This window comes from Sphaerodactylus townsendi, linkage group LG05 (genome assembly GCF_021028975.2).
Source record: "Sphaerodactylus townsendi isolate TG3544 linkage group LG05, MPM_Stown_v2.3, whole genome shotgun sequence".
Classification (NCBI taxonomy): Eukaryota; Metazoa; Chordata; class Lepidosauria; order Squamata; family Sphaerodactylidae; genus Sphaerodactylus; species Sphaerodactylus townsendi.
This window is the reverse complement of record NC_059429.1, coordinates 50118576-50262754: the sequence shown is the minus strand read 5'-3', so window position 1 is coordinate 50262754 and position 144179 is coordinate 50118576. Positions and strand designations below refer to the sequence as shown.

At 45.6% G+C, this 144179-nt stretch overlaps 1 long non-coding RNA gene across 1 annotated transcript; it reads left to right on the top strand.

The window, feature by feature from the left end:
* The first annotated feature begins 54236 nt into the window (after positions 1-54236).
* Positions 54237-131596, top strand: LOC125433103. Its single transcript, XR_007244596.1, has 3 exons — positions 54237-54424; positions 84814-84955; positions 131578-131596. It is a non-coding gene; the product is annotated as an uncharacterized LOC125433103 (long non-coding RNA).
* Positions 131597-144179: the final 12583 nt, after the last annotated feature.

Below are 144179 nucleotides of genomic sequence, written 5' to 3'. Positions count from 1 at the left end.
GCCCTATGTAAAGTTCATAGCAATAATCTATTTATTTTGCTCCCTATCTGTGGGCCACACTTGCACTAAACTGATGTGTCTGCAAACTTGAAGTTCCTCTAGGTTTGCAGAAAAATCTTACATGTAAAGAAAAATTATTGGGGGGGGGGTAAATTTCCCCCCCAAATGAAACAGCACCTACCTCAGGCAGCACTGTGCTGGGCCTAGCAGCAGCCCAGGAGCCATACTGTGCCCAGCAGCAAAACAGCCTTGAAGCCATGCTGTGCCTGGCAGGAGCAGTGCAACCCAGAAGCGATGTTGCACCCAGCAGTTGAACCATTGGGAGCCACAGGAGGTCTGACAAGAAAGTGCGGAATTCCTCTCCTCTGAAGTGGATTCCACAGGGGCCATCTCAGCAGCTTCCCACTGGCATATATGAATAAATCTTTCTCTGCCATTAGCAGAATGGATTCCCAGGATCCACCTCAATAGTTTAATACTTTGTCCTCTGTGTGTTTTCTGTGTGAAGTGCCGAGTATGATTACTTTAAAAATACATATAAACAACATTAAGAAAACCTTTCTTTGAAAGTGAAGTCCTGTGCCTAAACGACCTTACTCTCCAATCTTGCTGTAAGCAACAGTTACACACATTCCCTTTTGTTGTGTTTTAATTTACATGTTCATGGTCACATAACTTTGATTTAAAAAATTACAGGGTAAGGAGGTAAATAAAGATCAAGTTAGGCAAAACTTGAAATAATTTGGATTCAAATTTCCGTGGAGACAAATTCCTTTTCAAAGCTTGGCATTTTTTTTTTAGTTGGTGGAGGAGAGAGAAAGGCATTGAACAACACAGGATTGTTTTTTAAAGACTTAATTTGTTGCTGATGTTTTTAACAAGTTGTTCCTTGAAATGCCCTTGCATTAATTGTGCGAACTTGTACCTTGGGCTGTACATTCCAGTCCTCTAATTTCTCTAGCACATAAGCAAGATTTTAAGTACTATTTAACAAGCGTGTTTGGAAATTTCTTTTTCACCCCTATCAGAAATTAAAGATGAAATGACTAGTGCATTTTTAATTTGATGAATATTCAAAGTATTCTCCCCTTTGAAAACTTCATTAGGATTCACAACAGTTTAATTTGCCTGCATTCTTTTTTTTACTGTTGCATTTTTCATTCCTTTTCATTTCATCTTCAGATACATAAAAGAAAAGAAAACTAACTCAGTCAGGCCCAGATTTTTTTTTAAAAAAAATCCTCATTTGGATGTGAATGTTTTTAAGTGAATGTATTCACAATGAAGTATCGATTAAAAGTCTAGTTCTATGTTTCCAAAGCTACAGAAACAGTTTTAAGAATGTTATCACAGTATATATTCATGTCTTCACAATTTGATCTCAAATCATAGTCCTGCTGCATTGTGTTTTGATTTGAAATGAAAAAGATGTTTCATGAGGAGCATATGAACCATTGTGTCGATACATTGCCAATATACTGCAATTACACCAGGGACATAGGTATAGATTTTTATGGGGGGGCTCAGGGGGCAGGGCCAGGCCCCCACATGCCCCTGGGGCATGGCCACACCTCCCCAAGCCCCGCCCCCAACCTCAGTGCTTATAAAAGCAGCTCTCCAATGCCGAGAATGGCAGACTCCTCTCCCCAGCCTCCCCCGCCCTCCTCCACCAGCTGGGTTCCCAGCCAGCAGCCCCTTCTGCCTCCCCCTATGGGTAGAGGCATAGCTTGGGAAAATGGAGCCTGGTGCAAAATCTGAGTTTTGTGGGCCCCCCCCCCCATGGGTGGCTGCTGTGATGCTGGAATGCACCCCAAGCAGCATTACTTTCAATGGAGTTTAAACTTGGGAGCCCAGGTTCTCCTTTTAAATCCACCTTAAAGGGAGAATCTGGGGTCCCCAGTTAAAACAACATTAAAAGTGATGCTGTTTTGGGATGGATTATCCCCCACCCTGAAACAGCATCACTTTCAATGTTTAAACTGGGGACCTCAGATTTTCTTTTTAAATCCATGCTAAAGGGGATGGATTTAAAAGGAGAATCTGGGAAATTTGGAGGGTGCCTGCTGTCAGGGGTGCAATTGTTAAGCTAGCAGCACCAAACGTTCAGGGTATCTTTAGACGACTCTCCTAATGATACCACCCAGGATTGGTGAAATTTGGTTCAGGGGGTTTAAAGTAATGCCCCTAAAATGTGTAGCCCCATCTTCTATTAGCTCCCTTTTGGGGAGTCCACAGCTTTGGACCCCCTGAACCAAACTTCACAAAATCTGGGTGTTATCAGTAAAAGACTCTCCTGATGATACCACCCAGGTTTGGAGAAGTTTGGTTCAGCAGGTCCAAAGTTATGGACCCTCAAAGGTGTGGCCCCCATCTTCTATTAGCTCCCTGTGGAAACAATGGGGGATGGGGGCACCCCCTTTGGAAGTCCATAACTTTGGACTCTCTGAACCAAACCTGGGCAGTATCATCAGGAGAGTCTCCCAACAAATCCCTGAAATTTTGGTGTTGCTAGCCTAAAAAATGTGCCATGTGCAGGCCAAAAACCAAAAAAACACTAAAAAATACAAAAAACATACACAAATGGGGGGCAGAGCTTCAGACATGCAATGGGGGGTTGAACCCAAGAACCCCCCCTTACCTACATCCTTGAATTACACTAGTTTGAGAAGCTTACAGCTAATGAATTGGCTGGGTACTTTAAACTAATAGGTGTCCTAAAATGAATCCTGTTTTCCTCCCATCATAGTATCCTCCCTCTAGTCCTCTTCTCTTACCCCTCATTACTATAAACTTCTACCTCCTTTCTTTATAACCCTACTTCTAGCCCCATCCACAATTTCTTTAGTTCTGTGCTTTCACTACCTTTGTCTCCTATTGTCTTTTCTAGGTGCCTGTTTCTTCTGTCCAGCCTTTTATATACCCACCTTTCTGCTCATTTCTTAGAATCTAGGTCTGCCAATTCTAGGTCTGAAAATATCCGGAGATTTGGAGGTGGAGCCTCATGAGGGTGTGATTTGGGAGGGTATAACGACATACAGTCTACCCTCCAAAGCAGCCATTTTCTTCAGAACAACTGACCTCTGTAGTCTAGAGATCAGCTTTAATTCAGGGCCGTGGCTGGATGTTGGCAACCCTACTAGGATCTGACACACTCACACAATAGAAGACAGAGATTTCTATACTTGACTCATCATTCCAAGTAGGCCATTCATCAGATCGCTGCCAGATATGCTACTACTATCACTGCCACCATTTAGATATAATATGGGGAAATTCCTCCAGTGCAAATGTTTAGGATCAACATATCAGTGTCCAGGTTTAGATCCATTACAGTCTGAAAGTTGTCATCAACTAGGTTCCATTTTTATCATATTTGTATCTATCTTTCCACCAAGGATTACAGGGCTGTTTTCCCCTTCACCACTTTACATAATAATATGTAAGGAACTGTGAAAGTGTGTGACCAGCACAAGAGCACCAAAAAAACGTGACTCAAGGGGATTTCCAGGTCTCACCAGTTGCAATCTCTCCTTGTCCTATAATAGCCAGCTTGTACAGAATTTGAATTTTCTTCTATATCCATTATTATCATTGTATCCTTGTTTTCTTCAGTCATCCGTCAGCTAAAGATTGTGGATTTACCAGTATTCTATCATGTAGTGCTAACCTGAACTAACATGTCTAACTGCTCTGACACTGAGTAGAGGTGGCCTCACATAACCTATTTTTTGTTCATTTTAATTGAAGCACCACCAGCTGCCGTGTGGGCCCAGCAATGGCCAATGGGCATGCAGGACGCACAGGGTTGGGTCCCTGAGCATCCTGCACAGCAATTGGCTTAGGCCTTGTCATCAGATGGAGATATTGGGGTGGAGCTAGGGGAAGGCAGGATTTGGGAGGGGGCAAAACCTCAGCAAAATATAAAAACCATAGCATCTACCTTCCAGCCCAGCTATTTTCTCCAAGGAAATGGATCTCTGAAGTTAGGAGATTAATTGTAAATCCAGGAAGACTCCAGGTCCCATCTGAAGGTTGTCAGCCCTACCAGAGACCTGCCTGATTGTTATTGGCCAACTGGAAAACCATTTTGGATCTCATTTCAAATATTTTAAAATCTTCAAAAATGGCCCCTGGAGAAGGATATAAAAACTTTCAGTTGCTTTTGAGTTTTACAGGCTTTCAACAAATAACCCAAAGAGACAAAGAAAAGTTTTGCGTTTAATTTTTTTTAAAAAAAAACCTTTCAATCATTCTGACCTCCTTTCCCTTCAACTTAAATTGGAATTTTCTACCTGTGATGTGAAACGTAAGAGATAAGCATTTTACATTTAATTTCCCTTTGTCTGCTGATGTGTATTGGGTTTTTTATTTTTTAATATGGATAGAAATGGGAGAGTTTTCAAAGGAAGATAATTGGCAAAATAAGTTAACATGTAGCTATTTGGCTTGGCTCTTTAGACATCAGAATGTTGTAATCTGAGAAGCATTATTTCCTGCTGTGGATAAAGAAAAGGCAGTTTTACCTCTTTGCCATTCTAACGTTTTTCTAATAATAAAGATCATTGTCTTTGGATTTTCCTATCATAACTCAATACAGTTTGCTAAAGTGGCTAAAATGATTAGAAACTTAAGGAGACTGAGACTGTGAAAAGCCTACACATTCTTCTTTCTACAAACAATGTTAATGGGCTGGTTTTAAATCCAGCACATAGCACATTAATCCAGACTAACTCTTCTATCAATCTGTCTGAGTTTCTTCAACAGATTCCCCCAAAAAGTGTGTCAAAAACATAAATCACTGGATTAAACTTGTTGGGAATGATGAAAGCTGAATTCATGTATATACATATGGTGGTACAAATGGACCCTTTTATAATTTAGCTTGAATGAAAGCAATAAATTTGAAACAGGTTTAACTGATGATATTGGTAATCCACAACAGATTTCATAAATGTTATTGAATGAACATTGGTTTTGTTGAGTAGTCACAATTAAAGACAGGACAGTTAACCAAAACAATCTGCTTAACAGCAAATAATATGTGTGTATGCATATGGGTGTTTGTCTGTATGTAATGTTATTATGAACAAAAAAGATATGAGTATAATCATTTGTATTATTAAACAAAGAATATTAACTATTTGATTTCTGATTGCTCAGATTTATTTTTTGTGGAGAATGAGGATCCTGTCCTTTTATGATACAGAGAGAAATTGTGCCATTGTTTAGACCAACCCTGTACTCTGGAGTACATTTTGATCCCCACTTTGGGGTCCCTAGTTGGGTGGAACGATAACATAGAAACATTTTTTAAAAATAAATTAAATTAAAAATTAAATTAGCCTGAAGGGAAGTGTTGACAAATACAGTCAAGGGAACTCTTTTTATGTTAAGCCACATTTTCTATTTATGCTTTTGTCACAGGTTAGTGAAAACTGATAACCGTACAATGATAAAAATACTCACCTTCCATTCAGAGTCTACCAACTTGATAGATCACAAAAAGAGTACAGAACATACTTGATAGGTTTTAAAAAGTTGCTGTATTATTGCCATATAGGGTTGACATTATTGCCATATAGGGTTGACAGACAGTGCCAGGCAGTAGCTGGCAAATGGAAAGAGCATTGAAGATGAAGATATGGGGGGACATAATACTGGCTGTGGTATCATATCACTTCCAATGAAAAAATGGAAGAGGCTTCAGAAATCATGAGAAATTCTGTGTTTTACCATAGAGTTTTCCATCCACTCCACACAGCACAAAAAAGACATTTGTGGAATGACTTAAAAAGAGGTGACTGCCTCTTTTTGCTCTGCACACCCAAAATAAGATTGTCCAAGCAATGTCATTTTAAAAAGTGGTTTCGGAAGTCTTTCCCACAGCAAAGGCATCAGAGGGAGAAAGAGGCTGTTTCCTGCCTGACCGTTTTGCTCTTTGGTCAGTTTCACCTTTAGCCTGTCAGAGTTGACAGGACCAGCTGAGTACAGCTATGTACTTGTTGTGCTGAAACTTTGCCCAGGGTCAGAGCCTGGAGACCAAATGTTCTGGGGCAATCTTCAGCAAATGGCAGCAAGGAGAATTTCTTCATCTGCGCACAAAATGCCTGGTGCAACTGAGGGTGAAACTGACCAGAGAGCAAAATGGTTGGATGGGAAACATAAGACACCCCCTGAGCTCTGCCTTTTACACAGTCAGGCAGGGGATGTCTTGCAGACAGCTTAGGGGGGAAAGGTGCATTTTGAAGCATTTTTTTAAAAGACGTCTTGAGCAGAAATAAGGCATCCTAAAGATGTCTTGGGGAAAAGGCTGTGCAGAGTGCCTTCCCAGGATGCTTTTTTGTCTGTTTGTCCCCAGGATGTCTTATTTCAGCTATGTGGAATGGACCCCTATGTCACTTCCATTATTTTTTACCAAAAATGATATGATACTACAGTTGACATTTAAAAAAATTCTCCCACCACTGCTCAGATTGATGGAAAATTGGTGGGGGCAGGAGTTTGAGATCCGCTGCTCTGACTGGGGGCTTAGCAAGCCTATTGCAACACATTTTCACACAATGACTTGGGGATATTTCGTATATCTTGAAACAACATTTCAAATACTGTCTTTTTAATTGTTAAAGATCTGCCCTACACCTGAGGAATCCCTTTCAGTTCAAATTATCTAGTATAAATTTGATCAGTGGCAGAAGTTTCAACATGTTCCTGAAAATACCTAGCTATTTTAGTACTCCATGCGCTTGCCTGTTGACCAGCTGGTTGAAAGATACAAACAAGCCCACTGGTGCTGCCTTGTTTCTTAACAAGCCTCCTCCAGGACTTCTTTTGGACACGCACATAAGCATTTCTTTCTGTAAATACTAGTCATTAAAATGTAGCTTGGTACATCTTAAACTACACAGAACAAACAGGCCAGTTTCTGTGCAAAATAATAAATGGACACATATCAGATATAAAAATTCAGAATGTAGCAAAAGCAAATTTCTATCTCAGGATATTCTATTGACCTCAAAGCCATCATTGTTCAGTCAAAAAGACTTCAAAATAAGACTCCATTATGAAATTGCTAAAATAGAATCTGCCAATAATTTCAATTCTGTTGAATGTGGATTTAGAGAGAATGCGGGGATTCTTTGTCAGTACAGGTGTTTAATTAGAAACGCAGCACTCTCTTATATTCTATGGATTTTGGCTCTGTGTTAGAATGTCTCAGACCTATGTCAGCCCCAGTCAATTCTTGGCTTTTTGGTATCCCTGTTTACAACAGCAGTATAATAACAATAATAAATATTCTTTGTACAGATTTATGTGTCTAACAATAAATGTTGTAGCCCATGAAATTTTCTAAATAAGAAATAATTTTGGTAAACCAATTATGTATTTTAAAACCCTTTTAATTATCAAACTGGAATCTCTTCTGTCTTCAGTAAACATCCATTCTTATGACTGATAAGCTATGTTTTTGTCAGGTCAAATATTCAACAGCCATCCTCTTCTTGGTAGTGAATCCTGTGTGGAGGTTTGTAATGTCCTGCAGCTTGACTGAGTTGCAAAGTCATGTTCTGGTGCATAACTCTGCTTTCAGTGCACTACTTACTCTCCTGTTCAAAACTGACTTCTTCCTGTAGCTAGAGCCAACAGTGTGTCATGGATGTTGGTCCAGCAAAGACTGAAGGTGAAGAGAGGCTCTAAATACTCTCTCTAGAACCTGGAGATTCAGACCTTTTGCCTCCTGGAGCAGACTGCCAGTAGTTCAAGCTGCCATACCTGCTTAAAGTGGAGAATATTGGTATAGGGTGGTGGTGGATCAGGGCTCTGGGAGACTTGAGGTATTGATGGAACAGAGATGTCTGGTTCAGCAGTAGGCTCTGAAATAGAAAGTTTAGAATTCAAGTCCAAATCAGAAAGCACAGCTGTATTCCATGATAAGCAGGCTGATTTTGGGCTCCTTCTGCACATCACAGGCAGCTCCTGCTGATATCTCAACTGCCTCCTTCTGGAGCAGTGTTAGCTTCCCAGCTGACTCCTCTGCAGCTTCTCTACTTGAAGAGAAGTCCATACTCTGCTCCATGACACCTGCCCAACCACTTCTAACAAGCAGATGCATATCTGACAGAGGGACATGTGGGGTCACATGTCCCCAGGCTCCACTTATTTAATAATGTGGGAGTGCAAAATTGCCCCCCACGCCCTCCTTCCCAACACCCCAGGCAGAAAGGCAGCATGGAGTATGGGTGCATTCATTGGGGGAGTGCTCCCTGGCCGCCTGGGGAGGTACCCACCCCTGATGCTCTGCCCTCCTCCCTCCCTGCCCACCCACGCAAAGGAGAAGAAAGTCTGGGGAAAACCAACTGGGGGGTGGTGGCCAAGAGCAGTGTCCCTCACCTGCCCTGGTGAGCAGCAAAGCAATGGCAGCTGCTGAGTCCCAGGTCTGCAGAGGGCAGTTCACCTGCCTTCATTGTTGGCCGGGCAGTGGCAGTGGGCAGGGCAGGCAGAGCAAGCAGGAAGGGTGTGTTGGCCCTTCCTGCCTGGGTGCTGGCTGGGCATGGAGACCCCGGGATTCCCCAAGCCAGGTATCACCCCTCACTCATCCAGGATGAAACGGAGTGGCTTGGGCCGGCTGAGTCAAGCCCCATGCCGAGCAGGCAGGGGGCTGCCCGGAGCCCTCAGCCTCTCCAGGCAGGCACTGCAGCTGTGGCAAGCTGTGGCATGATGGGCTGATGCCAGAGGACAGCAAGGGGGGATGAGAATGTGAGCAGCCATGGTTGTTGAGGCATGAGGATGGCCCCCACAGCTGACAGGGGGCTGTAAGTGGGGCCAGGCAAGGGGCAGGGGTGGTGGAAAAACCTGGTCTTGCCCGGGCGCCATTTCTGCCAGTACACCTCTGCTAACAAACAATATTTGTGTTTAAGAATATCTTATGGTAGAATCCCCAACCTTTCTGAGTGTGCAGGCACCTTTGGAATTCTAACACAATGGTGGGCAAAACCACAAAATGGCTGCTTTGAGAGGCAGAGCCAACTGTAGAATAGTGGCCATGGGAAGTGGGGCCAACCACAAATTTTCAGAGACTGAGGTTATGCATTACTCTAGTTGTAAATCTTCAACATTTCAGGCAGAAAATGTATTTAACAAGATACCTTATTAAATGGGCATAGTGTTTTAAAGTTTTGTTTAGAGTTTTTTTGGGGGGAAGGTTGCATACAAACAGGTGACCTTCAGTCATTCTATAAAGATCCTTGTGCTATGGTGACAGCTGCTGCAATTTTTTAAACATCTGCACAGTCAATCAGATCTCCAATAGCCAATCAGAATCCCTGCTGTACTAAACTTCCATCTGGTCTGTTCACTTTCTTAAAATCCCTGCCAAACACCAGGGAAGGTGTCAGTGGGAACCATGGCACCCACTGACATCACATGGGGAACCACTGTCCTAGAGAAAACAAAGCCAGTATCATTATGAAAAGGATCACATTTCAGAATGCTTCCCTGTATTGAGAACTCCTGGCAATTATAAAACCAACTCAGCCAGGGTTGTGGGGAAGAGATGGGGGCTTAAACCTTTCTCTTTGCTGCACTCATTTTCCATTATTATATAGTTCATTTTTAAGCTTTAAGGCTTTAATTGACCTTCTTCAATCTGTAGTATACGCCATTCTAGCATCTCTGGTCTTAGACTGGCAGAGGTGTTTTACAATCTTACTTGATTCAGTGAAGGAAAAGAAGTTGACTGCTTATCCTGGATAGTCTATACCACTTTGATCACTTTTATGGCTCCTCAATTGTCACAAAACTTGTGGGATAAAATAATGTTCTACTGTTCAGCAGTGAATTGTGGCTTTGAAGCCTGGTAATTTTATTTATTCAAACCCTCTAGGGGTGTGCATTTGGTAAAGGCAAACAGGAAAAATACCTCTGAAAAATACCTTGTCATCATTTCAGGTGTTTTTTCCACCTGAAAAAAAGGCAGCAATAAAAGGGAGCCAAAAAAGCAGATCCTGAAAAATGCCAAAAAAATGTTTTGGCATTTTTCAGGGCAATTCAGTTTGCCACCCCCATCGGTTTTATTCTCAAAACTCATGGAGTTTCCCATTCTGGGTGGGGCAACCCTACCACCCCTTTCCCCACCGGTGACCAGAGAGGATCGTGTGATTGTACTTCACAATAAGCTGAAGACAAACATAGAAAATGTGACACAACCTTCTTCTTATGCTGGAATGAAACAACTGCTTGGATCCTAAGCAGCGCAGGCAGAGTGGCACTGAAGGAAGGTGCTGTGTTTCTTGAACCCCAAAAATTGGGTCAGTAGATCTCTCATAGGATCAATATGTGCAGTCGTGTGCAACTCTTCAATTGGACAGAGTAATTTGTGAATATTATCCTCTCCTCCTCCACAAATGGAAATGACACCCAATCGCTGGAACGGCTGTTAAATGGACCACAATTTAGGATCCATGGATACAAATTTAAGTGATACAAAATGTAATCTACAGTTCCTTTCATAAATGAAAATTGTTTGATTGTCAGTAATTACCATGTGTTTCCTTTGGACTCATACATATAACCCACTATAAGCAACCTTCGGAACAGATGGATGTCTGCTGTTGCATGGACAAATGAGAAAGAACGGGGCTATAGGAATCAGAGATGGTGGGATTGTATTTAATTAAAAGAATTGATGATTAGAAAATCCAGACTTGTGCCTTTCTTCCCTTGTTTTTTTTTAATGTTCTCATTAATGAAATTCATAACCTAGAAGTCATTGCCAGAGAATACACTAATTGTTCACACAGTCAACTCAAAGGAAGCCAGATTAAGCTAATAAACTCTAACTGAAGATTAATGAGAAAATGATTCCCCCAAGATACCATTGCCAGATGACTGAGAAAGTTCAAGTGTTAAAAAACTGCCAACATGGACTAAAGAATGAATATAAGAAACAGTTAAAGCAGCTAAAGAGAAGAGTAGTTTGCTGCTTAATGCTCCTGGGAAAGGACTTTGTTACACTGCCATGTCTTGTTCTATTGTTATTTTAGTTAAGGACTATGGACACATAGTGATGTGCAATGAGTATAAGGTGTTGTCCTTGCCACAAGAGGATTCTGTGGCTCTTGAACAATTTCAAGGAAAATTTGACAAAAGGATGTGAAACAAAAGACAATTATTTGGACTGAGAACATGGTTCAACATCTAGGTCCAAAGCAACTACTATCTTTCCTTCAGGTCCATGATCTTCTGCTTTAATATTCCCTGATGTCTCTAATTTTGTGTTCCACAATAAAAACAGAGAAGTTGGAAGAGAAGAATTTTAAAGGCACCTTTATGCAGACTATGAACCAAGTGTCAGCCTGTGTATTTTATTTGTGTTTGTGCTGGGGATAGACACAGGTCCCTTACCAGATGTTGTTTTCTGTTGTCATCTGTCATATTCTTATCATGACAAATACCAACATCACTGGACTTCTTTGTATATCCATGGCATTTTTATTGAAAGTTTGTTTTGATAACATATACTATCCAGTTATTTTTACACCAGTTGACTTCATTGTGGCTGCTCAAAGAAGAAAAAAGCTGCAGCAGAGAGGAGTAGAACCCCTGTTGGTCAGATCTCAATTTCAGTCAGCTGAATTTTCCATTTAAATTCAGGGTGTCTTCCCACTTTGTCTTTAAGCCTATCCGAAGAGTGATTCACAAGTGTTTGAAAGGGTAACATAAAAACAAGCAACATGTTTGTTCAGCTATTCAAAATATGAAAGCTAGATGGCTGGAAGTCCTTTCACATGCAGCTTTAATTCATTGTGTGCAAATAGCTAACACATTTTATGAGGCAAATCTTGAGGAAGTAATATGGAATGAGTCTCTTGCATTCCTCATGTAGAAATGTCAACTTTTTACTGTCCACAACTCTGAAATAAAGAAAACAGACTATAGATAAATTGTATTAAAGTACAAAACACTGGCAAGAAAATTCATACTTCCTTTTTACTGCAGGATCTCTAAGAAGCAGTCCAAATGGATTTGCCAATATTGAAGCAACCTACCGCAGTTCCAAGTGCAGTGTGGCCAACAGTCTTGACTTGTTTTTCCTTGCCTGCACCAAAAATTTGGATATACACTTGTGAAGATGTTGCTCCGGTTACAGTATCAGGCAGACTTACACTAGCCTGACAAGGACCTTTGATCTCTGGATGTAAGAAGCTTAGTTGCTTTGAATAAATTACACAAAGGAAGTGAGAGGCCAAATGGTTGTAGATCAGAGAGTTGATCTACAGGGAGGGGCAGAAAACAACGTTTAGCTGGGAACCAAAGGGAGAGACCAAAGAAGAGTCTGATCCAGGCCAGGCAGGGGAAAGCAACTTCTGGCCCAGGTCTGAAACAAGACATGTTGGAATGGTGCTGTAGCTGAGAAATCGATGGCCGCTTCCGCACGGCCACACTGGGAGCCGGGTCGGCATACATGACGCCGACCCAAACCCCCCCCCCCCCGGGACTGTTTGCATGAACAGTCCCGGTAACGACTGGGAAGACGGCGCCGCACTGCGCCATTGCCCAATCAACTTACCATCCCTGCGAGCGTCCGGCGTGTCGCCGAAGCCAGGGGACACGCCCCCCTACCCAGTGCAACCGCTCCAGAGTCGCAGGGCAGGGGGCCGTGTACCCAGGCCTCGGCGACGCGCCGGATGCTCGCAGGGATGGTAAGTTGATTGGGCAAGGGGGGAGGGATGGTGCCTTCCAGCAGCTGCCATTCGCACGGCAGCGGCTGGAAGCCGCCATTTTCCAAAAACCTCGCTCAAGGAGCGAGGTGGGAAAATGGTGGCTTCGCACCGCTGGGGAGCCATCCCCAGGGCGCTGTAAAAGGCCCGTGCGGAAAGGTCCTAAGTATTAAAACATTTTCTTATTTTCTGTTTTTCAATAAAATCTTTGAAACACTCAGCAGTTTTTGAGTATCTGGGAAAAAACTGGATTTACAAGACAGGCGTGCACCCCCACATTCCTGGTCTTTTGACATGGTAGCAGCTGTTAAAGGTTCCAGTACTCTGGTTTGAGCAAGTTCCTGGTTTTGCCTGCAAGAAGGCTGATTTTTGGGGTCAGTGATGGTGAAGCATACTGACAACAGTCTGTCAGCTGGGACATGGCAGTGATGGAGGTCTCTCTTCCTGCGACTAAAGTTGGTCGATACCAACCAGATTCGGGCCAATTCGGATTTGAACCAGATTCAGGCCAATGGGCTCGGAATGGCCCAATTCTGAACCTTGCAGATTCGGACCTCCCCAAATCTGTGGGAACATCCGAGAATTTCGGATGCTTTTTCATTTTGTAGGTGGTTTTTCACGTTTTGGCCTGCAGGAGGTGCTTTTTAAGAGGTATTGGCACCATAATTTCAGGGTATCATCAGGAGACTGTCCTGATGATACCCCCAAGTTTGGTGCAGTTTGGTTCAGGGGGGCAAGTTATGGATGCTCAAAGGAGTAGCCCCATCACCTTAGCTCCCATTGGAAACAATGGGGGATGGGGCACCCTCTTTGGGAGTCCATAACTTGCCCCCGAACCAAACTGCACTAAACTTGGGGGTATCATCAGGACAGTCTTCTGATGATACCCTGAAATGATGCTTCCGATACCTCTTAAAACGCTCCCCCTGAAGGCACATTTGTCCAAGATTCTTTGGTGGGGTTTTTTTTTGCTTCTCCACAGTTTTGCAGCAGTAGCAGGCAGCACCATACGGCCTGGCCTGCTACTGCTTCATTCATTCAGTCAGTCAGTCATCGCCGTCGGAAGTAGCAGCAGCGAACGATTATGGGTAAATGGGGTGGATTTTTGGGGTGGAGGGGGGTTGTTTTGGGGTGGGGCTTGGAGTGGGGCACCGTGTGTGTTTCTTCCTCCCACACACTGAGCTGACCGTCTTCTTGCCGGCTGGGAGGGAGCGGCTGGGGGCAGTTTTACTTTTTCTCCCCCACTGTTTTTCCTGTCTTTGGGGATGTTTTTCCTGTCTTTGGGACTGGGGCATCGCCAGTGGGTGGGTTGGTGTTTCCCCCCTTTCTGGCTTGGAGGGTTTTAAAACCTTTTTTATTTTCAAATCGGACGAGCCGTGGCTGATAGTGAGGGTTTTTAAACTTTTTTTCTTTGCAGCTCGGACGAGCCACATCTGAGGGAAAATTTTGGAGGGTTCTTTTGGTGTGAGGGGTAGGAGTGGAATGCCGCCGCCAGGTGGGTGGTTTCCACCTCCCCTTTCTTTCTGGGAGGTTTTTTGATTTTTTTTCTTTCTGGCATGGATGAGTCTTGGCTCGGGCGAGCCACTGATCTGAACCCCATGGGCTTGGATCGAGCGGGGGTCGGAAGGCTCAGGCTCAGAGCGCCCAAGTCTGCCCGAGCAGCATGGGGCTTTCCCAAACATAATGAGACCGTGGAAGCTTTTGTTGCAAGATGTAAACAGATAGTTACAGAATGCTTTTGCATTGCTGGAGTTCGTACATTGCTGGAGTCCGTACAGAATGCTTTTGCATTGCTGGAGTCCATGGAGTAAGCTATTGATTTGATTGTGAAAGAGCAATTTTGCCAAAAGTTACCAGAAGGCAGAAGTGTATCTGGGGGAAATGGTGCCCGGAGACAACTCACTCTCCAGGCACCCCCCTGCATGGGTTGCACCCCCACACCTCTGATAGAGGGGGGAGGGCTGGGCAGCAGTCTCTCTACCTCCATCAGAGGCCCCGTGGGACCTCCAATAAAGGTGGGGAGGCAAGCTGACTGCAGCCTGTGGCCAGCTCGGATCCTGGCAGGATCCGAGCTGGGCACAGGCTGCAGGCGTCCCCTCGCACCCAGCTTGTAGGCAGGAGAGAGGGGCTGCACAGTTTCCTTCCTTTCTGAGCTGCTGAGAGAAAAAAGCAGCTCAGAAAGGAGGGAAACGGCAGCTTGCTGGAGCTCCAGCAGCCCCCGTAGTGTCTCTCTCCCCTCAGAGCAGCTTGGAAAGAAGGGAAACGGTTGCTGCTGGAGGCGCTGTGGCACAGGAGCCAGCGGAGGGCACTGTTGGAAGCGCCAGGAAAGACTCACTGGTCACATGGGGGCAAATTTTGCACCCCCACGTGACCAGAGGGCATGCGCCTGGGGACATTGTCACCAGGTCAATACACCTCTGCCAGAAGGTGTGTGTGAGCTGGCAGGGGTCCATCTTCTGTGGGAAATATGGCAATTTTTTCTGACCAGATTTTGACTCTCAGGAGAAAGGAGAGCAAAATGTTTAACCACCTGGTGGGGGGCAGGTTTCCAAATTCAACCAGTCCCAAGAGCCAGAAAGGCAGCTTAAAGGGACTGCGACTTCAACTCACAGAAAATACTTTTCTGTTAGAGGGGACAGTCCACTGGTCTTCTCTGTTTTTTCTGCAAAGCACCAGGCTACCTTAAAAAATTGTCCCAAGAGAGAACAGAAACCTGCAGGTGGAATGAGGTTTTACTTGGGAACCAGCGGTGTGCATCATGCAGGGATGGAGGAGAAGGGAAATCGCCAACCTGAACTACTTCGAGAAAGGGCAGCTTCTGATAACGCAGCTTGTGTGCACTGTGACCCAGGGAAAGCAGCGGCAGCTGAAACACCTTGGGTCAGCTGTCCGGCAGTGATCAGGTTAACATAAAATACACACAACAAACTAACAAGCAATGCAATACCCTTGAGCACTTTACAAAAGCAGTCATCCGTTCTTCATTGATTGCAATGGCTGAGCGCATCAGCTACTATATTCTCTGATCCTTTGATGTGGGAAATTTCAAATTGGAAATCCTGTAAGCTCAAAGTTCACCTCAAAATTCTTGAATTGTTTCCTTCTGTCTTGTTCAGGAATACTAAAAGATTATGATCTGACTGGACATAAAATTTAGTCCCCACCAGATAAGGCTTAAGTCTAATCAAACTCCAGACCAATGCTAAACATTCCTTTTCTACAGCATTTTCTTATTGTCTGTTTTTCAATAAAATCTTTGAAAAACTCAGCAGTTTTTGAGTATCTGGAAAAAAGAACCCAGAATTTACAAGACAAGCATGCACCCCCACACTCCTTGTCTTTTGACAACACTGTACATTAACTTCATTGCCTAATACTATATAGAAAGATGATGTCCAGCATTAAGATATTTAGTGCTAAGCTGTCACAATGAGGTAGGAATGCACCTCAATCACCTAGATACAATTCCCCTGACACTAATTTACCAGAGGGAACTATTATTTCTATCACCAATACCATGTGCCTGTTGATCTTTAATTTTCTGTAAGGATGATGGGCAATCCACACTCCATTCCTAAGTAAGATAGGAAGTATACTTCATACATCCACAAAATATGCTTACTACATCCACAAAGCCATTCATATAAATAATGAACTTGAATTTCTTTCCTCCACAGTTTTTGAATTTTCTTCCTGCATATAACAAACCAAATGTATCTCCTATTCTACGAATGCAAACATTGTGTTGCAACATTTCTCTTAGCAGGATCCATCTTACTGTTTCATTTCTAGTATCTTGCCCAGACTCTTGAATTTATCTTACTTATCACAGATATGGCACTTTACTGAGCTTTCTCCTGTGACTTCCATATTGCTTTCCTTTGTGACATTCCTTTGTGAACTAATCAATGTTACTTTTTAATTTTATAATTACTTTAGTTCTGTGAATATTCAGTAGATAATGCAACTGGGGGGAAGTGTAATTGGAATGGCATACTTATTACCCATATCAGAATTTGCATTCTTTGTCTGTTGCAGTTTTACCAGTCTATTTTTGTTCTCAAAACATTGGGTGTTTTCTCTATGACAATGCTAGTAACATTTTCTAACACCATCCTCATCCCATACTGTTCTCAGAACAGAGGAGCTGCTGCTGTTCTGCAGAGGCCGTGAACCTGCCTGATGAAGCACAGATGAGTATAAAGTACTCCACTGAGTTTAACAGCCTTTATTAATGTGCAGCTCCAACAGGCATTTTTAAAATTCATTGAAAGGTCAAAGGACACACTTTCAGCTGGGGTGTTTTTTTTGCATTTTGTTTAGTGAGATTAGCTTTGTACATTTCCACAAGGGAAGTCTGAATAGATATCAGCAAATTGCTTTTCCATTAATTACATCTGCAGCATACAATGAATTTTCTTAAAAGAAAAAAATGCTGGACATCAAGATTAAAGGTAAGCTTGACAAGCCTGCCTAGACATACACTACGCACATACCACTAGCACTTGACAATGACTGAGCCATTTTATACAAGGCCTGAAATATTTTATTATATTTGATACACCACCCTTCCCAGTCAAAGTCAGGCTCAAAGGGCCTATGATTAGTTTTTTTTCCTTTCTTTTCTTTTGTGCTAAAGTTGGCTAATTTAATTCAACCATGAAACTGCCATGTATTTTTTAAGCCACCAACAACGTATTTGAACCACCCAAGAATCTACTTTAAGAATAAATATAAAATAGGAGAAAGTTTCTTCTCTTCACCTTTTTCCTCTGGCCTGAAAAAGAACATTGAGGTCTTCAGAATTTAAATTTGCGGCCACAACAGAGGATGGCATACCCTTTCTCAGGGAAAGATGAGAATGAGGCCGCGCATGTTGTGGCAGAAGTTGCAGCAGCTGCATGACAGCATTGAAAAGTAGGGCAGATTCTCTGTAAAGATTAAAAAAGCTTGCTTACATGCTGGCTTCATTAAAACTATTACCTTTTGCAATGGTACACATAGCAGTTTGATAAAAGAGCTTGTATAATGCTCTGGATGGCTATATAGCAACACTTTCACTTTCTACAGTTGTGCTCACCATTTTGTTTCCCATGGCTGCATAGAGCCCACAAAATGGCAGGTGCAACTATAGAAAGTGAAGATGTTACTATATAGCCATCTTGAGCACTATACAAGGTCATTTATCAAATCACGTTTTCCATTGCAAAGAACAATAGTTTTGATGAAGCCAACATGTAAGTAAGCTTCTTTAATCTTTACATCTTGGGGTGGGGGGAGAGGAAGATGTGGCAGTTTAATTATCTAACCTTCCTCTGAGAAAAGCTATAATCCAATGAACCATGAATTGCATGAAGTGTGAGAAATGAAAATTTCCTACTTCTCCTCCCCCATTGGTGCCCACTGAGTCCTCCCCCCACTGCTCTTGGGATCAAGGAAACCTCTGTTAGAGGGCAGGGCAGAGGCATTCCAGCATAAAATGGTGCCCGGGGACAAGGCCTTGTTTTGTGGATCTGCCATCCCGGCCTCTGATGGGGGGGGGGCTCAAAAACAAGGTCTTGCCCGCAGCAGGCTCCCAGCCTGGCACTGGCTACTGCCACCTCCCCCTCTATTGGAGGCTGCACTTGCTCTCGGCCTCTGATAGAGGTGAGGGGCAGCAGCCAGCCAAGACTGGGAGCATGCTGGGCTCTCCTGGCCCAGTGCCAGCTGCTGCCAGGCTGCCCCCCTCCCCCAGGGCTACAGGGCAGGAAAGCTCTTGCCAGGCTCTCGGTGGCCCAGGGAGCTTTAGGATGAGTGGAAGTGGGGAAGCTCTAGCCAAGCCTGGCAGGAGATACCCCCATCTTGCTCCCCTTCAAGCGTCCCCCATCCCAACTCAAGCCAGGCCATGGAAATTCCAGTGAGAGATTTCCTACCCCACCCCCTTCAAGTTCCCTGAGATACAGGGCAGGGAAGCTCTCACCAGGCTCTCGGGATAGGGTTGATGCTGAAGGGGGCATTCCTGGGAATGGGGCAAGCTTTATTTGGCTTCCTAAACCCTTTCAGCCCAGAACATCCCTATTTGCCAGTGCAGACTGATGCTGGCAAAAAGGTAGGTCCAGCCCATGGAGCTGCATAGAACAGTCCCACGAAGATTGGGAGAGCATCCCTGTCAGCTTGCTGGCCACGGCACAGCAAGCCTCTTTGGAGGTTGTGTGGCTGTACAATTCCTGGCCACACTGCAACTGATTCCCTTCAGGATTGCACTGTAAGTTGTGGAATTTCTGAAGATCTGGGGGAACCCTAGGGTGGGTGGAGCTTGGAGAATGGAAGGAGAGCTCCATGCATACACCAGGAGGTTGGCAACTCTATAAACTGTTCATTTGCTTGGAAGTAATGCATTATCAGATGAATTCTCAAACTGTTTTTTTTCTTTCATGAGGTTGATTTTAATCATGTTATTGAAGAGTTTTATGAAAATTATTTTTGGGGGGTCTGTAAGTACTTGTTGGAGGCATTTACTTTGTGGGAGGCCTCTCCCTTTTTCCTGCATCTGTCTCTCCTTGGGGTTGTCAGCTCCAGTCTGGGAAATTTCTGGAGACTTGGCGGTGGAGCCTTGGGAAGACAAGGTTTGGGAAGAGAAGCAACTTCAGCAGTGTATAATGCCATAGATTCCACCATTAAAAGCAACTATTTTGTCCAGGGTAACTGATCTCTGTCATAGGGAGAAAAGTTGAAATTCAAGGCTGTATCCAGTCGCCACCTGGAAGTTGGCAACTCTAGTATGCCTGGATGAAATAGCTGTTTTAGAGTGTGCAGTCTATGGCATTATACCTTTTTGAGGTCCCACCCGTCTTTAAGCATCGCCAGGCTGCAGCCCTCAAATCTCCAGGAATTTCCTGACCTGGAGTTTGCAGCTGTATCCCACACAACAGCCAACTTACCTTGATCTGCACCTCTTCAGTTTTCCATCCCTGTCCTCAACCCCCAGAGCTTCTGCCTTGGAAAATTTCAGCCTTTTTCCACAGTGGGGGCCAAAGCAGCTTACATTAGTTTCCTCTCCTTTTTATCTGCACAACAACCCCTTGAGGTAGTTTAGATTGAAAGTATGTGACTGGTTTAAAATCACAGAGCTTCCATAGCAAGATGGGGGCTTGAACCTCAGTGATTGTTTCCAGGCACCCACAAATTCCAAGCTTGATTTCACCAGCAAAAGACAGAGCCCTTTCCAGGACTATTTTGATCTTTGAAGGAGGACTTATCGGACCAGGCTGCTTGCTACTGTTATTCAGCAGCCACCTTATAAAAGCCACTGTAGTTAAGTGGTTAGAGAGCGTTTCCCCACTTACTCATAGCCCCTTATGCCGCGTGCTACTCTCAGCATGCGTCATTTCTGGCGCGTGCCTGGGCTTCCCCATGACCCCGCGCTCTGCGCGGGGTCATCAAAAGGCGCCATTTTGAAGAGCTCCAGGAATGATGTGCGCTGAGGGGGCACGACAGCGGCAGCATCGGGGTGGCTGCGTTGTCGCCGCCCCTGTAATGGGGAGTGCAGGGGGACCCCGCGCTACTTGGCTACAGTAGTGCGGGGCAGAAGGTAAGTAGGAAAACGCCCTCAGATCCATCCCCCGGACTATGCTATAAGAGTTGTCACTTGTAGCCTCCTTCCCCCCGCCCAAGAGCTCATGAGGACCTATATATGATTCCTAGCAGTTTTTCTATGCAATCATTGCTCACTGCTAGACCTGCTTAACTTTACCAGTTCTGCCTTGTACTTCAGACCAACTAGCTGTAGGCACTAAGGATTTCGGAGTCAACCCTTAGAATAAGCAAAGGTTATCCCTATTAAATATAATGTGCTTGCCTTGTATAAATAAGTTCTCAATCTTCTTTTGGGCCAGACAGGAAAACTAAACATGAAAATATTGTAGTACATCTACTAGGACTAAGCCATGTATGATGGAAAAACCAGTTATTTTATTAATCCATTTTGACATCCTCTAGAAATCCATCCTGCCTCCACAGATGCTATAGTATTATGCTCATAAAGCATGTGCCCAGCATCTTTTGCTTTGTAAATATGCCCTGTTTAGCAGTGATGTAGCACCCAGGGGTGAAGGCAGGAGAGGGGAGTTCCAGGGCAGGGCAGGGGCGGGCAGGACAGGGCACAGGGCACACACGTGCCCCAGGCACAGTTCCCCCTTGCTACGGCTCTGCTGCTTAGTGACAATTCTACCAAATATGGATTCAAAGGAACTACTAACCCATTCCTTCCACCTAGATATTATAAATTTGAAGTGTCTGTCAATTGTAAATGAAGTCATTTTGCCAAACCATTAATCTTCACCTCATTTTAATGGTTCATATTTTAGCTAGATATCTTAATCTTAAAAGAAACATAAGCAGGATGCTCCTTCATCCCCACTATCAGCATATTCAATGAATTCTAGCTTGAAAGAATGTTCACAGCCCAACTGTCTATGGAAGGCATTAGCACTGGCCATCGTAAATTAGCCTCTGAAATCCAAGAGGATAATAGGCCTGGCATCAAAAGTTGTGCTCTGCTTCCCTGGTATATCTTTCAGGAAAGGAAGATTTGTATAGAGACTGTCAGATTTCATCCATCTGTGGACATTTGCTATTTGAATACTAACCAGCAACTTTTAAAGATACAGAACAAGTTTCTTCTTCTTCTTCTTCTTCTTCTTCTTCTTCTTCTTCTTCTTCTTCTTCTTCTTCTTCTTCTTCTTCTTCTTCTTCTTCTTCTTCTTCTTCTTCTTCTTCTTCTTCTTCTCCTCCTCCTCCTCCTCCTCCTCCTCCTCCTCCTCCTCTTCTTCTTCTTCTTCTTCTTCTTCTTCTTCTTCATCATCATCATCATTATCATTATCATTATCATTATCATTATCATTATAGATTTCACAGCTGCCATATCTTTATTATTATGGTAGATTTCACAGCTGCCAGATCTTTAACTGGTTGTTGGCCTTTATTACAATTCAAGCCTCAACCAGAGGCCTAGGAAGTTGTAATGTATCGGCGCAGTATTCATGCGGATCCCAGCAGGGCTGCCTTCTGAATTTGACAGATTTTAATTTTCAAGTGCTGCCCTAGTGTTTTCGGGATGGCACACAGTGTGCTGATTTCACTTCCACCTCAGGAGGACCTCAGCTGGTTTTGTGCCATAGAGCGTTGAAGCCTTTCGATTTTCAAAATGCGGGTGTGGTATCTGGCGAGTGACCTTCTCGTGTTCTTTTTCAATGACCCTTTTGTCACCAGGGACTGCTATGTCTATGATGCTCATTTTCTTGTCCTCGATCACAGTGATGTCTGGTGTGTTGTTGTTGTTGTTGTTGTTGTTGTTGTTGTTGTTGTTGTTGACTAGCCGCATCATTGAGGAGCGAGTGACTACCAGTAAATTTGCCTCTGCAGAACGCAGAAGCCTATTTGGGACATATGGGGTCAGACAGTCCCAAAGGTATGAGGGCCCCAGGTCGAGAAGGGCCTTAAAGGTCAACACCAACACCTTGAAGATGATCTGGAATTCCACCGGGAACCAGTGCAGGTGGCACAGTACAGGGGAGATGTGATTTCTAATAGAGCCACCCATAAGAAGTTAAACCACTGCATGCTGGACCCGCATAGAGCAAGTTACAATAGTCTAACCTGCAGGTGACTGTTGCATGGGTCACTATGGCCAGGTCAGCCTGGGAGAGGTAGGGAGCCAACCACTGGGCCTGACAAAGGTGGAAAAAAAGCCACCCGGGTAACATGCACAACTTGGTTCTCCATAGACAGAGATGAATCCAGATGGACCCCCAGGCTATGAGCCGAAGAGGTCAATACCAAAGGGACTTCTTCTAACACCGGCAGCTGGAAGTTCCCAATCCTCTCCCCATGACCCAGCCAGAGGATCTCTGTCTTTGATGGATTAAGTTGTAACCTGCTCTGCTTCAACCAGTGAGCAACCACCTCCAAACAATGCTGTAGAGCCGCAAGGGCAGAGGCTGCTCCCCCCTCCATCAACAGAATGAGCTGAGTGTCATCAGCATATTGATGACAGATCATCCCAAAGCTCTGCACCAACTGAGCTTTGTAAAAGCTCTGCACCAACTGAGCTTTGTAAATGAACTGAGCAATGGGTCTCATGTAGATGTTAAATAACGGCAGGGGTAACAAAGCACACCACAACGAAGGTACCTCTGGGAAGCACACCACAACGAAGCAGGCACCTCTGGGAGCCCTGTTCTCCACACCACACTTGCTGATTCAGATCCCGGAGAAACGAGGCAATCCAGGGAAGGACAGTACCCCGCACTCCGGAAACGGCCAGGTGGTGGGTCAAAATGTCATGATCGACCACATCAAATGCTGTGGTAAGCTCAAGTAACAGGAGCAGCACCAATCCACCTCGGTCAAGCTGAATAAGGAGCGTGTCTGTGACGGTGACGAGGACGGTCTCCATCCCATGCCCAGCACAGAAGCCGGACTGAAAGGGATCAAGCATAATTCCATCAGGATATAAAAATCAGACAAGCAAGAAGTGTTTTCCAGCATTTCCAACAGGCCTGGAGAAAATGCCCTTTAATAGAGGCTTAGTATATAGAACTGGTCAGTTGGAGGTTTTCATGGAATGTAGGTAAATAACATCAATAATCTTAAATAAATCTTAAATCTTAAATAATCTCATACCATTAAGGGTGGGGATTTGTCTTTCTTCAAAGCTATTGGCAACCCTTTCACTTTTTTGTCTGTAACAATCTTGTGCTCTTTCGGGTATTTTGTTCTCTCTGTGTGTTTTTCTTGGTTTTAAAAAGCTGAGCAATATATGCTCAAAACCACCCTAGGTATCTAAATGTTTCCTAGGGTCTACTGATTTAAAAAGAGTAGGAATAGGGGAGGTTAAATGGCCTCTGCCATGAGAAGCTATATAGAAGCAACTTTAAAAAACTCTGGCCGTTTCCGCACGGGCAATTTAAGCTGACCTGGAGACGGCAAAATGCCGCCTCCAGGCCGGCCATTCAGCACAGGGCTTGCGCAAGGCTACATCGCGAGCTGGCGCCGCCCTCGCGCCGCCACTAACTGCCGCTGGCCGGCAAGTTTCCCCAGAGCCGCTTTTGAAGCGCTCTTGTTGGGGAAACGCCGCCCGTGAAGCCGCTGCCGAGCGAACGGGCAGCAGCTTTCATCGCAGCGCCTCCCCCACCCGGCACTTACCTTGTCCCCGGGCCTCGGTAACAAAGCCAGGCTAAGGCCTGGGGACCATACCCCACTGCCCTGCGCCGCTGGAGCAGGCGTGCAGGGCCAGGGGGCGGTCCCCAGGCCTCGGCGACGCGCCGGGAGGCCCGGGGGCCTTGGTCAAAGGCCGGGCCGGCCGGCGCTTCCACGAGCGCGGCTGCCCGGCTAGTTTTCCAGGATCCGTCCGGTAAGCGGACGGTGTCCCAGCGCTCCTCAGCCATTCGGGCGGCTGAAACGCCGATTCGCCGCCTTCGCCGCCTTCGTGCGGAAACGGCATCTGGCATGATCCAGAAGAATAGGGTTTACCAGAACATTATAGATCCTGTTTAAAAGAGAATGTTCAAAATCTCGAAGGTGAGTGGTTTGGTAGCATCTTTTGATGTAGGTCTTATCCCAATTTTAATTTTATCTTTAAAGCATTCAAGCTCTAAAGCATTCAAATCCATGGTTCTGGATGCAGCCTCCATTTGGATTCCCTGGCCATCCATTGCTGGCAATGCAACCACTCTGACTGCAAGAGTAGCACCCAGACTATTAAACAAGAGAGGTTGCCAGGCTGGTTAACAACTGTGCAAGGTTAGGAGCTAAGGCAGTGGTCAACCAAGTGCAGTGGTGGCGAACCTATGGCACTCCAGATGTTCATGGACTACAATTCCCATCACCCCCTGCCAGCATGACCATGCTGGAAGGGGCTGATGGGAATTGTGGTCCATGAACATCTGGAGTGCCATAGGTTCACCACCATGGACCTAGTGGGTCTGGCATGCTTGCATCCTCCAGCACGTCATGATCAGGGCTCTTTGTTGCCACAGTGCTTCTGTCTCCTCAGAGGCCTTCCTCAGGTCTTAAATATTTCCAATCCAGGTAGCCCCCTGGTGAGCTGCTACCAGTGATTAACTGGCCTTGCAGCAGACAGACAGTAACTAGCCTTCTCCTCCCTGACCCTCTGACTTTTGTAGCTTCTTTCTCCCCTTCAGCTCCACACATGAATCTGCTCCTTTGGTCAGGCCTTTCCTGAGTCTCTGCCTTTAAAACTCTGTTGACCCTTCCTCTGTTCTCTGGTTCTTCGGAGGAAAGGGCTGTTCCTGCTGCTGAGCTGGCTTCCTGACAGGCAGGGTTCTGAGACAAGCCCTGCATTTTTTTGGCCCTAGCCTGGGATAGATGCTGCCTGGTTCTCCCACCTCCTTGGGCTGCTGCAGCTTGCCAAGTCCTGCAGAAGTAACTTGAGGTGGAGTTGCTGGGGCGGTTAGAGAAGTCTGGAGACCTGGGCCCTGGACAGATACTTGTCACCATAGCATTAAGTAGCAAATTTCACATACATCATTGCAGATAGGTGGGACGGGTATGTTCTAAAGTGATATTTTCCATAGTAGTTGCTTTTAGTATGAGATATACAGACTGATCCTAAGCAGTTGCATCTTTCTAAGTCTATCAGAGCCAGTGGGCTTAGATTCATGTAACTCTGCTTATAGTGGTATTGTTAGCATATTATCAGTAATTCTTGGATATGTCTAATGAATTATGGGACTTCTCCTTTAGTCACATCACAAAGCGCATCAACTAGAAATAATAACCCCAGAAACAAAATCATGCAATTTCAGTTGTTAAAATAAGTCAAACTTATAAGTTTAAAACAAACAAACAAAAAACCCTGGAATTCATAAAGCTGGGCATTAAAAAATTAAGATAAATTGCTTAAATCTAGCTTGATATTTTTAAAAGGTATTTTTTTAAAAAAAATGCTAGTGCTTAACTCTGTTTTTATTTTATTTTTAATATTCATATTTCATATGGTTCTGATAGGAGGGTTCAGAAAATCATCAGTTATTTGACTGTGAAGCAGTGTCCTTTCTTGTTAATGCCAAGAAAATGTTTCCCAAAACACTCATTCCCTGCTCAAGACACTGTAGCCACTAATGAGGAAAACACAACAAGTACCTCATTGAAATGTTTTCCTTTGTTTATCTATTGGGAGTTTCCTATGTAATAGCAAAAGAATCCCTGAGTATCAATGAGTCTGAAAGTGCTCATATTCTGCCAAGGATAAAGTTGTAAAGCTTTGTATGCCAGCACTTTAAATTAATCTAAAATAATGCAAAGGGGAATTTGTCATCTTGGAAGGATTTTATTGCCTCGTCACTATTGTCTCAATTAATAAGAGTGTTCCATATCATTGACATGGCTTCTCTCCTCTGTCGCCAATTATGACAACAATGGATGGCACCTCCCTCAGGATGAACACTGAAGAAGATAAGAAATTGGAATGTAACAAAATATGAGATTGTGTTTGATTCTTTGCAGTGTGGTGATGCTTTCAGAATCCAAAAACCATGTGGCAGCTTTTTTTTTTTTACAGTGCACACTTTGTGTCAAGTGCCAACCTGTCCCATTAGGTCCATTATTTTGACACACAAATTAAATGTACAGAACTTATGCAGACAGATTGGGTTTAATAGGACTCTCCCAGCAAATTTAGCATAACACCGCTCATTTATTTTTGCAAGTAAACTACTGTCCAGATATGAAGTGAGAAAATTGGAGGAGTGCATCAACTTAGATTTAGCAGCCACTGCTTACTAAATGACTCGTGCCTCTCAAAGTTCAAATGGCCAAATGACCTTGAATGTGCACAACTGAAAGTTGGCTGATTGCTCAATATTTCTGTCTTATGTAGGAACATTCAAGATATTTTGATGCAGAAAAGGGTGTTCCCCTTCCATGGGCAAAAGAATAAAATAATTTTTTATTGAAGTGGATAGTTTTTTGCCTTTCAGCAGCAAGCCAAAATATGCTTGATCTATGGCAGGGTTAACTACCCTGTTTCCCCTAATATAAGACATCCCCGAAAAATAAGACATAGTAGAGGTTTTGCTGAAGTGCGAAATATAAGGCATCCCCCCAAAATAAGACATAGCAAAGTTTTTGTTTGGAAGCATGCCCGACGAACAGAACACAGAAAAATAAGACATCCCCTGAAAATGAGACATAGCGCATCTTTGGGAGCAAAAATTAACATAAGACACTGTCTTATATTCGGGGAAACACGGTATGATCCTTCAGTTCATCTTAAATTATAGAATTACAAGCAGCTACTGAGATACAAAGCTGATGTAGGCCAAATTTCTGCCTGTCTGCCTATTTTTATCTCACTTTTCCTCCAAAAGACTCAAGAAAGCATAAATCCTTTTTTCCACCTTTTGTTTTCCTCACAATCATTCTGTGGTAATAAATGAGGCTCAGAGAGTATTTGGGCCAAGGTCACTAAGTAAGCTTCACACTGAACAGGCAGGCGAGGGTGAACCCAGATATTCCCAGTTCTAGGCCAGCATTGTACACCAGACACCTATTCAAATAGGAATATAAATAAACCCAAAGAGATGAATAGTGCTGTAAGATGGTAGAACTAATGTAAAAAGCTGAGTTGTTACTAGCATTAGGATCTGTGAGAAACTGCCACAGTGCAATGGGTTAAGGGAGCAATCCATAAGAGACTAAACTTGATTGTGGAGGAGATTAATATACCATGTTCACTTTTTAGTTTGATACATAAATAGTCTGGTAATCCTGCCTGGTGCCTTTAAGCACTAACAGAAATCTTCCAGATCTTCCCTACTGGGTACTGTTTAGAATCAAATTCAGTCTTGAACTTTTTGCTCTTAAATAATAATAATAACGAAAACCCATAAACAAAATATCTCTGCTCTTCCCTCCTCCATGTCTCTCCCTCCTAAATTTGATTTCCAGTACACATGAGTTTTAGCTAAAATTCTGGACTAACCTTTTCTCATGAGATGTAGTTTAATAGCATTAAACAAAAATAAGAGGAGAGGGGGACAAAAAGAAATAAAAACATAGCACAGTTTGCCATGAAATATGCATTTTAAAAGATTATGTTCCTGCACAAAGTTGCTATGTTTTGTTATAAATATGTGAAATTACCAGATTGCCCTAAAATTCTTTCTTTCATTTACTGTGAGACACTACATCATTAAGCAAGGAATGAATATAATGTAACGATTGAAACTGCTTAAAATATTTCCTAACCATAAATTATTATCCAAAAATATTTTTCAAGCAGATAAAAAGAGTTGTCAATTCTGCATAGTGAATGCCTCATAAGGGGCTCATTTATGGTTGAAAACTGAATAAAAGCAGTAAATTAAGAACAGACGTAACCATAGAGAAGCTGTAATCCACTGCAGATTTCCTTGGTGAATGAAGTATTGTTGTGTGAATTATCCTTTTTGCTTGTACAGTTAACCAGTCACATCTGTGGCCAGAGAGTTTTCTGTGCACACAGACAAGTTTGATTCAGTAATGCACACACCCCTCTTCTTACCACAATGAAATGAGCACATGTTGGTTTACTACTTAGGGATAAAGTGGTAAATAAGGTGCCCGTTGTTTGCAGCAGGCCAAGCTGTGTTGAAAGCAAGGACAATACTGCAGCTGAATGCTGAGCATTGGGGATTTAACGAAATAACAGCAGGTTTGTTGTTGATCTAGAATAGACTATGTTTACCTGCATATGTCCCAGCATCTCTGTTTGTTCTCCAACCACATTTACAGGGTTGGTGCTGCCTGACTAAAACGAATTCATAGAGAGGAAGCTGCTTGCCATAAATATTCATTGATTAAAGCTCAAGTACTCAGCTTTATGGGAATGTGAAGTTCAGCAAGTTGGTTTCATTCAGCCAGTACCTCCTCTCTTCTATTCTGCATTGTTTGCCACCAGCACACATAATAAGCCACAGAGGAAAAGTAGAATGGCAAGAAAGTCAATTTTGCCTTGTTGTCAGCCATATAAACAACTACCAATCAAGTATCTGTCATAAGCAAACTGTGGAAAATCTTACATTTGTGAAAAAGTCTTTTTTTCACTATCCTTGTTAGACTCTATTAGATTGCATGGCATTGATTGAAATTTGCAATTGGAAAAGGTGATCTGTTGTGTGGTCTCAGGGTCACCTTGTTAGCACTGGACATGGGGGGAAAGCCCATAGATTACATGCAATATTTATTTATGTATATTTTTATTTGTATCCCGCCTTTCATAGTAAATTTAACACAGATAAAACAGCCAGTAAAATAATGGTTAAAAACATTTAGAAACAACCACGGATGGTGAAAATCCCCCCCCCAAATGAACCCATGGGAGGCCAATGTTAGTACTGATTAGGCCAGTTGGCCAGATGTAAATGCCTGGTGGAAAAGCTCCATCTTGCAGGTCCGTCTTGAACTCAGCCAAGTCCTGCAGGGACCTGATCTCATTAGGGAGCTTATTCCACCAGGTAGGGGCCAGGGCTGGAAGCCAGCCAGACCTCCTTCGGGCCAGGAATCTCCAGTAAATTTCCCTCTGATGAGCAGAGGGATCTAGTGGGGCAATATTGGGAGAGGTGGTCCTGTAGGTCCACAGGTCCAAGACCACTCACAGCCTTAAAGATTCGCACCAACACTTTGAATATGATCCGGTACTCGAACGGCAGCCAGTGATGTTGATGGAAGACTGGAGTAATCTGGTCTCTGCTTGATGCTCCTGAAAGGAGCCTGGCTGCCACTTGTTGGACAAGTTTTAGTTTCTGGATCACAGACAGAGGAAGGCTGGCATAAAACAAGTTACAGTAATCCAGTCTGGATGTGACCGTTGCATGGTTTACTGTAGCCAGGTCAGAATGAGAGAGATACGGAGCCAGTTGCCATGCCTGACACAGATGGTAAAAAGGCTCCTGAGTAGTCCTGGCAACCTGGCAAGTCCTGGCAACCAGGCAACAAAGAGCCCTGTAGCAGATTATAATATTTTAGAGCAAATTATTTATGTGTATGTTTATTAATTAATATTTTTTTGAAATATTCATATTCCCACTTTTTTTCCTGAACATCTCTAGGGTTAGTTGAAAGGATAGATCTATACCATCATGAAATTATTGGGCAAAGTGAAATTTTAAAATTTCAGTTAAATCAGATTTAAATTATTCATATAAATTACCTTGCCAACCCAAAACCAGATATTTTTTGTTGGAAAAGCACATATATTGTTTTATGTTCATCCAGCCATTGTGAGACAAGAGCCAAAACCCATATCATGCTTTGTTTAACTCGAGGTCCTTTCCTCTTTTTTTCCATGGAGAAAAAACCATATACCCTGTTCACCCAAGGCTTCCTTGACAGTTCCAAATCTGGCTCTTCTTCACCTTGTAATATGTTCTCATTCTCAAGAAATATTTTGACAGCAAGGCAACTTTATCTTTATCTTCATATTTCCTTGGACTTCCTCTCATGAGATCCATCAGGATTCCAGGCAGCCCAATCCAGAGGCTTGGGGTGGCCAGGGACAGTACTGCAGTGTTGACGCCATGCTGCCTCAAGTGGGCATTATGATAGCAAAGGAAGGCAAAAACAGAAACAACCCTCCCTGCCACCGAAAAGCCCTCAATTGGACTCAAATGGCTTATACAACCAAAACAGTGGCATAAGCCCATGCCCCAGGTGCTGCCAACCCAGAAGGCATTGCCAGGGTGGAAGTGACTAATATCGGCTCCAGCCCCAGCCGTCTCCAGAAAGCCCCTGTTATGCTGGTGGAGTCATAAGGGTGCTTATGCAGCACTGTGCACATGTTAGGGCATCCCACAAGGCTGCCATGGCCACCTGTTTGGCAGATTTGCCCCTCCACTGGGATAAGTACCCTGGAGAGGCAAATCTGCCAGGGTAGGGCCCCACCACTTCCACAACTGCCTTTGCCCCCACTCCAAATTCTGAATTGGGCTGTTAAGAGTTGTAAAAAGCAGGGGTGGCAGACATAAAGAATATAAAACTACATGAATGCATGCTGTAAATTATCATTAGTGATATTTTATCACATTGCAAATAAAATGAAGTCACATAGACTTATTTGTGTGTTTTTTGTTTCAGTGGACTTCAAATCAATATCTTAGTAAATTCCAGGAAAACTTGTTTTGTGGTTTCAAATATATTTTTGTTTGGTTGTGGTTGTGGTTGTTGTTAGTGAGTTTAATATTTTTGAGATTAGTGCTTCTGAGTTATTTGAAGAGTCTTGCATTAAAAATTAATTGGTACTTCAGCAGAACTTTTGTGAAATGTGTGCAAGTAGAATCAGAATAATTATTTTGATGTTAAAATATTTTCATCATTATTATTATTTATTCCCCTTGTTCTTTTTTTCCCTCCCAAGGTACTTCTTCTAAGGAAGCATAATTAAAATTAGCGAGTGATTTTGTGTTCTGCAGCATGTTGCATTTTGCAGAAAAGGTTAGGGGTTCAGTCGCTGTGGCTCATCAAAAACATAAAGATGATAGGTGAACTGCTCTTTCTTGAAAGTGCTGAGAAATAATCACTTAAAAGGTCAGATTCTCTTGGAAGAAAGAACATGTAGTTAGTAAGCAACTTGCTTTGGAGAAATGCTACATTTTTAAAGGTTAAAAAAAAGAATCTAAATGACCACTGATGTCAGAGACAAGTACATCACTGGCCATGGTTTAAAACAGCAATCTTAACAACAAAGCAGCAATTGAAAGTCGAAACAGTTTTTTTAAAAAAAAATACTTGAATTTGTTAGGGTCCACTAGTATATAGAGAAGCTGTGCCCAGAAGTACAAGGATTAAAGCTAAAATGATGGGACTTGGATTCAATCAGTTCACATCAGTTTACTCTGATTTAACTGGTTTGCGGATCTGGCTGCAAAAGGATCCTGCTGTTAACTGCATTTTTGAACTCTCCTATCAGTTTAATCTTGCTTGCTGAAGATTCAGGTATGCAGAATTTATGCAGAATTATAGTGCTATCAATTGTAGTTTTGATTTGGTTTAGTCCTTACTGAACAAACTGGGGTTTATTTCCAAGTAACCCAAACACCGTATTGGGCTGTTCCATGGTGTCTTAGCAGTGGTTAGGCAGTTTTTTCCCCTAAAATTTCATTGTGCCTTTTTTGTACAAGCTATGGTTCAATGTACAAAATTGTCAATCATCTGTCTAAATGAAACAGTAGGTGTTGATTTTTATTTTCTCTAAAGAGAACAGATGATTTGGCTGTAAAATATATTATAGATTTGATATGCAGACAAAAGCAAAACACCACTATTAGAGATAATGTGAAAGTCTGCCAACTCACAAAAGATATGTATGTAAGGAGCACAAGAAAGAAATAGCTTATTTAATAAAATTCTGGAACGGCTGAAATATCCTTGCATGAAGAGGATCAATACATAACCAATAACATATTGAGAACTGAGAAGTCTATTCCATCTCATCCAAGTGCTGTTTCAAACTGGAATTAATTTTCTTTGAGTTGAACAGCCTGCTTCTTGCTTATGTAACTATAAAATCTTTAGACAACATGGCAGAAAGAAATCTTTCTAAACTATTCATAACTTAATAAGATGTTACGGTTACCTCCTTTATCCCCATCTTATAAATGGCAAGGCTAGGTGGAGATATTTCTGTTAGTCATGGACTGCTTTAATTGAAATATTTTGCTCTAGTCATAACAGTAATGGAAATAGAGGAGTTACTGCTTGATATGTTTTCAAATAAACAAATTGGATGATTTTTCCCTCCCCGAGTTATTGGTCTTTGTGTTAAGGGGAGGCTGTAAAACATGAAGGTGACAGTGAGCATTCCTAAAGAATAGCTTAACAGTTGTTTCAGTATAATAATTATCTCCAATAAAGTCATCCTCTTTAATTTGCCTTGCTTTCCATTTGAAAGGAGGGCAAAATCTATTTCCTGGACAATTTTGCATAGCAAAGATATTAATACGGTGGAGTTTAATTGTATCCTGTGTTTAAATACACTGCGGTTGAAACCCTAGACCTCTGCTTAATTGCTGTGAGAAAATAGCCTGATTTCTCTGAGATTAGGCACACGCTTATGTATACTTTGACCCAAAAGTGCCTCCTTCAGAATTAATCTTCTAAGGTAGTGGGATTTGCTATTGTACATGTTGTGGATCCATTCATGACAAGCGGTGCCTAATAAACTAACTTTACCCTCTAGACCTTTCTTTAGCTGTCAGAGTTTTCCTTCAGCTATTCACTTCACACACACTGTCTGGTAGCTTATTAGCAAATCAGCCTTGGTGGAGGCAATAGGAGTAAACAGAATGATTCCTTTTTAATTAAGGAGGTTTACACTTTAAGTAACATCCTAGCAAAGTGGAAATGAACACAACTTCCATTTCAGCTGTCTAATGCCTACTAAGAAATGATCCATTCAGTATATCCAGGGATATGACAGCCTTGCTTGCATTGTTTAAAACTGCCCATACAAGACCTATTTTCAGTTGATTCATCTAATCCTAAAGGCAAGCTTCCATCTGCTCTATCTGGACTGTTTCTATAAGCTATAACAAAATGTTCTGCCTTTCAAATATTTATATTAATCAACGCTTGCTTTGTTTATATGATTGGCAATAGAACTTCTCCTTTAAAAATTGACTCCTCTACTTAACTAAACAAAATGTGTCAAAATGGACTGTCTTATAAATACCAGCAAAGTACACTTGGCAACTGGAAGGAGTACAGAATCAACATGCAGTCCCCATTGCAAGTGAATGATCTTGGCTCACATCTGCAGGATCATTTGACTTCATGGGAACCTTTACTCTGCCATGGCACTACAGACATTTCTTTAGCTAGTGTAATTGCCATAAATGGGAATAATAATATGGGTAACTCAAGTGATCTCAACAGCTTGCAGGATCCTAACTGAAAGACAAAATAAATTATTTCTGTGTGGTTAGTTATCTTTCTTTGCTTAGTGAAACCACAAGATTCCATTTATACTTGCATGGCTGATAGTGGAAAAAGAATTATGGATGAACTGTTCCTTCTCATTAAAATTATGGAAGAGAGAGAGATGAGTCATGCTACTACATTTCAGTTTATACATTGGAAGATGAGTTATTCTACATTTTAACCGTTACATTTTTGATTGGGGGTTGGTATACAACAAGTTCTGTTTGACTGTTGTTTTCTCAATATGTGTTCCCAAACAAACTCAAAGGAAAACATTTTTTGTGGTGAAGCCTCTAGCTATTGTTACAGCAATAAGCCTTGCTTGGCTGAGATTGGGCTGGTTGCTCTAGCATCTCTAGAGGGAAGTGCAGTCTTCATTAAACAAGCCTTTTAAAAGCACGCCAAGCTTGATTAAAATCATATACAGATGAAATCATTGTTTTACCTTTGTAGTTTGGTACATTCCCAATAATTTTGTGGCCTTAATACTTAGTAGACATCTGGAGTCTTACTTAATAGTCCATTGTTATTTGAAATCATTGCTTAGACCAGTCAAAGCAGATGGCTATTTATTTCTGTTCTAATGATTACAAGTGCACTTATGCATTGTTTGTATAAATATTATAAGTGGACAAAAGTAAATAGGAGTGAACAAACGATGGTTGTGATCTAATGTTAGACCCCACTGCAAAAATCTTTCTTTGCAATTGACAAGGAGTGTTAGGGCTTACACCCCCCTCCCCCAGTCAGGTTGTCAGGGTAGAAGCATTTGGCAAAGATCACACAGGGCTCTACTGTTGATGCAGGGCTACTGCTTTGTCAAAGATTAATTCTGAATCTGATCTGTCACATTCAGTCTTTTCTGTCTGCCCTCTGAAGATATAATATTCCAGCAAACAAATAAGTGAGCATTATAGCTAAAAAGAGGCAGTGATAAAAACATCTCGGAGACATGAGAACTGTGCCATATTGTAACTTTCAAAATGAAAGACAATGGAAGCCTGCCAGTAATTTAAAGTAATACATTCTAAATACATTTGAAAATTGCTGCTTTCTTTAGGTTGAATCCAACATTTTCCTGGCATTTGTCACTCAATTACAATCACAATACGTCAAGATGATCTCTTCATTCATCTAGTTTCAGGTATCAGAAGTCAGACCTTGTTCTGGGAAGCTGCATTCAGTTCATTTGGCTTCTGGTTGTCTAGAGTTGCATTCCTGTTAATCAGCAGATTTGGAAAATTGCAAGGATTAGACTCCACTCCAGGCTTTGAAGTGTTGCCCCTCCCACAATAATGGAAACAAAACTAAGAAAACAAAGGAGAACTATTTTTAATGCTTGTGATCATTACTTTCAGATCATACAGCTAAATATTTTTAAATGCCAACAAAAGTTTTTTAAATGCCAAATATTGTTAAATGCCAACAACAAATCTCTCCAAATTTGGTTGCTGGTAAAGGTCTAGCCTGTAAAAAGTCATGCTGTAATAATGTTTGATTATTTGGAAGATGTATGCTACACCATTAAAGTTGCCAACTTTTAAGCTGTTCCTCCGATCTATTTCTTTAATATCTGTTTGATCTGCAGCAATTATCAGGTGATGTTATTTAACTCTATGCTATAGAAAGCTTCAATTGCATGTTTCCACATATATTAAATGTCTGGCCCTTTCCGCATGGGACCAAAAACAGCGGCCCAGGGATGGAAAAACACCGGTCCCTGGGCAGCCGTTCGTCCTGTGCGGCCCCGAGCGGCCCCAAGCGGCGTGAAGGCGCCGCTTTCCACCTCCCTTCCCAAGGGAGGTTTTTGGAAAGCGGTGCCTTCCCATTGGCGTGAACCACACTGCACCGAAGGCGCCACTTTCCCGTCCCCCCCACTCACCTCGTCCTCCAGTGTCGGTCTGGAGGGCTGCTGAGACCCGTCCACGCTGCCCTATGACCCCTGAGCGTCGGAGGGCAGCATGGGTGGGTCCCTGCAGCCCTCCAGACTGACGCTGGAGGATGAGGTGAGTAGGGGGAACACAGAAGAGGCGGCTCTGTGCAGAGCCGCCTCTTCTGCACTGGCCTCTGCGGGGGCCGCTCACATGCTCCTGTGCGAACGGCCCCCTCCCCTCCACCGGCATAATTCCTGCCGGTGGAGGAGTGCCCTTTCTGCTGTGCGGAAAGGGCCTCTGTTTGAAAGACACTTTTTCTTGACTTATACAGCACCTTATACAGCACTTTTTTCTTTCTGGAATAGAAATTAATTAGAAGTTAATTAAGAAATTTTACTAACTTTGAGCCGTAATACAGTTCAGATTTAGGGTATTCTGTGACTGCTTTTAAGATCTTAGATCTGAGCCATATAGCAATTTGGATTTAGCAAAGTTATCTTCAATCAGTTTGCAAATGAGCTGAAGTCTTGCAATGTTTGTGGAGAGGCAAAGATGTTTTGCAAAAGGATTGAACTTGATTGATCTAGTAACCTCAGCACTTAGAAAGGTTTCCTTGATTGAAAATATTTTTAAAGAAAGTTCCATGAATGTAGAATTGACCAGAACAAAGACAAAGTCAGAAGATTCGATTTCAAAATTGGAAGGATAGAGATCAGATTGCAATTGGTTATTTCCCATTAAAAATGGGGAAATTGGTATGACTGAAGTTCAGCTGTTAGTTTCTAGGACTGAGACAGCCTTACCTGGTTGTTTAGAAAGATGAAAGAGCATTGCAGGAAACAGGCTGGCTTTCTGTGTTGAGAGGTGCATTAATATTTGCCTTGCTTTTCTATACCCTGTTTTATATTGCTGGTTACAATCTTACCCACACTGTATTCTTGTCCTGCTTCTGCCTGCCTCCTTGACATTTGACCAGATTCTTAAACAACCTCTTGGTACAGTGCCAGAATTAAAATATAATATTTTATGAACTCTAGGTTCACTCTGAGAATGAATCCTGTCATTCATCTCTCGGTACAGGTCACCTCAATTTTAAATCATGATCCCAAAACAATTTTCTATAGTAGGTGATAGAATTGAGTTAAAACTACTCACGTGGTCACAACAGGCCAGATATCAATAATGCATCCCAAGAAAACTTGCAAAATGTTCTAGAACACTGGTCTCAACGGTTGAATCCCCACGGTCAATTTATCATGTGACACTCATGCAAAATATCCAGGTTTCAGGAAGAAGTCCCCACTGCCTGATCTCCAAACACAGATTCATCCTGGTTCTGGCACTCCCGCTCCCCCTTATCACATGTTTTTTCAGAACCTTTTTAAAAAACATGCGCCAAGCCCAGATTGGTGGGGAGGTTCGGGGGTTGAATCTAGACTTAATTTCCCACCATGGGGAGTGACACAGAGCCTTCCAGCCAATCGGAATGCCGTGAGCTGTGCGTGAAGCACACGCAGCCCTTTTTTTGTTTCGTGATGGTGGAGGCTACATGGAAACGTGGCTACATGGAACGTGATTTCTGTGCCAGCTGTAAACTAAAATTAGACTTTTGTGCCAGCGCAGCTGTGTGGGTAAAGAGTTCCAAAGCCAAGTGAAAACGTAGCTTAGCGTGAAAAACTTATGTACACATGCGTGTGGTGACATAGCTGCACAAAAAAAAGTTAAGAAAAAAATTCCCACCCCAACACAGCACAACAGCCAGTCAGGACAAGGGAGAAAGAGACACTGAGCAGATAGTGTGTTCGATCACGCGATCGTGGAGAGTGCTGCACTGTTTGAAAGTGTGATAGACGTGGATGTCCTCATGGGAACACATGCTGCAGTGGGGAGAGTGAAACCGTGATGAAGAGGTGCCCTTTCTTTTGAAACCTGGTTGTATCTGGATTTAATTTCTCAGTGGGGAAATAGCCATCATCCACAGCATATCTTACCACAGTTCTACTACATATAACAACTACAGCAGCAGATACATGTTCAAGATAGAACACTATTATTGCTATTCTGTTAACACATGTCATCACAATGTCCAGCACTGGAATCAAGACATCACTGGTGAAGTAGGGGTGCACATCTCAAAATTCCAAAACCAAAAACATACACAAAAATACTGCATCAGGTTGTTACCATGATTTCCAAAATGGTAAACATTTGATTCCACCTTTGGAACAGTTTAATCTCAGGATGACATTGGAGTGCAGTTTGCTCCCACTTACGTGGAAGGTTTTGAGTTAGTGAGACCTGCTGAAATGAACAAGCTTCTCAGAAGTATGAGACCAGCCACATGTAGACATAAGCATTACCATTCATGGTTGTTGGTATTGAGCTAGTCAAATGGATCTGGGAGGTAATAAATGCTTCTCTGTGGGATTTGGAAATTCTAACTACCTTGAAAGAGGCAGCCTTGTGACCCCTAAACAAGAAAGCATTCCTGTACCACTACCCCCACCTGAACAACTACTGCCTAATGGCTAACATTCCATTTTTAGGAAAGATGCCTCAGCAGATAGTGGCCATGCAGGTTTTGACAGTCTTGGAGTTGATGAATTATTTAGACCCATCTTGATCTTGAGGTAGGCCTGGGTTTGAGATAAAAAAATGGCCTTGCTTTTCTTTATGGATGATCTTGTTCTGTCCTGGCAGATAGTGACTGGAAGTGTCCCGTTTGATTTTCCTGCTGTGTTTGGTAACAACTTCTGTTTCTTCTATTTACAATTATTATCCACCCTTTACAACAGTCTCAGGGTGGGTTACAACAAAATTGATCATAGTATCCCTTTGATGTATTGACATCAACCATAGTATCCCTCTGAAAAGGCTGCTTGAGTTTGGAGTGGGAGGTACCATGCTTTGGTAGTTTCACTCTTACTTGACTGGCCAGCTCCAGAACGTGGTGCTGGGGACTGTTGCTAGGCTGCATGGCATTTGTAATGGGGTCGCTTATATTCAAGGTGAAAGAGAGATATGATCCCACCACTAGCCACCAATTGTAACGGGAACGTGTGGCCTACAATCAAGGTTCCCACTAAACTGACCAGTGGGGTTTCCTTTGCCACCCAAAATATCCCAGGCTAGTGCTCAGGGATATTCTTTTTTTCTCTGCTGCCACCATCCCAAAACTGTTGCTGGCTGTCAAATATATAATAAAGGATCCCACCTCACATTCACTCTTGGTCTGAGGGGAATGTCCTTCAGAGTCCCATATACAAAAATGGAGGAAACTCAAAATTGGCTGGGATTCTAGTCTCTCAGACAGGCACTCTTCAATCTCTCACACACAAACACAGGTTGGCACGAGGGTAACTTGAATACAACAAATTAAATTTATTTTAAAAACAAAAGAAAGTCTTCTTAAACTGGCTCAGAGAGGTACTAACGCTTGATGGTTTCAGAGAGGTTCTTTTCACTTAAAAGTTCCAGAGCTTCAGTTGTTATTTAAGTTTCACACACATACACAGACACACACAGGTGTCTCTTCAGAAACGACTTGGCTTTTATGCACTTTGCTTTTCCTCACAGACAGACACTAGTCCTTTCTGATCCACAACCCACTGAATACACACACACCCAGTCTATGCCCTGTGAGATTCTGGCATACAAAGCCTCCCTCTCTCACACTACTCCCAAACTGGCCTCACTGCCTCTGGAACGGACTTTTCCCAGACTGGTGTTGTATAGGGGCAGGACAGACTCCTAGGTCTGCTCAGTGTCTACTGACAAGCCTCTGGCTGGCGCTTCACCCTGCACCAAAAAGCCAGTGCCTTCCTTCCTCTCACAAGCTAGCTTCACTTGAGGAGAGTCACTAGAATCCTGCCAGCTATCTGAGCTGGACAAGAATTCCTTTATACCAGAGACATAGCGGGGAGACTTCACTCCGCAGACTCTGCTCTCAACTGAACACAAGCTGTTCTCTTTAGAACTCTCCACAAAGAACTGTCTGACAGGCTTTCTCTGTCTTTCTGTTTATCTAGCTGCGTTTTAGCGCCTCTTTACACTGGCCAGAGGCAACAGTGCCTTCCATTGACCAATCACCTTGCTCTTATTTAAATTAGGGCCGGCTGCCTTACTTTTACTGTCACCCAGGCCTCTTTAAGCAGGTTTGCTTCACACCAGCCCTTCAGAGTGGGGCAAGTCCGTTACAGCATTCATACTATGGCATCCTGCAGAGTTCCATCCTGTCTCCATGCTATTTAATATCTATATGAAACCTATGGGACAAATCATCCGCGGATCTACCCAGTGGTGGGATTCAGAAGATTCGCACCACTTCAGCAGAACCGGTTGTTAAAATGGTGCTTGTAAACAACCAGTTGTTAAATTATTTGAATCCCACCACCGGAACCGGTTGTTAAATTATTTGAATCCCATCACTGGATCTACCCCCACTATGTGGATGACATCCAGCTTTATGTCTCCTTAACAGCTGAGCCAGATGGGTCTGTGGAAGTCCTGAACATGTTCCTGGTTGAGGGGCAATAAGCTGAAGTGCAATCTAGAAAAGACTGGCATACTGCCAGTTTATGACAAATCTGCTTGAAGACTAGAGTCAGCCTCTTCTGGAAGGGTTGCATTACCCTGAAGAAGCAGATTTGTAGCTTGGTGCCAGGATACTTAAAGGACCACCTCCTATATTGTACAGCCTATTTGTTAAGATTTGCCTCAACAGTCGTGTTCTCTGACCATCACCACCACCCTCCTCTGTGATGAGGCAAGTGGCAACCAGAGACAAGGCTATTCAGACTCTTCTTTTTCTTCCTCATTAAATGGGAGTTCCACGGTAAAAAAAGAAGAAGTGGCATTTCACTTGTGGAATACTCTTTCCCCTAAGGCTTGCCTAGTGCCTATATTGATCAAGTTTCCTGTATGCTACAGGGTCACACTTGGAAAAGCTGAAACTCCTTTCAGAGTACCTCATTAAGAAATAAACATGTTGAAAGAACTTGTCTCGGCCTGCTTATTCTGTCTACTTCGGGGCACAGCACCAGACATGTATAAGCAAAGGAAACAAAACAAATTTAGGCACAGTCTATTTCTGTTCCTTCTTCTTGTTTGTTTAAAAATGGTTGCTAAAATGATGGTAACAGCACAAAGTTTACCAGTTGACTTATGGAACAAAAGGGGTTGCTACAAATACAATTCATGCTGGACTAATGACCATGTTAATATATCTACTCAATGGGCAATCACTGATCAGAGAAGACTTAGGACAATAAGCACTTTCCCTTGAAGCCCTGTCAAGATTTAGTACAGTGATTTGTAAACCACAAAGCATCCTGTCTTTAAAGGGGTGTGTGTGTGTGTGTGTGGATCATTAATTAAGTAAAATGACTTGTGATGCTGCATACCTTTTTCTTTTCTTTTCAGCTTTTTGTCGCTTTGGACGGGATAATAAATTGTATCTGCTTTAATAATTTATGAAGGTTCTGTTGCTATAATGTGGGAATATTAACTTTAGTGGGTCTTTTAATTTGACTGTGTGGATATGCAAAGTGATAAAAGGTATGAGGAGTTATTTAGACACTTATCTACAGCAGCAAGAATTGCCTGGGTGAGGAGTTGGAAATTACCAAATATTCCAAACATACAAGAATAGCAAACAAAAGTTATGGAATTTGTGAGATAGCAAAATTGATTTAACGTATATGCTGTTTGGTGATGTTAGCAGGAGGTTTGTTACGTAATATGTAAACTCTAAGTTTGGTGGTCTCCTTGTTTAAGAGGCAATTTTTAAATTGATTGCTTGAAATGTACTTTCGAGATAGGTTGGAATGATTTATAGTTTATGCATTTGTTGTAATTATGTATTATGACAAACAATCATTTGTCAGTGGTGTCAATAATGCTAAGTATGGTATCTTTTTTTAAAGATTCAAAGTAGTATTTCAAATGGCTGCAAAATAAAGTTCCCCAACAGGGGTGCCTGATCCTTCATTAAACCAAAAAATCTATGAGAAAGGGCAAGCATTTTGTTTGTGCGATCTTTGACCTTAGAGGGTATAGGCAAAGAGCAAGACCTTGTCAAATGTGAATATTCCTCTGAGAAGCAATTCACACTTGTCCTTTCAGTGTGGTCTCCTGAATTCATGTGAATGCTCCCTGCTTATCACAGCATTCATGCTTCTGTTTTAAAAAATTAGTAAGTAAATCAGCAATGTACAGTACTAATGGTGTGAAAAAAATTCATTAAAAGCATATTTGTTCACAACATCTATAACTTAGATTTCTGCTATCTTGAGCACCTGATTGTTCTGCAGACCACTTCCACAAGTCATTGCCTGGGTAGTAATATAAGCAGACGGCATTTGAAAGCATAACTCACTCACTCTATGTAATCTGCCTTGAGTCCCAGTGAGAAAGATGGGTTGTTAATAACATAAATAAATGAATGCATTTTAATAAAATGTTGCATGCTGATTTGTAGAGCTCGCATTGCCCCAATAACACAACTGTGGCGATTCCCCTCCCCCTCCTGTGGCCGCGGCTGACAAGCCGTCCCACTGTCCCTATCGGAGGTGATGGACTCCTCATCTGTGGCCCCGGTCTTTGGGGCTCGTAATGCAGTCAGCTGCCTAAACCACAGGGTGTTCCTTGAGGAGTGAGGGCAGCCCTCACTCCCTGGGGTTCCCTCCTATTGGCGTTTGGGGGTGGCTGCCCTCCTACGGGGGGTCTGCTGCCCCCTTCCCAGCCAGCCTCTCTCCCCTCCTTGGCCTCCTCTCTTCCCCCTCCAAGGCACCTCCGCACTCCCCTTCCTTCTCTCTCACTCCTCCGCCTTCAGCCCCCTCGCTCTCTCTCACTCCTCCTCCTTCTGCTCCTCCACTCTCTCTCTCTCCTCTTCCCTCTGCTCCGTCGCTCTTCCTCTCTCTGGTACACCTCCCTTCCCCCACTACGCTTTTCCGGACCTCCCTGGGCTCCCGCACAACCCTCCCACGCCCTGCCGCGGCCAGCCTTGCTCTCCCGGCCGTCTTCGCCTTTTGAAGGCTTTCCGGGTCTTCGGGGGCGTTCCCGGCCGCGCCTTCGTCCCGGCCGCGCCCCGTTGATGGCGAGAGGCGTGGCAGCTGCCGGCTAAGCCGCAGCTGCTCCTCGTCGTGCCTCTCGTCCGTCGGCGCCGCCCCCCGCTGGCGCTTCTGCCGCGGGTCAGGTCCAAGTCCGGGGCGAGCCGGCGCAGCGACCCCCAGACAACAACACAACTTCTTTTGGAATAGAACTTGGCTGCAGCCCTTTTTATTAAGCAACATGGAAGCTGGACAAGCATAAGGGGCACATCCTAACTCCTGGGCAGTCTGCCTGCTGTACCTGGCACCATCCCCAATCCCTATTGGGGAATGAGACAGAAAGTTACTAGGTGCCACCTGAGCGTATGCCCATTAGATGACCCCCTTCCTGCCAGGGGTAGCGAGCCTTTGCAAAGCCTCCACGGCTTGCATTAGGGAGCACACCCCACCCCAGGCCTCTTGTGGAGGCCCCCACTGCAGGGAGGTCAGGCGCACAAGCTCAGCCTCCCCAAATGGATGTGCTCCTATGCCCATACCCGCCACAGAGCTGGCCTTCCAGCTCCCACCACAGCTTCCTAAGCCCTTAGCCACTGCAGCAGTGCATAATGTATTGCATGCAACCAGACGTCCGTACCCCAAATGGACAGGTATGTGGCGTGGTGTTTGGGAGATTTCCACCTGCGGGATAACCTCACTGCCTGACTCCCATACCACTTGGGCTGCGGCCTTGCACATCGTACATCCAAAGCTTGCAGCCATTGTAATAATGCATGCTGTATAGCGTGTAACTTCACATCTCTGCCCCACTCAGACAGGTGCACGCTGTCATAGCAAAATTACCTGGTAATGGGAGATTTTAGCCTCCGAGATAACCTCACTGCCCGACTCCCATACCTCTTAGGCTGTGTCCTTGCATAACTTATACCTGTCCCAGTTTCAAAGTATTGACTGAGACTCAGGGCCTCCCCTGCTTAGTTTTTAGAGCTCCAAGATTGAGCTAAAATGCACTCTTGTAATACCTTCCACTTTGCCAGGGCTTAAAGCCTCCTGCCATGACCAAATTGTGTGTACATCATCAGCTGCCAATGTAGCTCCCCCAAGTCTGCAGCCATCTCGCAAAGCAGCACAATGCCTTTCTGAGCTGGGATGTCGTTCTTTCCTGGCTGTAGGACTATAGTGTGAAGAAAACCAAATCAGGAAACAACATCATGGACCAACAGCGGCAGCGCATTCCATTCCAAACCCTGCTGTCTGAGCCAGCATAGAGCCATGATGGAGTCCAGGCCGATGTTTTGTCCCTATGCAGATCATGCAGCAAACCGACCAGTCCAATGCACAGTACTGTGCCCAACCACCCACACACCAGTCTGCTGGCCCGACGAGACTTGAATAAATTAGAGAAAGTGAGGTTGCATGTGTGCTCTGTGAATTAACACATGCCAACGGCCAACAGGCCAAATTTGCTCTGGGGTGAACCTGCCTTGGGCCGCTAACGTGACGGTCCTTATGTAGAACGAATGCAGTCTGACATCCCTAGTGGGTAACCCCAAAAACACCATTCAGTGTTGTAGCACAGAACAAACAGGCATCTAGACAGGGGAGACCCATCCCCCATTGACCAAAGAGAGTACCTGAAATTGCTGGTTGCTGAGCTAGGACCATCGCAGTCTCAACAACTGGTCATGAGAGCCCTGAGGTGTGAGTTGTGGGCAAATATTGCCCTCTGCAAGGCTGGTCTGTTCGGTACTGCCTAGTCAGATCGTCAGACCGTTGTCCCCACAGTGACATATCATCAAACTGACTAGCCCGGGATCCTTCACGGGTCTTGAAAGGCCCCTCCACTCCATATATCGGAAGGGGGGAGGGTTCCCAGGAATTCCAAAGTAAAATTGCACGAAAAATGCCACTTCCCAATGGAACGCACAACCCATGTAAAGTCAATACAGACTGTTGCAGTTCTCTGGTGATAGGCCGACTACCATTCCTTCGGGGGCATGGCCCCACCCCCCAGCTTATAAAAGCAAAGGCCTTTCAGTTGCTTCTGTCCTCTCAGAAGGGATTGCTGGCTTCCGGTTTGGAGCCAGCAGCCAGGAGGGGAAAGCGCTTGGGGGTGGGCCTTGTGGGTGGGCCCTGCCCCAGGCATAGCAGGAGGGCACCGGGAGAACAGATGTCTCTGGGCGCCATTTCCCCCCCAGTATGTCTCTGGGTGTCACTAAATGAGCATGCGTTGAAGTGGCACCTAGTAACTTTCTGTCCCAATCCCCTTGGGGGGATGGTGTTGGGTTCTCTCAAAGATAGCCCCTACATTCCATTGGCTCCCATTGGAAACAATGGAATATAGGGGCTATCTTTGAGGATCCATAACTTGGGCCCCCCTGAACCAAACTGCACCAAACTTGGGTGCATGATCAGAACAGTATTCCAAAGATACCCTGCAATTGTCATGCCGATACCTTTAAAAATGCGCCCCCTGCAGGCCAAAACAGGGAAAAACAGCAAAAAATAAAAACGAACCCGAGAATCTCGGAATCTCGGAAATTCGGGGGGATCCGACCCCATACATCCGAACTGGACCCGAATCCGAACCGGGGCCGAATTTTTTTCCCATTTACCAACCCTATTGATAACCTACACCATTGAAAGGATAGTGTCCCCTCCAAAGGATAGAGGGAAATGGCATGAGGAAAGAAGCTGAAAAAACAGCCAGCAGTTCTGAAAAACATTTTGAAAAATAGTTCGTTTTCTCTTAGAATTGTGATAGGGTTACTGGATTCACTTCAGAGCCTTCAGTTGGAGCACATATTTCTCTTATTTAGAAATTAATAGAGAAGAAGAAGAAGAAGAGTTTGGATTTATATCCCCTCATTTCTCTCCTATAGGAGACTCAAAGGGGCTTACAATCTCCTTGCCCTTCCCCCCTCACAACAAACACCCTGTGAGGTAGGTGGGGCTGAGAGAGCTCCAAGAAGCTGTGACCAGCCCAAGGTCACCCAGCTAGCGTGTGTGGGAGTGTACAGGCTAATCTGAATTCCCCAGATAAGCCTCCACAGCTCAGGCGGCAGAGCTGGGAATCAAACCCGATTCCTCCTGATTAGATACACGAGCTCTTAACCTCCTATGCCACTGTTGCTCCTTGACAAATGGCTTGCTTTGAGCTTCCCTTCATATCTTAGTAAGCTTAGCACTTTTTGCTCATTCTTTGTTCTGGTCAGAATCACAATCACAATCAGGATCCTGGATAGAGGAAGGAGTGTGGCCACGTGTACCATGCACCGTTTGTGTTTTAAGCTGCATGCTTAGTTGTTGCTTTATGCAAAACTGGAATGTACACATTGGCTGCCATAGTTTGGCCATACTAGTGCAGTGATGGTGAACCTTTTCGAGACCGAGTGTCCAATTTGCAACCCAAAACCCACTAATTTATCACAAAGTGCCAACACGGCAATTTAACCTGATGGCAAGTGGCAAGACTGGTTTTAGTCCTGCGTGCACCCCAAGTCCCACGCGCACCGCTCTGCTCTGCCCCCCACTCGGGCATCAGCCACCCAGAGTACAGGCACCAGGCCCACCAGCCGAGTCCTCCCTGCTTGCTGCGGGGCGTTGTGCCCAGCAGCTCAGGCCAGCCTAGATGTGGGGGGGGGGGCATGGGGGGGTTAATGAACTCTGTGCATGTGCCCACAGAGAGGGCTCTGAGTGCTACCTCTGGCACTCGTGCCATAGGTTCGCCATCACTGTACTAGTGCATTTGGCAATGATAGCCTTTCATGCACTCTGTGAGCAAAATGAGGTATCATTCTTGCTTACCATGCCAGTTGTAGGAGAAGGTGTTTTTCACATGCATAAATGCTGCTTATAATGACCTTCTGACATTTCCTTCCAATCCCCACCACCTTTTCCAAGACTGGCAGGAGAAAAACTGGGAGAAATGTGCAAATGCCCCTTCCAGCACGCAACTGGAAGTGACACCATGAGGTCAGAGCAATGGCCTAGGATTCAACCAAACTCTGTGACTGAGTTTGGATGAATCCTAGAGAACCACCCCCCATATAATGATATCCATTTGTGTTTTTGTGGGAAGTAACATCATATGCCTGTGTTACACCAATGCACCTGCACCCACCACTAGGGAAGATTGCTAGTTACAGCTGGAAATTCTAACACTACCCCATTTTTTAAAAAAAAATCTAAAAGAGAATTATTGTGCTGCCTCACATTTTTCTCAATACCTTTCTTCCTCTCACCTGCTTTTTCAGAAGATATTTTTGGCATGAACAATGTTTCCATTGATGCAAAGTTTGGATTATTTACAAACATTGCATATGCTTGGTATTTATGGGGTACTCCAAAGTATTCAAAATAGTTAATACACTTTATCTCAGTAACAATTGCAACAAACCCTTGCAACAGATCAAGCAGACCAGTATTGTTATCTCTGCAGGTCAGATGACTGTTGAAGCTGAGAGGACAGCAGCTTACATAGAACTATGTAGTGAGTTCTCAACTGAAGTGACATTTGAACCAATCAGGCCCCAAGTTATCATTTACATTCTCATCAAATGTACTAAACTGGCTCTCAGATAAAGCTGCACTGCTGCTATCTGAATGTCCTTGAAACCAGTGGGCCTATCCTTGATAGATGCAGACTGTTCTGTTTGCTAAGGACCAATCCAAATACTTTAAGGAAACCTGAAGGCAGTTTTAGCTTTAGCATTCCACTATGCATTGTACTGTCAAAAAAAATTGCTTAGCTGATTTCTGATTTTAATTATGTAGATTTTGTTGTGAAGACATCAGATATGATTTATGTATAGCTTTCCCAAAAAAACAGACATCAAAAAATGACCCCTGTAAGCTTCAGTTGAATCTCCTTTCAATCAAACATCTGTTCGGTATTTGTGTTGATTTGTTGGTTTCTTTGTTTGTTTTGCACAAAGGGGAATTCGGCCATTGGCTTGTATGCTGTCTCATAAACTCTGTATATGACATTTATTTTGCATTAAAAATTCTCTTTCCCTTTTCATTTCCCCACTTTTTTCTGCCTTGGGTTTTTCTCATTTCCCAATAATCAAGAGTCTTATCCTTCACAGTGAACATGGTGGGATCTGTTCTGAACCAGAGTCCCAGGATTATGTTCACCATAGTTATTATTCAAGATTTGAGTTTTGTAACATAAATGGATTGGACTCCCAGATTCAGTGCAAATGCTGTATAAAAACAAATCACATCATTTATCTATTTCCATGCCCCACCAGGGTGACCAGGCCCTGGGGCATTTGATACCCTTAGTTCTTTTTTTCAGCATCCCACTTGCCCATTTTAACATATTTACATTAGCCAGGACATGTAAGGCATATTCTATATGTTTACAAACATAATTGTCAAGGCCAAATTAGAAGTGAATGTGGTCGATTGCCTAACAATGACCAACCTGGCAAAACAGGACATACCTCTGGGCCCAGCAGCAAGACTTGTGTTGATGGGGCAGGATGGGACTAGGGCAGCGGTGGGATTCAAGTAATTTTACAACCCCAGAGTGATTTAAAATGATTAAATGAAACAGGTTGAACATTTCCCTGCATCCAGTTTTTCTACTTAAAAACAACCTTCCCTCAGCTGCCATTACCAATGGAGGGCAGGAAAGTCAAGTATTCTCTTTGCTTTTTTTAAAAAAAATCAAGTCTAATAACAGTTTCCATTACAAAACCACATGGGAAACAGAGTTATCCCTCTGTCTTCCCACCGCAGTACCTAATTTAGGTAAGGAACTGTGCAACTGCCACTTCTCTGAACACTGAGAAGACCACGCACTGTTCTACTGTCCCTATGGCTCTCTTTTGGCACTATGATTCAACACGAATCAAAGCACTTTGTTGCATTCATTTTCACAGAGCCAAAGGATTATCCAAGGCACACAAATCAGGAAAAAGGCACCCTCTTTAATTCCAGAATTCTACTAGCCCTGCCCATGTCAAGCTTACCAAATTAGCCAGGGTTTCTCATAGATTCTTTCCTCTCACATTATAATGAGGGCACCGGTATTTTTTTTTTTGGGGGGGGGGGTCTCAAGCTCCACTGTTTGTTCCTTGATATTTTTTTTTACAAATATAAGCTATAGCAGGAGCTTGTCATGTGAAATGTTTTAAGGAGCTTAGAGAAATTCCAAAAATAAATAATATCATATGACTGCAGCCTTTGCAAAACAAACAGTTTTCTTTGATTTTCTTAGGTAGATTATGATTTCAAAATGTCTACCCTGTAGCTGGTATGGAAAGGACATTAACATACACCATGCACCCATTTATTACTTGGCAAGATTAATGAGCTCTGAGTATTTGCTTGCACAACTGTACATTTGGAAAACTTTTCCCAGACAACGTATTAATGCTGACTTTCAACTCTTAGTGCAGGTAGAGCTCTGAAACGTTTCTATTTTCCCAGGGGTGTCTAAAGAATGTAACTTCTAAACTGGGAAAGGAGCCAAAAATCAGAGGTGGAAAACTGGTCATTGACCTGCAGACGCCTACAACTCAAGGATGAATTCCAAATGGTTTAAGTATATAGCTGTGAGGATTCTGAAAGATGAGGGGAACTGGAGGTGAATAACAGCTAACTGAGTCTTAAAAGAAGGAACAGATATAATTGCATAAACTATGTGTAACATTCACATTTTTGACCCTCTGGGTTTAACTACATTAATTGTCTTCTGAAAATGAATCACTTCTGTGGAATGATCTTTTTGTTCTGGGATTCCTTTCTCCAGATGAATATAGTGTTGTATTGTTGAAGGCTTTCACAGCCGGAACTGACTGTTGTAGGTTTTCTGGGTGGGCTGGGTGGCCATGGTCTGGTAGTTTTTGCACCTAATATTTTGCCCAAGAAACACATCTCATCATAACATGCCTCTGAAGATGCCAGCCACAGATGAAGCGATTTAGCCCAGCAAACCCACAGCAGCCAAATTAGTGTTTTAACCACAATTATTTATGTTTAAATTTAAATTAAACTGTATCTATGGAACAACCTCATGAACATCTTTTTTCAGTGCTGACATTTGGCTAGCTTCATTGTTTTCTTCTCCTATCATAGTGACTCTTCATCAGTAATGCTAAATAGGCAGTCTAGATCATTTTTCTCCAAGACAGAAGAGAAAATTCAACATGATGGAAATTGTCGCTTATAATTAAGATAAAAAAGTTGTGACATTAACTGCCCTCAGTTCAAGAATCCAGAAGAATCCTGAAAGAAATTGGGTTAGCCCAGAAATTTTACCCACATATACTTGACACTCTGAAGCAGCCCTAATATTAAACTTCAGGGAGATGACAAACTTGCAATAAGGTGTGTGTATCTTGAGGAATTGGTATTTTTTCGGATCTGGATATCAGGGAGCTGAAAAATATCAGTATTCCCAGTCATCTGGTGTCTATCCTTTAAATAATCAGCAAGTTTCAAGTGAATTAGACCATGCTAATCCCAACCATTTTTCATTATTTCATATGGGGCAAAAATTGCAAGCTTTCTCCAAGGCAAAGAATAGCCAGACACAAGAAGAAGAAAAAGAAGAAGAATTGGATTTATATCCTCCCCTTCTCTCCTATAGGAGACTCAAAGGAGCTTACAAACTCCTTTCCCTTCCCCCCTCACAACAAACACCCTGTGAGATAGGTGGGGCTGAGGGAAAACTGTGACTAGGGCAAGGTTACCCAGCTGGCGTGTGTTGGAATGTACAGGCTAATCTGAATTCCCCAGATAAGCCTCCACAGCTCAGGCGGCAAAGTGGGGAATCAAACCTGGTTCCTGCACATTAGAGTACACCTGCTCTAAACCACTACACCACTGCTGCAAGTAAAGCAACCACTGGCCAAAAGTCTCTCAAAGGAGACACAACCAACAAACCAATGAAAAACCAGGGAATCCCAACAGAAGTTTAGGGTAAACCTAAAATAATAATGTAAGATGCAAGAATCCAAGCTAATGTCAAGTCAGAGAATCCTCTTATACCAGCCCAGCAAATGAAAACTTAGAGAATCAAAGCCAATGTACAACCGAGGAATCAAAGGAAATGTTAAACCTGAGAATCTACCTGAAACAGTAAACATGACATAGATCCTTTCTGCACAAACCTTTTAAAACATTTTCAGGCAGGAAATAAAACTTTTTCTCCATGGGGCTCTGCATTGCTTTTACCTCCTTTGGTTCCCAAAACATGTTATTTGCAGCCTCAAAATTTTTTAAATGGATGTCCTTTTAAAACAATTCTTTAGTTGAAACATTTTTAAAGTGACTCCATTTGCTTGTGCATTTCCCACACCTCTCTGCACTGTAGTCCCTGAACTTCCTCCTCAGCATCCTTTTCTTCTCATTCCTGTTGCCTAATTTTGGAGCCTTTGAGCAGAGTTTCTTGGGGGGGAGGCTAATCTGCAAAGGATGGAGTGTAGAAGGCACAGAGAATCACATCACCCTCTGTGAAGCACTGAAGCAGCAATTCCACAATGAACTAAGGAAAAAAAGTGGGGAGAATCACAAAATGCCAGCCAGGTATAGTTTTGAGGGGGTGAATATGAGCATACATCATGGTAAAGGTGAGGATTGAAAATGTTTTAGAAACTTTTGGGGGATTTGTGCAGAAAGAGCCGCAAACTAACTCAAGCAAAAAAAACAACACTGCAAGACCAACTAATTGATTTCAAAGAACAGAACCAAAGTCAAACTATCAAGGCTAGCAGATACCAAGTCCCATGAAGATACAAATGCACAGGATTTAAAATTAAAAAAAAAGTCTTAGGAGCCTTCAAATGCTGGCTCCTGATATTTCTGGTTGCTTCTGAATATTCCCAGGATTTCATTGGACCCATTTCCCAGTATCCTGGAAAATCTTAGATCCCATCTGGATACCCAAATATATCCAGAATATACCAATGACGTATTTTCCAGATATATATTCAGACTTCATATATCTGAACCAACATCCCTACTTGCAGTTTTGAACCTTCTTAACATATTGTCTGTTTTGACATCTATGGAATAATCTCCAAAACCACAAAAACTGTATATCCCTATTTGAAACCTCGTCATAGATGTGTAATTGAGGGACTATGGTAGAACTGGAATATCTAAATATAAACCATATGATAGGGAACTGTATCTGAGGGAAAATCAAGTAAAATCAAATTTCCACTTTTCCATTTATGACTTGAGTTGTCAGTTGCCAAATCAATCTCAATAATTGTGCTGGATTGCAACTCAGCTGATACTGTGGGGGCGAAAAAGTAAATAATTTCTTCAGTACTATCACCATTACTACTTCATAGGCTTACAATGCTATATCAGAATTGGCCTCCATCACTCAAGATGTCTGCTATCTCATTTTAAAGCATCCATCTCTGTAGCAAGCCTTGGAGCTGGGCTCTATGTGAAGGTGGTAGGCAGTTATACTTGAAAGTGCTTTTGATTTAATTATTCTCAGTCTGCGTAGAAATTCCTAAACAGAATAAGGTGAGTGTTTCATTCTTGTACAGAGATGTTTAGAATTAGCAAGGATGTAACTTTTATATATGCTTGCCAGATACCAGAACAGAAATTACATGGTTTCCATGAAATAAAAGTAACTGTTCAATACCTCATTCAGGAATCCTCAACAACATTGTCCCTGAATCTAAAATCTTCATGGTTCATGACCAGCGCAGGTGACTCAGAGGTTGCTGTCTGAACAAGTCTGACTATTATAACATGAACCAAAGTTTACATCATACATTGTCACTGTTCCCTTCTCCCTTAAAAAAAGAGAAAAGAAAGAAAATCCTTCATCTATCATGTTTAAAGCACAAAGAAAAATATGTCCTCGTGACAGGCGTTCTTTCTCATATTCGAGTTTGGAGGACAAGAACAAAAATTGATGTTTGTATTATTTATGCTTTAACAAAATTCCCTCCAGAATCTTTTTAGAGTGATTGGTTCACTAACAAATAGCTTGGACAATCTCCACATAAACATTGTATGAATAAAACATGCCATGCTACTTATGTCCTCGGAAAGAATATTTTCTTCATTTTTCTTTTTTACCAAGCCTCCAGTGGTAATAAGAGCTGATAATAGTATAATTTGCATTTAGGGAATGAGGACATTAATTATGCTGCCATGTTGCTTTTATTGTGACAATAAATAAGATTCATTCTAATGAAGGTTAAGATATAGTAAATTTAAGCTAAAACATTGCTATTTTGGGATAAATATATTTCCACTTGTTTCTTTTTTAAATTATACCAGTAAATATTTATTATTGTATTTACATGTAACTATAAACAGAATAAACATTTTTATATTAGAGGCATTCCAACATACAAAAAGAAAAGAAAATTGACACACGAAGCAGTTTTGATTTTATTCTTCATTTGAAAGAACCACATTTTAACAGAAAGCAAATGGTATGAACAAATGTGACCTCTTCACTTCAAAACCATTAAAAAAAGAAGTCTAGACATTTCCATTTGAAAATATACCTCATTCCTACTTCACAGGGAACTGGTGTTGTAAAATTGACCATCTTGACTATCTTTTCAGCTTGGAAAGTATTGATAAACCTGGCATACACTTTCAAAATTTACTAATTCCAGTAGAAAACCAGATTTGGTAAATACATTCACTTCAGTTTTGATTTGTATTATTATCTTTGAATATTGTATATTTTAAAATCAAAACTAAAGAAAAATAGGATCATTTTAAAAGTTGACTATCATATATGTATATTTATAACCCCTAAAAAGCCAAATGGTTCAAGTGAGTAGAGAAGACAAATAATCCAAGGATTCCTATTTTATCACGGTACCATTTGGCTTTAGGTCTTCTGGGACAATAGTGTAGGCATACAGGAATGTCAAATACAGCATTTTCAAATTACACAGTGGTTATGAACTAATATAGAATTACACTGCTGCAGTATTTTGTTTGCCCTGGTGACCATTGTTTTCCATGGCTTTCCGCTTGGTTTTCTAGAAAGGTGAATTGTGTGTTTTCAGTAGACTAAAAAGGTACTCAGGATAGGGAAGGTCCTCTGTGAAAAGAAAGGATTCAGTGGATTTATAGCTATTCAGTGGCAAGACAGAAAATTTTTCATTTTTTCTTCTGCACTTCCAGTTTTGGTGGCACTCAACAAGAGCAAGGATAGGAAAGGATCTTCAGTTCACAGAATTTACGTGTACTGAATGATAGGTGAGGAACACCAGACTAGTTGAATGAGGGATTTAATTAGCAGCTAAATCCCTTGATTATAGTGGGTACTTTACACTCTAGAATTCTTATCTTTCAGGGTTAAGGCAAAAATAATATGCTAGGTAACATGAATACCACCACTGCCAAGTTGTCAGTTTTCAGTGTGATGGTACACAACAGCTGCATTTTCCTTATATACTGCAAACTGCCAAGTCTGTGCCTTCAGAAGTGAGGCTCATTTTGTTTTTCAGGAGTCTATTCATAAGCTGTCTTACTCCTTCAAAATAGACATTCCCAGTGTGGTTCAAGAGGGTATTAAAATTTCATTTTTTCTCGCTGCAAAAAAAAGTTTTCTTCTTTTAGGTGCTCTTACTAAGGCACTTTATAAACATATCAGGTGAAGTTCAGTTGAGATAAATCCCTCGTTCTCTGGGGAGATCTGTTACATTGAAAAGAAACTGTGATCACTGCCTGGAGAATTTGTTGCTGAGGTCTATAAGCTCATTCAGAAAGTTTTTGTAGAATTATATTAAAACAAGGAGGAGTAACAAACAAGGATTAAAAAATATTTCAGCATTAGTCAGATGCCTGTCAGAGGATGGAATCATCTGAGAAAACAGAGGTGGGTTTATTTGTTTGTTGCTGTTTGGCAAAAAACCTTGCTTTCTCATATTTATTTGTGCTGTATGCAGTCACTGGTCCCCAATCATTCTTAACCTTTCATTTTCATGACTATTGGGCATGGCAATAATTGTGCCTGTTTTAGCTAAGCATGGGGCTTTGTTTCTTCAAGACTCTCTCTTTGACCTAAGCATATTAATAAGCTATCACTTCTTACTATTAGGATTCTCTTTTTTTAACCTCCCCCCATGCACAAACACAAATGTCAGTGCATAGTTTTCCAAATGCTGCAAAACTGCCCAAGGGCTACAGCTATGTATGAGTAGGCTCTACTTACATAGATACAGTTGGTTGCTAAGCAAGTTTTTGATCTGTAAACATGGACTAAGTAGCAGGTGCTGCTCAGGGAATCTTACACAACACTGTAGACAGAATGCAGGAAAATGTGGCCTGCTGTAACAATCCCTGATTTTTGTGGACACCAACAAAAAAACAAAAGTGGTATAGAATTTCAAAGACTATTGCATAAAAATGAGAAATCAAGACTCACTGGAAAAAAGAAAAATGCTAGGAAAAGTTGAAGGTGTCAGGAAGCGGGGAAGATCCAACATGAGATGGATTGATTCAATAAAGAATATCAAGGGTCTCCGTTTGAAAGACCTGAACACAGCTATTAATGATAGAATGTTTTGAAGGTCATTAATTCATTTGGTCACCGTAAGTGTGAAATGACTTGATGGTGCTTAACACACACACACTCATACCCAAAGGTAACAGGCAGCCCAATTCAAAGGGGGGCAAAGTGGCTTTTGGAACTGGCATGGGGCCACATTGGTGCATTTCCCCACCCCACTAGCATAAGTGGCTCCTACACCAGCAGGGAGGGGAAACATGGAGGTGGTCAGGTGCCATGGAGCTCCACAGCGCTTGACCTGGAAAAGCCTGCTGCCTGCAGAGTTGTGCTGGCCTAAAGGAGTATGCCAGCTTGGCTGGGGGCAGGTAGAGGCATTCCCAGTGCAGGCCTCCAACTTACACCACCCAAAAAGGTGGCAAAAGTCCATTCTCACCAATGGGGTTTTTTCAGGCAGCCAGGGAATCTCCAGTTTTTGCCACTTTCCATGCCACCTGGAAGCTGTTTATAGGTGGCAAGGCAGCTGCACCATCCCTGGCTACTACAACTTCTGCATTGGGCAGTTAAAATGCCTTTCATGTAAATACAGTAAGAAGAAGGTCAACCTGTAGAAGGTCAACTACTTTTTCATTATCCTCTAGTGTAGTATGTGATGTTTATAAAGATGAGCAAGAATCACCTGCCAAATTCTCTAGGTAAATTAGAGTAATGCAGTAGACCATCTAGAAATATGATTTCCTCCTTGTCCCAGTCATTTTTTTAGTTGACAGTATCGGCCAAGAGGTATGATTTGTACACAGTTTGAATGCATGGCCCCACAGATAAGTTCTCCATTTTTTGAAGCCCAGGCACAAGAAATGCTTCTTTTTCAATATTTGAATAATTATTTTCAGTCTCAGTGAGTTCTTGAAGGAAATGTAACTGTTCTGTCTATCTCATCCTCATGAATCTGGGTAATCACAGTTTCCAGTCTGTACTCAGAAACATCAGTTGTCACAGTTTTTGGTAATGCAAGCTTAAACAATCCAAGGGTTGAATTAAGGTCTATCAAGGCTTTCACAGGATGAAAACTAGCTTGTGCTGCAGCTATTGAGGCAAAGTTTGGATTTCCTGTAGTACAATGATTCCCAAACCTTTTCAGACCTTTTTTATAAAGCTCACATAAGCAAAAAGAAAAGAATCAGTGATGATGTATTTTCTCCTCTGGCCAGCACTCTGGTGGTATATTTACTAAAAAAAATCCAATAGTTTTCACCATATTTCTGCACTTTGCAGAAACATAGAGTGCCATTTGCCAGCCTGGTGGCAATTATTGCTTGGTCAATGGTAAGTAAATGAACAATGCAGTCAAGGAGTCCACCTCCAGTGCTGCCACCTACTTTGTCTGTGGGAAAGTTGACAATACAGTCATGTGTGCTGCGGCGGGAGTTGCAGCAGTGTACAACCACATTTTAAAATAGTGCAGATTCCCTTCTAGCAGCTAACAATGGCCGTTTCCGACCCGAAGAGGCTGGGACCGTCTGCACGGATGGTCCCAGGAAGAGGCGGGACGCTGGCGCCGCGGAGCGCCGGCGCCCGGCCGACCCCACCCCCCGCCCCCCCCACCCCCCCCCCCCCCCACACCCCCCCCCCCCCCCCCCCCCCCCCCCCCCACCCCCCCCCCCCCCCACCCCCCCCCCCCCCCCCCCCCCCCCCCCCCCCCCTCCCCCCCCCCCCACACTCTCTCCCCCCCCCCCTCCCCCCCCCCCCCCCCCACCCCCCCCCCCCCCCACCCCCCCCCCCCCCCACCCCCCCCCCCCCCCACCCCCCCCCCCCCCCACCCCCCCCCCCCCCCACCCCCCCCCCCCCCCACCCCCCCCCCCCCCCACCCCCCCCCCCCCCCACCCCCCCCCCCCCCCACCCCCCCCCCCCCCCACCCCCCCCCCCCCCCACCCCCCCCCCCCCCCACCCCCCCCCCCCCCCACCCCCCCCCCCCCCCACCCCCCCCCCCCCCCACCCCCCCCCCCCCCCACCCCCCCCCCCCCCCACCCCCCCCCCCCCCCACCCCCCCCCCCCCCCACCCCCCCCCCCCCCCACCCCCCCCCCCCCCCACCCCCCCCCCCCCCCACCCCCCCCCCCCCCCACCCCCCCCCCCCCCCACCCCCCCCCCCCCCCACCCCCCCCCCCCCCCACCCCCCCCCCCCCCCACCCCCCCCCCCCCCCACCCCCCCCCCCCCCCACCCCCCCCCCCCCCCACCCCCCCCCCCCCCCACCCCCCCCCCCCCCCACCCCCCCCCCCCCCCACCCCCCCCCCCCCCCACCCCCCCCCCCCCCCACCCCCCCCCCCCCCCACCCCCCCCCCCCCCCACCCCCCCCCCCCCCCACCCCCCCCCCCCCCCACCCCCCCCCCCCCCCACCCCCCCCCCCCCCCACCCCCCCCCCCCCCCACCCCCCCCCCCCCCCACCCCCCCCCCCCCCCACCCCCCCCCCCCCCCACCCCCCCCCCCCCCCACCCCCCCCCCCCCCCACCCCCCCCCCCCCCCACCCCCCCCCCCCCCCACCCCCCCCCCCCCCCACCCCCCCCCCCCCCCACCCCCCCCCCCCCCCACCCCCCCCCCCCCCCACCCCCCCCCCCCCCCACCCCCCCCCCCCCCCACCCCCCCCCCCCCCCACCCCCCCCCCCCCCCACCCCCCCCCCCCCCCACCCCCCCCCCCCCCCACCCCCCCCCCCCCCCACCCCCCCCCCCCCCCACCCCCCCCCCCCCCCACCCCCCCCCCCCCCCACCCCCCCCCCCCCCCACCCCCCCCCCCCCCCACCCCCCCCCCCCCCCACCCCCCCCCCCCCCCACCCCCCCCCCCCCCCACCCCCCCCCCCCCCCACCCCCCCCCCCCCCCACCCCCCCCCCCCCCCACCCCCCCCCCCCCCCACCCCCCCCCCCCCCCACCCCCCCCCCCCCCCACCCCCCCCCCCCCCCACCCCCCCCCCCCCCCACCCCCCCCCCCCCCCACCCCCCCCCCCCCCCACCCCCCCCCCCCCCCACCCCCCCCCCCCCCCACCCCCCCCCCCCCCCACCCCCCCCCCCCCCCACCCCCCCCCCCCCCCACCCCCCCCCCCCCCCACCCCCCCCCCCCCCCACCCCCCCCCCCCCCCACCCCCCCCCCCCCCCACCCCCCCCCCCCCCCACCCCCCCCCCCCCCCACCCCCCCCCCCCCCCACCCCCCCCCCCCCCCACCCCCCCCCCCCCCCACCCCCCCCCCCCCCCACCCCCCCCCCCCCCCACCCCCCCCCCCCCCCACCCCCCCCCCCCCCCACCCCCCCCCCCCCCCACCCCCCCCCCCCCCCACCCCCCCCCCCCCCCACCCCCCCCCCCCCCCACCCCCCCCCCCCCCCACCCCCCCCCCCCCCCACCCCCCCCCCCCCCCACCCCCCCCCCCCCCCACCCCCCCCCCCCCCCACCCCCCCCCCCCCCCACCCCCCCCCCCCCCCACCCCCCCCCCCCCCCACCCCCCCCCCCCCCCACCCCCCCCCCCCCCCACCCCCCCCCCCCCCCACCCCCCCCCCCCCCCACCCCCCCCCCCCCCCACCCCCCCCCCCCCCCACCCCCCCCCCCCCCCACCCCCCCCCCCCCCCACCCCCCCCCCCCCCCACCCCCCCCCCCCCCCACCCCCCCCCCCCCCCACCCCCCCCCCCCCCCACCCCCCCCCCCCCCCACCCCCCCCCCCCCCCACCCCCCCCCCCCCCCACCCCCCCCCCCCCCCACCCCCCCCCCCCCCCACCCCCCCCCCCCCCCACCCCCCCCCCCCCCCACCCCCCCCCCCCCCCACCCCCCCCCCCCCCCACCCCCCCCCCCCCCCACCCCCCCCCCCCCCCACCCCCCCCCCCCCCCACCCCCCCCCCCCCCCACCCCCCCCCCCCCCCACCCCCCCCCCCCCCCACCCCCCCCCCCCCCCACCCCCCCCCCCCCCCACCCCCCCCCCCCCCCACCCCCCCCCCCCCCCACCCCCCCCCCCCCCCACCCCCCCCCCCCCCCACCCCCCCCCCCCCCCACCCCCCCCCCCCCCCACCCCCCCCCCCCCCCACCCCCCCCCCCCCCCACCCCCCCCCCCCCCCACCCCCCCCCCCCCCCACCCCCCCCCCCCCCCACCCCCCCCCCCCCCCACCCCCCCCCCCCCCCACCCCCCCCCCCCCCCACCCCCCCCCCCCCCCACCCCCCCCCCCCCCCACCCCCCCCCCCCCCCACCCCCCCCCCCCCCCACCCCCCCCCCCCCCCACCCCCCCCCCCCCCCACCCCCCCCCCCCCCCACCCCCCCCCCCCCCCACCCCCCCCCCCCCCCACCCCCCCCCCCCCCCACCCCCCCCCCCCCCCACCCCCCCCCCCCCCCACCCCCCCCCCCCCCCACCCCCCCCCCCCCCCACCCCCCCCCCCCCCCACCCCCCCCCCCCCCCACCCCCCCCCCCCCCCACCCCCCCCCCCCCCCACCCCCCCCCCCCCCCACCCCCCCCCCCCCCCACCCCCCCCCCCCCCCACCCCCCCCCCCCCCCACCCCCCCCCCCCCCCACCCCCCCCCCCCCCCACCCCCCCCCCCCCCCACCCCCCCCCCCCCCCACCCCCCCCCCCCCCCACCCCCCCCCCCCCCCACCCCCCCCCCCCCCCACCCCCCCCCCCCCCCACCCCCCCCCCCCCCCACCCCCCCCCCCCCCCACCCCCCCCCCCCCCCACCCCCCCCCCCCCCCACCCCCCCCCCCCCCCACCCCCCCCCCCCCCCACCCCCCCCCCCCCCCACCCCCCCCCCCCCCCACCCCCCCCCCCCCCCACCCCCCCCCCCCCCCACCCCCCCCCCCCCCCACCCCCCCCCCCCCCCACCCCCCCCCCCCCCCACCCCCCCCCCCCCCCACCCCCCCCCCCCCCCACCCCCCCCCCCCCCCACCCCCCCCCCCCCCCACCCCCCCCCCCCCCCACCCCCCCCCCCCCCCACCCCCCCCCCCCCCCACCCCCCCCCCCCCCCACCCCCCCCCCCCCCCACCCCCCCCCCCCCCCACCCCCCCCCCCCCCCACCCCCCCCCCCCCCCACCCCCCCCCCCCCCCACCCCCCCCCCCCCCCACCCCCCCCCCCCCCCACCCCCCCCCCCCCCCACCCCCCCCCCCCCCCACCCCCCCCCCCCCCCACCCCCCCCCCCCCCCACCCCCCCCCCCCCCCACCCCCCCCCCCCCCCACCCCCCCCCCCCCCCACCCCCCCCCCCCCCCACCCCCCCCCCCCCCCACCCCCCCCCCCCCCCACCCCCCCCCCCCCCCACCCCCCCCCCCCCCCACCCCCCCCCCCCCCCACCCCCCCCCCCCCCCACCCCCCCCCCCCCCCACCCCCCCCCCCCCCCACCCCCCCCCCCCCCCACCCCCCCCCCCCCCCACCCCCCCCCCCCCCCACCCCCCCCCCCCCCCACCCCCCCCCCCCCCCACCCCCCCCCCCCCCCACCCCCCCCCCCCCCCACCCCCCCCCCCCCCCACCCCCCCCCCCCCCCACCCCCCCCCCCCCCCACCCCCCCCCCCCCCCACCCCCCCCCCCCCCCACCCCCCCCCCCCCCCACCCCCCCCCCCCCCCACCCCCCCCCCCCCCCACCCCCCCCCCCCCCCACCCCCCCCCCCCCCCACCCCCCCCCCCCCCCACCCCCCCCCCCCCCCACCCCCCCCCCCCCCCACCCCCCCCCCCCCCCACCCCCCCCCCCCCCCACCCCCCCCCCCCCCCACCCCCCCCCCCCCCCACCCCCCCCCCCCCCCACCCCCCCCCCCCCCCACCCCCCCCCCCCCCCACCCCCCCCCCCCCCCACCCCCCCCCCCCCCCACCCCCCCCCCCCCCCACCCCCCCCCCCCCCCACCCCCCCCCCCCCCCACCCCCCCCCCCCCCCACCCCCCCCCCCCCCCACCCCCCCCCCCCCCCACCCCCCCCCCCCCCCACCCCCCCCCCCCCCCACCCCCCCCCCCCCCCACCCCCCCCCCCCCCCACCCCCCCCCCCCCCCACCCCCCCCCCCCCCCACCCCCCCCCCCCCCCACCCCCCCCCCCCCCCACCCCCCCCCCCCCCCACCCCCCCCCCCCCCCACCCCCCCCCCCCCCCACCCCCCCCCCCCCCCACCCCCCCCCCCCCCCACCCCCCCCCCCCCCCACCCCCCCCCCCCCCCACCCCCCCCCCCCCCCACCCCCCCCCCCCCCCACCCCCCCCCCCCCCCACCCCCCCCCCCCCCCACCCCCCCCCCCCCCCACCCCCCCCCCCCCCCACCCCCCCCCCCCCCCACCCCCCCCCCCCCCCACCCCCCCCCCCCCCCACCCCCCCCCCCCCCCACCCCCCCCCCCCCCCACCCCCCCCCCCCCCCACCCCCCCCCCCCCCCACCCCCCCCCCCCCCCACCCCCCCCCCCCCCCACCCCCCCCCCCCCCCACCCCCCCCCCCCCCCACCCCCCCCCCCCCCCACCCCCCCCCCCCCCCACCCCCCCCCCCCCCCACCCCCCCCCCCCCCCACCCCCCCCCCCCCCCACCCCCCCCCCCCCCCACCCCCCCCCCCCCCCACCCCCCCCCCCCCCCACCCCCCCCCCCCCCCACCCCCCCCCCCCCCCACCCCCCCCCCCCCCCACCCCCCCCCCCCCCCACCCCCCCCCCCCCCCACCCCCCCCCCCCCCCACCCCCCCCCCCCCCCACCCCCCCCCCCCCCCACCCCCCCCCCCCCCCACCCCCCCCCCCCCCCACCCCCCCCCCCCCCCACCCCCCCCCCCCCCCACCCCCCCCCCCCCCCACCCCCCCCCCCCCCCACCCCCCCCCCCCCCCACCCCCCCCCCCCCCCACCCCCCCCCCCCCCCACCCCCCCCCCCCCCCACCCCCCCCCCCCCCCACCCCCCCCCCCCCCCACCCCCCCCCCCCCCCACCCCCCCCCCCCCCCACCCCCCCCCCCCCCCACCCCCCCCCCCCCCCACCCCCCCCCCCCCCCACCCCCCCCCCCCCCCACCCCCCCCCCCCCCCACCCCCCCCCCCCCCCACCCCCCCCCCCCCCCACCCCCCCCCCCCCCCACCCCCCCCCCCCCCCACCCCCCCCCCCCCCCACCCCCCCCCCCCCCCACCCCCCCCCCCCCCCACCCCCCCCCCCCCCCACCCCCCCCCCCCCCCACCCCCCCCCCCCCCCACCCCCCCCCCCCCCCACCCCCCCCCCCCCCCACCCCCCCCCCCCCCCACCCCCCCCCCCCCCCACCCCCCCCCCCCCCCACCCCCCCCCCCCCCCACCCCCCCCCCCCCCCACCCCCCCCCCCCCCCACCCCCCCCCCCCCCCACCCCCCCCCCCCCCCACCCCCCCCCCCCCCCACCCCCCCCCCCCCCCACCCCCCCCCCCCCCCACCCCCCCCCCCCCCCACCCCCCCCCCCCCCCACCCCCCCCCCCCCCCACCCCCCCCCCCCCCCACCCCCCCCCCCCCCCACCCCCCCCCCCCCCCACCCCCCCCCCCCCCCACCCCCCCCCCCCCCCACCCCCCCCCCCCCCCACCCCCCCCCCCCCCCACCCCCCCCCCCCCCCACCCCCCCCCCCCCCCACCCCCCCCCCCCCCCACCCCCCCCCCCCCCCACCCCCCCCCCCCCCCACCCCCCCCCCCCCCCACCCCCCCCCCCCCCCACCCCCCCCCCCCCCCACCCCCCCCCCCCCCCACCCCCCCCCCCCCCCACCCCCCCCCCCCCCCACCCCCCCCCCCCCCCACCCCCCCCCCCCCCCACCCCCCCCCCCCCCCACCCCCCCCCCCCCCCACCCCCCCCCCCCCCCACCCCCCCCCCCCCCCACCCCCCCCCCCCCCCACCCCCCCCCCCCCCCACCCCCCCCCCCCCCCACCCCCCCCCCCCCCCACCCCCCCCCCCCCCCACCCCCCCCCCCCCCCACCCCCCCCCCCCCCCACCCCCCCCCCCCCCCACCCCCCCCCCCCCCCACCCCCCCCCCCCCCCACCCCCCCCCCCCCCCACCCCCCCCCCCCCCCACCCCCCCCCCCCCCCACCCCCCCCCCCCCCCACCCCCCCCCCCCCCCACCCCCCCCCCCCCCCACCCCCCCCCCCCCCCACCCCCCCCCCCCCCCACCCCCCCCCCCCCCCACCCCCCCCCCCCCCCACCCCCCCCCCCCCCCACCCCCCCCCCCCCCCACCCCCCCCCCCCCCCACCCCCCCCCCCCCCCACCCCCCCCCCCCCCCACCCCCCCCCCCCCCCACCCCCCCCCCCCCCCACCCCCCCCCCCCCCCACCCCCCCCCCCCCCCACCCCCCCCCCCCCCCACCCCCCCCCCCCCCCACCCCCCCCCCCCCCCACCCCCCCCCCCCCCCACCCCCCCCCCCCCCCACCCCCCCCCCCCCCCACCCCCCCCCCCCCCCACCCCCCCCCCCCCCCACCCCCCCCCCCCCCCACCCCCCCCCCCCCCCACCCCCCCCCCCCCCCACCCCCCCCCCCCCCCACCCCCCCCCCCCCCCACCCCCCCCCCCCCCCACCCCCCCCCCCCCCCACCCCCCCCCCCCCCCACCCCCCCCCCCCCCCACCCCCCCCCCCCCCCACCCCCCCCCCCCCCCACCCCCCCCCCCCCCCACCCCCCCCCCCCCCCACCCCCCCCCCCCCCCACCCCCCCCCCCCCCCACCCCCCCCCCCCCCCACCCCCCCCCCCCCCCACCCCCCCCCCCCCCCACCCCCCCCCCCCCCCACCCCCCCCCCCCCCCACCCCCCCCCCCCCCCACCCCCCCCCCCCCCCACCCCCCCCCCCCCCCACCCCCCCCCCCCCCCACCCCCCCCCCCCCCCACCCCCCCCCCCCCCCACCCCCCCCCCCCCCCACCCCCCCCCCCCCCCACCCCCCCCCCCCCCCACCCCCCCCCCCCCCCACCCCCCCCCCCCCCCACCCCCCCCCCCCCCCACCCCCCCCCCCCCCCACCCCCCCCCCCCCCCACCCCCCCCCCCCCCCACCCCCCCCCCCCCCCACCCCCCCCCCCCCCCACCCCCCCCCCCCCCCACCCCCCCCCCCCCCCACCCCCCCCCCCCCCCACCCCCCCCCCCCCCCACCCCCCCCCCCCCCCACCCCCCCCCCCCCCCACCCCCCCCCCCCCCCACCCCCCCCCCCCCCCACCCCCCCCCCCCCCCACCCCCCCCCCCCCCCACCCCCCCCCCCCCCCACCCCCCCCCCCCCCCACCCCCCCCCCCCCCCACCCCCCCCCCCCCCCACCCCCCCCCCCCCCCACCCCCCCCCCCCCCCACCCCCCCCCCCCCCCACCCCCCCCCCCCCCCACCCCCCCCCCCCCCCACCCCCCCCCCCCCCCACCCCCCCCCCCCCCCACCCCCCCCCCCCCCCACCCCCCCCCCCCCCCACCCCCCCCCCCCCCCACCCCCCCCCCCCCCCACCCCCCCCCCCCCCCACCCCCCCCCCCCCCCACCCCCCCCCCCCCCCACCCCCCCCCCCCCCCACCCCCCCCCCCCCCCACCCCCCCCCCCCCCCACCCCCCCCCCCCCCCACCCCCCCCCCCCCCCACCCCCCCCCCCCCCCACCCCCCCCCCCCCCCACCCCCCCCCCCCCCCACCCCCCCCCCCCCCCACCCCCCCCCCCCCCCACCCCCCCCCCCCCCCACCCCCCCCCCCCCCCACCCCCCCCCCCCCCCACCCCCCCCCCCCCCCACCCCCCCCCCCCCCCACCCCCCCCCCCCCCCACCCCCCCCCCCCCCCACCCCCCCCCCCCCCCACCCCCCCCCCCCCCCACCCCCCCCCCCCCCCACCCCCCCCCCCCCCCACCCCCCCCCCCCCCCACCCCCCCCCCCCCCCACCCCCCCCCCCCCCCACCCCCCCCCCCCCCCACCCCCCCCCCCCCCCACCCCCCCCCCCCCCCACCCCCCCCCCCCCCCACCCCCCCCCCCCCCCACCCCCCCCCCCCCCCACCCCCCCCCCCCCCCACCCCCCCCCCCCCCCACCCCCCCCCCCCCCCACCCCCCCCCCCCCCCACCCCCCCCCCCCCCCACCCCCCCCCCCCCCCACCCCCCCCCCCCCCCACCCCCCCCCCCCCCCACCCCCCCCCCCCCCCACCCCCCCCCCCCCCCACCCCCCCCCCCCCCCACCCCCCCCCCCCCCCACCCCCCCCCCCCCCCACCCCCCCCCCCCCCCACCCCCCCCCCCCCCCACCCCCCCCCCCCCCCACCCCCCCCCCCCCCCACCCCCCCCCCCCCCCACCCCCCCCCCCCCCCACCCCCCCCCCCCCCCACCCCCCCCCCCCCCCACCCCCCCCCCCCCCCACCCCCCCCCCCCCCCACCCCCCCCCCCCCCCACCCCCCCCCCCCCCCACCCCCCCCCCCCCCCACCCCCCCCCCCCCCCACCCCCCCCCCCCCCCACCCCCCCCCCCCCCCACCCCCCCCCCCCCCCACCCCCCCCCCCCCCCACCCCCCCCCCCCCCCACCCCCCCCCCCCCCCACCCCCCCCCCCCCCCACCCCCCCCCCCCCCCACCCCCCCCCCCCCCCACCCCCCCCCCCCCCCACCCCCCCCCCCCCCCACCCCCCCCCCCCCCCACCCCCCCCCCCCCCCACCCCCCCCCCCCCCCACCCCCCCCCCCCCCCACCCCCCCCCCCCCCCACCCCCCCCCCCCCCCACCCCCCCCCCCCCCCACCCCCCCCCCCCCCCACCCCCCCCCCCCCCCACCCCCCCCCCCCCCCACCCCCCCCCCCCCCCACCCCCCCCCCCCCCCACCCCCCCCCCCCCCCACCCCCCCCCCCCCCCACCCCCCCCCCCCCCCACCCCCCCCCCCCCCCACCCCCCCCCCCCCCCACCCCCCCCCCCCCCCACCCCCCCCCCCCCCCACCCCCCCCCCCCCCCACCCCCCCCCCCCCCCACCCCCCCCCCCCCCCACCCCCCCCCCCCCCCACCCCCCCCCCCCCCCACCCCCCCCCCCCCCCACCCCCCCCCCCCCCCACCCCCCCCCCCCCCCACCCCCCCCCCCCCCCACCCCCCCCCCCCCCCACCCCCCCCCCCCCCCACCCCCCCCCCCCCCCACCCCCCCCCCCCCCCACCCCCCCCCCCCCCCACCCCCCCCCCCCCCCACCCCCCCCCCCCCCCACCCCCCCCCCCCCCCACCCCCCCCCCCCCCCACCCCCCCCCCCCCCCACCCCCCCCCCCCCCCACCCCCCCCCCCCCCCACCCCCCCCCCCCCCCACCCCCCCCCCCCCCCACCCCCCCCCCCCCCCACCCCCCCCCCCCCCCACCCCCCCCCCCCCCCACCCCCCCCCCCCCCCACCCCCCCCCCCCCCCACCCCCCCCCCCCCCCACCCCCCCCCCCCCCCACCCCCCCCCCCCCCCACCCCCCCCCCCCCCCACCCCCCCCCCCCCCCACCCCCCCCCCCCCCCACCCCCCCCCCCCCCCACCCCCCCCCCCCCCCACCCCCCCCCCCCCCCACCCCCCCCCCCCACCACCCAACCCCCCCTACCACCCCAACTACCCCCCCCACCCCCCCCCCCCAACCCCCCCCCCTCCCCAAAAACCCCCCCACCCCCCCCCCCCCCCCCACCCCAACCCCCCCCCCCCAAACCCCCCCCCCCCCCCCCCCCCCCCCCCCCCCCCCCCCCCCCCCCCCCCCCCCCCCCCCCAAACTGTGCTGTCTTAAATGGGGAAACCACATGTGATAGTGTTTCCCCATTTAAGACAGCACAGTTGGCCTTTACCAGCTGAAATCATGGTTGAATTGTACAAACTACAAATGGATTTCACCTACCATTGTGAATGAAATGCCAACTTGGGAGCCTAACATTCCAATCCAGGGCAGGTGGGCAGGGAAGGCACCGCTCCAGAGCCACCCCGCCCCCTCAAAAAGCCTTTTCAATAGCACAGGAAGCCAAAAAGGGTTTTAAAAGAACCCTTTAAATTCCTCATAGGGGAAAGCGGAGATATGTCACAAAAATGGTGTTGCATTTCTGAGGCCCCCTGTGTGGACATGCAGGAGCTAGAAGGGAGTGGAAGTCAACTGTGGTCAGCTCCACCCACAGGAATGCTCCCATCATGTCCCTGCCATACTGAAGTGGCTCAAGAGCACCAGTGCAGAGCTGGGCACCACAGCCAGGCATCCCAGGGACCCACAGTGGCCAAGCACCAGTGAATTTGTCCCATGTTACCTCCAGAGGGGGTTTGGCCTCCCCTTCTCAATTAGACTGCCTGTTGGTGCCCAAGAACCTATTGGAAGAGTCAGTCTTTCAAATATGTGGGTCCTTGAATATGAAAGATCGTTTAAGGCCACAGAGGGCTTTACAGGTAAAATGTATGCATAGCCCCACTCTTATTCCTAACATGGAAGCAGACACTTTGTCACAAAAGGGAATACACAATGTGAAAACCCATAGAAAGCTCAGGTTTATTTGTTTAAAGCAGCATATTTATTTATCTTTTGTGTCTGCTATTCTTCTTCTGCCCACTTTGCCAGTAGCTGGCAGTAAGGGCAGGTCTCCCAAGTCTTAAGAATCTTTTGCAAAGTATGCACTTCTTCACAGAGCAATATGAAGGTCATGAACCTCTATCATTTTCTCATTCCACTTCTGCACAATTGTTCCTTGATTGCTTCTGAGGAAATGGAAGTAAAGCAGTGCTTTCTGTCATTAGCCTCTTAAATTCCTCTCCACATTCTTGCTCTTTAAACTGATCCAGAAACTAGTCTGCCTTGCAGCATGTTTACCCTAGTCTCTGCACTCTGATGGGAAAGAGCCCCTTGGTACATCCTCAGCCATCTGTTCAAAGCTATAGTTTGCAATATATGTGAAGTTATAAAATGCCATTGTTAACATATTTAAACAATGCTATTGAGGAAGGTGTTTTCAAAGAGAAATATAGCATTTCTCTCAGGAACTGAAATTTAACAGAATGGTCAAACAATCCACATCTTTTTTTATCTATACTGTACTCTTCTTGCTTTTAATCACATTATTAAATGCAGTAAAGGAAATAGAAATACACATTTCAGAATGCACTGCTCATTACTCTGTCCTGATATTACTATTTCAATGGATCATGAAAGAAAAGATGCTAGAGGGCAACAGCACCAGATGTACCATGGGCCTACAACTCTCTGATTGCTGTTTTGAAACACTTCTGTTCATAATGATGTTGCCCCTTTTTAATGGTTCCATAAGACTGCCTATAAAATCAGGCAATTGAGCTGCAGTCTGAAGAGATGAAAAATGTTATTGAAAATCCAGACTTGCATTGGATGTGCAAGACGTCAATACTCATTGCTGTTCCTTTAATATGGGAGGTTTGTGCCCAATCATGGTCTGCCAACTCTACCATCATAATCACATCACCCTTTTCAGATGTTCTAAGTAGAGAGAATTAACATTCACGGGGAAAAGAGTGAAGAAGATCACATCTCTCAAGATACCTTGTCAGGCCTGCAAATCACCGCTTCTGTCATCTCAGCAGGAAGTCCCTACCACCACCATATATCTCCTCTGGGATTTGGCAGGGGGCATTTCATGGGCTGAACCTTCTGTCACTTGCACATTTTCCAAGGACTGACACTGTTGCTCATGTACCTGTTCCTTATCACCACTGACAAGAAAGAGAACTTCAAGTTGATGCTGTAGCTTCAAATTCACAGAATGCTCCCTAGTCCCTCTACTTTATGTGTCACATTCCTCCAGTTGCCTACCTCCTGTATTTGAGAGCTGCCATTCTCCTCAGAAAGCTCCCTGGTGTGTTCCCCCCAGTACTGTCTGCTCCACTATGTTCAGGAAATCCCCATTCTTCTTAATGTGCTAAAGAGTAGATACTTGTACCTCAAACTGCTGACTTTCTCTTGAAAGAGAGCAATCACATTGCATAGCTACTCAAATCTTCAAGCAAAAAATAAATAGATACCACAGCTGTTGTAGGTGACTGCAGCAACTCTCTGGTCATCTGTATTTAGTAATCTTAAATAGTACAGAAACAGACCTCTGGGCCTCCTTTTCAAAAAATTTCCTACTAAACTCCCCCATAAAACGATTGTTAGCCTTGTCTTGTTAGCCAAGTTCCAAAGACTTCGTGGCTGAAGCCTCTACCAGCAATCAAGTCTCTAAATGACCTTCTACTCTCTCCTGATAAAAATGTGTGCACCTTGGGGTACATGCTGCTGGCTCTCAGAGATTGCTCAAAAGATGTAGATGGCAGTTAAATAATGCCGGTGACCCACCTCTCAGAAGCCTGAGACAAGCACATGACCAAAAACAAACAAAAGCCCCCACAGAAACAAAAGCCCTCCCAAACCTTCAAAAACAAACACACAAGCTCTCAAACACACACACACACACAGAGAGAGAGAGAGAGAGAGAGAGAGAGAGCTAAAGGTTTAGATTTAAAGAATTAAGAATGCTCCCCCCAAAAGACCTCACCTTTTGCCATCGGCAAAGCTACAATGGGATGGGGGTGCGCCTCGCACCAGGCGCACACCTGGGGAGGTGGAAAATCACCCCAACCCCTCCCCTTTCCCCCGACCCCCTTCGCCCGCCCCCACTTACCTTAGTTCTTAGTTTCAGGTTTAGTTTCAGCCCGAAAAGTGGCCTGTTCCGTTCAGGCTGAAATAGGCTCTTGTGGGAACTACACTACCTAGGAGACCTTGCGACCCCCATGTGCTCCTGGGTAGTGTAGTTCCTACAAGGGCTTTTTTCAGCCTGAACTGGCCGGCACACAAGCCTGAAACCCCAAAGAAACTAGGAGTAAAGAGGGGGCCTATGAAAGAGGTGGGGAACCAGAAGCGAGGTCCATGGGGTGTGTGTGGAATATGCAGTGTCTGCCCTGGACACAGTTTGGCCCAGCTATGCCTCTGCCTTTTGCTCTCTGATCAGCTCCCTTCTGCTCATTTCCACTGCCTCTCAGAGATCATTCTCTGAGATATTTATTTCTCTCAGATATTCCCCTTCTTATCTAGAGAAAAGGGCTCCTTTGGAAGGTGGATTATATAGCATGATACCCTACCACGGTCCACTCTCCCAGGCTCTACTCTCAAATCTCAAGGTATTTTCAAACCCAGGATTGGCACCCCTACCTATGTATGTTTGTTCTCCTCAAAATGTCTGAAAAGAGCTTCTGGGGTGGGAGGAGGTGCCATCAAGGTACAGCTGACTTTAATTGTGTTTTTAGGCAAGAGGCATTTGAAGGTGGTTTGCCATTGCTTACCTTTTTGTCTCAATCTTGGTATTTCTTGCAGGCTACCCAATCAAATACTTATCAGGGCTGAAACTGCTGAGCTACTGAGATCTGATGAGATCACGCTAGCCTGGAACTATCCAGGTCAGGATGAAAAGGGCTATAAACTACAATATTTGTGGATCATATTGTTAGTCTATTTTCAAGCATGTACAATATCACACCAATTTTTCACAGTTCTGTCAGCTGGAGTTTTTGGAAAGTGCTCATTTAAAAATTCAAAGTTGCCAGTGTCAGCAAGCTGAGACTGAATTTGTGAAAACATCATCAAATGGTCAGTCCTGTACTAAAATAACCACTGTTTGGTGGCCCATGTAAACCATTACTCATGTACTTACCATGCCAAGGCTGACTAAACATGGATCCATAGTGGTACTGATAAAATAGAACTTTCTATGTTGCAGGTTGCCCAAAAACATTGGGTTATCAACAGATGAAAACCTCTTCCTAATGCTACATGCATGAACACTGGCTGATGTACAGGCTAGTGGCAGGCTCCATTACATATCTATATTTACTCAAGGGGGAGATTATCCTGAATGTAAGATAACACTCTCCAAAAAAATGTTGTACACAAAACATTTTTTTAAACTACCGTACATAATTGTAATTCACATGTGAATTTAAGGCAATCCCTATTTCTTGACAGCTCTCAGGGGCAGGGGACTTAACTATTCCTTTCTGGTTTAAAGGGTACAGTAAATATTCCTTTCTGGTATATTGGGTACAGTTTGCTCTGTTATATACACATATTCCTTTTCTATTGGCAAAAGCAGTGTACATGTGCAATTGCAAATTTTGGGGAGCAGTAGAGATTTCACTCCAGAGTGGAATAGATTCACTACGAGATTCAAAGAGCTATTCTTAAATATGTTGAAGATTACAACTGAAATGAATTTACATTGCATGCAGATGTGCCGATTTTCGCTCACTAATGATCACTGATACATACCTTAGTTGGAATAAGAATTGGCTGCAGCCCGTTTATTAATCAAAAACATAGGAATCTGGGTGAGCATAAGGGGCACATCCTGGCCACCAGGCATCAATTGCTGAACCTGGCATACAGGCAGCAACCACTGATCCCGGCCCTTCAGGCAACAGCCATACTGAGCCCACCTCCGTCCCCCATGATGATTGGGACAGGAAGTTACTAGTTGGGTGCATACCCATTTAGTGACACCCCTTCCTTCCAGGGGTAGCAAGCTCAAAACAGAGCCTCTGCAGTCTGCGCCATCAAGCCCTCCATTATCCCCAGACCTCTTATTGTAGCCCCCAACTGTGGGAAAGTCTGGCATGCAACCCTGCCTTCCTGATACAGATGTTCTTCAATTTCCCAAAACTGCCCAGGCTGCGACGAAGAATAAACAAGGAACAGTAACCAACAACCCAAACAAAACTCAAAACCTAGGGTGGGAGGGTTGGTCCGCTTGCTTGCAGCCTTGAAAAGAGACCAAGCCGGTCTGGCTTAAATAGTGCATCCGGCTCCCCTGTCATGTGCCGGTTCCCCCCATCACATGACTCCTTCTCGCATCAGCTCGAGGGAGGTGAGCAACTGCTCATTCCTCCCCTGCCGCAACAGCACCCTGGGTAAGTCCGGGAGCACATTTTCATTTTAAAATAGAAGAGTTTGAATTTATATCCCACCTTTCTCTCTGGTAAGGAGACTCAAGGTGGCTTACCAGCTCTTTTCCCTTCCTCTCCCCACAACAGAAACCTTGCGAGGTAGGTGGGGCTGAGAGTTCTGAACAACTGTGACTAGCCCAAGGTCACCCAGCAGGAATGTAGGAGTACGGAAACACATCTGGTTCACCAGATAAGCCTCTGCCACTCAAGTGGAGGAGTGGGGAATCAAACCCGGTTCTACAGATTAGAATCCACCTGCTCTTAACCACTACACCACACTGGTATCACTAACCACTACACCACAGCCATTGCTAATGGTATATCTGTGTCTCCTAATAACCAGGAATAGAATTGTTTTTGAGGAATTCAAATAATCACATGGCATCTAAAATATTACCCCCTTTGGCTCCTAAATTGCACCATTGGATCAAAGCTCTTGGCCAAGGAGGTTCTAGCAAGCAGATTCCATTACTTCCTGGTACTTTCTTTTCAGCATTGGACATATGGCTGCAAGGGTGTATGATTTCAGGAACTGCTAACTGCTCTGAATCGTTTTTCAGTTATGTAATATAGCTCCAAGGCCATTTCCACTTACCATAAACTTAATCAAACAGCAATTTGGGGAAAGGCTTTTTTTCCTATTGTTAAGAGAATATTGTAAAAAAAAACAGGAACTGGCAGGCAGCATCTTTTTACACACACTTAATGGAATTTGCTCCACAGGGTAGTTGTTGCTCTGTGAAATATGAGGGAAATGTGCATAGATTTGGGCACAGTGGTCCTTCCACATAGCACAAAAAAGGCCACTGTGAGATGTCTTAAAAAGAGGCGGCTGCCTCTTTTCATTCCGTACACTCAAAATGTCTAGGCCTAGGGGATGTCTTTAAAAACGGGGGTTTCTGGTGTGCTTTCCAAACAGTATTCAATAGTCAGTGTATAGCGAATAGGTTCCAAAACACAACTCTTACTCAACACATAACCAGAAACTCGAATTCAAGTCAAGAGAGACAGGCAGCGTAACAGTTTTTGATACCCTCATCAAATGATTGACTACCTTATACTGAGCTTCTAATGAAGATTGCTTTTTGGAAAACACAGAATGATACCGCGGATCCTAGAAGCTCAGACAGAGAGAGAGAGATGCCTATTTATTTGGTTGGTCTCCAAGATTTGTGCCTAATTGGAATTTGTGATGGACAATTGAATTGTTTTGGTTTATGGTCCAAGAAGAAGAGGAAGTTAATATAATTAGACTATACAAATTGTTGAATTAAGGACTAACACTCCCCAACTTCTATATCCTTCGTGGTTTTCTGTATGTTCAATTGTATGTCTAATTGTATGTTATGAGTAAGAGTTGTGTATTTAGTAATACAGTGGTAGGATTCTAATGATTTAACCATCGGTTCGCCCCTCCACCACGCCCCTCCCCCACCACCCATTTTCCTGGCTGCTGCACTCCCCTTTTTGATGTTGGGCTGGGGGAGGTGGCGGTGGCAGTGGCAGTGGCGGCTTGTCCCACGTGCTACTGGGTCAGCCATCCAGCCACCAAAAGGCCGGGCTTCTTTCACCAGCCGGCCACAGAAGGTGGCCGGCCTCAGAGAGGGCTGCGCACCTGGGGGCTGTCTGTGTGGCCCGGGGGGTCTTTCTCTGGCACTGCCCAGGAGGCCTGGGTGGGTGGCAGCTGGGCTGTGACCGCTGACCAGCCGCCAATTGGGCCACTTACCTCTGAGCCAATGGCACAGCCTTCAGGGAGGCCTTTTCACTCTGGACCGGTGGCACAGCCTTCGGGGGAAGCCTGCTGATGCCCAGCTGCTCCGGGGCTCTAAAAACTCCCTTGCTTCCCCTCCCCTGGGGTGGTGGGATTCATTCAGCCGGTTCGCCGAACGACACAAAAAATTAGCTACCGGTTCTGCTGAATTGGTGCAAACTGGCTGAATCCTACCACTAGTAATAGGTATTTGTTATGTGTTGTGTGTTGGAATTAGGAGTTATATAGTGGTAGTCCATAAGGTATAGTTATAAGTGGATGTTTGAAATCACACTAGCACAATAAATGCACTGTGCACTTTATACTGAGGCTTAGCAGGATATATCTTTGTGCTTTGATGCTTTCCAAACAGCAAAGGCATCAGAAAGAAAAAGAGCCTGTTTCCTGCCTGACCATTTTGCTCTCTGGTCAGTTTCACCCTCAACTTGTGCCCGACATTTTGTGCGCAGCTGAAAGGATTCTCCTTGCCACCATTTGCTGAAGGCTGACCCAGGACATTTGCACTACAGACTCTGATCTGGGTGCCTTTTCAGTCTCAAAAGTACATAGCTCTACTCAGGCGGGAAACATAAGATGCCTCCTGAGCTCTGCATTCCACAAAGCCAAGCAGGAGACATCCTGCAGGCAGCTTAGGAGGGAAAGGTGCACTCTGAAACTTTTTTTTGAGAAAAAAATGTCTTGACCAGAAATCAAGCATCGTAAGGACATCTTGAAAAGTACCTGTGAAAAGTACCTTCCCAGGATGCCTGGTGTTTTTTTTTTTTGCATCCTCAGGACGTCTTATTTCAACTGTGCAGAAAGGACCAGTGGATTGTAACATAAATGTCTGAGCCTTTCACATTTCAGTTTTCTAGTCTCATTTCTTTCTTCTGTATTTCCCAGGATGCATTTCATTGCAAGGTAAACAAAACTGACAATGCATAATCTAAATGTGAGGTACGTGCTGTGATTCTTTTAAGAAAATAAAAGGAAGAAAAATAACTGCACTCTACAGCATGTAAGAAAGCTTAGAATGGAGTCCAAGTTGCACTATTATGTCTTGTAGAGGGTTTTTTGCCTCAATAAAGCAGATGTCCTATATTTACAAAATTGCTTTTAAAATGTTGTTCATGGGGGAAACGATACAAACAGATTAACATTTTGCCCCAAGCTTTTTTGCAATATACATCTACAGCAAGGCACTTTATCTTATTCACATGGATGAGCCAGCAAAACCAAACTAATATCTGCAGCTTCTTAGGGGTATTTTGTGGTGGTGGTTGTTTACTACTACAAAGACTACCTAGAAATAATATGAATTACATCAAATGAGTCAAGGGGCAGACACAAATCTTCAGGACATTTTTCGTGACTTCTGAACTGATAGGCCAGAAAGAATGATGGTCTTACTTATTCAAGGATGTTTTCCCCAAATCCCTCAATTTTGACTACTTGTGACTAAAAATGTGTCTCTCTCCAGCCTTTTCTTCTGAATTTCCAGGAAAGTTTGCAGTGACACAGTTTAGGAACAGATCTTTAGCATTTCATTATTCCTCCTCTGGATTGCTTTTCTGTAAGTGTTTGGAGCAACACAGATTCATTATGGTTAACTCCAAGTTGTGGTTCACATGTCCCCCTGTGTACAGAAAGGTCCACCATATTTAATACATAGGCAATAGTTGAACATGCAGCTGCTAAATGTGGGGTTATAGCCAGTGGTGGGATTCAAATAATTTAACAACTGGTTCTGGTGGTGGGATTCAAATAATTTAACAACTGGTTGTTTACAAGCACCACTTTAACAACTGGTTCTGCCGAAGTGGTGCGAACCTGCTGAATCCCACCACTGGTTATAGCTACATTGTTTACCAGAGCAACAATTTAATAATTCAAGATTAAAAAACATCCTTCTGAGACTGGGAGACCTCAGTTCAAATCCCCATTCTTCCAAGAAATTCACTACAACCAGTCACAACCTAACCTACTTCACAGGTTGATAGTGAGGAGAATGAAGGAGAATGAACTTCGTGTACTGCTCTGTGCTCTCTGGGTAAAGGGGGGCATTAAGATATGATAATAGTGTTTTTCAGATGTTACCAGGATCCCACCAATAATCTCACTGATGTACATAGTCACCATGTTTTATAAATAGTGCAGAACACAGATTTTCCACACACATTGCATTTTGTGCCACACAGACAAGAACCTTGTTTTATCAAATTTCCCTGATTTATCATAGTTCTTTGTTTACATGGAACAAAGCTGTACAAACAAGGAAAATCTGTCCCTAGCCCTGTTCGCATGAAATGGTGACCATATGCACTGTAAGCATTGTATGTAGTATGCACCCATATTGGTGGGCTCCCATAATGTGTGATTACAATGTGTGGTTACAATGTCTGAAAAGGACTTCAAGATACTATATAAAATATTCCAAACCCCTATGCCCAGAAACTCAAAATGTCGAGTGTGGGGAAAACATACAAATATTCCTTAAAATGTTTTGTTTTTGCAAGTTCATCTAATCTGATGTGCAAAATTTCAAACGTGTTGGTTGATTGCTAGGGATGGAGGGAAAAAAGCTTAGCACACACTGAACAATAAACAAGTAGTGGCAAAGTGTTGCATGGACTAGAGGGCCTGGACCACTGTAGTAAGTGGTGATCTGACTATGGGGAGCAGAGAGACTGTTGCTACCAGACACTGGGCATCACCCTTCCTGCAATCTTAAGGGCTACAAGACTTCAGATTTTAAGACTTCTGATGTGTGATGACTGCTTGGAGACAGAAATTGGGAATTAGTGTGATGATATCTCTCCCTACCTCTGCATGGTAGGGAGCATGGTGAGCATGACACCTAATTGCAGAGGCTGTGTCCCAGCATATGTTCCTGCCCCATGATAGCCAATGTGTTGAAAGCAGCATCCTTGGACAGAGGGATGGACTCATAGTGCTCATAGTGATCACACAGAGATGGGAAGCAAAGTTGGTGTGGTTATGCCCACTCTCTCTCTCTGCATGTTCACTTAATAGGCAGAGAGGTTGGGTATGGAAGGCTAGAGATGTGGGCTTTCCAGGCTGTGTGGATGTGGCATGTCATGGTAAGATGTGTTTCTCTCCATGGCACAGTGTGGAGTAATTTATATGGTTGGGTCTTGGCCTCCTCTCATGTGGGAGGGGGTAAGACACATTTGCAAATATCCAGGTGGAGAGGAGGGAAATTTTGAGTTGCTACATTAAATTTTATTTCTGTACAAGTGGTTGGGAGGGAATCAGTTTGTAGTATTTGGTGTATTGTTGGATGGTGTTCGACAAATCCCCTGGTTTTTGGTTTTGATATTTTTTAGTACCGGTAGTCAGATTTTGTTGATTTTCAGACTCTTTTCCTTTAACTGTCCTGGTATTTGTGGATTTCAGTGTCTTCTCTATCTGACTACACAGGGAAACTCCGAGTTCACACACACACACACACACACACACACACACACACACACACACACACACCTTGCCAATCATCTCACCTCATGCTAGTTAATTCCAGTTATATATGCCTTATGCTTACTGAGACCACTTTTTTCTGGTTTGAACTCATCAATTGTTAAAAACGTTATGAGATTGGCCTAACAATTGATTCTTTGGTCATGCTGACTCTCCTTGAGGCCTGGAAAAAAAATTAAGGCAATCTGCTAAACGTGGAGTTCCGCAACCTCCTTGCTGCTACAAATAAAACCTGTTCTCCTGTGAGTTTTGGGATTCCGGCCATACGTGGCTGTGTAGCCAATTACCTTTCCACTGTATGGAACCCTAGATTCAGGAGAGCACTTACTTTGGCTAGATTTAATATAATCCCTTCTGCTCTCCTGTATGGCAGGCATGTTAAGACAGTAAAAGATAGGAGATTTTGTTCCTGTGGTTTGGGTTATGTGGAAACGCTGGAACAAACTCTTTTCCACTGCCAGAAACATACTCAACTGAGGATGAAATATGTAAACTGTTTATTTGCTAAGTGCTCGGGCCTGTTGGACTTCCATAAGATATTTTTTTCCTTTAAATAGTGAGGATCCTGCACATTGTGCACTAGTTGCAAATTTATTATTAGATATAATAGAGACTCAGTGAATTGCTTAGAGTTGCAAATTATATTTTGACTTCTTGTTATTATTTTTGACTTCTTATATTTAACCCTTTTCTTTTTCTTATGCCAATAGAGGCTTACTTGACCTCATTCCAATTTCTGAGATGAGTCACAAACATTCAAACCAGCAGGACACATACAAATGCACTGCAAATGAACTCGACTTGGACACTTGAAGATGTACCTCACCCCCACACATTAGAGAGGAAGACAAAACAGATACCCAACCACACAAAATACATCTTACCATGACATCCCTCTGGAGATGCCAGTCATAGATTCACGTGAAACATTAGAAGCTTAAATCACCAGACCACAGCCACACTGCCCACAACAGCCACATGCTTAAGCATATTTAAATAGGCTTAAGTAAAGCTTAAATCATTGTTGAATTTGGGTTTCTGTTTCCACTGAGGTGAAATGTGTAAGATGTTTACATGTGTGAGGGTTAAATTGACTTTGTGTTAAATCCACTCCTAAAGTAAATGTCAGACTTACTTTGGCTGTGCCTTCAATTCATCAGAGTATTCACTCATGCATACTTAAATGCACTTTTTAATAATTGTATGATAATTACCCTATAACACTGACCCAATTCAGACCTCACACCAAGCAGTGGACAACATTAAACTCATTTTAGATCTCAAACCATTTATTTATTTACTTCCTTACTTCATTTTACTTCGAATATTTCTATGCTACATTTCCAATGAGACAGTGAATATTAAAGCATTAAAGCATTTCAAACATTAAAAATATTTAAAGTACACACACACACACATATATATATATATATATATAAAATATTTAAAACAATAAAATGAAGCATATAACCACATAAACACAAAGACACACGAACAGGGAGAATGGCTAATAAGAGTTACTGAGCGAATGCCAGAAAAACCCTTCTTCATTCACTGACAAAAGACAACAACAGAGGGAGACTGGAAAATTTTCCTGTAGAGGGCATTCCAAGGTTCTGGTGCCACAGCATAGAAGACTTTTCTTTGGTTGCTGCCTGTATAGCCTCAGATGGCGGGGGCATCCAAATCAGACTAAGAATCATAGAGTTGGAAGGGACCATATAGGCCCGTGGTGGTGAACCTTTGGCACTCCAGATGTTATGGACTACAATTCCCATCAGCCCCTGCCAGCATGGTCAATTGGCCGTGCTGGCAGGGGCTGATTGGAATTGTAGTCCATAACATCTGGAGTGCCAAAGGTTCGCCACCACTGATATAGGCTATATAATCCAACCCCGTGCCCAATACAGGATCAGTTTAAGTATCACTTACAAGTCTCCATCCAACTGCTGCAAGAATGCCAGTAAGGGTGACCTCATCACCTCCCTATGCAATTGATTCCACTGCTGAACTCACTCTTACTATTTAAAAAATCCTAATATCTAGCTGGGATCTTTCTGCATGTAATTTAAACACATTGTTACAAGTCCTATCCTCTGCTGCCAACAAGAACAGTTCCCTGACCTCCATTAAGTGACAGCCCTTCAAGTACTCAAAGAGAACAATCATGTTCTCCCTCAACCACCTCTTCTTCAGATTAAACATTCCTTGTAGGGCTTGGACTCCAGACCCTTGATCACCCTTGATGCTCTCTCCAGTACCAGCTCCATTCTGTTCACATCCTTTTTGAATTAAGGCCCTCAGAACTGCACACAGTACTTCAAGTGCAACCTAACCACTGTGATGTATAGCAGGACTGTTACAGCTTGTGAATTAGGTATTATACCTCTGTTGATATACCCCAAAACCCCATTGGCCTTTTTTAAAACTGCTGCATCACACTGGCTGCTCATATTTAACTTATATTTAGCATACCCCAAGATCTTGTTCATACACACTGTTATGCAGAAATTTATCCAACATGCATGTTTCTCATTTTTGTTATGCAGCTGTAGAACTCTACACTTATCCTTGTTGAATTGTATCTTGTTCACATCTGCTCACTTTTCCAGTGTGTTCAGATATTGTTGAATACTATCTCTGTCTTCCAGTGTGTTCACTACTTCTTCCAATTTGGTGTCACCTGCAAATTTAATGAGTAGTCCCTCCACTATCAGGCCTGGGAGATTTGTACTAATCCAATGCAGCCAAGTGCTTCTCAACAACCTCTCTATCCAAGGCAATTAGCATCTCAGACACTGTGCCTTACCTACTACTATCTATAGATCAGCATGCTGTCTTCTTCAGAGAAAAAAACAAGGCAAAATAAGCATTGAGTGTTTCTGCTTACTCTCTGTAAGAGTTTCTCCATTTTCACCCAGCAGTGGGTCTAATGCCCCTTTGTTCCTCATATATCTGAAGAAGATTTTCTTGCTGTAGCAAGCCTCCTTGATCAGCTTCAGCTCACTATGAGCTTTGTCCTCTCTGATGGCTGAGCTATGGTGTCTAGTAACCTGCAAATACTCTTCTCTAGGGGTATGTTCTTCCCTCCATTTCTTGAACATTTCCTTTTTCTTTCTTTGCTCACCATGGAATTCTCTTTTCATCCACAGTGACTTCTTGGATCCTCTACCATGTTTCTGCCTTATTGGTATAGCTTCTGAAGATGATCAGAGTGGCCAAGTAGGTTCATGTGAGGGAAACAAATCTAGTTCACCAGATGAGAGTCCACTGCTCATGTGGAGGAGTGGAAAATCAAATCCATTTTTCCATATTAGAATCTACCTTTCTTAAACACTACACTGGTCCATTCCACACAGCTAAAATAAGACGTCCTCAGGATGCTAAAATAAGCATCGGGTGGAGGGGGGGACTCTTCACAGCTTTTTCCCCAAGACATCCTCTGGATGCCTTATTTTAGCTCAAGGCATCTTTTTTTTCTTTGAAAACGCTGGAGAGCACACCTTTCCCCTCTTAAGCTGCCTGCAAGACACCTCCTGGCTGGCTGTGTGGGATACAGGGATCAGAGACCCAACCAGCAAAGGACCTTCCGCGCTTACTGTGTTGTACCCGGTTTCTGCCGCACTCAGGTTCAGCTCGGGTGTATCCACACTACAACCGAGCTCGACGTTGTCTTGTCTCTGTTCCCCCCGCTCGGAACCGCGACATCCCTGTCGCCAGTTATGGTACCCTGCGATTCGCTGGTGGAGACTGGAGTCGATAAACCGCTTCGAAGCTTCGAAATGAGGGCGCATGTGAAGCGACACAGCATCCATTCAACCAATCAGGAGCAGCCCGTTCGCATGCGCTGAGCAGGGAGAGTCATGACTGGCAGAGAGCTGGCCGGCTTTTTTTATACCAGTTTTCCTCCACGTTTCGAAGCTTTCACGATATCGAGATGGATTTCAAAGTGGCGGGGAGAAATCACTGACTGGAAAGATTTTGGTATAGAAAGCTTCGTGGGCTCCGACTCGCGCCGGAAGTAGTTCAGATGTCAATGCTTTCATTGCTTTCGTACGGAAACGATAAACTAAAACAAAGAACGTTCCCGTTTCCCTCCGTAACACAAGCGCCAATCACGATCGAGGAGCGAAACAGGTACCCGCCCACTTAGCTTGGTTCCAGGGGGCAAGGAAGTTGCTGTGCGGACAGCCAGGAATCGCCCCCCATTGAAGGGAACCGAGTCGACCTTCACTCCCTTTTGTAGTGCGGAAACACCCTTATTTTTCCTGCCTGACTATCTAGCTCTCTGATCACTTTCACCCTTCGCTTGTGCCCAACATTTTGTGTGCTGTGAAAGGGATTCTCCCTGCGTCCATTTACTAAAAGGTTGCCCCAGGACGTTTGCTCTGCAGGTGCTGATTCTGGATATCTTTTCAGCCTGAAGAATACACAGTTGTACTCAGCTCATCCTCCCAATTCCAACAATATATTGTTTTCCTATTTTTATTTTTGATGACCTATCTTCATAGCTACACAGACACATATTCGAGAATCTTAGCCAATCTAAAGATTGGTCTTGCCTGGTATTAGTGAACCCAATAGCCAATACCAATAGTGAAAAGAACAAGTTTTTTTTAAAAGGACACTCAGCATAAAGCTCAAAAGAACAGTTGTGTGCTTTGTCACAGGTTACAATTCCTTATATACCAGTGGTTCTCAACCTGGGGGTCAGGACCCCTTTGGGGGTCGAACGACCCTTTCACAGGGGTCACCTAAGACTCTCTGCATCAGTGTTCTCCATCTGTAAAATGGATAACTGTTAGGGTTGGGGGTCACCACAACATAACTGTATTAAAGGGTCACGGCATTAGGAAGGTTGAGAACCACTGTTATATACAGTTCAATCAGCACATGGCATAGCAACAATACCCTTATTGGTTATTTCACATCTTCCTCCCCCTACAGGAATATTTAAGTTCCTTATATTCTCAACATGCAGATTTACCATATATGGTAAGTAGCCCTATGACACACACTCACACACACTCTAAAATTAGAACTCTAACATGATCTGTAACTATTTCTCCACATTTCTGCTATAAACACCACACTGGATCTTAGGTCCAGAAACAAACTGAAAGCCAATGTAGATGGGAAACGACTTGGAATGATATAGTCCCTAGAGTCCACTCCAGTCAATGTTCTAGCATCAACATTTTGCACCAACTTTAGCTTCAAGACAATGTTCAAGGGTAGCCCCATGTACAATATATTGAGGTAATCTAATCTAGATGTTACTAAATTATGCACCACTGAGCATAAAATGAATAAAAATAAAACCCTGAACTCTACAGAGAAAGGGCAGGATGTGTTGGACTGTAAATGAGAAAACCTGGGTTCAAATCCTTACCACCAGAGTAGAATTTAGTAAGTTGCCTTGGATCAGTCATTCTCCCTACCTAACCTACCTCACAGAGTTGCAAGGATAAAACAGAAAAGGATAGAACCAAGTATACTACCATGAGCTCCCTGAAGGGAAGGTAGGATAAAATTACAAAAAACAAAACAAAACGCAAAATCTTCAAATGTTGTTCTATAGACCAAATTAAGGGGCTTTTTATCTGATAATCCTATGTCATGTCACATACCCTGTTTCTCCAAAAATAAGACATCCCTTGAGAATAAGACGTACTAGAGGTTTTGCTGAAGTGCTAAATATAAAATATCCCCTGAAAGTAAGACGTAGCAAAAATTTTTGCATGCCCGTTAAACAGAACACCAGAGCATGCAGCTGTGGAGTGGAAAAATAAGACATCCCCTGAAAATAAGAACATAAGAACATAAGAACAAGCCAGCTGGATCAGACCAAAGTCCATCTAGTCCAGCTCTCTGCTACTCGCAGTGGCCCACCAGGTGCCTTTGGGAGCTCACATGTAGGATGTGAATGCAATGGCCTTCTGCGGCTGTTGCTTCCGATCACCTGGTCTGTTAAGGCATTTGCAACCTCAGATCAAGGAGGATCAAGATTGGTAGCCATAAATCGACTTCTCCTCCATAAATCTGTCCAAGCCCCTTTTAAAAGCTATCCAGGTTGAGTAGGCCATCACCACCTCCTGTGGCAGCATATTCCAAACACCAATCCACACGTTGCGTGAGAGAAGTGTTTCCTTTTATTAGTCCTAATTCTTCCCCAGCATTTTCAATGGAATGCCCCTGGTTCTAGTATTGTGAGAAAGAGAGAAAAATTTCTCTCTGTCAACATTTTCACTACCCCATGCATAATTTTGTAGGACTTCAATCACATATCCCCCCCCTCAGCCAGCCTCCCTCTCCAAACTAAGAGAGTCCCAAACGCTGCAGCCCTCTCTCCCTCATAGGGAAGGTGCTCCAGTCCCTCTCAATCATCCTTGTTGCCCTTTCTCTGCACTTTTCTCTATCTCCTCAATAATAATCCTTTTTTGAGATGCGGGCGCACCAAGAGACTGGACACAAGGTACTCCAAAGTAAAGCGGTCGCATCCACTGCTTTATATAAAGGGCATGACAATCTTTGCAGTTTTATTATCAATTCGCTTTTCTAATGATCCCCAGCATAGAGTTTGCCTTTTTCACAGCTAAGCCATGCATTGAGTTGACTTATTCCCATGGAACTATATCAACTTAAGACGCTTCTAAATCCCTTTCCTGGTCTGTGACTGATAGCACTGGACCCCTGTAAGCGATGTATGTGAAGTTTGGATTTTTTTGCCCCTATGTGCATCACTCTTACATTTTTGCTACATTGAACTGCATTTTGCCATTTCTGGAGTCCACTCACCTAATTTATCAAGGTCCACTTGGAGCTCTTCGCAATCCTTTGTGGTTCTCACCACCCTACATAATTTGGTATCATCTGCAAACTTGGCCACCACGCTACCCACCCCTACTTCCAGGTCATTTATGAATAGGTTAAAGAGCACTGGTCCCAAAACGGATCCTTGGGGGACACCACTCCCGACATCTCTCCATTGTGAGAACTTCCCATTTAGACCCACTCTTTGTTTCCTGTTTCTCAACCAGTTTTTAATCCATAGGAGGACTTCCCCTCTTATTCCTTCATTGCTGAGTTTTCTCAACAGTCTCTGGTGAGCAACTTTGTCAAAATGGATGCAAAATAAGACATAGCGCATCTTTGGGAGCAAAAATTAATATAAGACACTGTCTTATTTTCGGAGAAACACGGTATTTAACTAATTTAAAGGCTGGGGGGTTGTGTGGTTTCCGGGCTGTATGGCCGTGTTCTAGTAGCATTTTCTCCTTACGTTTTGCCTGCATCTGTGGCTGGCATCTTCAGAGGATTATTTAAAGGCTGTGAATCATGTGGATCACCACTACAAAATACATAGCCAGAGTGTACTCAAGTGTACTAGATAACCAGAGTGTACTACAGTACAAAACTGAGCATATGGTGAACCAGGCTTATTTCCCCACTCCTATGAATAAAACCTGCTGGATAACCTTGGGCTAGTCACAGTTCTGTAAGAACTCTCTCGGCCTCATCTACTCGAGGAGGGGAAAGCAAGGTGATTGTTAGCCACTTTGAGACTCCTTAAAGATAGAGAAAAGCAGGGTATGAACACTTTCTTATTTTCCCTACATTATTATATTTTCTTACATTTGTCCATGAGCACAAATATTCTGTAACTAAATTTATTCATTGCTCATTTAGATTTTTTTTTTAACTTTAGGATCCTGCTTTACGTGAATGAACTTTTCCCCTCAATTAGTGCTTGTTCTTAAGGCACAAGAAATCGGATCCAGGGCTACAACAAACTGAGAAGAAATCAGAGACTTGGCAAGCCCAAGTGGCTAAACCTGTTCCTGGTTCAGGTAGATAAACAAGCATGGAATTGTTTAATGTGATCTTTTCAGTATAACAAGAAAACTATTGTCTTTATATTTCAGTTTGCTTTAAAAGCCTAGCTATTTAAAAATAAAACTGCTTATAACACTTTTTTCTCCTGGAAATCTCTCCCTTTATGTACAAGCTTTGGCCATTAATCCTCTAATTATTTTCCTGCACAGATATAATTTTTGATCTTATGCACAAGGAACCATAAAAATAAAACTTTACATATTATATATATATATACACGCTTTATATAAATACACAGCAGCTGCCATTGGTCAAACAACTTTCTAGAGACTGCCTCTTCTCCATCAACAGTTCTTGTATAAGCCACAAATACTACATTGAACAGAACCAGTTCCTACTCCACTGTGGCTACATGATTTCTTGTTGTATTTAATCAAAGGTCTTTATTGCATGCTAAATATGGCTGCAGTCCTGCCACACACACATACACAGTTACCACCATACAAACCTCACCCAAATATTCAATCGGGCATTATATCCTTGGGGGTCTTTTCTTCAAAAGGCAACCTTTTTCAGTAGAACAAAATCTTAAAGGAAGATTTTTAAGACCCTCAAGGATTTAAAATTTCAGTTCACGTTTTTTTTCTCAACTGTGTGTTAAGTCAGAACCATGAGTTTAATGAAGCTCAGGAAACTGGAACCACTTATTCCAAAGCAACATCATGGACAACTCAAAATAGCTCAGGAAAACAGAGATTATTTTAGGAAGTCACAAAAGAATTGCATAGCCCTTGCTGATCCTGGATACCCATGAATATTGGAAGGGTCCCACCAAGGGCAGAATGAAGTAGTCTGGCTGTGTATATTCTAAGACGGATGCCGTGTACTGCCCACGGGGACAGGAGGGGTCAAATGACCCCCGGGTCAGAGCAGGGGAGGAGAGGGGTGGGTGATTTTGCACCCCCTACTGGTGCATCCGGGGTCATTTGACACCCCCCATCCCTGTGGGCGGTATGCCCCTGTTCATGGGATAGAATGTTATCCGTTTTATCCTTATTAACAGCAGCCCTTTGACGTAGATTATTCTGAGCGCATGTGACAGACTCATGATCATCCAGCAGTCTTCCATGGCAGAATGGAGATTTGAATCTGAGTTTTCCAGATCCTAATCCAGCACCCAGCCACTACATGATACTGATTCTTTCCCTCAACAAGAAATAAAAAATGCCAATTTTTCTTCTCTTATGTCTGGCCAGAGGTTCGTTTCAAGGGAGAGTGGTCATCTTTTCTTTCTCTTACTCTAAGGCAGGCGCAGGATTCAATGAGCAAGAAGGCAGAACATTTTAACTGGGGAGCAGCTGTTCAGTCAGCTGCTGCCAAATTTGCCATCCAGTCCTGCCTTTCTCTGGTTCCCTGTTTCTCCTTCTCTGCAGCTCTCTTGCTTCCTGTATCCAGTTGGGGACAGATGCTTCCAACAGTTTTTTCTCCTCTTGTAAGTGCTTTTTTCTTTCAGAAGTTAGTACAGCACAATAGGCACCCTGCATTAGAAGCCACAATACAAGGACACACCCAAAAAGATGGAAATTGATACAGTGATTCTCATTCTTACAGAATTGGTAATAGGAGTGCCCCAATGGCATTACAATAGACACAGTTTCATTAACTCAGACCCAATAAACTGTGGTAGCAGTTACAGTTACCAAGGAGAGTTTATTTATTCCAGTGGAGTTTGTTTATTTCAGTGGAGTTTGTTTATTTCAGTGATAGTTCTAAGTGAGGTATGGAGGCTCCCCTGGTTTTTAACTGGAAAACACACACACACACACACACAAACATCATGTAGCTTTCATTAAATCTGAAGCTCAAGCAATATATAGTAGTTATGGATGCAAATGAACTAGGGGTTTTTTTTGTTAAGTACCGGCCTTTGTCTGTTCCTCTATAGAAAAAAGGAAGAAATAAAAAACCAGCTCAGAACATAAACTATATGACAAGAACCTCAAAAGGAACACAATAAAACCTCCGGTATTCACATGCTTATAAGCTGCCAGTTCTTTTCATTTATTCCTTATGAAAAAAAGAAAGAAAAAAAGAAAAACCAAACAGCTTGTGTGGTCTCTTTCAGTTTTCAGAGAAAATCAGTATATTTTGTCAACGTGATAAATTTATTTTCTTGGTTTCTTAAGTTCAGTCAAAATTTTGCCTCTCTCTTGCACATTGATATGTTAAGAGAAAGCCAATAAAAGTTCCTCCCCTCCCCATTATTACACAATCCAGCTTTGTTATGTCCTTTGCTTTCCTTGAAGAAATTTATTTACTGCTTATTCATTTTCTGCCTTCATGGATATTGGAAGAACTTTACAGTTCTGCTGCCAAACCCTGGTGACTCAGTCCAGCTTATTTAAAGTAACTTTATTCTCTTGATAGGGCTAACTGAAGTCACTCACAAATCAACCATACCATACTGTATAAGGCAGTTTTGCAAATGCCAATGGTCCATTCTGTACAAATGAAACATTCCGAGGACATCTTAAAAAGAACCGTCTTGGTTTTTTCATACTCGACAGCACAAATAAAAGTTCTTAGGATGTTTTTAAAAAGAACCCCTCTTGGCTTTGTTGTCTGCACAGCGGACATATTTTGCTTTTCCCGCCTTCCACCCCTATCTGTCTTACCCCTATCTGTCTTTACAACCACGGAGGAAATTTCAGCACAGGAGGCAGCCATTTCCCGGCAACAACAGATCTTTACAACCACGGAGGAAATTTCAGCACAGGAGGCAGCCATTTCCCGGCAACAACAGATCAGCAAAAACAAGCACAGGCAGCAGAGACAAAGAGGTAAAAGGGCGGGAATTTTAAATAGACTAAGGAATAAGGGAATTAAAAAAAACCCCGCTCCCTTCAATCTTTCTTACCAATTTATGTTCACTTGCCAACAAGATAGATGAAATACTTCTTTTAAACAGATGCAATTCTGATTTTTACAACGCATCTGCCCTATGCTTTACTGAAACCTGGCTAAATGAGAGCATTGATGATAATAGCATGTGCATACCAGGGTTTCAGATATTTCGTTCAGACAGGATTGCAGAATTATCAGGGAAGAAAAAAGGAGGAGGATTACGTATATACATCAACAAAAGCTGGTGTCAGGACATAACAATAATTCAAAAATTCTGTGATGAAAACTTGGAGTCCTTACTTATTAATTGCAAACCTTTTTTATTCCCCTCGAGAGATAAATTCAGTTCTGTTCTTTTTGGTTTACGTTCATCCACAAGCGTCTGTAAAAAAGGCATTAAGAACTCTAGCCGATCAGATTATGGAGGCTGAAGCCAAATACCCTGATTCACTGGTTATTATTTTGGGAGATTTAAACAAAGCAAACTTAAGGGAAGACCTACCAAAATACTTTCAGCATGTCAACTGTCCCACCAGAGGCAAGAATATCTTAGACCACTGCTATACAACACTGAAAGATGCTTATCGGTCTTTACCACGAGCAGCTGTAGGCCATTCTGATCATTGCATGATTCACCTTGTACCTGCTTACAAACAAAGATTTAAAACCACAAAACCAATAACTAAATCAGTGAGAACTTGGACTGAAGAGGCAAAGTTAAAGCTGCAGGCTTGCCTTGACTGTACAGACTGGAATATTTTTAAAGACACCTCTGCAGATTTGGATGAACTCACAGATACTGTAACATCATATGTCAGCTTCTGTGAAGATCTTTGTATACCAACCAGGAACTTGCGTATATATAGTAACAACAAACCTTGGTTCACAGCTAAACTTAAGCAGTTACGTCGTTCCAAAGAAGAGGCCTACAGAAAGGGTGATAGAATGCTGTATAATCAGGCCAGAAATGTATTAACAAAGGAGATCAGAGCAGCAAAAAGAAACTACTCTGAAAAGCTAAAAAATCAGTTTTCACCAAACGAAACAGCAAACATGTGGAAAACTCTCAAAAAATATCACCGGTTACAGCAAACCACCTTCCCAAGCTGAAGGAAATCAGCAATTGGCAGACGACCTGAATGTGTTCTACTGTAGGTTTGAAAACAATCTACAGTCACCTTTCTCCACAACCTCTATCTCTGATGCACCAACAATAGCCAAACTTCCTACAACTGAACCCATTTCATTGGGTTTACAACCCCTGGTGATCTCAGAAAAGGAAGTGCAAGATCTATTTCACAGACAGAAGCCTGGAAAAGCACCAGGCCCAGACAAGATAACACCTTCTTGCTTAAAAGTCTGTGCTGTCCAATTGGCCCCCATTTTCACCCAAATCTTCAACAAATCACTAGAGATGTGCTATGTTCCTTCCTGCTTCAAACACTCCACTATTGTCCCAGTGCCGAAGAAGCCTTCCATCAAGGAACTGAACGACTACAGACCAGTTGCTCTAACATCTGTAGTTATGAAAACTTTTGAAAGGCTAGTGATGTACCATTTGAAAACCATCACGGATCCTTTGTTGGACCCCTTGCAATTTGCATACCGAGCAAACAGATCGACAGACGATGCTGTTAATATGGCTTTGCACTATATCCTACAGCATCTTGAATCGCCAAAGACCTATGCAAGGGTCCTCTTTGTTGACTTTAGTTCAGCATTCAATACTATCAGACCGGACATTCTTCTAACCAAACTAAATCAGCTAGCAGTACCTGCATATTTGTAAGTGGATCACAAGCTTCCTAACAGATAGGAAACAGCAGGTGAAGCTAGGAAAAATTACATCAGACACCTGTAAAATGAGCACAGGGGCCCCCCAAGGCTGTGTACTTTCACCACTTCTCTTCTCTCTGTATACCAATGACTGCATCTCAAACGATCCATCTGTTAAAATACTGAAATTTGCAGATGATACAACAGTGATTGGTCTCATTCGAGACAACGATGAAACCGCATACAGACGGGAGGTTGAACAACTAGCCTCGTGGTGCCACTGGAACAATCTAGAACTGAACACACTTAAAACCGTAGAAATGGTGGTAGATTTCAGGAGAAACCCTCCCATCCTACCTCCTCTCACAATACTAGACAACACAGTATCAATAGTAGAGACCTTTAAATTTCTAGGCTCCATCATATCTCATGACCTAAAATGGTCACCTAATATCAAAAATGTCATCAAAAAAGCACAACAAAGAATGTTCTTTCTGCGCCAACTCAGGAAGCTCAAACTGCCCAAGGAGCTGCTGATACAGTTCTACAGAGGAATCATTGAGTCTGTCATCTGCACCTCTATAACTGTGTGGTTTGGTTCTGCAACCCAACAAGATCGACACAGACTTCAGAGAATAATCAGTACTGCAGAAAAAACAATTGCTGCTAACCTGCCTTCCATTGAGGACCTGTATACTGCACGGGTCAAAAAAAGGGCTGTGAAAATATTTACTGACCCCTCGCATCCTGGACATAAACTGTTTCAACTCTTACCCTCTAAACATCGCTACAGAGCACTGCACACCAAGACAACTAGACATAAGAACAGTTTTTTCCCGAATGCCATCACTCTGTTAAACAAATAATTCCCTCGATAATGTTAAACTATTTATTATATACTTTTTATATAATTACTGCACTACTTTTTTCATCATTCCTATTACCCATCTCCTCCCACTTATGACTGTATGACTATAGCCTGTGCTGACATTTTATTTTATTTTATTTTATTTTATGATTTTACATTTTATGTTTTCATTACTACTGATTGTTTCCTGATTGCTTACTAGACCTATATGACAATCATTAAGTGCTGTACCTTATGATTCTTGACAAATGTATTTTTCTTTTATGTACACTGAGAGCATATGCACCGGAGACAAATTCCTTGTGTGTTCCTTGTTCTATTCTATTCTATTCTATTCTATTCTATTCTATTCTATTCTATTCTATTCTATTCTATTCTATTCTATTCTATTCCTCCATTAAAATACTCATTTTCATTTTCTGCAGCCTGAGAGTTCCCGCAGCTATCATTTGCTGCATTTGTTCCCCACTTGGATTTCTTCTGCTTGCAGCTCATCTGATTGCTATTTCCTTGTACAACATTCACGAAATAAAGTTTTTTTCCCTGGTGATCCAGCACACATGTCTTCCCTCCTCCTTTTTTGTCCAAAGGGAACTGTATTCGTAGGTACAATCTGCGTGCATTCGTTTCCCACCCAAGGACCGGCGCAGCGGCTGCGTCCTTGCCCAGGAATGCCCTGCCCCCGGAATTCCCGGCCACTCCCCTGCCGTGCCCTGCCCAGCCCCATTGGTCCTACGCCACTGTTTGAATCCCACCACCATGGGAACCTGTTACTAAAAATTTTGGATCCCACCACTGGACCAATCTATATGTAACTTTGAAAAGGCATGATCAAATTCCCTGCTGTAGGGTTTAACCTGAAAAGGTTGCCTCCTGAAGACTGGGGCCATGGCATTGAAGAAGAAGAAACAGAAGAACAGTTGGCTTTTATGCCCTGCTTTTTTCTACCTTTAGGAATTCTCAAAGCACTTTCCCTTCCCCTCCTCCACAACAAATACCTTGTAAGGTAGGTGTGGCTGAGACAAAAACTGTGATTAGCCCAAAGTCACCTAGTAGGCACCATGTTCAGGAGTGAGGAAAACAAACATGGTTCATGAGATTAGAGAGCACAACTCATGTGGAGCAGTGAGGAATCAAACCCAGTTCTCTCGATTAGACTCCACCCACATTATTTATTTATTTATTTATTTATTAGATTTTTATTTATTTATTAGATTTTTTATTTAGATTTTTATTTATTTATTAGATTTTTATACATTAGCCACGCTGACTCTCCAGGGACAGGGTATCTTTCTGATTGAATTTGCCCTGCCCCACTTTTTAACCTTGTTGCAGAGAAAACATGCATAGTACAAGTTGTTGTATTTTTCCCTACCTGAGGAAGGAGGAGGAGTTTCAAATAAGGAAGCCATAAGAAAATGCTAATGTCCCCATTTCTCAAGGCAGAAGCCCCAATCCATTTCATGATCCTCCACTTGCACAACTTTGAGGCTAAAGTACATGTCAGGAAATCTAGAGTGTTACAGGTGAAGCATAAAGTAATAAGATATTTATTTATTTGTACTTTAAATGTATAGGCTGCCCTCCCCCAAGGGGCTCAGGGTGGCAAACAACAAAAAATTATACGAACAGCATAATAATATTTTAACAGCATTAAAACCCATACAACAACCAATAAAACTATAAATATAAAACTATAAATAGGAACTACAGCAGACATCAGATAGATGGTGATAACCCCCCCCCCCCCAACTGAGCTCACCGGGCCTAGATGGAATAGGATCACACTCACCCCAGCTGGCCAAATGCCTGGCGGAACAGATCTGTTTTACAGGCCCTGTGGAAACTCTGCAAGTCCCGCAGGGAGCCTGTTCCACCAGAGGGGGGCCAGAAGAGCCCTGGTCCTGATAGAGGCCAGCCGGATGTGTTTCAGGCCAGGGACCTCTAATAGGTTCTCCTCCGAAGACTGGAGGAACCTAGCGGGGCAATATGGGGAGATGTGGGCCCAAGGCCACTTAGCCTTAAAGGTTAGAACCAGCACCTTGAACATGACCCAGAACTCGATGGGCAGCCAATGCAGATGGTATAGGACCAGAGTGATCTGGTCCCGACTGGACGTTCCCGTAAAGAGTCTGGCAGCCGCATGCTGAACGAGTTTAAGCTTCCGGATCACAGACAAAAGCAGGCCAGCATACAACAAGTTACAATAGTCATTACTTTTATATCTAAATGTATATACATTTGGAACACTCCTGTATCCTTTAAGTCATTGCATCTCAAATGTGGATCTGCCTTATGCTTACATAGACCTTTGGTCTATCAGTTCAGAACTGTCTACTTTCACCAGCATCAGAGCCTCAGGAAGAAGACATCTTTCACATCATGTATGACCTGACCCTTTACCTGGATATGCTGAGGATTGAACCTGGAATCTTCTTCATTCCAAGCAACCCCTCCACCACTGAGCCCCATGGTATTTTAGATCTGAGAATCATATGAACAGGGCAGCCCAAATGATAAAGAGACTGAAACACCATCCTTCCTGGAAAGGTGGAAAAGTTTGGGAGCTTAAAAATAAAAATAGATGCAATGGACAGAGTGAATTCAGGTCTTCCTGAAGCGTCAGATGAAAATGACTGGCATTATTTCATTTCTACAACAAACAGTGACATCATGTGATGCATGTGATGATGGCTATTAGTTACAACAGGATGATATAGTGATTTTTTTTATTTAAAAAAGCATGTTTTGCAGCTTTTGTTGCTGTATTAGCCACCCTGGATCTAAGAAGACAAGGTGGGATATAAATATTTTAAAACAACTGCATAAATGGAGGAGCAGAGAACCACCAAGGGTAACCCTTCTCACCAGATGCTAGACATGCATCTAGGGAAAGTTAAAGCCTTCATGCTGTCTTTATGATGCTGCAGAAATATGTGTCTGCTTGGTGTTGGAAAAGCAGTGCTGGCCTAGTAGACCTCCAGTCCAATAGAACTTCTCTTGTAATACTGCAGTGTTTAAAAAGGCAGAAGGATGGAGGGGGGAAATGGAAGCAGACTTCTTCAACATTAATAACCACCTCACTGTAAGTAAGATTTAGCTGGACCTTATCTTTGGATGAGTTTTATTGTAAGAAGGTTCCTTTTAAAAATGCTTCCATAGCTCCAGCTGTCTTATACATCAATCCATCAAGCTCAGTGTTATCTACTCAGATTGGCAGTGGCTCTTTGGGTTCTCAAGCAAAGGTCTTTCATATCACCTTCTGCCTGGTCCTTTTTAACTGGAGATACCAGGAACTGAACTTGGGACTTTCTGCCTGCAAAGTGGATGCTCTTGAGACACAGCCCCTCTTCAAAAGCATGTGAGCTTTGGTTTTACAGCCCTTGTGCCTAAAAACTTTCTTAGCACTGAGACTGAAACTACAAAGAAAACATCTTTTAACTATTAGTGTAAAAAAGTAAAAGCTTCAAGTGAAACGAGGCACGTAGGATGGCTTCCTGTTTATCATTGGTTTCCACTGGGGTAAATCATCTCAGTCACTTATTTGACAAACTGCGCCCTAAAGCCTTCCTTTTCACATCTTAATGTAGTCATGCAGTTCTGCCTTATCTTTCTTTGGGCTTAACAGGAGGTGCCATTTTGATGTTCAGAGACAGAAAGGTGCTCTTCAGGGCATATGCAAGTCAAGATAGAGAAGAGTACTAACTTTTATTCAATTTAAACTGCGGAACCATGGAGATTTGCCTTTGTGCCTGTGACATAAAAATCAGTTGAACTGCCATCAGTTCTGAAATTTCCTTTTCTGAATCATTTGTAATGTAAATTAAATTCCACAGCCTAGATTAAGTTTTTTAGCAATCTGTGTCAATTATTTTACATGATGAAAACTATTAGACATAATTTTAGTATGCCATTGTTTGGTTGATAAGCCATTCCATGATTATTTGCTTTTTTTTAAACTGTGGTTATAAGAAAGCTTTTACTATGGCAGAGAAAGAGTATGCAACCAGATGAGTGATGTTATCATATATTTTGTGTTTATATTTCCTTAGCCAGCAGAAAAGTTTACTTATTTGTTGAAAAGTCTATGTGTATACTTCCTACGTTATGTAAGGATTAGAGTGTAGGATTAGAATCTGGGTGATCTAGGATCTAATCCTCCACCCTGCTACGAAAGTTTTTTGGGTGACCTTGGGAAAGTCACATACACTCACATACAATTATCCCTAGTTTATGGTGGCCACAGTAGCTATATCACATGCAGTTATGTGTGGCTATTCCATAAAGATTAAAGGTAGTCCACTATGCAAGCACAAGGTCATTACTGACCCATGGGGTGACATTACTTCATGATGCTTACTAGACAGAGTTTTTTTAATGAGATGGTTTGCGATTTCCTTCCCCTGTCGTCCACACTTTACCCCCAGCAAGTTTGATTCTCATAAGTATTAGGGTATTATTCCCTTTCGTCACATACATACATACACACACATACTTCTTGTATTGTCTTTATTGGCCCCAAATTGTATATTTTTATTTATTAGGTATATTTTCCACTTAGACCCTGCCTGCCCCCTGTCCAGGTTGGACTTGGGGAAGCTAAAAACAATAATTAAAAACAAAATATTAATTGAGATATCACACAACTATCTTTACTTGGAATATATTCCTCTATCTGAGTTTTGTGGGTATATCTGATCCCATTTGGGGAAGTTTCACAACACCAGGGCAATGGTCAGAGCAGCCCTGTGCAATAGATTGAGAGAGAGAGAGAGAGAGAGAGAGAGAGAGAGAGAGAGAGAGAGAGAAATTTTCTGTGTCAAACACGCTTTTACTTTTTCACCCCTTTGCTTCTTTGCAACAAAACTAATTCTAATACATGCAAGATAAGAAGATCAAGCCCTCCAGTTAAGGTTTTTTACACTCCAGCTGAGAAATGTCTTCAAGCACTTTGTTGCTTTGGTTGCAGCTGGACTCAGTAGGAGGTAAAACAAGCCAGTCACAGTTAGTAAGAATGCATATCATGTGCTTAGATGCTCTATAGGTTCTTCTGGGAAGGCATAAATGATTTTAATTATTGTGCTTCTCCCACCCCTCCAACTCCTATTTCTTTGTCGTGTTGCCTAAACAAGTAATTTCGAGTACAAGAGTTCAACAAATGCCCCTTAGCTGTCCTTCTGCTTTGAAAAGGGGGCAGGATGTATTGTCAAGATGGCAACCAGATCTACGTTTGCCCAATTTGTTCTTAGCTATAGATCCCACCAAGCTTCAAAGATAATAGTTAACTGACTGAAAGGGAAAGTCAACACAGCAACAGTTTTAAATAGGGACAGGAACAGAGAACAGGAGCAAAAGGAACCATTTGGTGTTGTACCTTTGGCAATTGCAAAAGGAATTTGTGCCAAAAGGCTCATGGCAAGATACTACTTTTACAATGGTATAAAGAGGAGGCCTTTCTGCTGCCAAAGGAGTTGCTGCGTGGCATGAATGGAATGTTCAAAGGGGGGGAACACATTTGACAAGTCTTCCTTGATATGCATGTCAAAGGCAGCTTCTACTGTAAAAGTGAAATACCTTTCTTTCTTTTTGAAAAGATTTGTGATAAACAAAGTGCTTGAGGCTATACCATTGTTCTCTTCCATGGTTTTGAGGGCATGACATGAAAGAGGACACCTTCCTACATACAAAAGAAAGCAAATTTGTTTAATGGAAACAGGCACATCAGAGCAACTGAAATCAAGACAAGAAGCAGAACCTGCCTTTTTTCTCTCTGCATTTTTTTTAATGTTAAAGATCATTAGGTTTGTCCCCTGTGCTCAGAGTGGGTCACAAATCTTCAGGCAAATTTAATTTTATTTTAATGGAAAGAATGACCTTATCATACAATACAGACGAAAAGATTTATAATAGATCTTTTCTGAGAATATGAAGTAGCAGTAAATGCTCTCTACAACTAACAGGATTAACTGAGATACAGTAGATTTGGAATCCAAGAGAGCCATGGAACTTGGTGATGCCACATTCTGGCAAGGATGATTTGACAGTCTGTTCTCCAAAACCATCATAGTTTTCTGGGAACTGACTCCTGCATAGTACTTTGTCTGCATGTAACATAAAGTAACAAATATCAGCATCTGGAGCTATAAACCTGTTATATTTGTGGGGGGTGGGGAGTAGCTCCCATTTATGATATTAGGTTTATTTGATTGGATATTTTACTCAAACATGAGTATCCTTGTGATTAAGGAGGAATACATTCATATCTTATAGGGATTCCATGGAAATATTGATAGGTCCCAATTTTTCTCAGCCAAAGGAATGAGGAGATGAAATCATAATGTACTCAGATTATCTGTAGAATGGGTACACATTTTACTATACTTGCATTTGGAAGAAAATGTAGCAAGCAGTAGTAGTTTCAATTTAATCCTACTCCATAGAATTAGTCAGGAGTAATCATGTGACTATCACGTGGGTCAACATCTTGTTCTGAAAATTTTGACCGTCCTAAGCCCCACAACTCTCAGACTGTGCATCTGTATGTCATTGGGCAAGAAATGATGGCTTCACTATTTAGGACAGGATCAAAATCATATGTATTATGACTAGGGATGGATTGCCAGCAGTCTGAAGAACTTTTAGAATTCCTTCGCATCCTCATCAGAAAATATTTTCTTGAACTAGTATGATTTTGCATCCACCTGTTGCACCTTTAAGGCCAACAATCCAGCTTCAGCAGTTCACATGAAGCTGAAACCTAAATATTACAGACTCAAGACACAGTGGATAAATTGCAAAATACACTACTACTAACACTTTCACTGACACTATGCTATACAGAAAAAGAAGTGTTTGGATTTTTACCCCATTTTTCTCTCCCATAAGTAGCCTTGAAGCAGCTTACAAATTCCTTCCTTTCCTCTCCCCACAACAGGCATTTTGTGAAGTAGGTAAAGTTGAGAGAGTTCTGAGAACTGTGACTAGTCCAAGGTCACCCAACAGGGAAACACCAGATAAGAGTCCATTACATGTGGAGGAGTGGGGAATGAAACCCAATTATGTAGATTTGAGTACATTACTCTTAACCACTACAACACACTGGCTCACCAGAAATGATTTAAAAGGGCACCTGTGGCTTTAAGAAATGGATGCCCTCAGTGGCCATTGCTAGGCAACCACAGCAGTTTTGCAAATATTCCAGACTTGGTTTTTGTCAGTAAAAGTTAGGAGTCCTAAAGCAGGGCATTTTCTAAGCTGTTGGGTGGGAAGGAGAGAAGGAAGCAGGAAAAGGGTACAGGCCATGGAGGCTTTCAAGGAACTGAAGTATTAAACTGTACAGGAGATGTAATAACCCTCTGCAAATATTTTCTGGAACATGACAGATGCCAGCCATCCTGTAGCTCCCAGACCACCATTCAGTACCATGAGTCCAGTTTCTCCAGTGTGTTACTAACACAACAACACAAGCTATGGGTCTATGTCCCATCACAGGGACTTAATCTTTAGTCCACCTGCTTGAAGATTGCAACCACAGTTACTCCAGCTCTGCACACTGTTTCCCAGTACAAATATGCTTAGATCTTCATAATCCTCATCAACATCTTGATTTTCAACCTCAGGTTGTTATGCAGCAGCCTGCTGTCCATGCGCAAGATCAAGAACTTTTCATTGCCTCCAGGTTGGCTGCTGCCCTTCCACAAGAACAAAAGCAGATGCTAGGAGAATGACTGTTCCCTTATTCAAGTTATGTGGCAGATAAAATCACTGGTGTGCTGTTACAGAATAACCACTCTGAGCTCTCCAAATGAGTCTCCTCAAGCTCTCTAAGCAAAGGTTGATGAAACTATAGCAGTACTGCAAGTCCACCAAGCTAAAGAAATGACTCATAAAGTAGTTAACAATCCTGTTTTGTTCCCCAAGTAAAACAATCATGGGTTCCTTGTACTCGGCCAGAACAGAATGGAAGACTCACAAGCAAGGTGTAACAGTTAAAAAGAGAGAGATTTTATTGCATAGAAGAATTGAGACCCTAACTCCTCCCAGGGTCTGTCTAAAATAAAGTACTTGCTTGACTGAAACTACTTGAAGTTTGAGACTTTGAGACTTTCTTGACTTCTTCCAAGAAAGTCCACTTTGTCCGTGTTTTCTCTTGGTTCCTTCAGTGTCTTCTATCTGGACTCACCTTCTGTAACACCTCTTTATACACCTTAGACTTTTATACTCCTTATACACCTTAGATGTAAGAGATATTGCAGCCTTCCAGCTCCACTGGCATCTTAGAGTAAATTAACTGAACAGGAGCACTACTGGGTAATAACTAAGGCTGTGAGGCTGTTGCCTCTAGGGGGCTTCTTAAAGGGACAGGGTCTAACTACAGTTTCCTCCCTTAGCACACTATACAAAGGGAACTAAACTCATACTAACTGTAGGTACAACTGCGGCTTAATAAAGAAATAGTAAAAGCTTATCTGGGGGCATGACATATCCAGCAGGTGTTTCAAGTTAATATGATCTGGGACTACACACTATAACTTCACCAAGAAAAATCTCTAAACATGGAAAAATAATATTGAGAAAAACATTGCAAAAAAGGACAGAAAATTTTGAAGCTTATGTGCAAGCAAATATGTAAAACCCGTGTAGCTATAATTGGATTTAAATATGTACACTGAAAGCAAACATGTTACAGGTTCAATATGGGTGCAATCTGAAGAACCCTTTCCTGTGAGTATTCCCCACTGAATAGGACTTAATCCTTAGTCCACCTGCTTGAAGATTGCAACCTACAATAATCAAAGCTACATTTTATAGGCAAAAAGAGCGTTGTGGAGGGCATGCAGGAGAAAGGTATTGAGTATCTTAGAATAGAACTCTGGGACTGAGTAGAGTGGAAGATGTTGTTAAGTAGACCTTTAGATGATTTGATCTTTCTGAGTGCTCATCCAAAATTCTAAAAATGTTCTTGTTCAGTTTGTTTGTTTGTTTGATCCTGTATATTTATTTCCCGCTCATCCCTATTTAGTAGTGTAGAAGGCAGTTTAGTAGGCTGAAACATGCTCGGTGTGAATTGTTCAGTTCCTGTTTGATTTATATAGTATCTGAAATATTGAACGGGAACTTCTTTCACTGCAAATATGAGCAGAACAAGCTTAAGATAAATAGCTCATTTGTTGAAGTTCAGGAGAAAACAGATTTGTCAGGGGATTTAAGTGGAGCTGATAAATGTTATTGGGTGGAGCAAGAAAGAATATTTTATTTGGTGATGAGTGTTCTACACTTGTCAGAATAGTTAGCCAATGTACAACCATTGTATATTGGCTTGAAAGCCATATAATTAATGATAGCAAGAAGATCTCCATTAAAATTGGGGCGGGGGGGGGGTGCAAGGCAGTTGGCATAATTTGTAATTATTGATTCTATATTTTTACCCTTTTGCATTTCAAGAGGCAATATAATCAGATTTAACAGTAAGGTTTATATTTTTAGTTCAGTCTTTTTTCTTTTTTCTTTTTTTTAATGCAGGAGATAAGGAAGCACTGAATCAGTACTTTGAAGCTGTGACTAGGTGGTTAAGGCAGAACAAGCTGAAGCAGAATATAGATAAGACAGAATAGTGGTGGTTAGGAAGACTGATATTCTAGAGGGATTGCATTCGCTTGTCCTGGGTGAAGCTGATTTTTTTAAGAGCAGGTTAAAAGTTTGAAGATGAGAGCCTAGTTCTTTGAAAAACTGAACTGCTTTTTATCAGTTGCATCTGGTTTGCAACCTCTCTTTTTACCTAGACTCAGCCAATCTTGCCACACTTATCCATGATTCTGTAACCTCACAGTTGGATTACTGCAACATGTTCTAAATGGGGCTGCTCTTGAATACAACCCAAAAACTACAAGTGGCCCAGTATGTGGCAGTCAATCTATTGTCACATGTTAGCTTTCAGAAACCTTTGTTGCCCATTTTGAAATGGCTACATTGGCTACCAGTCTATTTCCAAGTTCAATTTAAGTTTCAAGTTATGTACTTTAAAACCCTTCAAAACCTGAGACAGACATATTTGAAGAACCACCTCTTTTCATATGTTGTTCTATGCCAATTAAAGCCTTTTGGAAGCCATATGTTGACTATCCAATCCCTTGGGATGTCTCATCTGGCATCAACTACAGTCTGAGACTTTTCCATCATGGCATCCTGAAAGAGGGTGGGGCTTCCTGGAAGATCTTCATGAGATGCTGCAAGCATGGACGTAGGTAAGGGGGATTCATGGGTTCAATCCCCCCATTACATGCCCAAAGCAAATTGTCTCCAGCCCCCCCCCCACGGGCAGACTTTGCAAAATGGCAAGCGAAACCACTCCTTTGATCCCAGATCCCCCCCCCCCATGCCAACTGCAGAAAGCAAGGCCTGCATAGTCCTGCTTCTCCCTGTCACTTGCAGACAGACAGGTGCAAATTGACAGGCAGGTGGGAAATGTCCATTTGGCTCACCCCACTGGGCCAGATTCAGCCAGATACTGAAAACAGCCAAGCAGAGGCTGTGACAGCTTGGGAGGAAGAGGAGGAAGAGGAGGAGCCGTGATCTACCTTTGCCCCTACCAGGTTTTGTTTCCCTACTGAGCTCCAGAGCAGCCACTTCTTGTGCGCTCCCACCAGCCAATCAGGCATGCAACAACCACCCATGGGGCTCAAAAAAGGTACCTGCAGGAAGAAGTGGGGAAGGAGGGGGCTGGCTGGGAACCCTGCCAAGACCTCCCATTTTTGAAGTAGTGGTTACATCCTTAAAACTGGTGATCTAGCTACTCCACTGGATAAGGAGATAGGGAGAACCTAAAATACCCCTCCTCCAGGGGACTCTTTTTAGAGATGAACCAGGGAGGAACCAGAGAGAAAGTACCAGGTATTATACTACATCAGAGAATACCATGGCAATCAGAAGAGAGGGAACAGGGTGTCCTTGTAACAAAAGAGATGGGCAACAGTCTTACATTCTAACCACTACACCATTCTGACCTCAGGGCCTATGTATATGAGAAAGATGTTTTGAGACAGATCCTGGAAGAAGAGTCACAGAGAGTGTGACCCAGTATGGCCCAAGTAGGCTTGAGATTTTTACTTCTGGAAAAGAGAAGGTTAAAAATCTATTTGCTGTCCAACACCCTCCCCCCCCCCCCGCATACACAAAGAGCCTTCAAAAGCAAGAGTGAAATGGTGGGGGGGGGGGCTGCCAAGTCAGAGCAGAAGATTGCTGCCCTGATTTCCCATTGCCTGCTTTTCTAACCAGCAGAGCGCTGGCAAGGGAACTCACCAGCATTGTGAGCATGATAACACTTCTGGGGGAAACCCAGAAACCTTCAGTTTGCTATAGCTACTGTGGGTTACAACTGGGTCTTAGGGATGGCAATTTTCAGGTGGGACCTAGGGATACACCTCATCTCCAAACAACAGAGATCAATCAGTTTCCCTGGCTAAGGAGGGTGGATTCTGTGGCATTGTACTCCAGTGAGGTCCCTCCCCATCTCAGGGTCCATCCCCAAATCTCCAGGAGTTTCCCAACCTAGGTCTGACAACCCTATCCCCACCCCCACCCCCCCACACACACACCGGTGGCCAGGGAGAACCTGGCAACTCTAGAAGTGGTGACATGTTGTTTCAAAAGTCCTCCATGGCTTTAACAGTAAGAAAACCCCAGCATGATTTAGAAGTTGGGACTTCTCTTGTCACAGATCTGAAGGCTTAACCTCCAGGTGTCACTTGTTCATTACTCATTTAGGGGAGGTTTAAAGATAGTGACTTGCCCAAGAAATCTTGAGTGGTTTATTACTGAGAAGTCTTTCCAGCCTGACTCATAGCATGTTGGCTGTGGCTGCTGGGATGTATTTCCAACAGGTTTTTTTGGGCTGAACAAATTGCTCTTCTCCAGAGCTGAGTAATTTCCTTCCTTTTAGGAAATGTAATTCCTTGGCAATCCCAGAAATTCCCTCAATGTGATAGCCACAAAAAAAGTATTCCCTATAGCTGACACGTACAAGGCCCCAGGCACATGTTAAATCCTGTTTAAGCTTCACGTCAAGGGTTTTAAAGGAAGCTTAAATGCTGTATGGGGACTTGTAACCCTAATTTTCACCCTCGCTGCATTCAGTCTAATGCAAATAATGTCATATACCAGCACAAGGCTACAGCCATATGGCTTACCCATCTATTAAAGACTCATTGAATATAGGGCTACTGGCCTAATGGGGCTCCAAATTATTTCATCAGAGAAACAACCTGCTGATTCTACCTCTGAGTGAGTCTCACTGGTTTTTAAAGCCCCATGTCATAAAGCAGGGCTTTGAAGGGAAAGCATTGTGTTGGTTAAAAAAAAAAGGTGGCCAAGAAGATTTACACCAAACCCGAAGGTATTTTCTTTTGGATAGATCATTTTCAGTTCATCCAAAGCAAGCCACAGAAACTATAACCTAGTTAGAAAGGGCCTTTGCCTCCACCTTGCTCTGTTTCCCTGTCTCTTCCTTAATTTCTTTAAGTCATCATAGTCATTAGGTAGACCAAAAATCACAGTAAGAGACATGTAGAATAGGGGTTTGTTTGTTTTTTTGGATCCTCATGGGCATTTTTGTTTGGTCTTTTCATCAACCAAGCTGGTGTCTATTGTTAGTTATAAGGAGGCTTTCAAGCAATTTCACACTGCTTTTCTCTGATGCAGCCTAAAAAAACATGTAAACCCAGGGGATTAGTAGCAACTTAGAGAGAAAATAGTGTAAAGTCATGCCATGAACTGAACTAGTGCTGCTGGCTGGATGCACTTTCCCCCTGGGCTACTACAGTGAGTGAAATCTATCTAAATGGGTCCCCTCCCACACTGCTGTTGTGCTGAATCCTTTGTGATATTGTGCACTAGAATTGCTCCATCTCAGAGGGCAGTCAACTCTTTAATGGCTTACAGTGTGCAAAGAAGCAGCCATTGACTAGAAATTGAAGTTAAGCTCCCTTTTATAGTTCTTTGTTGACAACAGCAATTTGACAGCACAAGTAAACAAACTGTTTGCTCAAGCAATGCTGGTTGGTAGTTCTCTTTGATTAAATTACTGACATACTATAATATCCTAAAATGGGAAATAAATTATGGCATTAACCAGGAGGTCAAACTTGAGTCCCTTTTAACAACAACCAACAAAATTATATCAATTACACTGCTTTACAGCTAGGCCAGGCTGATAATTAATGAGACTGCAAATCACAGACTTAATTTTGAGAGCACATTTTCTCATTTATTTAATTTTGAACACAACCAGCTGTCCAGTGCCTGACCTAAACACATTTCTGTAGCTTTTTGGCTCATTCTATCAAATTTAACTGTCTCAGAGCCATTCAGTTCAAATGTTGAGCTGATTTTTTAAAAAAGATGTTAAAATTCAAAAATACACATAGACAAATGAAGATGACCTGAAAACAAATTCACTTTGATTTTTCTTTTTCATGAGACCTGTTGCTTCATCTACAGCTGAAGCACTTCAGCATTTATAACTCCATTTGCCAGAATCCCTTTTCATTCTTCACTTTCTTTTCTCCTTTTCTATTTCCCCCATTATTGTAATATTGCTAATCTGCTCCAGAAAATGTCTAATGGCATGTCAAAGTCTGATAACTTTATTGTGGAACAAGACCATAGGTACAGGTTGTGAGGGGTGAGTTGTGGGCATTGGCCATCAGGCCCCTGAGAGCCAGTGGTTAGAATGTTGCAGTAGAACCAAGGGGACCAGAATTCAACCCTCTACTCTGCCATGAAGTTTGCTGGGTGATTGTGGGACATTCTATGAGGCATCATGTACAGCAGAGGCGAAGGGGGGAAATGGTGCCTGGGGCAACACCTGCTCTGGCTGCCACCACCACTGCCCTCGCTCCCATGCCCCCCCGTGCCCCACTTACCTTAGCCAGTGGGAGCCTGCTATGGGCTGCCCCTCAAGCAGTGTGTCAGGGCCGAGCCAAGGGGCACCCAGCCGCGGCCTGGCAGCTGAAGCAGCAACCTGGCAGGGCGAGGCTGAGGGGAGGGATGGGGGGTGATTTTCCAAAAAAAACCCATATAACCAGCTGGCATGCGCACGGGGACATGTGATCCCACATGTCCCTGTGAGCGCTCCGCCTCTGTTGTACAGTGATGGCTTCAGAAAACTAATAACAGTATGACAACAACAACAAAGTCAGTGTAAGGCATGTGTAATGTATTGCTATTTACAAAATGAAGAAGACACTGTTTCATACCTCTGCTATGGTACATTCAAATGTCCTCATGATGGTAATGCTCTCACATTACTGAGCAGAGACAATATCAAAGTAGTTCTTCTGCTGAAGAGAGATATTGGTCCTTTCCTTACAGCTGAAATGAGACATTCTAAGGATGGTGAGAAAGGCATCCTGGAGAGGAAGTCCACACAAAACGTCCTCTGGATGCCTTATTTCAGTTCAAGGCATCTTTTTTTAAAAAAAATGCTACAAAGTTCACCTTTTCCCCTTAAGTTTCCCCTTAAGTCCCCTTAAGACATCTCCTACCTCGCTGTACGGAGCTCAGGAGGCATCTTATTTTTGCTGGCCAATCGTTTGGCTCTATGGTTAGTTTCACCCTCCACAGCACCCAACATTTTTTGTGCTGTGGAAGGGATTTTCCCTGCCTCCATTTGCTGAGGTTGCCCCAGGACATTTGCTCTGCAGGCGCTGATAAAGAGAATGGTTCAAACTGGCCATGGACTTACCATGCTAGGAGTGTCTCTATTGGTATCTTGTCCCTATTGATTGCAGCCAGGTGGCTTTGCATTGTTATCTGCTGCTGATAGCACAGCATTGGAGCTGGGTACAAATGGATTCAATAATTTGCAGATATTCAGCTCTGAGAATATGGGAGGGGGGATTCCAAGGGGATAAATGTGTAACATGAATGTGTGTCTGGTAGAACTGACTTTGATCCAATAGACTTGTGTACCCTAAAAAGGGCTATTGAACCAAGAACCAGAGTCTGATTATTGGACCAAGTTCCTGGGACCTAACAGTGATGGAGTGAGCTCTGCTGCTTCCAATACTAGTATTGGGGACAGGACTCCAACAGAGACAATTCTAGCATGGTGAGTTCATGACCAGTTTGGACCATTCCCTTTAAAATTTAATGCCATAGGTAGAGGCCAGGTCTACCAGACCATTAGCTGTTAGTTGGCTTCCCAAGGGAACAGAGATACGGCCAACTAACAGACAACTCTTTCTCTTTTTCTAACCAATCTGGCACCTTTCCAAAACCATGAATCACTCTTAAAATTCTGGGAAATAAATGTTTGTTCCTGCAAATGCAATAATAGATTGCAATATTGGTGGTGGACACTTCTTTCCTACCCACTCCCTTTGTGCAGGGAGACCACAGTCTAGGCACCCCACTTTCCATATTGTCTTCTGTAGTTAATATGCAGCATAGTGGTCCATGATTTTTCTTCAGATGAGTTATAGTTGTTGATTTCATGCCACATTGCTGTGTTCTTAAGTAGGTTTCATTGAAATAGTTTCTGAACCAATACAGTTACATTATAAACCAATATGTTATTTATCATTTATGCATTTTTTAATGTTCATTGATATAGTATACACTCATGAATTTCATGTGCTCCACCTCGTACTTTTCTGACTTTTCAACTATTTTCTCCTGTATAACTGCTAACCCACCAAGCGGATGGCAAGTTACTAGTCATGCCAGATGCTCAACAAAATGCTGTATAATTCCTGAGCAGACTACAAAAACAAAGTTCAATCTTCTCTATATGGTTGGTTGACAAGGCAAGGCTAGTAGCATGTGATGGGTTTGATGGGTGTACATTCCTGAAGGCACAGTTTAAGGAATGGGAATCTCTCCAATATAACTAAGTTGGAACTAGGCTTTAAAAAGTCTCTTCATCTAATTCAGGGGGAGTCTTTCTCAACATAAAAGCATGTTACATTCAGCACAGGGGTATTTTAAGATTAATTTGCTAATATGTGTGTAGAGTTTTAAAGATATAATAGGTAAAAAAAGAAAGTCACTCCAGAGAGGAGTGCCACAGAAAGGGTGCTAAATGATTAAAGTAGTGTCTTGCTAAGGGTTTATTATGATTGCCGCCTCCATCTGGGGAAAAGTGGTTAAATACAGGGAAAGAGATGTGAGTACCAAATTATATTTAAGTGGATCTATTTCTGAGATTACTCATCAGCGTGATTAAAGTGATAATAATTCTATTTATCATTAATAATGTATTTGGGGGAACTTAAAGAAAAAAAGGCTTTTATGAATGGCTTGATATGCTACAACATGTGCACAGCTTCCTAAAAAGCAATCTGTGGAACTTGTCTCCCAAATGCAGCTGCAGAAGACTTTATTAAGATCTTGCAGGTGGAGCTTTATTTTAGTTTCATCTTGAAGAGTGGGAATTGTTACTCCAGTGACAAGCATGGCACCATCACATCAGCAAAGCAGGTGGAGCTATAGAGATGTACTTGTTTATTTTCCTGCTATATGAGAGGTTTTCTTTTTTAAGAGATTATTCATTTTATTAATCAAGAGGTCTTTGTTGTTTTTAATGGCCCAACCCAATGGTTTGAAACATGTTGGGCCTACTGTTATTTGCCTGTCCAACGAAAGCAATGCTGTGGAAAATGTTCAGGAAATGAGCAAGAACTTCTAAATAAGGCAGAGAAGGAGCTAATGAATGAGCGGAAGAGAGATTTCGTACTACATCTGTTTGGCTGCAAAAGAAGCTGTGCCAAATTAATCTCAGCTTTGGATTTTGATTCCACCTATACATAGGATCGAGTGCTTCCTGTGGCAAGAAAAAAATGGAAAAATGTTAGGAGCAACAAGTGACTCAGATGCTTGCTGTGCATTGAAGAAAACTGGTTGAAGAGTGAAAGCAGTAGACTATACCACTTCTCAAATCAGAGAAAGGATTTAAAGGGCTTTTTTCCCCTCCCTGGGTAGTATTCAAAATATGATTCCCTATCTATAGTGTGAATTGAGTCAGATCAGGAATTCTGTCTACTCAATTGTCTTCTTGTGTCTGTGAATATGTATGGAATGGCTCTCAGACATTTCTAAGGAGCAGCACAGATTTTATAGCTGCTCCAGATAGTAACTGATGGGGTATGTAGCTTGTGATGTTTATATCAGTCCAACTGAATGCTTGGTTGGTAGCAAGATAAGGCTGAATGTACTTATCAATTGTCAAATGGCTCCACAATCCGTAATGAAGCCTGTGCTTGCTTAACAGAAATTCTAAGAAAAATAATCTTCACATTAACCTAAATTATTCAACATGATGAAACAATGGCCAATTACATGCAGGGGAGCTTACCTCCTCTCTGCCCTCCTGTGGAATCAGGCACGTGCCTGAGGTGCTCTTCCTTTCCATGGGGAAAGTTGAGAGCAAGAGCAGTAGGCACGCAACAACTTCCTTGTACGTCAGTGCAAGGAAGTTGGCCATGCCAGGGTTCAGTTGCCAGTGTGCCATGGGGCCATCCTGTGCAATCAGCCAATGTGAATAAGTTATGGTAAATGAAGAAATTTTGTGTGCTGTCTCTGACATTTCATAACCAGTCTGCAATGTTTACTACTTTGCATATTTAGCCTGGGAGGAGAAAGGCACTTCAGAACTATCAGCTCCCCACTGGAAATCTTATGCAGCAACTTCTCCGATTTCACTGGAAATCATATATATTTTCACAGTCAAATGAGCTAGAAACATACTTTAAAAAAAATGTAAAGTGGCATCCTGCAGCCAATTTCGCAGGCTGTGGCTTCCTCGTGTTCTCGCAGAGCATACACACTGCCTCCCACAGATTTAGTACTTCCACAGAGGAATAAGCCCTGGTCTGAGTGCCCTCCCTTGTCTTATCTGGTGTCTGGGTCAAGTTTAGTGAAAGGACAGGGAGGATACTTGACACAGGAAATTTGGTCATCATATCAAAGAAGAGAACAATGTGCTTCTCTTTCTCTCTTAGGAATGTGGAAACTGCAGCAGTGAGATCACTTAGGAAGCCGGACTTTAGTTCTTGTAATTAGTTGCACAGGATACAGTAATTAAAAACTCTCTATAATTCTAAGTTATAATGACAGGGGGACATTAGCATGGAACTGAGGAGCCATTGTAGTGAACATAAGAACATAAGAACATAAGAACAAGCCAGCTGGATCAGACCAAAGTCCATCTAGTCCAGCTCTCTGCTACTCGCAGTGGCCCACCAGTGGTTAGAGTATTGGATAGGACCAGAAAGTCCCAAGTTTAAATCCATGCATTGCTATGAAACTCACTGGATAACCACGGGTCAGTTACTCTCTAAGTTGAATGAACATCATATATACCTCTGCCTGTTTCCATGAGCCATTTTGAAAGCATAACTTAGCTCTACCACCTTCCCTGGAGTAGCAGCAGAGAGTGTGTCCACACAGCCACTCCCCTGCAGTCGTTCTGCATATTCTGCTTCTGAGCTGGAGAAAAATGGGGTTCCTCTCCCCCCACAAGCCAAAGTACTGCATGAATCCTGTTTGGAATGACCACAGTGTCATGCAAATGCTCCCCTTTAATTCAGGCTTGTCCTGCTTTCCACAGGGCAAAAAAAATCCTTATGAAGAAGCCGACGCCAAGATTACCATATTGACAGACATTATACACAAGGTGCCTACTCTTGTGCTAGATTCTATACAATTCCCTTATAATGGCATACAATGTGGCCAAGTGTGTTATTTTTGCAGGATGATAGTTGAACACGGACCCCTTATGTTTAATTATAGCTGCATTTAATCTTCCCATTTCCCAGTGGCAACCATTCTGGAATTATTGACATAGAAAAGTCCACAATAATTAATCTGAAATTCTCTATAAATGCATTTACTAGCCAAAACACAATACTCTGGGCATGGGACTAATGAACTATTTGAAGATAACAAGCAAACACTCAGCAGTCCATCATGCAAACCATAATCTTTCAAGCCAGTTGGGACATTGCACTGTTACGAATTCTGCGCTGTCATGACAATGATACATTTCTGCATACGTTTCATTTCTTCTACCAAGGGTTTTCTGAAATAAAACTATGATTCAGCTTTCCCCAGTACAGAACTGCTGTTTCATCTGATTGGAGGGGGTTTTGTAGTGAAAGGTTTTTTGGCAGTTCTTTTGAGAGTTCAGTTAAAAATCTCCTTTATTAGCATAAGCACACAGAAACTGTGTTCTAAACACTTCTCTTTAATGAGCTGTTTAAAAAGTCATCCCAATTTGTCTATATCAACACAGATACTCTTAAATCATATCTAGAAAACTGAGCTGCCTCTGTATGAAATAAGAATTAGCAGTTTAATTAGAGGTCTAGCTGCTTTGTTCCTTTCTTTGCCCAGTTCTTTAACCACACATAGGACAACTCTGAAGTCTTACTGGAGATTGCAAAGCCCCCAAAGGGAATAACGGAAATGCTGCAATTGCTTTCCCCACTTGTTGTGAGGGGGGAGAAAACCCACCACAAGGAAGCATGACAAACATAGAATTTTCTACAGAAAGGTAAAATGTTTTAATGGTCAGCCTGTCATTGTAAGAATGGGGAAATGAAATGAATGCTAACAAGTTTTGTTTTTTTTTATGCTCGTGCCTGGAACAATTTTTTTCCTTCCACAGGAATCAGTTGAGAGAACTGAGTCTGCGCTGAGTGGTATCTACTTCAGGGTCAGTAATACTGAATCCTTTGGTCCAATTCACCTGAAACTTGGGAGGTCTTTAGTTAAGAAGGAGTAGTATGGTTCATGCAAATTTGGTATCATTGTCACTTTAACAGCTACTCAAACCTTCCAATAGATTCTCCATTAAAGTAATGGTCTCCAAGGTCCAGAACTCAAAAGAATACACAGATTTAATCCCAAACCAGTAATGTTCTACGCAACCATAAGGAATTATGGAGGGGGGGGACATGAACCCCAGGTTCAAAAGTATAACTTTGGGGGTTTTTACGCACACCCCTAGGGTGCACCATTTTTTTTTTTTTTAGTATTTTTCAGGTTTGGGATTAAAAGACCCAGATTTTTTTTTAAAAAAAGAAAAAATCTGAATCCCCATATCAGTGATGGAGACTTTCCCCAGAGTCTTCCAAAAATTCAAAATTTTGGAAGAGTCTATTAAACATGATTTCAAAAAATTCCAAGCTACCGCCAAGTTCCACCTGGACTTCAGAGAGAGTGTCAACGCAGATGGGGCAGCAGCAGAACAGAGTTGAATGCCAGGCTTGTGTTCAGCTCTGCATTGCCACTTCTGAAGTAAACATGGACTTTGGAGAAGGCAGCAATGGAGCAGAGCGGAACACTGTCTTTGCATTCAGCTCTTCACTGCCCCTTCTTAAGCCTGCTTTTCAGCTCTGAATGTGCACTCCTAACCAGACTGGCAGTGACCTTAGATTTTCTTATTCATATTTATCCATTGCTAAATTGCAGGCTTGCACAAAGTGTGACAATTTAGCAAGCAGGCACAGCAGCTGCCCAAGTGCTCAGAACCCCCTGCATAAATCTGAAAAAAAAAACATGAAGAATTGTTAAGATCCTGGCAGACTATAAAACATTGCAGATTAGCTTGGTGAGTCACACAATGTACAGGCCTATTATAGTGGTATTCTATTCTGAAACATGTTTGTAGAAGGCTAGGGGAGGTAAAATCCAGATACTTGGACTCATAACGTTAATTCCCCTCTCTCTGTTTCTGCATAATGTAAACATGTGTCTGTGTAAAAGTTTGCCTATCCCTCTAGGGCATTCATTGGACAGGATGTGTGGGAATTATGTGCATATTGTTGTTCATTTTGTATTTCCCATGGTGTCTGTTGCTGCATATGATTTTAGCACAGAGGGCAAACAATACTGTTAGAACAGAATGTCTCACTGGTGCTATCCCTTAGTTTGTTGATTGCTGTCTGGAGTTTGTTTTCAAAGTTGCTGTTTAATTTTATCCTTCTGAGGGAACCTCTGTAATTGTTGGCTATTATTAGTGCATTTGTGGCTCTAGAGAACCTAGAGAACTCATTTTTTGCAAGTCTACCACTATCTTCCATGCTCATCAGATACTCTGTCATTACCTTTCACAGTCCCATATTAATCCAGTCAGATAAGCAACGTGGTAAATGTGTACATTTGATTTTTTTTCTTCCTGTAGCTATTAGTGTGGCTGTTAGTAGGGCAAGACTATGAGCAGGGGGAGCTAAAGATTCCTGAGGAGATGTTCAAAGATGTCAAGTTCTATTCTGTGGGAGACATAGATCCCCATATAACTTTCCTTAGCCTCACAAATCTTCCTCCTTCACCCAACTGAGGCACCCTCAGTTCTTGCACTTGCAGGACTTTATTCATGTACATTAAACACTGAAATAGTGAGCAGCTGCAATGCCATCTGAAAAAACATCCATGGGGAACACTCAGCAAATGGGTGGCACAAAGCATCCCTGAGGCACCAGAAAATGGCAGGCATGAACTGCAGAGAACATGAAAGTGGAAGTTTTAAACTTTGAGTGGGAAAATTAAAATGTGTCCTGCCCTTGATAATATCTCCTGTCCAGCAGCAGATGTCTTGAACCTGTCTTGTGGAGAAAAAGATTGCTAGTTTAGGGTTTCCAAAATAAAACAGGTTGGGCTGAAATAAAACATCTTGAAGATGGGGAAAAGCTGTGCAGAACTCCTCCCCAAAATGCTTCTATTTACATCCTGAAGATGTTGTGCAGAAAGGACCAAGTATTTCCTTTTATACACAAATAAAATATTTATTCAGACTGTCTCAGTGAAGGTATTAATGACATTTTCCTCTCCACTTATGGAGTAGTTTCTTTGTCAGAGAATCAGATTTACAGTGAAAAAATATTTTTAAAACTGCAAAATTAATTGTTTGTAGCATATTTCTTTTGGAAATGTAAAAAAATAATTTAATATATATTATCAAGTATGGCCATGGATCAGGTACTTCCCCACAGGGAAATTGAGAAATCTATGCCCCTGACCCAAGGTGCCATTTATACAGGGGATGGAGAATAAAAAGTAAGCATTTACATCTTCTCTCCTTCCCAGGCAGGTGTAGAAAACTGCATTATGAAAAAGTACCAATTCCTTAATTTTAAAAAAAGCTGGAAGATTTATCTCCCAGAGTAGTGGTAAAGCCACTGGTTGCATCAGACATTGGTGCTCTAATAACTCTGGACATGCCCCATCCACCCTAGCAGAGGGGGAGGGAGGGGAGGGAGGGGTGGCATGCAAGGGAAGGGGAGGGAGTAAGGGGTGGCATGCAAGGGAGGGGGAGGGGCCCAGCATCTGGACATGGCCCGCCCACCCTAGTGGAGGGGGAGGGGGGAGGGGTGGCATGCAAGGGGCAGGAGGGAGGGAGGGAAGGGAGGGATGGCATGCAAGGGAAGGGGAGGAGAGGAGAGTTTTTTTAGGTGGAGCCACCAAATTTGCACTGTAGTTACAGGTGACTCTCATTACAAGTTTGGTGAAGATTGGGTCAGGGGATCCAATTTTATAGGCACCCAGTTTTCCTCTGCTGGGGGGGGGGCATAAAATTGAATTCCCTAAACCAATATTCACTAAACATGGGCATTCTTGTAAGAAGAGGCACCTGCCATGCTGCTAAAAATTTGGTGTCTACCACACCAACTTTCTCCCTCTTTTCCTGCCTCCCTTTCATCCCTCTCCTCATGGATCTAGCAAACTTTAACATATCACTATAAATAGCCCCTCAAGGTTTGAGGTGGTGGGGAAAATCAGCCAGGGTCTATGGCAATGATGACGAACCTTTCTGAGACCATGTGCCCAAATTGCAACCCAAACCCCACTTATTTATCGCAAAGTGTCAACCCGGCAATTTAACCTGAATGCTGAGGTTTTAGTTTAGAAAAAAACGGTTGGCTCCCTCTTCCTCTGCCCCATCTGCTCGAGCAGGGGCCAGCCTGCTCTAGCCTCCAGCAAGTCCCGCGACACCGCTCTGTGCCTCTCTAGCATCTCTGTCTCTTCTGCACCCACCCTCAGGCAACAGCCAGGCGGAGCACAGGCACCAGGTCCGCCAGCTGAGTCCTCCCTGCTCACTGCAGTGCGTGCATGCTGTGCTCAGTGGCCCAGGCCAGCCTAGATGTGTGTGTGTGTGTGGGTGATTTTCCACCCCCCACATGATGAACTCTGTGTGTGCGTGCCCACAGAGAGGGCTCTGAGTGCTACCTCTGGCACCCATACCATAGGTTTGCCATCACTGGTCTATGGTGAACCTCCTCGCTTGTAGGACTAATAGCTACCCCAGGAGAATTTAAAGTTACTTATATATGATTGCTGTAACATGTGAGAACCACTTCTGGAATTGTGACTTGGAGCTGGGAGGGAGTTAACTTCATCCATGATCCAGTTTGCATAAGAAACTGTGTCAGAATCCTCCACCTTGCCTGGAGTACCAGTGGCCACACCTAGCAGAAGGAGGGGAGGGGTGCCATGCAAAGGAAGGGGAGTGAGGGAGGGAAGGGAGTGAGGGTGGCATGCAAGGGAGGGGAGGGGGCCTGGCATCTGGATATGGCCCAGCACCCCAGTGGAGGGAGGGGGAAGGGGTGGCATGAAAGGGAGGGGCTCCGGCATTTGGACATGGCCCACCCACCCTATCAGAGGGAAGGGAGGGGGAGGGAGGGATGCCATGCAAGGGAAGGGGAGGAGTCCAGATACCAGGCCCCCTCCCTCCCCTCCCTTGCATGCCACCCCTCCCCCTCACTTCCCTCCCCCTCCCTCTGATAGGATGAGTGGGCCATGTCCAGATTTCAGCCCCCTCACTCCCCTCTGTTGCATTCTACCCCTCACTCCCTTCCCTCCCTCACTCCCCTTCCCTTGCATGCTACCCATCCCCTCTCCTTCCCCTCCCTCTACTAGGGTGGGTGGGCCATGTCCAGATGCTGGGCCCCCTCCCCTCCCTTGCATGCTAACCTTCACTCTCTCCCCCTCCTCCCTCCCTCCCCTTCCCTTCCATGCCACCCCTCCCCCATTCCTCTGCTAGGGTGGGTGGGCCATGTCCAGATGCTTTGCATGCCACCCCCTCTCCTCCCCCTCCCTCCGCTATGGTGGATGGCCCATATCCAGATCCTGGGCCCTCTCTCCTCATTCCCCTCCCTTGCATGCCACCCTCCCTCATGTTTACAGTGCAGTCTTTTTAAATCCACTGTAATCCTTGACCCCCACTGCCACTTGGTAGGGCTGCAGGGGAAAAAATGCTGGGGAAATGTCACTTCAATGGTGCAACGTCACTTCCAACACCAAGACTACCATAGAGTTTCAGTTGAATCCCTAATGTGATGACATCACTTCCAGTTTTGTGCCAGAAGTGTTGTCATACCATCAAAGTGAAAGCAGTTTGTATTTCCTCACCCCTGTGCCTCCCAACAACGCTAACATAAATCTGATTATGATTGTCATGTTACACAGATAAGATCCCCAGCTAGTCACAAATAAGGAAAAAATAATGAATTGAGAGAGTATTTAGATTGTCCTAGCATGTGAGTGACAGAATGTTAAAGGGGGCAAGAGTCCTTTTTTGCTTGTTTTTTTTTTTGGCTTTCCAGATTTTTCATAGACTTCACAGGAACCTTTATATCCCCCCACTCCATGATAGTCTATGGGAAATTTTTCTGGGTTCTCAGAGTTGGTTTATGGTAGAGATACCAAATTTCCTGTGTTCCTGTTGGTGATTCCCCTTAGAAATGTTCGGGTCAGGTAGTCCAATTATATGGGCCCCCATTTTTTCCTCCATTAGAAGCAAAGGAGGATGGATAGGGAGATCCTATTAGGGGTGAAGATAGAAGAACCCCTGACCCAACCTTTCCCAAACTCAGGAAATTTTTAAAGGAGAGTCACCAGTAGTTATGCTGCAAATTTGGTGTCTCTATCTTTACAACTGTTTCCCCAGAATCACTTGTCTTTTGTGATTATAATCTTGGTGCTATTAGAAAATTAATTTTTAAAGTTAAGATTTATATTCTCAAGATCAGGTACACATAGTAGTTTATGTAGATCAAAGATAGCTTTGGCAGGAATGGGATTCTATATGTGTTTTGTCCTATGCATCTTTTCTCTCTATGACTCAAGTTTCTGTAATCTCAAGCCTATATTCTTGCAACAAGCTCTACCAGTTTAGTTGTTAGTAACTGAAACTAAGCTGAAATGGGATTACTCTGTGGCTAGGGAGGATGTCCTCTTATTATTATGCAATCACAGTATCTCCTCTAGGCTTTTCTGGTTTCAAAGGTGTTTTCTCACTTTCCACACAGAATTTTCATACCTGGTATCATTAGAGACACCTGAGATGCAATTTTTATTGATTAGCATTTGGTACAGGAAGACTTGTCAGAAGATCATTCCCTTTCTTCCTTTCTTTGATTCTAAGAGTGCAATCCACAGAGTGGGGTCCAAAACTACTTGAGAGGCAGAGTAACTCCAGCAGCACACTAACTGCAACTTATACTGCCATAGGGAGCACCAACTCCAGCATTGAGGCACTTATGCTAGTGCAAGAGTGTGGCACAGCATCTCCGAGGCACATCAACACACCTCCAGCACATGTCCCACACTGGTGCCTAAGGGGGCATGCCCAGGAAGTTAGTGTTGGCCATCCTCCTGAGCCCCTTCGGAAAGGGAACACCCACATTTGCCAGCACATTGTTATGCCAACGAAAATGTAAGTTCAGGCCAGCGTTCCTGATCTATGGTGGAATTGGGGAATGTCCCATCCTGGTGCTGTCCACAACATAGCAGACCACAGCAGCTCAATTATGCCATCATGGCAGCTTCCAGCTCCCCCCCCCCCCTCAGGATTGGGCTGCCTATTGCCTACAGTTTGTGAAACAAGACTAATTAACAAGGTAGGATTGATTCCCTCACTTCTCTTGAGCAACTGAGTTTTCTTTTTAGCCAGAAACTACATTATTATACTGTGGATAGTTTTGTTTTTTGGGGGGAAAATAGTAGCCAATGTAATTTGTGAAAATGCACATTTAAATTTAATTTAAGATTTGGAGATTTTGGAATAGCAATTTATATGTTTCTTGGAGACTTCATGCATTGTTTGCAACCTGGTCAATGCTCTCTCTCTCACCCCCCCTTTCCTCCCCTCCCCTTCCCACTATCTCTCTCCCCTCATTTCCATGATCTGGGTTATAATAAAAACTATATAAATGTTTATTCCTTTCATACATCCGAAGAAGCAAGGCCTGATTCACAAAAGCTTAGTGAAATTAAAACTTAGTTTTTACCGCTTTTCTTTTCTTGTGAATTCCAAAGTCTTTCTGGTTTTACTGCCACTACCAGTGGTGGCGAACCTATGGCACGGGTGCCAGAGGTGGTACTCAGAGCCCTCTCTGTGGGCACATGCAAACAGAGTTGCCCCCCGCCACACACACATCTAGGCTGGCCTGGGCCTCTGGGCTCAATTATTTGCATTAAACCTAAGACCTAGTTTTGGGGAAGCAGTGTAGGTAACCCTGTTAAGCGCTGTTAAACCCCGCTGATTTTCATGCAAACAACTAAAGTGCAGTCCTTTACCTGGGAGTAAGTTTGGTTCCTGGCAATGGGGCTTGCTTCTGAGTAAACCCTCCTAGGGTCATGATTCACTCATTGGAAGAGTTGCACCGTTGCCTGAAAGCAAAGCCACCGACTACCACCAAGCTTACTCCCGAGTAACGCATGCCTCGGAGCCGACTGTTTTTTCCAAACTAAAACCTCAGTATTCAGGTTAAATTGCCATGTTTGCACTTTGCGATAAATAAGTGGGTTTTGGGTTGCAATTCGGGCACTCGGTCTCGAAAAAGTTCACTATCCCTGCACCAGCCCATGAACCCTGTTCTCTTTTACCCCCCCCCCCCCGCCACCAATCCCAGATTTTAGGAGAACTATGGAAAACAGTCAATGATGTGGCAATTTTCAAACAAAGTTGTAGCCTGTACATAGTCCACATGCAGGTACATGTATTGCACCTAGTAAATTCTTTCTATCCCTTATGGAAACAGTTTGCCTTTAGAATTGGGTGTAAAGTATATTCTGAGAAAAAGAAATACAAGAAGTCAACACAATTCTCATTTACATTCATTTATGAATAGTTATTGTTCACCCCAGCAATCCACATTTTTGAATTTCGGTATCTGTATGTCTCTTAGTGTACATATTACATGCTTTAAAAACACCTTTGCCTTTTTCACACAAACACATGAGGCTGCCTTACACTGAATCAGGCTGTCAGTACCTCATGGTCAATATTGTCTAATCAGACTGGATATGGCTGTTCAGGATTTTCAGTGAGAGTCATTCACATCACCTACTATCTGAGCCTTCTAAGGGGAGATGCTAAGAACTGAAGCTGGGACCTTCTGCATTCCAAGCAGATACCTCTCCTCGGTAATTCTGTATTGTTGTAATTTGTAATGAGGTTCCTTTAGTATTATTATTTTTACCCCTGACCACCTCCAATTGTCCCTTTTTATGTATTTACTTAATTTACCTTCCTTGGAAAGCATTACATTTTGGGAGAGAAGCAAAATTTGTGATTGGGTATTCAATAAGGATGCCTTACAAAACAAAGTCACAGTTGCTAGGACGAATTATGCCCCATGGCTTCCTAAAGTGAAAAAAAAATACAAACGTCTAGCCCAATACTTAAAAATATTTAAAGAAGCCCATCTAAAGACCATGTTTACAAGCTTAAGATTTCAGACTTTTAGGGGATGTTGCAATCTTCATGTTCTTAGCTGCTAAGATTAGGGGAAAGTTAATTGATGCATTAGCTATAAGAGCTAAATTGTAGATGTGCCTGTTATATAGGATAAGTGATTTTAATATTTATATTCTGGAATTGGATAAGCTTTATATGGCTGATTTCGGTTATGATGTGTATTTTTAGTGTGTCTGGATTTTTGGATTGTATGTTTTATGTATGTAAGGCCTATGGCTATCAATAAATGTGTTGATTGATTGATTGTATTTATTTATTTAATTTATACCCCACCTTCTGCCCACAATGGGACTGAAAAGAGTAGCTTAAAATAGCTCCTTTTTTTTCCATTTTATCTTCCCAATTACCCTAAGAAATAGTTAGGTTGGGTTGTCAATAGCAGAGTGGAAATTCAAACCAGAGCAGAATGGGAATTCAAACCTGGGTCTCCCAAACCCTACTCCAACATTCCAACCACAACACTATGCTGCCTGTCATCTTTGTTTGGTGTTGTTTATTTTATTTCTTTATTCCTTCAATTTTATTCCACCTTTTCTGCAAGGAACTCAGAATATGTCACATGGTCCTATCCTTCTGTATTCAGTTCTCCAAACAACCGTACATGGCTTTTCACTTATAATCTGTCATTGCTCATTTATCTTCCCATACAGCCCAAGGTGCTACCTGATACCATCAGCTTCACCCTGCATCATTTTATCATTTCAAACCAATTTGACATTCTACACAGGATGAAAATGAACCAGAATCATCTGTTTTCTCCTCCTCTTCCCTTTTAAAATCCAGCCTGATGAAGAGTTCCATAGAACTTGTAACCTTGCATACCACTTTAATAAAGGCAGTTACGTATATTTGGTTTTTAGATAATTTTGAGGCCTTTTTGGCAACCTGTAACTATTTTGAAAATACCTGAATTTAGCTGATAGAGAATAAGATTTTGCAACTGGAGAGAAATTACTGTAGAAAAGATTGCTGTTTAGGACCCACTTTGGCTTTCAATGTTTTACATACTCCATCAAATTAATGTCATTAATATGACAATGATTATGTTTCACTTTGCTTTTAAGGGTTTGGAGTCTGTTCTGAAGAAACTATTTGAATTCTTTTTACATTCATAGTAGAGGCTGTCATTGTTCTCACTATCTTGTTCTCAGAAGGCCAACTGCACCTTGACTCCAGGTCTTCTGTATCTGTATGACTTTTTAAACTGGAGCAGACAAATTGTCTCAAGATGATGGTCTGATGCAACCCTTTTTCTTCCTTTCCTTTAAAAAATTCCAGCCTAATTAAAAGTTCTGGGGAACATAAAAGATCACACACTTTTTTTTCCATTTTGATTGTTCTTAAAAGTATTACAGAGATTCTGCTTTTGAATTTTTCACTGGATAGTGTTACCGATGGGAAAATAAACAAAATATTTTCCTGAAGTCAGGTTGCCTGGCTACACTGGCTCCCTGCCCGGATACAGAGACCTGTGTGGTTCAGAAGCCTTCATAAGGTTCTCAAGGAATGTATTTGTATGTTTGCACCAATGCTATATGATTTCTCTTGTGTTTGTGTCATTCTAGGATGGAATAAAAGCCCCTTTTAGCTGAGTTTATGCCTGCAGTTTAGGATTTTAGTTTAATAAGGTTCTTCAGTTAGAGTCTAAGGTTCTATTAGTTTGAAGCGAGCTCCCTGCCAGTAGGTGGCAGATGTACAGTCCTGCCTATAGGACTGGTACTAAGTATGTGTGTTTATCCCTTGGAAGGTTTTCCTAATGTTTAGAAGTTAGAAATGTTATTTTTTACGAAATTTGTGTCTGAGAGAATAGGAGGCAGGCCATAACCAGCTAAGGTCTGATATTAGAATTATGGCAAAGTGAAGTTGACTCTGGAATGCTGCTTAGACCAACGCCCAGCCGACCCCTTTGATAAGGGGAACCCAACTGACCCCCTTTGGACTTACTAATCGGGAATCTGTTGCCAGCACTCCAAGGATCACCCCAGCCCGTTGGAAGATGTCACCCCTGTTTGCTTATTGCCAGACTGTTTGAAGTTTTACTCTCAGGATCCAGAAGCTCATTGGACTGTTCACATCCTTACTTTCAGGATCCAAGAATTCATTGGTTCATTTGAACTTGTCTCTGTCTAACACTCCCAAGGAACCACCTCAGGCAGAGAAGGTTGCAGGAAAAACTTTGCTTCTGGGATTTGATTCTCATCAGCATGTGCAAAGGGACTGTTTTCTCCCTTTTGTGTTCCTAGGATATTAGATGGAAGGAGACCGCCCCCTTCCTGGGTTTTGCACTGTGGGGTGCAGGACTGCCCTCAAGCACCCTTTCTGGGTTACATGGGAAATGTATAAAGGAGCTGAGGCACAGCCATGTGGGGTTCCTTTTTGCTGAGCTGTGCCAAGAAATCACTTGCAATAAAATCCTTCCTGCTTTAAAGAAACACCTGCTCCCTGCGCCTCATCAAGTTGCTGAGCTGAAATCACTTATTGTTACCTGGCAAATCGCGGTAACAATAGCATGACTAGCTGTAACTTCTGTCTGCATTATTTTGTATTATTTTACTTGGTGTTGTAACAGGCATTACATGGCTTTTGGATCCTGGGAGGTAGATTACACTGAAGGAAGACATCACCCAACAAGCAGGTTGTTGATGGGTGAGTTTCGTGAGCAGGTTTTATAGGAAGGCAGTTCTAGTCATCATCTCTCTTATGAGATTTAAAATCTGTACATTCAGCTTTGAAAACAGAAAAAATAAAGACTTCATTTCAAAAATGATTTGGGTACAAAGAAAGTGGAATTTTATCTTCAGTGGGAGACTTGGGGGTGATGGGCCTTCTTTAGATTTGTTAAAATATTTGCCATTAAACTTGATGGAGTCTACAAATGTTTGTGAAGCGGATTTCCAAAACCCCCCCCTCATTTTTTAGTATTTTAGTGCTGTTCATGCCTAATAAATCTTTGTTATTCTCCCCCACTGGCGACATTTTAGAAAGAATTTGCAACTATCCCACAAAATGAACCAAGTCTGATTTGAGCCAAGAAGAAAGGAATGTTATCATATCACCAGAGATACTTTCAAGGCTATACTACTGACAGAGACTTATTGCTTAGCTGATCCTGAAAATACAGAATGCTCAGCATCTTGCAGGATGTAAGCACTAGGTTCTTTTCAGCATTGGAAACATCCTTAGCATATACCAGGCTGTTTATTTCCCCACATGCCAACTGAAAATGAAACAAGCCACCGGGAGATGCATCTTTCAGCAGCTCTCCATAGCATATTTTCACTCTAAATATAAGGTGCAATAAGTTATCTCTATCTGTTTGCAGAGTGGGGTAGACTCCTCAGGTTTGTGTTACCAGTTAAAAATGAAAGAGGTTGTTCTAAGAAAACTTTTGAATTGCATTCTCTGATAATGCTGTAAGCAGCTTTGAGTCTTCAGTGGAGAGAAAGACAGGGTCCAAATGAATTTAATAGATTAATAAAATAAAATAATCATCTTCTTTTACAGAAAGGCATCTTATTAGTTTGTGTGTGAATGATTTCCCAACACAGAGAAGGTTTGGTTAGCAAGATAAACTAGACTAACTTGCAAAAAAAAAAAACACACAGGGAGGGACTTTTCCTCTGATAATTGTGGATTCCACACAGCATATTTGTAATGAGTTGCAGTCATTGTAAATGAACCCATTTTCTTCTTTTTTTTTCTGCTCACATGTGTGCCATTTACACTTCCAGGAAGCAATCTGAGCCCATGAAAACAATTCAGGTTGTTTTTACACATTCTCACGAAAGCACTTGTCTTTTCAAAAAATTGTTTACAGTGCATGCATAGTTGTGAAGGTATACAGAAATGAATCCTGCAGTCATGCCAAATTTCCCACAGTCTGACTGTCTGCAGCTACGTAGCTTCACATGTTAATGCAAAAAAAACAAAAAACTTTTTTTTAAAGAGAAAAAAAGACTTTCCTGCAATGGAAATAATTTCCTGCCAGGCAATAATGAATGTGTTGCTGTAGATCTATGAGTGAAATCATGGTCATACTCACTGCCTGGGGAGAAAAAGTGCTTTGAGGGACTTGTGAAATGGCAAACACTAAGAGACTAATCCTATAATATGCTGGGTGAATGGGACAAAATGCTGGGTGGGCAGATTCTTCTTGAAATGGTGGACAGCAGCAGAAGCTAAAGTGAAAGGGTAGGAGGGAGGGAAAAATAAAGCATCTCCTACATGTGGTGTTTGCACAAGAGCACCTTCAACCTGGGATTTTGCAAAAAGATTGCTAGTGATTATTATAAACCCTAGGTTAAGAGAAATTTGAGGGGCCTGAGTCGTTTTGGGGAAGAGACCTATGCAAAGTTCTTCGCCAAAACATTATATATCATGTCCAGAAGACATGCCCAGTACCTGCCAAATTTAAGGACATGTGTCCAAGCTTCACAGTGTTTATAAACCTTGCTGAGTAGTCAGGTAAATTTAATCACACACTGGGGCAAATGTCAGATAGAATGGTCATGAAAGCTCTGTCTGAGGTCCAGAGAGACCAAGATTTCTTCTGCTTTTTCAGGCCCATGACCATAATCATTTTTTTTAAGTCTGGTAGGGATGTGCATAAAAACAAGCTGAAAAATTTATCAAATGCCAAAAAATTGACAAGAATCAAAATTTATGCTTGAGAAGCAGGCCAAATCCCCACCCCACCCCGCACATGGATTTGTAGTTTATTATGAAATGTCATTTCAAGGACACTGCCAGATAAACAGTTTTGATGACTGGGGTCCTGAGTCAGTGGACTAACATTTACAACCCAACACAAACTAAGACAACTCCAGTATTGACTGCAGTTGACATAAGGATTACACAGAAGCCTGACTGTAGCTAGAAGAATTTGAGTAAATAAGAGAAAAAAACTGGTGATGCAGAAGGAGCTTTCTTTTTCAAGTGGTTTGGCAATATTCTTGCTTTTGAGTTCCATATTTGGAGTCACCCAATTAAAATTCTGAGGCTGGGCATGGAACAAGTGGACACTGTAGGGTGTTGCACTGTTTCATTCCACAAATCCTGGATGCTTTGGGAAGCTGGCTTGTGGATTTTGGAAGATGATGGTCACATAGAAAACAAGACAGGAGGCACACTAAATTCCTTTGCTGCTACTCCCTGAAGTAAACTCAAAAGAAACTTACTAATTTCCTCCTGAGAGGCCAGGTCAAATGTGAAACAAACAAGTAGCATTCTGCTGAGATCTCTCCATTGCTTCACTAAAGAGGCAAAGATTAAAGGGCAACACTTCCTTTGCCCTCCTTATAGAACTCTCATTACTAAGGCAAAGGTAATCAATCATAGAAGAACAGGTCCTTTAAAAGATTACTGCAGGGGGCAAGAAAGAATTGTTTTTTCCCCAATCCCTCTTTACATGTTGCTACATATTTGATAGATCTTTGGTTGGTGGACTGATTGATTGGTTGACTGAGGTTGTTTCTGCACAGTCGCAATATCCTGGGTTGAGCAAGAGAAATATCCCAGTTTGGCCAAGAAGTTTGCATGGTTCCTGGTCCTAAAGCAGGTTTGTGCCGCAATATTTCCCTCATCATGGGGTTTTCAAAAATTGCCAATTTGGCAATTTTTTAAAAAAAATCCCACAGTGAACCTGCTACTGTGCAAACACCATGGGAGCAGAAACAGTTTATTTTTCCCACCCAGTCGCCTGATCTCCCTGCACCACTGCCCACCCCCTGATCTCCCCACCTGACATCATGTCAGTTTTCAACTCTGCTGAGCTGCTGACCATTGCAGCCCGCCCTTCCCAAAATGTTTCCCCAAGCACGTTTTCTGCTCATGGTATCAACCAGGTGCCATTTCACCTGGGTTAATCAGGAGTGGAGTCCCAAAATGTCCCCGTTTTCTTTTCTGTACATGTACTGGTTGCTCAGAGTGCATAGATAGGGAGATGTGCACTTTGGGCCAAATGTTAGTGGGCACATCATGGTGGGGGTAGTCTCTCATTTTTCACAAAAATATGAGAAAGTGAGTGGGAATGTGATGTGATGCTGTACCCATTGTTTTTTGCTGCCGCTTGCCATGTTGAGGCCTGTGCCAAGCCCTATCCAGAACTGAAAAAAGGGGGGGCTTCATTTTCCACTATTTCTGCCCCAAAACAACAGCCAATCAGAATGCAGGACACATGTGCGGATAAGCTTGCGGGCTCGTGCGGGCTCATACAAAAGACCCGGGCTCGTGCGAAACAAACTGGAGTATTTCCTCCCGGTCTTCACTTGATTCCTTCACAGAAACGGGCAGCCATGAGAAGACAGAAACTGGGATAAAATAGACCCAGATTGTAAGATACCGATTGTAGCCCAATATAATTGTGCCTTGCAGAAATGGCCTGAATGATTGATTGAAGCATTTGATTGTGCCCAGCAGCAGCCAGGTGCCTGAATACTGTTTCTGTTTCTGCTTTTGATGGAAAGTTTGATCATGTTCCAGAGCTGTTATTTATAATTATAGACTATCTACTGGGACAATGATACCCATTGGTAATCCAAAGACCTAAGTAAGCATCACAGAATCATAAAAGAAACTTGATTTGTGATACTGCTGCAGCATCTGCTATTTTCTTGTTCACTACAAAAACCAGTCATTTGAACTAGAGTAGTCATGAGGAACTGCTGAGTATCGGCTTTTATCACATGTCCACTGCTGTATTTCGCCAGAGACTTACTCTGCTGTGGGTCAGCAGCCACCCCACCTTAGTGAGGCCCTGAAGCGACTAGATTGCAGCCCATGGGTTAGACAATAGATCTCCAGGATCTACTTCTGTTTTTGAACACATGAAAAAGTTTATGGGCATTTTTGCATTTTTGCAAATAACAATTGTCTTGATTATAGTACCCTTCTATTTATAATAGTTTTATAACCATAGCTTGGAGGCATATTTGAGAAACAAAAGATCACTTAACTTCTCAGAGGATTCTGCCATTGTGAGGCTTCAGCAGAAACCATAAAACAAAAGCAGAGACAAATTATACCCAGCTCAACATAAAGACATAAGTAAAATTGTAACTTCATCCGCCATTTCCTCCTGCCCCATCCCTTCCATGTGCTCCACACCCCTCACTCATTGCAGCTTGGTCCAGACTAGAAAACTTGGGAGGTGTGGAGCATGTGCGGAAGGCAGGAGGAAATGATGAATTTTACTTAGGTTTTTATGTGGAACAGAATATAGTTGGATGGAGAAGCAAGAGGACTTTTCACTGCCCTAGTGTGTAGCACTTATGGATTTGTGCTGCACAAAGATCCAGTTTTATTCTGGTTTATGAGAGCTCTTGAAATTTTAATCAAATGTAACAACATTTTTTCTGCTTTGCCACCCCAAACTCTTTGTGGCTGAATTGTAGGAGGTTTGCTTTTTAAAAGGAAAAGCTAGTTGATGGTAGCAGAAGGGTTGGGATGAGAAAGAGAGAGAAAGAGAGCTCTAATTAACATTGAAATTGTCAGACTAATTGTATGTTAGCATGAAATAAACATTCCATTGTAGCTGGCTTTTTTTTCCTTGTAGGTTTTCTGTAATCTGTAATCAAATGTAGGCGGGTATCCATTGGAACAATGTATAGTAATTTGTTTACATTGTTATTTCAGATAATTACAAAGCAAACACAATTGCCTGTTTCTTTCTATTTTATCCAAAGCAGTGGCAAATTAGCGCATGCATCCAACAACCACCACCAGTATCAGCTTGCTCTGTGAAATAGTTCCTCATTTACAGTTGTTTCATATTAGCACTACTAAGAATGCTGGGGATAGAAAGTGTCACATTAAATGTAGGTTGATGACTTCATAGGAAGGCAGGGGATGAAAATATGACCAGTTTGAAGTCATAGAAAAGTCAGCTTTAATTAATTTGAGTGTCAGGGCTGTGTATAATTACTCAGCTTGAGAGACTTGCATGCAAATACTAAAATGCTGATTGTTCAAATCTTTGCACTGACTCATTAATATGCTGGAGCTAAGTAATGTTGGCATGTAAGCAGGGTATAGCACTCACACAGCCTGCAGCCTAATTTGTATTATACTACAGTTAGCAAACGGAAGTCAGAAGTGCCTGCATTTTAATGGAATTTGCACAAAACATACAGAGCATTGTTCTCTTTAGTGGCATGCTTTGTTTGCCTACCTGCTATTCCCTCAACTGCCAGTCGAAACAAGGTTGGATTTTTGGCTGGGGATGGGTTGTCTGTTCTAGAACAATAGCCTTAATTTAACTCTGCATTTCAATATGCTACATATCTACCAGTACTTATTATGTGTTACATCTTTCAGTTGGAGGGGGCAGGGGAACAGTTTGAAAACAAGTATCATTTGATAACAAGGCAACAACACAGAATAAAACATTTCTGGTTTGTAAGCAAGAAAATGTCACAATGCAATCTTGTACTCAGAAATAAATTCCACTGCATGAGATGAGTTGCCATTTCTGTAGTTTCCAACCTCCAGTTGGAGTCTAAAGATCTCCCTACCCAAACTGCAATCCCAAACTCCACCTCCAAATTTCCAGTAATTTTCCAACCTGAAGTTAGAATTCTTAATTTACTCCCAAGTAAGTGTTGATAGAATTATTTATTTTTTGTGCTGAAAAAGCCCCTCTTGACTTATAAGCGAGTGAGGTGTATTTTAAAAAATATTTTAGGGTTTTTACTTTGTCAGCCGCCAGGGGGTGCAGTTTTTAGGCTAGCAGCACCAAAATTTCCGGGTGACACTCCTGATTATGCCAGTCAGGTTTGGTGAAGTTTGGTTCGGGGGTCCAAAGTTATGGACCTCCAAAGGGGGTGCCCTCATCCCTCATTGTTTCCAATGGGAGCTAATAGTAGATGGGGCTACCCTTTTGAGGGTCCATAACTTTGGACCCCTTGAATCAAACTTCACTAAACCTCGGTGGTATCATCAGGATAATCTCTTGCTGATATCAGCCAGGTTTGGTGATGTTTGGTTCAGGGGGTCCAAAGTTATGGATCCTCAAAGGGGGTGCTCCCATCCCCCATTGTTTCCAGTGGAAGCTCATAGTAGATGGGGCTACCCTTTTGAGGGTTCATAACTTTGGACCCCCTGAACCAAACTTCACCAAACTTGGGTGGTATCGTCAGGAGGATCTCCTAAAGATACTCTGAAATGTTGGTACTGCTAACATAAACATTCCTCCCAACGGGCACCCTCCAATTTTCCCCATATTCTCCCTTTAAATCACACCCCCCAAGTGTGTGTATGTATGTATGTATGTATGTATGTATGTATGTATGTATGTATGTATGTATGTATTTATTTATTTATTTATTTATTTATTTATTTATTATTTAAATTTATAGGACTACCAATCCCTCTGTAAAGGGGCTCTGGGCAGTGTACAACACTAATCTATATACAATATAAAACAAGGGTCACAATAGTGACCATATACACTAAAATCCATTAAAACCATTTAAACAGCGGTCAAAAACAATAACAATAGTAATGGCATCCCGTAACACAAAGAGAGAATCAGGGCTTACAGAGCTAGTTTTTCTTTGAAATAAATATTCAAAAACATTTAACCCACTGATGCCTCAATTAATGTAATTTTATTGGTATCTATTTTTATTTTTGAAATTTACCAGGAGCTGCTGCATTTCCCACCCTCGACTTATACATGAGTCAATAAATTTTCCCAGTTTCTTGTGGTAAAATTAGGTGCCTCAACTTATCTGCGGGTCGACTTGTACACAAGTATATACAGTATATATTGCTCCAGCCTTATTTGCTTCATCCCCAATAAGACCATTTTTCCATGTCAAGGGAGGGCAATGCATTTCAGCTGCTATGCGAGTGTTTAGAGTGAGACTAATATAAAAGGCTTTATATAGAGCCCCCATTAGGTTAAACGGTTCTCTAAAAACCCTTGAAAAGATACAGTCAAGCTTTTTATGCAAACTCCTAGGTGTCCCTAACTGTGTTTCATACTATTCTTTATGCTCTGAAAAAGGCTTGAATTTTCTTGAGACTCGGATTTGGCTACTTTCGCTAAAATAATGGCTACACTTGCACTTTCGCTCCAAATCCAATAGCCTAACAAATCGGATGTTGTCTGACACATTTATTTTGGCATGGAGCTTTTTGATAACCACCAAAATAAATTTCTTGGGCTTCTCATTGGCCTTTTTTGACAATATGGGTGAACCACAAATTATCAAACTCTTGACTCAAAGATTAACCGATATAGAAACTCAATTTCTTTCTCCTCGCTACATGAAAGACATTATACCCATAGGCCTCATTCCAGTCCCCCTCCCCCCAACAGGGGATTACCATTGTATTTTGCCAACATATCCTCACCATATCTCAGAGAACTCTGATGCTTGCCCAACTGAATGCACTTCCTTCAGCAAACTTAAGTGGCAGATTCCTATGGATTCCTTACCACATGCGAACTTGCCCATGTTCCCAAAAGGCCATCAAATCGGTTGAACACATTCTCCTCAATTGTGACTTCTATTGTTCATTTAGAAGTCTATATATCAACCTTCACATCCGGAACTGCCCCTTCTCTTCGAACAAGGCCAAGACCTACTTTCTGCTCTGCAATCAATCACCTCAGAGGACTCTGGATGTTGCAAAATTCCTGGTATTGGCCCAACAGGCCCGATCTAGTATTTGCTGAACTAAGCTCAACTACTAGCCTGTTTTACCTTCATTTCACACTTTTATTGTAAATTTTATTTTTTGTCTATGCCAATAAAAGATATTGATTGATTGATTGATTGATTGATTGATTGATTGATTGATTGATTGATTGATTGATTGATTGATTGATTGATTGATCCATTCCTTTCCAAGTTATTCAGCTGCCTTTCCAATCTCCTTTCTGTTAATAAATCTTTTATTCTATTTACGTTTAAAATCTGCTTCAATATTGTGTGCCTTATCAAGGGGTTTTCCTTAAAAAAAGGTTTAATAGGCATCCTTCACCTCCTGGGTCAGTTATGAAGCTGAGGGAAAGTGCTTTTATTATACCAAATAATACAATTTCTGAAGCACCTCAATCCCTGAAGAGAAAAGGTGGTGAAAATCTGACTGAATAAGTAGAGAAGGCGTGGAGGGTCTGTTTCAGTTTACAACTGGGGAAGGTAATGGCAAATCACTGAAAACAAGTCTGCCTAGTAAATGTCATGATATGATACTACCTCATGGGTTAAATGCCAGAGCTACCTTTACCTTTAATTAACTGTGGAGTGTCGCTGCATTTGTTGGGAGAGGAATAAGCAGTTCTACATTGCAAAACAGTCTGAGGTTTCTGGTTCTCTGACATTGTTCGGGGATCACATGTATCTTATTTCTTTCTTTTAAACAAAAGTATAGCTCCTTACTAATACAAGGACAATGAAAATGTAGGAAACTGTGTCCTAGAATTATGTCTTTAATGAATACAACTCTTGGTTATTTGAGCAATGCCATAAATAAGCTGTACAGGAAAAACAAATATTTGGGAAACAAGAGACTATTAAATATGAAGTTAAATTTTAAACAATGACTTCTGTAGAAGGAAAAAGAACCATACTGAATAGCCTTTATATTTAAAGAAGTGGTGCCAAACTGGTTCTGGAATTATATAACCCATTTGTTTGTTAGTTTCAAACGACATTTTATTCTTAAACATTACAATATGGAGCTAACTTCTTGCAGGCATCTGATCTAAACAAAAGGGAGGGAAAGTTGTGGTCTGTGAATAGACATCTTCAGCTTTCATTCATTTTGGTTCATTAAACAGCAGAAACTTGCAAACTCTCATTCACATAATCCCCCTTTTGCCTCATAAAAATATTATAAACAGTAGTAGTTGGAAAAGCGCAACTCATCTGCTTTTCCAAACTTGATGGTATACCCAAATATCAGTTGCTGGGACAGGGTGGGGGCACAGGACAGCAACAATTAGAGACTCTAGCCTTCATGTTCCTGCTTCTGGAACTTTCAGGTGATCTGATTGAGTGCTGTGGAGATAAGGTCCTGGACTAGATGACTGTTCATTCAGCAAGACTCTGTTTATGTTCTTTTAGTATTCCTTTTTGATCTCTGAAGACCAGGCATGCAATTCTCTTATGTAGTGTCTTTGTCTCTCTCTAGATAAGATTCTAAGCATACTTTGGCTACAGTCTTCTCACAGTTATTTAAAATTAAATACAATTGGTTGGTCCAGATAAAATTTTCCATCAACAGAGCAGAACATTCCTGCAGCGGGCACCACCTCCCACTCAGCCCACTGATCTCCCCTCAATACTGCTCGTGGGAGATAGAGAACCATCAGGAAAGACATGGAGGGGTGTAGAATGAAGGGAGAGTTGGTAGAAATTGACAGTTTAGTCTGGATCCAACCTAATGTGATTTGTTGTTGAATAATCATGCCAAGACAATGCTGGATTCCATTTAAATTAGTTGGAGCTACTTCCCAGAAAATATGATTGCAAAGGTAACCAGATGTCTTACATTAGGACTTCATTCTATCTAAAACTTGAGCCTAAAACTGGAATGTTGTGTCATCTAATCTGATAGTTATCAGTTTAGTCTGCTAGCAGTTCCAATTTAAAACAAAGTTAGATCCTTCTAAGTCCACTGTAGTCCTCTGAGACTTGAAAGCGTGTAACTGTGCTTAGAACTGCACTGTAAATGTCTTAAATTGTTCCACTATTTTCTCTGGATTTGCTTCACTGTCTTAATTTCCAGTCAAAAGGAAACAATTGCTGAATGGAAAGCTATGTACAATGTGACAGGATTTTTTCCTTGCAACTATTTTCTTTTAAACCATTATTTAGATTTCCACCTAATAAGTCAGAAGAACAATACTCACACAGTTCTTTGTAACCTTGAATTTTATCTGTGTGTATTAATTCTTGTACAATAATTTAATATAAACATAAAAGAAATGTTCCACATTCTCTCTGAAGGTTGCTGGAGCAGGTAAAGATGAAATTGCAGAAAATGAAACATGTGGATGCTGAAATACATGCTGATATCTGGCACGGTTTGAAAGGAAGGGAAGTGAAAGAAACACACAACAGAATGTTTGAAGAGACATAGCAAAAATATGTTGTTTTTTAAAGTTTTCAGATTGCAATTTTCTGCAAGCATAAACTGCTTTTACCATCTGGACTCACACCATAGCTATTCTGTCTCTGCTTTTATTCTTCAAGGTTTGGCACTTTCTGAGATTACCACCGGTCACCAGCATATTCTTGTTTACAAGCTTTCCTCAACAACATGAGTTGTGATTCATTCAAAATGGAAATTAACATTCTCTGAATTTTTATTTCTTGCAGAAAATGTAATATGAGAGGCTTCAGGGCGTTGGAACCCTTAGCAGATGGTACATATTGAGATCATTAGAATCTAGCAATCTCAAAGCATGTGAGTGCTCTGTTTAGATCTGGATTCAATACAGTGGCTCTCAGATTCAGCATGAAGAATTGTATGCAGTCATGATTAGGTGAGAAAAATAATTTTATTTGGAGTTCCACTGAACTTGTGACTTGATTTCTTCTTCTAATCACTGATTCCATAGTTTTTCAGTACTTGCCATAGGCCAAATCCCCACTGGGAAATTCAATCCAGATCAAACCAAGTTTGAAAATAAACTGCACCTTTTCATTGAGGTTTCACCGCAGCATGTTTCCAGCAAAGACATCTAGGCCTATCTCGGATTCAAGAAATGTAACAATTCCCACTTCCATGCGATCAGCGGGTCTTTCCTGATTGGCTGTTGTGCCATGTTGGAGCAGGACCTTTTTTTCTCCCGCAAAAACGTGTTCACATTATGACATCATCACGTCAGCACATATCCCCAGCCGAAGTTTCTGGTTGGTTATCATTCTCTCGTGCTCTCGTGAGAACAACACCGTGTGCACTGATTGGTTGTAAGGCATTTGCGTCACGATCCACAGCAGGAAATTTGAACCAGGATTAGACCCCCAATCCCCCCTCCAAACTGGATCAAAGAGTTTTTTTAAAAAAAATAGTACTTTCAAGCAGGTTTGGCAAAGATGCGGGATAAGGTGGAGAATGAGTGCCAGAACCGGGATGAATTCTTGTTCGTCGATCAGGCAGTGGGGAGTTCTTCCTGAATCCATGATATTTCATGTGAGTATCACACGATTAATTGACCGTGGGGAATCGGCCTTAGTTTTTCACATGGCACAAAACTGAATTAGGAAGTGTAAGTCAGTGTGATATAGTGATTTAGAGTGTAATATGACAGCTGCTGGGTTCAAATTCTCAGTCTAAAACAAACAAAAAAGAGGATTCTGTATCACAGCAAATATCTTAGATAGAGGGTAAGATAAAATTATACAATACAATACGCTATCACACTGTGGTAATCTGGATCTTTCTCCTAGTTTTCTTCAAACTGCACACTATCTCTTTTACAAAGTGTTTGCCTCAGTGTGTTTAATGAAACCTTCATCCATAATATGTCCTACCATTCCTTCCAAATTAATAGATAACTAATAAATATTTGTTGAATATCAGCACTGCTATTCATTTTCAGTCATATAAATATCTGAGTAACTTTAATCACTGGGGAAAGGGGGAAGGCTGCATATAGAATTTGTGCTTAGCGAAGCCAAGGAAATGCATCCTTTTGGGAGAAAAGCAGCATTTATTTGCTCAGTTCATTTGTATCTGTTTTTCTGTTCAAAAGAGTGCCTTGCATCATTCTTTTCTCCTCCATTTTATCCTCACAACTGTAAGGTAATATAGGCTGAGAGCATGACTGGTCCAAAATCAACTAGCTAGCTTCCATGCCACCAGGGGAACATATGGGGTCAAATATCCATAGGCTGCAGACATTTAGTCACGGGGGGGGGGGTTCGCCCCCCTACACCCCTCCTCCTTCCTACACTGACTTCAAGACCTGGTGCAAAAAAATTGTTTAGTTGTGGAGGGCGGCTGCCCATGGGGAGGGGGGGAGGGGGGTGGAAAACTCAGATTTTGCACCAAGCTAAATTTTCCCTACGTATGTCTCTGCATGCCACAGTAAGGATTCAGACCTGGGTCTCCAAGATTCTAGAGCAGCATTCTATCAATATACCACACTGGTTCTCCTCAAAGAAGGTAAATGAAACAAATTTCAGATATTTTAATAAAGTGCATTTGGATGTCCTATCATCTGGTTTATTCTGTTATCTCCTCTCTTCTGGTAGTTATTTTAGTACATCTATCTAAACACTATAGATGGGCACCTACCCTTGCAGATACTCTCTGATGAAATCAATAGTGTACTCAGACCAAAGTGATAAAGCTTAAGTTTCATTTTAAAAAATGATTAATAGGAAAATCAAAATAGTGAACGTTTATTGAAATGTGTGCCTCTTTTAGAGTGTTGCAATAAGGGAAAGGGAATATTTTTTAAGACAGCTCTTACTCAAAAATTTTAATGTCTACAAAATAATTAGAAATGGACAACAATGAAAAGCATATGGAAGGAATACTATTCCATCTTGATGGGTAGTTCAGAAATAGGAGGTTCAGAGATGTTTGGATCCTGCTTTTGAGGGATATTGAGGGATCATGTTTAAATGTACTCATTTTTTGCACTATTTAGGAAAACCACACACAGTATTACTTAGGTTGATGTATACAGACCCAGAAAAGCAATAGCTAAACAAAGGTTCCTAGCATGCAGTGAAATAGATATACCTGTGTATATAAAAGTGGGAAGTTATTTTCAATATAGAAAATACATAGTATTTGAAACAACACTTTACATAGCAGTTGGTCCTGGTACTCAGGTACATTACATTATAGTTGATACAGCATAAACAAGACAGCCAAATCCAGAGGTGGGGGCAGACCCATCTCTGGAGCCAGTGCAGTGTGGGCTTCCACTCTACTGGCAAATGTGCCAGTTGAGGGGTAACTTACCCAAGTGGGCAGGCACCACGCTGTTCTGTGGTGCCTGACCCAGAAGCCTCGTTTCTTCCTTAGGCCCACCCGTGCAGAAATCTGAGCCAGCATGGCTGGGGGTATTTCAGGAGTGGGTCAGGAGGTGGAACTTCCACTGCCCATCCAATCCCCTTGTATAGATAGAGCTGGTCTCAGAGAAATCTGTTATCCCTTATGGGAGCTTTTTGCCAGCATTTTTTGTTTTACTTTGTTTTGAGCTTCCTGAACCATGGAACCTTTGGAAAGGGTCGGGTGGTACCATCCCCACTTGCCTGCCCGATCTAGATTGGGCTGCTAGGCACTTTCAAATATAGATATCTATTCTGCTTCGCATGTGACATTATAAGGTATACATTTAAGGTTATCTTTTAAGTACACAGAAATGTAAAGTATGGATGCAATTATAACTGTACCCTACATCTATTTTTGTCAGCGAGCTTAAACAGTCAGCAGATACATGTATATTTGGGGGCAAACCTGGCTTTACTGTGTGTAAAATGTTCCATTGACCTCTAGTGCATTGAAGATAAAACTTGTCAGTTGTTTCCTAACCCACATAATAGTCCACCCAAAATGAGTACAATTCACTTTCAGATCAGGTTCTATTCCTGTGACTTCTTTAGGATCACTGAATATGGTTAATCAGAGGAATATATTTCTAAGTCTGTGAAGTTAAACTGCAAAATTAAGAATTTATTTTCCCACAAGGACCTGAGTGGCAAATATTCTTTGACAAGTGTTGACACCATTCTTTCAAAGAAGCACCAGGTGAATTATACAGCTTATTGGAATTTATTACATGAAAAGCTCTTGATAGGGGATGTTCACACATCACTAATAATGTAGAGAACTGTGAGCTCTTTGGCTGGAGTGTTACATCAAAATCCCATGTGTCAAAGTAAGCCATTGTAACACACTGCAATCCCATTCACACAAATGACCAAGTGGATTTAAAAAAAATACAAAAATGTATTAAATGAGCTCTCTGCCATTATTTTGCTGACTTGAAAATGTCTAAGTGTTTTGTATCCATTTCATTATCTCCAAAAGCATGGACTGGAGTGGAATTTACATCAAAATCCAGCTGGAGAAGGCTGACCACTGTGCAGTCAGCCACCCCTCCTAATCCAATCTTCTCCAATGCAGTTGGCCTGGCAGTTGCCAAACTCAAACAGCAGGCATCCCCTTTGTTCAGAAAAGTATGAATTTGAGCTTTAAAATGAGCAGAAATCTTTTCCATTACTCTGGACACTTCCTCTTGCTGAGTTTACTTGAGATGTCTAGCAGGAGGTGTTATTAAAGTGCTTCAGAAATTAGCCCCAGAAAACCAATTATCTTGGTTTAGCTGGAAAAAGGGACACAGAAAGGCCCTTTTTAAAAAAAAGAGCATTTGAATTTTCATTATTGAGAATCTATGGGACACCATGCTGCCTTCAGAATTTGATATTGTTAACCCTTTCTTCCAAGTGGCTTTATCTTTTTTTAAAAAAATCAGTGTTAAATTCTGTTTTGAGAATGTTCAGTGTGAAGGACATTTGCTTGCTTTCATGGCTGTGCCACTGAAATAATATCTGATTATTTTGAAATAGTTTTTAAAGGCTTTCATTGGTTGCATATTTGTTTGAGAACTTCATGGGAATTTATTACTGCTTCTATGTTTCCTTAGCCAAGTATTTTCTGTATAGCTAAGCTGGGAACTGGCTCTGAACCAACCTAAATCTACAGCTGCAGTTAGTGGAATGACAACGCAGCAGGGACAAGTCTTATGCCAACCACATGCCTATGATAATGCAGACACAACCAGCAGTGAAAACACAATGGTTCCTTAATATAGTGGAGAAAAGGCTGTATGAGATAGTCTAGATGTCTGGATTTGTATGGGTGTGGGGAATGGTGCTTCGGTTTTAGATAGGACACAAACAAAAAACAAACACAAGCTTTCTGAATCAGACTGGTATTCCATCTATCCCATTGTCTTGTCTCCTGACAGTAGGCACTGCTGATGTTTCCACAGAAAATGTCTGATTTATTTCACTGATACCCTTACATAATGAAATTCAATGCAATGCCCATACAGTTCTCACAAAGTGTCTCAGCCAGATTTTAACACACATACCTGCATAGCTTCAGAAAAATTACCATATGTGACTTTCAACACTACCCTGTGAAAACTTCAAGCAGTTTAACACTCAAAGTCCATAAAGCCGCTGATCTGAGTGTAAGGTTTAGGAGCATGTTCAGCCAAAAATAACATGGGCTCGTGGTACTGTGCTAACCCACATAGTACAAGACATTTATTTTGTTGGTCTGTTTTTACTTAGATTCAAGCAGCCTAAGTATGAGAGAAAAGTAAGAATGCTCATGTAATGGCAAAATCACTATTTGATAAAGACAGAAATTGTCACAACCAATTTCAACACAAAGAAAATGGCCCATTTATGATAGTTTCAATGACAAATGCATGCCATGAAATGGGTGTCATGAATTTTTTCATACAACTTTCCATTGATTGTTCTGAGTGGCTTGGTTAACTTTTGGGATAAGCAATTGATTCAGATCATTCACACATCAAGTGTTAGATGTTCATCCATGTTCAACAATATGTTCTAGTATAGTTGAAAAGTGGCAAATAGTAATACTGAAGAGTTCAGACCGCCAATGGTAGAAGACTTCTGCTGAATCCAACAAAATATTGTACACGGCCCATCTGAGAAGCTGTGTTGCGATAATTGTGGGTTTTTTATGATTCTGAAAGAAAGCACCTTTCTCCACCTTGTCCTGGTTGATTACTATGCTTTTGTCTCCTTTTCATTTCACACCCCCAACCCCAGAATGAACATTTTCTGGAGACTTTGTTTCTCGTATACAGATCAACTTGGATTTCACAGTCTGGACAAACATTGAGCTGGATTGTCAGCAGAGCCATTATGTCCCTATTTCTTGGTAGATATTCTTTTAAGATACTAGGAAGCATGAGCAATTATGTAAAACCACATGCCTATTGGATCCATGCCCTTCATAACTAGTTAGGTCTTGTGGGGAGAAACTGGCACTTCATGTTAAGGGAGAATGTGTTTTCTTTTTTTAAAAGCTGCCATTAGGACTATATTCTCACTGGATTCTTTTGATCCAAGAATTCTTGGGTTGGTTTCCAACTTTCTCTTTATTGGGGAACAACATAGCAACATAGCTGTGTGCAATATGGTTGATGGAAATTTCTTCCATCCATTCAAAATAGCTTCCAGACTGATTTTGGGACATCTTGAAGATAAATGCCTTCATATTAATGGTTCCGTCACTGCAGATATCCTTTCCAATGGAAGTTCATCACAGTCCATTTCCACATGCCTTTAGAAAAAAAATGCAACCATTCATTTTCATGAAAGCTTATTGTGTGTGTGGTATTAATTAAGGGAGGGGGGAATGCCTGATTCACCATTTCCTTTATTATTTAATAAACAACACAGAAAAGAACAGTCAGATACAATCCACCACTGGAAATACAAAGCATGCCAAGACTTTGCATGCCTTTCATCTTCCAGGGCAGATATTAGATTCAGGGAAGGTAGGAAAGCAGGAACTGTGTGTGAGTGAATGGCTGGGTCCCTCAGAAGCTGATGATGTGGACACACTGTTAATGAACTGTGAGAGAACCAAAAGCCCTGCCAGATTTTATAGTGCAATCTGAGAAAAATGAGAAGCTTCATGATAGCCAGATGTAGGGACGTAGGAAAATAAAATATCCAGACAAACTGTGAAGAACATGCCTAAAGAAAATATTGTCCAAAACTAATACATACAGGCTTGTTTGATTTATCCCTATTATGACAATGTAAGTATGAGGTCATTTCAGCCTTTTGGATCAAATCCTGATTTCTTCTTTTTCTTTTGGATTTATATCCCCCCTTTCTCTCCTATAGGAGATTCAAAGGGGCTTATAATCTCCTTTCCCTTCCCCCCTCATAACAAACACCCTGTGAGGTGGGTGAGGCTGAGAGAGCTCCGAAAAGCTGTGACTAGCCCAAAGACACCCAGCTGGTGTGTGTGGGAGTGCACAGGCTAATCTGAATTCCCCAGATAAGCCTCCACAACTCAAGCGGCAGAGCTGGGAATCAAACCCGGTTCCTCCAGATCAGAGTGCACCTGCTCTTAGCCACTACACCACTGCTGCTCTGAGATTTGAGGTACAGTCCCAAAGAAAGGGATCCTGCACAAGTCCTGTCAACCGGAAAGGGAGTTACACAAGAATTCAGCAGGATACTATCATTGTATTTAAAACATTTACATCTCACCTCAGTAGAATGCACAAGAGGGTCACACCAACAATAGTTCTTATTTTACCTCTGGACAAAAGCTCTCAATCTGTTGTATATGACAATAAAACAAATAAAACCAGATTCATTATTTAAATGAAATCCAATCACGGCTGGTATTTAAAAGCAACTACAGAAAACAAAGGCATTCAGGCTGTAGTGATCACTATTCATTGTTAGACTAGGGAAATTAAAAGTCTGTCCCCTGAAATTCAGAGAGTAGACACCCGGTAAATGGATGCAAGGAGGGATGTCAATGATAAAAGAAGCTCTGTCTCTGGGATATACCCTTCTAACATCTTCTACACTATTAATTATTGTGTAGCTCTGGTTCATTTCAATGGCACTTACATGCAAACATGTCCTAGGGGGATTGTGCCCATATTGTATAGAGTGTGACTTACACTCAAGCTTTCTGTTCTCCTGTTTTTACACTTTAGTGTAAAATTGGCAGGTAAGAGAAATTTGCTACTGTAAAGGAGATGTAGTAGCTCGAGCTGTTTGCTCAGAATTGGCAATCATTCCCTCAGTAGTATGGGGAAACTGGGGCAGAGTGACATGCTCATAGCACAATGTTTGTGTGGATAAGATATCCTGACCCCCCCCCCTCCCCAGTTCATCCTTGTAGGTTCATCTTTGTGATTTGGAGGCCTGCCACAATATATCCCAGTCAGGTTTTCCTCTGAGAGAACAACTAGATGCATGGCTGGTACCGATGGCAGAAAGATATCAGATATCAACCCTGTGATTGTGCAAATGCTTAGAAAATGCCACAGGCCATTTGTTGTAAATGAAGCTGCATTGTATTAGTAGATGCCAGCCAGTGTTTACATGAGTTAATGATGAAAGCTGGCAAGAGAGTTCTTTCTCTCTCTTTCTCACTCTCTCTCCTCACATGCACATTTTGTACTCTTCCTTTCCCAAGAGCTTGAAAATATAGGCAGTCTTTTGGAGAATAGAATACTAGAATATCACTGGTTTAATCTTTTATTTACAACTGTATAGATTGAGCAGAAATTATAGAGTGCAGAAGCATTCACACAGAGTATATGTAAAAGGCTATTCTAAGTTTCATACTCAGGTTGTCAGTTTCATTTGTTTTGCTTTTCTTCCAGACTTGTTCTGTTTTAGATCTATCATAATGGAGACTGAGAAGTTTTACATTTGCCTGTGTTAGTATGATAAAACATAATTGTGTAAACTGAGTTGACTTCTAGGTACTGACAATAATCTGAAGCAATGCAGTTTTAGGGACTAAGGAGTTTTCCCTTCTAAATCAAGGAACAGACACATTGGCAGGTAGACAAAGACCAGTCTCTATTTTTCAATACAAAATGTATGGTGGTTTAACCACTCAGAGAGCTGGCTTCTTCTAATATCAACTAATACCGCCAGGATTTTATTACTATGTATGTATGTACCGTGTTTCCCCGAATATAAGACAGTGTCTTATATTAATATAAGACAGTGTCTTATATTAATTTTTGCTCCCAAAGATGTGCTATGTCTTATTTTCAGAGGATGTCTTATTTTTCTGTGTTCTGTTCGTCGGGCATGCTTCCAAACAAAAACTTTGCTATGTCTTACTTTCGGGGGATGCCTTATATTTCGCACTTCAGCAAAACCTCTACTATGTCTTATTTTTCGGGGATGTCTTATATTAGGGGAAACAGGGTATGTATGTATGCATGTATGTATGCATGCATGCATGCATGTATGTATGTATGTATGTATGTATGTATGTACGTACAAACCGACACACAAATAAAATGTAACATATACCTAAAGTATGCATAGAGTCCAAAAAGCTAATATATTTATACAATCATTGCCTTTACAGCAACAATCTTGAGTCAAATTGTAAAGTGTTTTAGATTTAACTTAATTAGATGATGTCACATCTAATCTTTTCTTTCTTCCTTCCTCTTCTTTTACTTGGCTAAAGGAGATGATGTTTAGGACAGTTTTTATGCTGCTTCAAAAAAGTCTCTGTTTTGATGCTTCCCCTCAACCAGGGCTGCCTTTGAACAAGGACAGGTATGTAAGTAAAAGAAAGCTCTCCACCCCAGTCTGAAATGGTACAGGACAGGCATAGGCCTACCACCTTGGAAGTAGGCTTTAATTGGGGGAGGAGGAGGTAATAACTGAGCTCAAACAGCCAGTTCCATAGATGTGTGCTAGGGTTGCCAGGTATGGCTTGGCAACTTGTGGGAAATGGAGGGATATGGTCATTTATCTCAAGAGGGAAGGATGACCATCACCCCAGTGCAATTAAGTCACTTCCAACACGACTCATAGAATTTTGGGGGTGGGGTCTAGAACATCACTCCAGCATGATGCTGTCACTTCTGGTTCATGCTGGAAGTTACATCATAGTACAGGGGCAACACTGGTGTCTCCCTTTTGCCAGCCTTCTTCTACCAGCTGAGCATCAGCCAAAAAATGCTGGGAGGTTGACTGCTGTAAGTGGCACCTGGGAATCCTATTCACATTTATTACAGTACTGAACTATGCATGGGATCGCCAACTTCAAACTCCACTTTCCACAATCAATAGCAGAGGGCAGCAGTACGTGCTCATGCAAACACACAGCCTGATACTGTGCGATGTCATTGATGTGTGTGCCCGCATTCCTTGGGAGGGAATGGAAAGGCACCCCTCCCACACATCTAGGCTGACTGGTCATGATCCTGTACCTGGGAGTAAGTTTGGTTGGTGGCAATGGGTGTCACGTCTGAGGAAACTTTCTGAGGGACGTGACGCAGCCATTCAAAGTATGTCACAGTTGCTGTACCGAGCTTACTTCTGAGTAATGTGTGCCTGGTTTTCTTAACTGTAAGTGCAGTATTCAGGGAATCTAAGGTGCCTGGCTCCTCCCTCCTGTCCCTTGCATGTCGCCCCTCACTCTCTTCCCTCCCTCACTTCTCTTCCCTTGCATGCCACCCCTCCCCCTCCCTTCCTCCCTCTCCCTCCGCTAGGGTGGGTGGGTCATATCAAGATGCTGGGATTCCTGCCTCCCCTCCCTTGCATGCCACCCCTCACTTTCTCCCCTCTCTCACTTCTCTTCCCTTGCATGCCTCCCACTCCGTCCCTTTCCTCTCCCTCCCTCTCTTCCCTTGCATGCCACCCCTCCCTCTCCCTCCCTTCCCTCTCCCACGTGTGTATGTGTGTGTGTGTGTTTCACTTCCACTCGAGTTACTGCCTATGTACTGTTTCCACTGCTCATATCTGGCCATCTGAGTGAACATTCTAAGTTTTATCGTTATATTGTATTTATGAGACCTTATATTGTATTTGTTTTATGTCTCATTGTACACCGCCCAGAGCCCTTCGGGGGTTGGGCGGTCTATTAAACCGAATAAAATAGTAATAGTAATAGTAGTAGTAATAGTAATAGTAGTAGTAGTAGTAGTAGTAGTAGTAGTAATAATAATAATAATAATAACAACAACAACAACAACAATAATAATAACAATAATAATAATAATAATAAAGCACGAACATTCTAAGGGTGACAGTTACACACAGGCAGCTGCATGTCCTTCACCAGGGAGCACCAGGAAAAAGGCATTTTACCTGGGCCAGGTGTGAAATTTCAGGTATGTGAACATCTAAAAACACTCTCGCCTAGCAGACTATAGTGGCTGGGAATTTTCAGAGGAATTGGCCAAGCAGTTACTGAGGTATACTGTCATCAACAAAAACACTGTTAGCTTTTTATATATATAGATAGAAAAACAAGATTTTTAAAATGTTTGTACTTTAATTGAAAAGTCTACTGTGATAAAGGGTGTCTACAGCATGGTGAGAATGTGCTTCTGCATCCTCCATATGCCCATGGCTGAGTACATGGTTTTCCATTGGGGGGAAGCATTGTCCAATGGCGAATTTTCCACTGACTTGTTTCCCCATCCCTCTTGCAGCTGGATGCCAATTGAGGTTTCCTGCACTGAATGGAAGGAATAGGGAAAAGGTTGTTTGTAGACTGTTCAATGCCTCCTAAGGCAAAGGAATTTGCTACGTTGTGTTTTAAGACAATTGTAGTAGCTGATTTTTACTTTATTTTTTAACCTGTGGTTTTTATGTCTGAAGAATTGTTGGTCATCTTTTCCGTTTCCCTCCTGATATCTCATCAGTCAGACAGTGTCTGTTTACCACAGAACTCTTTACATTATGTAACTAAACCTCTGTGTGTGTGTATGCGCACGCGCCTGACTTATGGCAACCACATAGGGTTCTCAAGGCTACAAACATTTGAAGGTGATTTTCCATTGCCTGTTACTGCATAAGCCAAGAGAGTTCAAGAGAACTGACTGGCCCAAGGTTATCCAGCATGCTTCCTGTGTGGAATCAAACCTGGTTCTCCAAGTTAGAGTCTGTTGCTCTTAACCACTACACCAGTGGTGGTGAACCTCTGGCATGGGTGCCAGAGGTGGCACTCTCTGTGGGCACGTGCAAACCGAGTGCCCCCCAGACATCTAGGCTAGCCTGGGCCACTGGGCTTGATTATTAGCATTAAACCTAAGACCTAGTTTTGCGGAAGCAGTGTAGGTAACCCTGTTAAGCGCTGTTAAACAGCACTGATTTTCATGCGACGGACTTATTATTAATCATTTACTGAAGGTTACTGCTGCTATAGTTTTACAGTTTTAAGGTTTTGTATTATTTTAACTGGGGCTATTCGATTTGTTTTATTGTGTTGTTGTTTGTTGTTGTACACAGCCCTGAGCCCTCCGGGGGTAGGGCGGTTTATCAAATTGAATTAATAATGATGATGATGATGATGATGATGATGATGATGATGATGATGATGATGATGATGATGATGATGATGATGATGTGATCCTTTACCTGGGAGTAAGCTCAGTTGCTGGCAATGGGGCTTGCTTCTGAGTAAACCCTCCTAGGGTTGTGATTCACCCATTGGAAGAGTTGCACAATTGCTTCAAAGCGAAGCCACCAACTACCACCAAGTTTACTCCTGAGTAATGCACGCCTCGGAGCCAACCGCTTTTTCTAAACTAAATCCTCAGTATTCAGGTTAAATTGCCGTGTTGGCACTTTGTGATAAATAAGTGGGTTTTGGATTGCAATTTGGGCTCTCGGTCTCAAAAAGGTTTGCTATCACTGCACTACACCATGCTGGCTTTCCACTTTGTCCTTTTGTAATAAATTCTTTTGGACAAGGATTTAAAGTAAGACCTAAATCGGGAATATAACCAAAGCCAAAAATTATCTGTAGTTTATACAAACATAGCACATGTATATATAACATATTATTAAGAAATTAAACATTTAGAATACATTTTGCTAAACAATTTAAATGTATTATTTGGCAGGATTTTTAAGTATATAGAATAGCTTTGTCCCTTAGAGAACTGAGTGTTTTTGGTTGGCTCTGCCATTTCTCCTTAGCTCTGATCTTGCACACACAGTTCCTACTGGCACAATCCTTGGTTGGCCTTAGTTGATCTGGGTATTTTAAGCACCCCTGCCTAGAGAAACTTCTGGATTTCTGGAGGCTCTCTCTCTCTCTCTCTTCTTTGAATAGGAATCAGAGCATTTTAGCATTCCCATCAATCAACACTGAAGCTAGAAAGATATCGCTGATATTCCCAGAAAAACAAAAGTTACAGATTTCCAGGCCAAACATTTAGCCCCTATGA